The 107,643-nt window shown below is 37.5% G+C and overlaps 3 protein-coding genes across 9 annotated transcripts; 2 read left to right on the top strand and 1 right to left on the bottom strand.

Annotated features, from left to right (window-relative positions):
• Window positions 1-1,682: 1,682 nt before the first annotated feature.
• Window positions 1,683-49,225, top strand: cyth1b (cytohesin 1b). Of its 5 annotated transcripts, none has more exons than XM_056771038.1 (13): window positions 1,683-1,814; window positions 32,285-32,367; window positions 38,165-38,229; window positions 40,115-40,181; window positions 40,604-40,722; window positions 43,001-43,081; window positions 43,178-43,290; window positions 43,466-43,614; window positions 43,725-43,837; window positions 46,260-46,338; window positions 47,217-47,288; window positions 47,611-47,765; window positions 48,082-49,225. In XM_056771038.1, exons 1-13 carry the CDS (start codon window positions 1,796-1,798, stop codon window positions 48,158-48,160), a joined length of 1,194 nt encoding a protein of 397 aa, XP_056627016.1. In that variant the 5' UTR covers window positions 1,683-1,795; the 3' UTR covers window positions 48,161-49,225. The 5 variants fall into 5 exon arrangements, with proteins under 5 accessions (XP_056627016.1, XP_056627014.1, XP_056627018.1 ...); XM_056771036.1 differs by lacking the exon at window positions 1,683-1,814 and adding an exon at window positions 9,498-9,945 and having other exon boundaries at window positions 43,725-43,836; window positions 46,262-46,338; XM_056771040.1 differs by lacking the exon at window positions 1,683-1,814 and adding an exon at window positions 23,230-23,294.
• Window positions 49,226-51,309: 2,084 nt separating this feature from the next.
• LOC130439378 (CDP-diacylglycerol--glycerol-3-phosphate 3-phosphatidyltransferase, mitochondrial) lies at window positions 51,310-72,261 on the bottom strand. 3 transcript variants are annotated; one of them, XM_056771986.1, is made up of 11 exons: window positions 71,893-72,261; window positions 69,789-69,990; window positions 69,279-69,356; window positions 68,256-68,352; window positions 66,646-66,835; window positions 66,213-66,391; window positions 58,787-59,202; window positions 57,923-57,998; window positions 54,553-54,701; window positions 53,572-53,736; window positions 51,310-51,835 (listed from the first exon to the last, which is right to left on the bottom strand). In XM_056771986.1, the coding sequence occupies exons 2-10, from the start codon at window positions 69,873-69,875 to the stop codon at window positions 53,617-53,619; spliced, it is 1,392 nt and encodes a 463-aa protein (XP_056627964.1). In that variant the 5' UTR covers window positions 69,876-69,990; window positions 71,893-72,261; the 3' UTR covers window positions 51,310-51,835; window positions 53,572-53,616. The 3 variants fall into 3 exon arrangements, with proteins under 3 accessions (XP_056627964.1, XP_056627962.1, XP_056627963.1); XM_056771984.1 differs by lacking the exon at window positions 71,893-72,261 and adding an exon at window positions 71,330-71,479; XM_056771985.1 differs by lacking the exons at window positions 51,310-51,835; window positions 71,893-72,261 and adding an exon at window positions 71,330-71,479 and having other exon boundaries at window positions 53,598-53,736; window positions 57,923-58,012.
• A 209-nt stretch (window positions 72,262-72,470) lies between these two features.
• On the top strand, window positions 72,471-75,758 carry socs3b (suppressor of cytokine signaling 3b). The gene is made up of 2 exons (XM_056772063.1): window positions 72,471-72,699; window positions 73,538-75,758. The coding sequence occupies exon 2, from the start codon at window positions 73,712-73,714 to the stop codon at window positions 74,384-74,386; it is 675 nt and encodes a 224-aa protein (XP_056628041.1). The 5' UTR covers window positions 72,471-72,699; window positions 73,538-73,711; the 3' UTR covers window positions 74,387-75,758.
• The last annotated feature ends 31,885 nt before the right edge of the window (window positions 75,759-107,643 follow it).

Here is a 107,643-nt window from a genome sequence, read left to right as displayed (position 1 = left end):
CTACCGAAGTCTCTTTATTGTTTCTCTTCCCACTCAGAAGAGCAGTAAATGTCTCTCGCCACTGCTGTGCCTGCCATGAGGCTGTGTCTGCATCTGGCACACGCTCACTGTTTCCACTCTGACATGAGGGAAAAGCAAAAATCCACAATGTGCTGCTATGCGAGAATGAAGTTAAATAAATATATTAATGCAAGGGTTGGAAAATCTCATGCAAGTTGGTTGGCAACGATTCCGTCATTGTGATGACATCACCTCTCTGTGGCTGCGCAGACCCTGCAGACTCATAGATTAAAATTTTACAGTAGCTTGTTCTTATTTCTTTTACTTACAATCCATATTTTCATATGAGGTAGACAGTGAGCAGTGTAAGTTTCAGAGATGAACAGTCTATTCAGGGGAACAGAACAGCTTACAACCAACGCCACATAAATGATAGTTTCTTTATGTGACAGAGAACATGTAAATAAATTCACGTAAAGAATAAAATAATTTTGTCCCTATATCTGATTGAAAAATGGTTTCATTAGCAAGAAATTAAATGCATCCTTGAATTTAGGTGGACAACAAGACAAGAAAAACAATCCTTCATTCCAAAGACATGACACTTTTCAGTGGTCTGAAAGCATTTAGATAGAAGCTTGCTACTGGTGGTGCGACTTTCTAAAGGAGGAAAAACTTTGTGACTTGGTCTGCTTTTGTGTGCATGATGGTGTGCGGCACAGACAAAAGCAATTTAGTGTCTGGTAATACTCAACAGGGAAACTATGTCAAAAATGTGTATGTGGTGCTCAGGAGGAGTGTTTTTGCCATTTCTGCATCCTTTGAAATTCTCTGAATGACCGAAACAGAACAATACCATGCACCGAACTTCCTACATGTCACCAGTTTGTGGCCACAGTGATATCTTTAAATCATGTGCAGAATAGTTACTGTTAGAGTTTGGAGTCTTTCCAACAGAGGACTGGATTTTTCCAACAGAGATTTTCCTGTAGGAACACAAAAAATAAATATTTTTCAATGTGTGTTTGCAGGGATTGAAATAACCATTAGATGAACCATCACAAACATACGATTGACATTGTTTAAATGAGTGGATGTAAGGGTGCAGGCCGTCGAGAGAAAATATTATATTTAAAGTCACTGACAAACCTTATTTTTATAAATCCTAAATTTAAAATTAGCACCACTTCTGTAACTAAGAACAGTGTTACAGTAAGAAAAGGCAATTTAGGTTTTAAGAAATGAATGTGAAACAACCCCAACAAACAGCAATTTTACATTTACTGTCATGACTAACAATAAAACAAAATATGTAGGAGGTGAACAGCTAACGTGCATTTCTGGCTTCTGGTGGGAGAGTACAGCACAAATATAGCATCGAGTCCAAATGCATGCGTGGGTATTTTTTTTGCACGAATAAGTGGCCAAAGATGATACATTGAATCATTTGATTCGTTTGAACTCCTCATTTGTTGCGAATATCTTTTAGAAGCGGTTTGGGGGACTCCTGCTGGACAGAATGAATAATTGTAGATTTATTTAAAGGTAAGAACATTTTAAAGATTCAACCACCGAGCATTTTAATGTTTGTTTACACCAAACAAATATAGTTAGTTCCTTTGTATTTTCCGATTATAAAGATGAGCCCGGTCGGAGAGATCAACAGATTTTCATTCCCACAGCCAATGTGCGCGTGCAGAGTTCAACGCCGGAAAGTAACCCGGAGATTAAAAAAAGCGCAGCGGGGCAAGTGATGTTGAGCGGTGGAGTAACGCTAGAGTGAATCAACTGCAGGATGGAGGCGGACGATTATGGTAAGTTATTGTATCTTTCGGGACATATTTAGATTTTTAGAAAATTATACGACTGAGGAAAGTGTTACCTTTTGTGAAGGCTGTCACAGAATTGTGAACGCGTGCACGTGTACATAACGGTGAAAAAGAGGCACAGTGCGTCTTGTGGTTGAGTTCTAAATGCAACAATTGAACGGTTGCAGTTGAATGGTGAAGCAAAACGTGATTTCATAAAAACAGTGACGCACATGATGTATTTTGAGCAGAAGTTTGTGACAAATATACACTTGGTTACAAGTTGTTAGTCAAGGTTGGTCATGTGTAGTTTGCTGTAGTTGCATGCGTGTTGCATTGCATGAGACGTTGTTTTAGATTTCTTTCCAAATAAGATTTCAATGAAAGTCTTTGTTTACATTACAGATCTCACCCACTTTTCAAGAAGACTGTCATAGTCTTGAGGTGTTTCATATATTTAGCATATTTTTAACCGGTAGTGTAAAGTATTGGAGTAAATATAATTAGATACTGTATCTTTTTGGCTACTTTGTAGTTGAAATGAGAATTAAAGATATTAGCAACTTGTACTATTTACTCCACTACATTTGTAATGACTAATGCTATTACACATTACATTTTGCATGGCGCCTATCTTTTTTTGCAGCAGTTTATTTTTGCCACAGAAGAATTAATATTGCCATTTACGAGGCAATGAAGGTAATATAATCTTGTGGATTTTGCCCTAATTTACTAAAACTGGTCAACATGGCTACTTTTTGTGAATAGGAGGTCGTTGTCAGTCGCTGGCGGTTTATATGTGAGATGAGGACGTGACTGCATCTCGTGATGAGGCTAAAATCAGCATGTCCAGTTCAAAAAGGATTTGACTTTTTAATTTTACTTAACATTGTTTTGTTTATCCAGAATTTTGAAGAGAACTTTTTGAAGGAGTTTGGTTTACTTATGAGCACTTGAGCTTAAATGAGACTTGGGTGTTTGTAATGGATGTAGGTTATGGTGTCGACCATGATTTGTTGCAATTTTGAGGTGTTCAGTCATATCAGGATTTAAGAAAGTAAATGCGATTGCTCTCCTCACGAATCAACTGTTTTTTTTTTCACTGACATGATGTCTCTTAAGTGTTAAGGGCCAGTGCTTCTTTGAGCCTACATTCAGTATGAGGAAAATACTCAAGTACTGTAAAATCAGATACTTTTACTGAAGTCGGTTAGGAATTTGTGACTTGTAACTTGTAATGGAGTCTTTTTCACTGCAAGGTATGTGAACGTTTACTTAAGTATGGTTTTCAGGTTATCTTTACACCTCTGTTTAAAAGTGCATTAAAGGCTATATGATTTATAGCAGTTTTTGCATCTAAATGGTCTGTAAGTTGACATATTTTAGCTTTTTTTTTTTGTAGAAAGTCAGTGTAGCAGAAATGATGTTACAGGATATCCTGTGAAAAAAACAACAGACACACCACAAATAGAGCATGCGGGCGTCTGTTTCTGTACATAGTTGAACATTTAGCGTCAACTACTGTATAAAAAGTGCCATCTGCTGAAAAGCAGTGAAAAAAGACTTATTCCAAATGTTGTTGTGAATAATGTGATGTTCCAAAACTTTATTTCCAACGGTTGAACATAGGTTGTGAACGGATAGCTGACCGGAAGATGAATGGAATTCATGTGCAGCAGGAACTTAAAGGCACCCCACCCATTTTAAAGGGGTCATAGGGCGCAAATACGTGTGTTTCTGTGTCTTTGGTGTGTTGTCCGTGCGTGTATTAGAAACGTAAAATTGCAAAAATTAAAGTGTAGGATTAAAAGATGCATTCTATCTAAAAGCGAATGCTAACTTAGAACTGCCTGAAACGCGTTGTGTTACCACACTCGCACAAATCGCGTCAGTTCGTAGGATGATTTGACTCTGACCGCCCAAATTTATACGCAGGTAAGGTGGGCGTACCTGTCAGTACAATTGCGTTGGAACCTGATGTTCCAAATATGGTAAGAGGCGTTACATTTCCGTCACACGCTTACAGTATTTGACCAATCACTTTGAACTGATTAACTGGCCAATCATAGCACAAAGCGATGAGCTTTGTAAAAATCTGTGCTTTTCAGAAAGTGGAGATACAAACATGCACGGTATGTGGAAAATAAAGCGTTTTTGAAGCTTAAATCCTGTATAAACATTGCAATACATCTAAAACAAACGATAGTATTCCTATTAAACATTAAACATAAACATAGTATTAAACATTTTGAAAGTGACCTGTGTCACATGACTACAAATGACCAATGATTAGTGTGATCAGTAATTTACTTCTTATTATACAGTATTTACATTATGCACTTGGACGACACTTTTATCTAATACAACTTGTAGCACATTTTGGGGTTTACTTTTTATCAATATGCGTTCTTCAAAGCCAAGGGACTACTCCACTTAAAAATGTCATGAAGTAGAACTACTCCAACCCCACCCAAGTTGTTCAAAACTGTATACATTTCTGTGTTCTGTTGCACAACTTATATTTTTGGGGCACCATTGACTGCCATATTAGAAAAAATATAAATTTTAGTTAAAGGTGCCGCGGAACTTGCTGTCCTACAATCTTCAAAATATTTTACTTTGTATTCAAAAGAACAAAGAGCAGAAAATATTTTTTTTTTGTAAATGATCTCCCAGAAATGTCAGTTGCTAACATTCTTCCAAATATCTTTCTTTGTGTTCAACAGAACAAATAAATGTATACAGGTTTGGAACAACTTGCGAGTGAGTAAATGATGACAGAATATTCCTTTTTTGGGTGGAGTATCCCTTTTAATGGACAGGTACAGTATGTGGGACTGGGATATGTCTCTCAATACCACAGTTACAGCTGCAGACGTGGCATAGTGTCACATCCAGGAAGGAGCAAAGCTGCACAGGAAACCTTTGAGTCTGTCCTCACTTTACCTCTTTCAGCTGTCACTCAATGTAGTTAACTCCTCCCACTCAATCTGTACTTCCAGTAAGAGATAGTGAGTGGCTAAAGGGAGGGTTTGTTTTGGATGCACTTCTCACCATCAAAACTTGCTGTCTGTGCATTTTTGGGTTTGTATGTGTGCTTCTGAAGAAAAGGCTGTTTAGACTGACAACAAGACAAATTAACTATACTCGTCCATACTACGTCCAGTCCGTCATACAGTATTAGTGATGAATGCTTCTTTTATTTACTTTATAGCTTTCCTGTAGTTCTGTGGTTAGAGCAAGGTAATATGCCATGGTCATGGGTCAGAAACAAATGTATAATACAATGCTTTGTAAATCCTTCTGGATAAAAGCGTCTGCCAAATGCATAAATGTAAATGTAAATTAAAAAAAATCCATCACTATAGCAAGCTAACATTAACAATGTCAATAAATTTGTTCTTCACTAAGACAGCTAAGGCCAGAATAATGTTATGTTGTATCGTTTGTAAAACAAGATGGAAAGAATATCTGCAGTAAAAATGTACCTAGATTTACTAATATAGATTTAGTACAAAAGTATGTCCAGTTAGGAATTTTTGTAGTCATCAAAACATTTTGTGCAGTAACGCAAAATGTCTACTAGATGGCATCTGCTTCCACGAAAATAGGGCTTGTAGAAATAATCACAAATCTTGTCCTGAGGTTAGTATATAACAGTGTAAAATCAATTGAAAACTCAACATCCTGTAAATTATAAAAGTATAAGTCAGTCACGATGACAGAAACAACATAGTTTCCTAAGAAAAGCCCTGAACGCTTTACTTGTTGAATACGGTACATGACTGGGTGAACTAATGGATAGACTGAGGAAAATTGGTAAGACAGAAAGGTATTGTTATGCCTCTGTCAGTTGTATTTGTTCCTGGTTGGCATAGTGACCACTCTCATGTCATGACGTTCTGGGTTCGGTATGGGTTTGTAGGTCACAGTGTGCTTTTAAGTCCTAAGGACCTCTCACGTTCAAGAGGAGATCGTCACAACACCGTGAGCGCACAGCACTCAAACCGAGAGCCAGTGTAAGAGAGAGAGAGGCTTGCTTGGGCTTATGGTTCGTAGGCTGTGCATCTGGGATTCAAGCCATTGAACCAAAGGCCCTGCTGGTTTTTGCCTGCCCACCTTATAGTTTGTGGGTTTGAGATTGAGTCTCACGAGGCATTACAAAAAAAAGATCCTTTGTACACAAAAGATGTTTATGGATCCAGACAGTTTGACAGTTTGGATTTGAGAATGTCATTGCACTCTGGTTGAATCATTTATGTGTCTATTATCATCTGCTGAGAGAAAAGATGATGCTGTTTTTTTTACAAAGAAAATAAAACGTACCCAAACTCAAGTTTTTCATTAACATTGACAATTTCAGAATTATTTACACTAAACATCATTGCAAATGTACTGTAGCATTCGTCATATTATGCCATTTTGGGAAATAAAACAATGGAAAATGGACCACCCTTTTCACTTTGGCATGCCATAGGGGTATGTTGTCACAAAAGGTTAATGTGCGTGTGATGTACTGCTTTCCCCTGAACAAGGATGGAAATGTTTCAGAGATATTTGTAGCCAACACTTCACGCTATGCGCCTGTACAGGTATGTGATTTAAAATGAATAAGGGATGTGCAGTGGAATACAAAGAATGACCAATAGCCCCGGTATTCCCTTTCATAAACCTTTCTGCATTTTATTTTATTTTATTTTATTTTGTTACAATTACTTTTTTTTGTGTAAGCTTATATTTTTGTCCTTGTCATTCAACACCCCCTTCCTCATGCACCCCTTGATTTTCCTAAGGGACAAACCCAGCAGCTGTGTTAGATTAAATGGTTTATATTTGACCCAACAGTTAAAATAACCTAACATAAGATTTTGTTTCTACAAATCCTAGGTTGGGTTCGCCCCTTTTTGACAAAACACAATAGCTTATTTCTATTATTGTATTCATAGTTTATAAATGTGTTTGACATTGTAAAATATAGCCTATAGGAACAGATAAATGATCTAATGCAAAGTGTCTAAATATTGTTTTGTGTAAAAGTGTCAATTGTCTTCAAACAACTCTAAATTTACTTTTTGGTTAGCACTGTGCTGTATTTGTACATCTCATGTTTTTATCCTTTAAGTGAATTCTGTATTTATTATCGAAAACAACATCTATAGTCTCTTGAAAAAAGTACGCTCATCTTGGGAATGTTTCATGGCACCATGTGGTCAGAAACTAGGTGTTTGCTGCAGAATTATAAAGAAGTGTTATTGGAATCGAGGGGAAACCCAAACACCTGACATTATAGTTTTCAACAGAATTCAGCGTTTCAGTTTAACAGTTTCATCTGTCTTTAAAAACAAAACGGCCAAATGAGGTCTGCTGACTCTTGAGTTGCGCAGACAGATAGCTTCTGTACAGAGTCCTGACTCTGCTTGACCTCCTACTGTTCCTCTGCCGTCCATGAAACTTTCAGAACTGCACAAGAGACTCATAGACTCACAATTCATAGTTGACAGCTAGCTGACATTGGGTAGGTCTGAATTTTCTCCTGTTGAAATGTGAATTGTGACTGTATCCTTTTAATAGCGTTTAATATTAATGCTGGTATGGCCTATAACTGAATTTGGTTTTCTCTAGGTCAGTTTTGATGGTGTGAATGTGAAAAATCAAATAGGACTGTTGTTTCTTGTTAGAAAAGCTTAGCAAGGAAATGTAGTCATACATCACTAGGTCTTGTTTTTGTAGGCTCACCAAGAAAGGTTTTTCAGTGTGTCATTTAAATGGGTTCACAATGCACCATATTTAAATAGATGAATATTTGAATTTGAGCGTTTGCATAATATTCATAATTGCATAATGAGTCCTTGTCCCTGCAATACGGGTACTGTAAATTGCTGTGAATAACAGCTGCTGCAAAATGTCAATTGAAACATGTACATTTCATTGTTACATTTATTCTGACCATGAAATAAAATGTTGTTTATTGTTACTCAAAAAGACAGTACACCCAAAAATATTTTTCTTCTGGAGAACAAAAAAGAAGATATTTTGAAGAATGTTGGTACCCAAACACAGACATTCCTTCACATATTTAGGGTTCGAGCCCGAAGGGCTAGAAACCTATTGTATTTTCTTTTGTGTTTCACAAAAAAAAGCTGCATGGGATAAAAGTGTGTGCCACATACTGTACTCTTTGTAAATGTAGAACTCTGATACTTTCTTGTTAAATACTGAACAGGGTAAAAAACAGTTGAAGAGCAAAAGTGATAAATGCATGTGCGTAATGGAAGAAGAGAAGGGTGTGCTCCAGCTCAGAAGATAAAAATGAGGAACCTTTGAAAATGATATGGAAAGTACTGGGTGGACTTTCCAACAGGATCTCCCCTCTGAGACCTGGATGGTTTGGGTCACGTCATCACTTTTGATTAACAGGAAGCCGAAGAAGTGATTTCTTTTAAAACCCGAGATTAAACACGAGTCTTTGAAAGCAGTAATTGACATCCATCACAGGATCATGCAGTCTAATAAAACCTGTGTTTATGACGGCCTGAGACTGTTATTTTAGGGTAATGTTCTCTTCCTGTTTCATGACACAAACAAAACAGCAAAATCAGCAGTCCTGAATAAGCAGTATTGCGCAAAAAAAATGTCTTTGAGGAGCAAGACATGCATAACTTCTACAAAAGTTAAATTCACATTCTTATAGACAGTAGGCATGTTTTGTATGTAAAATGCGGTCTTTTATTGCAACCCGCGGTGTTCTTCCCTCAGTAAATACTGTAGAGAAGGCCACGTGTGTAGTGATGGTTATATAAAATGGATATGCAATTATTTCACTATGTACTCAAACCTGTATGACTTCAATCTTCTGCAGAACACAAAAGAAGATATTTTATATTGACTTCCATTGCACTTACTTTCATCAAAATATCTTCTTTGTGTTCAACAGATGAAAGAATCATACAAAGGTTGAATAAACGATGACATTCTGTTTATTTTTGTGGTTAGCTTTCCTTCAAAGGCAAAGTGTGCAAAATCATGCACATGGATTTCAAAGGGTTTTTAAGGTCCAGTGTATGAAATTTAGCGGCATCTAGCGGTGAGGTTGCCAATTGCAACCAATGGCTCACTCCTCCCTTTCGAAGCATTATGGAAGATGACACAGAGCTAAGATGTGGCTATGTTTTCACTTCTTTGCCTAAGGAGATAAAATGTTTATTAAAGTTAAGCAGTTTGTCCGTTTAGGGCTATTGTAGAGACAACATGGTGAATTCCATGCAAAGGGAAGGGCGGTGTATGTAGATAGAAATAGCTCATTCTAAGGCAATAAAAACATTACACTTCATTCTGTAAGGCCTTGATACAACTCTCAAGAGATGGTATGCATTATATAGATCCTTCAAAAATGACACACAGCACCTTTAAAGCAACACTATCTAAAGTGGTACATTTATAGTTTCGGGTGTGTGATCTTGTGATTGTTTGTAAGGAAACATATGCACGTCCTTTAAAGCCACATATGGCATTGATGCCTAGGATTGCTGAGCTCTGACTAAACTGCCCTTCGTTCTGTTTGTAGGAGTGAGTAGGGAGGTGTTCTGGGAGGTGTTAATGAGACTGTACTTATATCTTTGTATAACATGCTCCACCAAAGCTATTTCAGATCCACGGCAATGACTTAGAATAGAAGTGTGTCAGAGAGACGTGAGTGAAGGAGAAACACTGTATACAGTAAAATGACAGGTTGAGAGAGAGGGAGAGAGAGAGAGGGAGAAAATAGTGGAAGTCAGTCGAGAGCGTGAGTGAGCTTGCGAGTCCAGTGCACATCGGAGTGGATCTGCTCGGTCTGAGATCTTTGAAATCTGTTTAATCTCGGACAGGAAGATAAAGAAAAAGCGAATTAATGATCAAAACAAGTATTACATAGATATCCTAACAAGCTTTTCAACAAGTTCTCCTTTCGGACAAAAGGGGAAGCAGCTTTTAGTGTTTTCTCTGTGCTCGCTTAGTGACTTCTCATACACTCAAAGTGAAACAGGGACAGATTTTTTCTCGTTGATCTATCGGTAAGCGATGGGGACTGTGAGCGAACTGTGTGCTTCCAGCTTCCAGGCGTTCCTGTGTCCCACGGTCTTGCTGGCTGAACCAGCAGGTGAGTCTGTCAAAGTGTGCTGACGTCTGTGTTTGTGAAACACGTCGATGTCAAGTGTCAATTCTTCTGTTTGATGTTTTGTTTGCGGACATATTTCAGAGATGTGCCTTGGTTATCTGGTTATCTGGATTTATAACCAATTTTACTGAGATTGATTCTTACTGACTTGTTTGTTAGTCCTCGGCGCTCACTCTGTGTAATTGAATGTTTTATCTGTCAAGGTTTGTTGCCGTGGTGATAAACAGTGTCCTCGAATCATGGAAGTGTTTGAGTGAGAGAAGCTGTTGATTGTGGACATGCTATGTTGCGTTTGAGAGAAATCAATTGTTGTGGTGATGCAAAGTTATTGGTATATTGGCATAACTGTCAGAAATGTTGTGGGTACTAAAATCAGCATATTGTGGTTGTGATACCTCAGAATTCTGGTGATTTTTTTTTTTTAATCTCTAGCCTTGAAACATCCACCTGTTGCCTGTTGAATCTTTTTTGTTGCGTATCCTGCATAACTATTAGCCAGGGGATTGCTAAACAGAAGTGACATACTGTATGAGGCTTTGCATATTTGTGGCACATGACACGTGTGACTTAAGCTTACTAGAGTTAATTTTTTCTATTTTAGTTTGGTTATAAATGCTTAGAGTAAGGTTAGGTTGAAAGTAATAATAAATTAATATAAATTAATAAAATTTATTAATTAAAATTAAGCCTTGATGCCCGATGACTCCTGAGATAGGCACAGGCTCCCCGTGACCCGAGGTAGTTCGGATAAGCGGTAGAAAATGGAATGGAATGGAATTAAAATTAAGAATAAAAAAACTTAAAGCTGCAGATAAATTCAGAATCTAAAATATATAAAATTTGAATCAAAGATTTCAAAAGGCTACAGGTAAATTTAATCATAATTATTAATATATATGTAATCATTTATAAATCATAATATATTCATAAATTGAACACAACTTTACTTTGCAACTCATTGGTAAGGTTGATAAAATGATACTGTTAAAGCAAAATATATTTTTGTCGGCTGCACGTCTTTTGTAGTATTTATTCTTTTTTTAATTTGGTTAAAGGAACAGTTCATCCAAAAATGAAATTTTGTTGTCCCAACCCCTCCCTTGAGTTGTTCCAAATCTGTATAATTTCTTTGTTCTGATGAATACAGAGATAGATATTTGGAAGAATACTTGTAACCAAACTGTAAATCCTGTACAAAAGTATCTGTTCTGTTATTTTGAAGATATTTTGTAGAATTTAGGAAAGCAAACAGTTCTGGGGCACTTTCGACTGCCATTGCCATTTTTCCTATTATGGTAGTTAATGGTGGCCAAGAACTGTTTGGTTATAAGCATTCTTCCAAATATTATTCTCTGTGTTCATCAGAACAAAGAAGTTTATACAGATTTGGAAAAACTCAAGGGTGAGCAAATGATGACAGAATTTTTATTTTATTTTACCTTGTCCTATTCTGTATGATGCCTAACATGACCTCTGTCGCCATTTTAGGCTTGTAGCAGGTGACACTTTTTCATAGTCAGATATACAGACGGCAACAGGGGGTGAAATACTGTAGAGCAGGCCAGGGAAGCATTGCCCATTAGGCCACTGTTAATTTTCAGTGAGAGAAGCGGGAGGGTTGAACACAGAGTGGGCACAATCCCCAGAGATCGTAGCGGATGAGTGATAGAACAGTGAACTGCGGGCGGCGTGTGGGGGGGACGCTGCCGTCATTGTTTATATTTCATATGCCACGATCTGCCAGTGAGTCATTTGTGATGATTTTGCGATAAATGGTATGGCTGTTATGCATTATATACAGTATGTCTTTAATCAAACCATAAATGTATAATTAAAGTCAAATTAATTTCATGTCTCAGTTTTACGCAGAAACAGTTTGGGCTGTTTTAGAAATATTTCACAGCCTTGTCAGCCCTAGCGATGCTCTTGCCTGGTGTTTTGTGATGCAGCTGTTTCATCCAACTGCGCTAGATTTATCTAATATATTTAGTCTATAATTTCTAATGAGGGCGTTTATGTGTTTAATGTAGCACATCCCTCTGTGTGTTTATGCATGTTTGTTGCAAAATGCTTTTTAGTGTGAAATAAGTGTTAGTTGCAATCAATTGGTGAGAATGAGGGAGACACATTTTGAGACACGGGAAAATGTTAATTAGGTAGACAAAATGGAGGAGTGAGACTCCTTTAAGTAACTGAAACTTTCTTCAGAACATTCACACTGAAAAATGCCAACAGCTTGTTATTACCCAAATGAGACAGTTATATATTGCTTAGAGGCCAATCATTAAGAGCTTTAAAGACGTACCGCTTAGTTTTGTTATACTTTCTCTTTAAAGGTGCGGTGTGTAGTGTTTTGGAGGATTTATATTTAATTGACAGAAATGCATTAATAAACATAACTAAGACTTCATAGATGTATAAAGACCTTAAATAATGAAGCGTTATGTTTATATTATCTAGGAATGTTCCATTTCTATCCACATACACCGCAGGTCCCCTTTCATGAAATTCGGCATGTTGTTTCTACAGTAGCCCTAAATGGACAAACTTTACAGAGCGTGTTTCATATATACACTATCTCCTTGGGAAAGAAACGAAAACATGATGACATTTTAGTCCTGTGTCAGCAATCGTAGGGAAGGGGTAGGGGTGCAGTGAGCCGTTGGTTGCAATTTGCAACCTCACCACTGGACGCCGCTAAATTTCATATAATTCTCGAATAAGGCCAGTTGTTTAGTAAGGAGTAATGTTGTAAAACAAGTTTTAGAGGTCCAATCATATGATTATGTTGTTGCAGCTGGATATTTATTTATGTGTCATCTCCATTAAGTAAAACGCTTGCCATCATAAGTGATTTGTAATTTGCTTTGGAAGGACCTATTTCATGCGAAATACCAATTTGGAAAGTTGTTTAAACTGTGACTTTTTTTCTTATTGTAAGCACAATGTGACTCTATTTTAGGAAGTAATTTGTCCAATATCATACTAGGTCACATTTTGTTAAACAGTCTCAGCCCTGTGAAATATGACATTTACTCAAGTGTCTTCGTTATAGAGCCGAAAATGCAGGCAAAGATGTCTCTGTCAGGCATCTTAAAAGTGCATGTCGTGGTAAAACTGTGTTATCTCTGTCTTTTTCTATTGGGATACAAATGTGATCACAAAGTCCTCAGAACCACCATTTATTACATTATACCGTATTTTAATAAATTCAAGCCTTTTCTTTGTCATATAGAGGTCTTACCTGTTAGATTGACTTGATTATTGATGTAAACAAAACATGCTGTTGTGTGGCCTGTAGGGGTCAATGTGTTTTATTGCCATTCTATTGTTTATTTATGTATTTAATTTGTTTGTTTAATTTGTTAAAGAGCTATTTCAAATGGTCCCTTTAACTAAAAACAACCCCTCTGGAAGATTCTGAGCTGATGGTATTTGGCTTGATTTTGTGGGGATCAAACCAGCAACCTTCTGAATACCGGGTTACGAAAGCTCAATTTGCAGTATATACTGTAAGAGCTGTTGGATTTAAGGATTTATTTGTGTGTATAAGAGAGATCACACTGCAAAATAAGCCAAACTTCTTTTAAAGGTCACTAAGTGTGAGAGAATACTGGGGAGAGAGAATAATGAAACGAAATGAAAGGTCGAGAGGTGTGAATATGCGAATGATAGGGTGGAAAGGGAATTTGTGAATGGATTGAGAGCGATGCACTATCACAGACCTTCATGTGCACACATACATATAACCTACTGTATATACATACAGTGTGATTCAGACGCTATAGACGGGCCTCACTCAACAAAAAAATGGGGCTGTGTAGCACTAAAAGTTGTTATTTTCTCGTAATCATAGGGAACCACTTTTAGTGCTATATAGAACCATATCTCTGAGCTTCAGTGGTTCTTCAGCGGGTCTTTGCGGTGACCAGCACTGTATGGTTCCTCAAAGTTCTATATAGCACCTCAGTCATCCCAAAGCACCAAAATATGGTTCTATATAGCACTAAAAGTGGTTCCCCTATGGTTACGATAAAATAACAACTTTTAGTGCTACACAGACCCATTTTTTTTGTTGAGTGAGGCCCGTCTTTAGCGTCTGAATCACACTATAAAGCACAATTTTTTTGTGTCAGTGATTGGAAATTCAAATCACTCTGAGTCAGTAAGCAATTCAACCTTTCTCTAGAGGAACGCTGGAGTTTTTCATAACATCACCTCCACATTCCTAAGACTGTGTGTGGCTAATGAAAAAAAGGAATTTTCTGATATGCAAGCACACAAATTGAATTCTTGGTCAATGCAATGAATTGAACGTACATACAGTACTGACTCATGTCTGTTCAGTGACTGTCTTACGAAAACAGAAACACTTTCTTAATCCAGTGACACATTTGGTAACGCTTCGAAGACATGTCACATCTGTGTGAAATCTAGTTTACACACCTCGAAGCGTTTGAATTCCCATACTTGTGTAACGTATGTTATGTGTCTACTGTAACAAGGCAATGTGACTCATGCTCTTATGAAAATTCTAGCCATTTTCATATAAGGTGCGGGAGCATTTCACACTAAATAAACAGAAAAACTGTGTTAACTACAAAATATGCAAACGCGACATGGCGGGAGCAACGCGGCAATGATCTAGCATCTGAAACTCAAACATGTTTGAGTCTGTGATGAGGAGGAAGGGAGTTCAACAGCAGGTTAAGTCACTACAGAATCCTACTTTTGTTCCGTTTCGAAGTGAAGAACGTAATGTCCCTGGTGCGGATGTTTACTCGTTATCCAGATTGACAAGCATCACAAGTTAGCATTAGCTGGTTAATAACAGTATAATCAGGGGTGGTGTAGTTACTTTGCGCTTTGCATTGTAAGACTAAAGACACGTTTTTATTCACTCGCCTTTTTTGGACCATTCATTTATCAATCTGTTGTCATGTATAGCTACACTGCAAAACTTCCTTAGTAATTTTGTCTAATTTCCAGTCCAAATATCTAAAAAATCTTAAATCAAGATTACTAGACAAGAAAATTAATTGATGCTTAAAACTTCTGTTTGAAATGATATCTCATTAAGATTATTTTTGTACCCCATTGGCAGATAATTTTACTTGCTTTAAGCAAACAATCACTTAATTTGACGTGTTTTTTCAGAAAACAAGACATAATTTCTTATGCTTTTTCATGTGTCTAGTACATGTTTCTTGAAATAAGATTTTTTTTTAAATTTGGACTGACAACGGGACAAAACTACTAAGTTAGAAAAGCAATTTTTGCAGTGTATAGGCTATTCTGTGCTTTCTCCCATATAGGTTATTATTGACAAATATATTTGTGTGTGTTGTACTTTTTAATTTAATTTTAAAGTTCTTTTATAGCTCTTGGTCATCTTAAGCTTTGTTAAAATGTGGTGTATAAATGAAGCTTGCACTTACTACAATGATGGTAGTAATTGAATGAATAAGCTTCAAGTGAATTTGAGAGAGAGTGTGTGTGTGTGTCAGTGTTTGTCAGTGTGTGCGTCTGCAAAAGTGTGTGCGTTTGCGAGTGTGTGCATCTGCGAGTGTCTGTCTGCAGTGTAGTGTAGAGAACAAGTTCTTACATTCAAACAAATCCTGTTAAGTTTTCTGATTTGTATTGTTCTTTAGTTTTTATAAATTATTTATTGTTCTGGCAGCTCAGGTGGCACTTTTATTTTAAAAAAGTCTATATATTTGGCAGATGTAAAGCATACATGTGTATGTTTTTTGTGTTAGTCCATTTTTGTTTGATTTTATTATTTTTATAACAGCTCAGGGATGTTCAAGGAGCAACATGCTTGTGCACTTTCTAAAGATTTTAGTTCTGTTTTTGAATAAAGGGTTAGAAATTATTGCTTTTCTTGTGGTTTTTTTTTAATCCGATTCATCGATTAATCGAAAAAATTATTTACAGATTAATCGATTATTAAAATAATCGTTAGTTGCAGCCCTATAATCTACTATCTTTTAGCTCTCTGAATAAACCATAAGCTGCTGCATTTGAACTAAATTCGACCTGTCTGTTTTGCCTAATGTATCCTGAACAGACTCTTTTATAAGCGCACACATAGCACACACAAAGTTGCCATGAGTTATTATTCAGGTATCAAGACACCAGATGTGTGGGCTGTTGTTTGAGGTGTCCTTACATCATTTCATTATCATTTCAAGTCTCTAAGCTCTCCTTTCTATATTTCGTTTTGCTCCAAGGTTTGTAAAGCAGGTCTTCTTTTTTCGTCTGTCTGGAGGATTTATCGCAAAACTTCCTGCTAAACTCTAATACGTTGCATTTGGGTTTAAATTTTGTCTCTTTTAGGAGAAACGAAACAAACAGTCAAATGAGACAATTGATGAGATAAAACAAGAATTATTACATTATTGACAGTGCTTTCTTTATTTTTAATCCATTTACTGAGACGGCAAAAAAATGAAGCTGATTCTGTAAAATAATCGTTGGATTACAGTTTGTTCGAATGCATTGTGCGTGTCCACATATTTTCCGTTCTTAAAGTCTTAGTTTTTCCACAATAAGAGCGCTGCAGGTGCACAATGTGAATCAAACACACAATACCTGGTTGTATTAGAAAACATTGAAGTTTAATAAAACACCTTGATGGTGCTATTAAATATTCGTGCCACAAACAAGTAAATCAAGAGAAAATACCAGAAAAATCTAAATAACACTTGAAGATTACAATCTAACAGGCTTAAGAAACGATATAAAGAATAGTGATGGTAAACAGTGGACAGAAATGTGAACTGAACAGTATGTGTAAAGTGACTCATTTCGTGAGTCCATATCATGTTGGCGGCAATTGAACCATACTGCCCACTCCTGGATCTCCAATGATGCCACGGCGGTGGCCCACCAGTTTTTCTGAGGGAGTCACCTTCTGTGATGAGAAGCAAAACAAAACTTTTTTGCATTTCTTCTTTTTGTTTTTTTATTCTGATATTCTTACCAGTTCTCCAGAGATTCTTATTGAGCTATGCCTTTCCAAAGGAAGCAAAGAGCCCTTAAATCTTTTGTTCCAGCTTTATCTTCTGTTGTTTACTGTTCTCAAAATCTGTCCTTCATTCTGTCATAATATCATTCTTGATCTCCATAAGGGAGTTTTGGAAGAAAACATCAAGACAGCCATTTCATCTCATATATCAAACTCTGGCTCCTCTTTGGGTCTTAAAGGAACAGGTTATAAAAACATTCAAATGTTGTCGTCATTTAATCATTAACATTACTGCATTAAAAATATATTTGTTTCTCACATACAGTCATATAGAATATGAGTCGTATCATAAGTTAATAGCACATTTGAATTTCAGTTTTGGGTGACTGTACCTTTAAGTCTGGTTTCTTATGGACCAGTACATGTTCTCTAAAATGCAGAAGAGTTGACTAAGGGACCCGCTGGGGTTCTTGCGTCTGTCTGGCACTTTTCTCCACTGTGCTTCAGATATGGCCTTTACTGGAACAAGCTCTCAACATCTCAACCTCAGTGTGACTCATATTAGGTCTTAAAAAAGCAAGTGATTCGGCTCTCTCTCTACGCATGTATGGAGCAAGTTCAACTTTGACATTACGTATGCAGAATTACTTCTGTATTACATGTGGAAGCTGTTCTCAGCTATATTGCACCTAACGGCACTTCTGTCACATCAGATTCCCAAGTGGAGTGAAGGATTTGTTGCCATGGTATCACCAGTGCTGATTCCTTTATAATTCAAAATCTCAGTACTTCTTTACCGATGGTTATTGCAGGTTAGTGTTCATTTAACCTTTCCGCATAGGTCGGTCTATATACTGTATGAATGGATCCGTTAAGTTGCTGTCATAACAGAATGTGAAATGCCTCTGGATGTTTTTACATAGCCCAGGGGTCATCAGACTCTTTGAGAGAAACAGAGCAGTGACCCATTCCAACAAATGTATTTGTTTTTCTCGCCCTTGGCATCATCCTAACACATTTTTTTTCAGCACCATTTGCTCAGTCATATTGTTATTCTCTTTCGTAAACTCTATCCATGGAAATTGTTTTTGCGTTTAATGTTTCTCCACTACACGGAACATTAGGGTATTCAGCTGTTCACTTTGCAGAGGGCTATTTCAACAGGTTCCTTATTTAATCGTGCAGCTGTTCGGTCTGTCTTTTAATTCTGTGCTTAAAACAGAACAGCCCTTGTGATGAAGTGGATCGTTCAGACGACAATTCTCAGAGATGATGTCATACACAGATATCTTAGTTGAAAAAAAGCTATTTTGAAGTTTATTTATCATTATATTTACTGTCTTTTATGCCTTTATTATGACAGGATAGAAAGAGAGCTGACAGGAACGTGTTGGGTGGAGATCGGACCCTCAGAGATGGGAATCGATCTGCTATTTTTTTAAGTTTTTGGACCAAATATGAATAAAAGTGCAAAAAAGATGATACTTTCAACTAAAACTCCAGGAGCAATGTGGAGATTTTAGCGGCATCTAGTGGTGAGGTTGCCAATTGCAACCAACGGCTCACCCCCCTTTCGAAACACTACGGCAGCTTTTACAGGGCTAAGATGTCGTCACGTTTTGTTTCTTTGCATAAGGAGATAACTGCTCTGTAGAGCAGTTTGTCAGTGTAGGGCTACTGTAGAAATAACTTGGAGAATTCCATGTAAGTGGACCCGTATTGAATGTAGATAGAAATAGCTCATTCTAAGGTAATAAAAACATAATGCTTCATTATGTGAGGTCTTAATGCACCTCTTAAGACAAGGTTATGAAATGTATAGTATATAACATTTTCTATCAATAGAGCTTCCAAAATTTTTGAATCTTGACCTTTAAAACTTTTTTTTAAAACAAGACTGAATTTTTTATACTGTATATATCTTTGTAAATGTATGTAGCTTTAAGCTGCCTAAATGTTATTATTTTTATTGGAAAAAGCTGACCATACAACTTAGATAACATGAAATAGACAAAAAAAAAATCACACTAGAGTCAAAATGTTTTTTAAATGTGTTTTTTCTAGCTACTGTTTCTATGCAGCCACATAATTATTATTTTTGTTATCTTTTCCTTGACTTCTAAACCAGCTCATCTGTTCTTTCATCTTTGTTTCTCTTAGCTTTGGAACAGGTGTGGTGTGGTAATGAGTATCTTTTTTCATAGCAACTAGCATTTTTAGTGTGTGTTCTTAAAAAGAGGCGACCAAAAGATTGAGGGAAAAGCGAGTGATAGAGAAAGAGAGACAGAGTGATGATTGTTTATTTTGGTCCGTCTCCACCTGGTCTTAAAATGAACTACAGTTCAATCCAACAAAAACGCAACTATAATAAATTCATTGTTGAAAAACATAGTTGCTCTGTTTACATGTAAGGTTACACTTGAGCTATCTTTAGAAATGTTGACTAACTCATGGTATGTTCACTTTTGTAGACAAACTATTTCGACAAGGCAATATTTCAGGAGAGTTCTGTGTATGGTTTTTGTATTTAGTAGGCTACAGAAAACACACAATTTACTTAAAACTGAGTTCAATTTGGATCGTATCGTCTTGGTGTTTAGTTTTGGATGTATTCTTGAAAATCCACTGAAATGTCTTTGGTAGTATCTTAGGCACTCAGAGGTTTTGCAAACAGGATTTTACCTCTATGCTGAAAATGGAGCGACCTTTGTTTCTGCAGCAGTTTTTTTAATGGTTGATTTGTAGTAGCACCTGTGTTACAGGGCCAGATCTTGAGTTGAATAAATATCTGCCATCCTAATGCTTTCGGCAACAGCAACGTGAACTCAAATGTCTTGTATCGTGTACCGTTTTATTGAGATACTCTAATGGCTGTCTCCGTTGGCATTCAAATACGGCCTTTTAAAGATAACTGCTTAAGTTGTTTGATCGACCCCGGTGCTTTGTAATACAAAGGCAACCAGTTGAGAAAGTACACAGCTTAATGGATTCAGATGCTGTGTCTTTACTCACAAAATGTTAAAAGGAAATGGCTGTAATTATTACACGACTCTGATAGGTCAGCATTCAGGCAGGCAGACATTTATTATTAGTGACCGTGGTCCATTCAGTCTTCATGTTTGCTTTGTTGTGTTTTTTTTTTCGCGTGCACTCATTTCAACATCATTTATTATATTATTTGGTCATTTGCATCAGCTCTGATAATCATGTATGAGGCAATTGTGCGATTATGACCGGCTGACTGTGTTGTCCCATATACTGTATATTTTATTTTGAGGTCACATGGCCATTTTTTGCTTCTAGTCCGTCTGTTAGCTTTGGATGGAAGCCATTAAAATTCCCATAATCATTCTCTCACATTGTGTGTTGTATAAAAAAATCTGTTCACAATATTGGTATCGGTGCAATTTAGTGAAGGTCACATAACTAGAGTCATCCTGAGAGGGCAGAAGGTGGAAATGGTATTTAAATGAATTCAGGCTCTCACATCTGCTTATCCTTAAACAGAAGACACTGTGTGCTAGGACTGGCTCGCTCTGGTATGCACATTTACAATCAGAATACAAAATCAGCATACTAAACCCAAAGAGTTGCTGCTGAAGCGCAGCATCCCACTTAGTCTGGTGTCTTTTAATTTCTCGGTTTTGCAAGTTTCAGAGCATGTGGATTCTACATATAAGTTCAGATAGCACACACTTTCATGTCAAACACAACATTGCCCATTTATATTGCTGGTGTACAGAGATTAAACAGCAATTAATGCACAGTATCTGTGCTGTGGTGGTATTAAAACATTTCTCTGTTTATTTGATGTCTTGACCAGCTTTATGTGATGACCAGCTCCAAATATGATGGAATCTGTTTGTTTGGCCAGTAAAAGACTGGGGAAATATTGCTTCATTGGCTGAATTGGTGCAAATGCATTGCCTTATTTTCAAAGCATATATAGCAATTAAAAGAATTTTTTGTATATTGATTTTGGATTAATTGTGACTTTTTTTACATGACGTGAGAGAGAGATTATGAATCGATGAGGTTTTATAAAACTGTAATATGGTCATTATTTTATAATACAATTACAGTTTCCATGTTTCCCATAATCTAATGCACAAAATGTACACATAGAATACTTTTAGTCCAGCTCTGTATTAATTTACATTTAAATAATGCACTAAAAATTTCTAGTGGAGATAGCTTGCATTAAAAATGTGCTCTTTCAATATGCATAATTATATAGCGCCACCTAGTGGATTGAATACGCCATTACTGACATCATGTGCTGTACTGTACATCAAGATCTGTTTTTCATTCTCTACAGTATTGACTAAACCTTAGGAATCAAGATTTTGGAGCAACTTGTATTTAGAAAACAAATATCTCATTCTTTATTTTAAAGGAAATCCCTTTTTAATTCAACATGAACCCGTGTGTTTAATGTAACATTCTTTAATGAGCTACATGACCATGCATACAGTATGCCGTGTCAAAGTCAAGTCTTTTGCATATCAGTGTACAGCCCAAAGTACATATGTTTGTTGAATAAACTTAGAAGAACTTAAGAAGTAGAAGTTATTTGTCTTTGAGTAAGTTTCTCAAGGTGACAGTCTAGAAGCTGCTGCAGGGAAACATTAACATTTCCAACACACTGCAATGGCAGTGTGAGTAATAATTTAAAATTTAAACACTAAAACATTGACAAACATGAGTTTGTTATGCTATAATTCATTCTTAGGAATTAGTTAACAAATTAAATGTATGTTTAAAATACATTATTACAGTATGTATTAAAATACAAAAATATATGTAAAACACACTATTATGTATTACATAAATAATACATTATAGTGTCGTCAAAACAGTAAAATCTTTTTGAGATACTGTAGTATGACATAGAAAAATCAAGTTTGTTAGTTAGAGAAAGAGTGTAAAAACACATAATTATGAACACAAAAACGGAAGTTTAGAAAGATCAAATTTTTTTTAAATAAAATTTGGTTGGTGCCATGGAAACAAAGAGTTATATTCAGTTTAGACCTTTTTTACTTCTACTCAATACGCCTGTGGATATTTTGTTTCTGTTATAATATTGTTTTATTTCAAAGGATTTTATGACCTCTGTGAATGTTTTTGAGCAAGATCATGGTATAGTGTTGTTATCGAATCTACCCACACAGCCAAATTAGTTTCGTATTAAATTATATATTTATGAAGCACTCGTTGCCATGACAACCGCAGAAACTTTACAAGACGTCGCCAGGCATCTCAAAATGTCAAATGGTTCAGTCTAGCAAATCAAACATTTTTCAAAGTTGAGTTTTGTAGGGGGAAAGCAAACACAAGAGAGTGTAATTGGCAATGGTTGGCAAGAATTACCTCAAGTGCTCGCTTGTGAATATATCTTGATTAGGAAGAAATGTAAAGAAAATCTCAGGTGGATGTTTTTAAATCTCATAAATCATTCAAGGACATTTCACCTTTAAAGGGTCTACAATATTATTAGACATGTATAGTCCATAGCCAGCCTGTGTAGGGGAGATATGAGGAAAAGCACACAGCATTTTCTGGAGCACCAAAAAACATTTTAGAGATTTAAACTATCTTGTTTTTTTAGGACAAGTCGATCTATCATCAGATATCACTACAGGAAACATGGAACAATGATGATGGCTGTCTGTTTTCTCATGTTGACAAAAAAAGAGTATAAAGCAAAGCAGCATTGCTCATAAAACACAATAACATGTTTAATAGCCAGAGGTTTATTGAAAGATTCTTTGGCAAAGATTACTTTACTTTAAGTGCAGTTTTCAGTCTATCATAAGACATTTCTCAGGCTTCACACAGGGTTTATTTTACTGGTAAATACCAGGCTGTGCATTCATCTGGGAACATCTGGTGTTTTTGTGTCCACACTCTTTTTACTGAGGTAACGCGCACACAAACATACGCATGATGTTTTGTTTTCTCATCTAAGGCTGTTGTTGCATCAGGTTTCTTTATAGATACCTAAATAGATGTTTGCGCTGTTTCCCATGGCATGGTAAAAATACTAAAAGTTTCACAACCCCGCGGGGGCTGCCAGCATGTCTGATACGCAAGTTAAATCCACACAGCTTGGATAGATTTGCGCTGGCACTTTCTGACTGGTTCGAGTCATTTTCACCTTTGTTCCTTACCAATCTTAATGGGTCAGTAAACAGGCGAACAAAGAACTTGTTCACGTAGTGCACTGTTAACCCGTCCTGAGGATAATCATCCATTGGTCATGGTTAAGATCTAAGCACTATCCTACTGAGGACAACATCAGAAAACAAGAGTCTTCTTGTAAGAATAGCTGGAAGGCTTAATTGAACACCCTCGGGCTGTAAGAGTCACTCTTCATCTTAAATCATAAAAAGTAATTTATTTGGAATGCTGTTGGCTTAGAAACACATTGAGTACCAATATGAATGTTGTATCGAAACAGGGATGCGTTTTAATGATCATTATGGGCTTTTGCAGTTCTTTATTCCAATGTTTTATCCCACATGTCTTTCAATCTGAACTACTACCAGAAGGATCAAACAAGCCACATAAGTGGGTTTTAATGCGCATACTCCACCATGACGTCAGTTCCTTGATATGCACCCAATTTATGTTGATGATGAATTGCATGATATGTGAGACATTACCTAGCCAGCCCCCACAGTACACTAAGTTGATCTGGAAAAATTGGTATAATATAGTTTAACCTTCCACACTTGTGAGGACATACAAGTTAAAATGATACGTTTACAAAAATACAATTATTACACCGTGTGTGTGTGTCATGGCACGCACGCTCTAAACATCACAGCGTAACACGCTGACTGGCTGCTCGTCATCATCAGGCCACGCCCCGTCTGCTGAGCATGAGGTTTTCGCGCTGACGTCCGGTCTCTGTTGCTACAGCAAATACACTTACTGTTAAAGTTTTGAGTTTCGATACAACTCGTAACAGAGAGATTTAAGAGACCAAAGGTTACAAATAGAGCTTTCTTAATCCACCAGTCCAGAATATTTAATTGTGCCGACTCGAAGGATCAGCGTTGTGATCATGGTGCTGAAATCAGAAGATGGAATCGGTGAGTGAATCTTAAAAGTTTTTTTTTTATCGAAAACGTCACATCTCTAGAGTTCGAGCTGTGGCAGGTGTTTATATAACTGTGATTCACTTAACGATACCATCGATGGGTTTGTTGAACGTGAACGGAAGCGCGCAGGATCGTATTCGACGCAACAGGTCCGTCCATGCTTTCATGATAAAGCGCTCGACGCGAACGAACCAAAAAAAGGTGCTAAAATTAAGCGTCATTAATGAGTCAGTTGCGTCAAACCCATTAAACACGAAGTACAACAACTGCGGTGTGAATTAAGCTGAGCTCTCACGTGAGGGTATGAACTGAAACCCCCCTTTGGGTGGTGATCTGAATAGCATGCAACTTTTTCCCAATTTTGTTGCCGTGAAGAACGTTAGAGAGGTAAAGCTACTGTAGATTGGGTTTGTGTGAAGTGTTTTTCATGCTTATTTCATCTTTAATTCATTTCAATTTAATTTAAAACACAAATGCAGGGATGCTACTTAAATCTAGAAAATTTGTCAAGTCCAGATTGCAGGGTTTAGATAATGCAAGTAAACTTTTGTGCACGCTGATTTGTGTGTGAATTAATTTTTTCCTTTGGAATGTGTTAATATCTTCCCTTTCCTTAGAGTATAAGATCTGTAAATGAAAGTTGATCTCTTCAGGCACTTAAAGTGGTCTTTAACATGTGACCATTGTTCCGATTGTTTGTTTTAAGGAAAAAAGTAGAGCAGTAGTTCAGGAGAGATTTTTGGGTGAATGGGGATTTAGAAAATACTAACGTCATGCCATATTTTGTAATGTTTTATTAACACCCAAGTTCCATTCTTCATGTGACTAATGACATCTGGAAATGGGTGGTTGAGACCCATCCTCTTCCCTGAGCATGGATATCCAGGTCAGCGGCGGCTTTTCCCAAATCAGGTTCTTTGGTTCACATTTGGACCCTTTATTTGATTTCTGACCATAAGACAAGTTTCTGCTGTGATTGACTGACGTGGAATTCAGGTCATGGCTAGATTAGCTGTATTTTCTGTTCAATGCCCACATTTGAGTCACGAAAACAGGTTGGCAGATGAAAGATGAATACAATAGAAAACAGGCCAAGACTATAGGTCTGTTTGCGTCTGAATTTGTGCCACTTTTGACCTCATGTCTGGAAAGACAACCGGACTGGATAGAACTACAACAAAAACCCACCAGACTGTAAACAGACCTATTTGTGAGAGGTATGTTTGTTCTCTAGCTCTTTGAGGATTGAATCGGAATGATACAAAAGCACAACAGAGAGGGAAACAATTGCTTCTCTGTGTTCTCTTTTGCTGTTCTTCTGGTTTTTAATCCGATTGTTCGGTTTCTTCATGCGCAAATCTTGCCTGTGTTTAAGCACGATTTCATATTTATTTTATTTCCGTATTATATCTGCCACCCTGTAGTCCACATTTCTCCATTGGTGTTGGATATTAAAATACCTGATGTGCAGGCACTTAAATACAACAAGGGCAAAATTCTGTACAGCCACAAGGTGGAGCTCTCATGCGAGCTGAAATCAATACATGTGGCCTGGGAGGAGACAAGACGAGGGAGAGATAAAGAGAGAGAGAGCATGAGGAATAGAGGAGGGGGTTGTTTCAACTCACAGCGGAGTTTGTGATGAGAACAGAATAGTCGAGATACCGTAGCTATTTGTAGGTTGGACTCCTGTCCTGACCTGTACTCAAACTGACAAACATTGCCATCATCCTAATGGCGTGCGCCTGGAAAACTGGTTGTATCATCTTTCAGTAGCATCATTACCATTCTACAGATGGAGTGTAGGAGATAACCAAAATGTCTTAAGATTTATGTTGGTAGTTATGTGGTACAGTTGGGCATTAACGTTTCTTTATCCGGATAAATGGATCAAAAGCACTTGAAAATTGTGGAGGCGTAGAACGTGCTGTCCTGCCATTTCGCCGGTTGCGGATTATATACACAGGTAATGTAGATGCATTAATATAACATTTTAAATTTGGTATACAAATTCAGCCTTTTGTTTTAAATATGCAAGTGTTTAGTTGAATGTACATTGTACAGTGACAGTTGCTATAACAGGCCTGTGGGAGACCCCCACCCGAACAGTTTGTTTAGTCATTCTAAAGAGTTAGTATGACATCAGAAAACTTGTCCCAGTTGAAGCATATTTTGTCTATTTAGTTGAAGGCTTTGTGCGTGTTTCTCGATTGCACTGTTATTCTGATCCGTAGCTACTGTTCTGCCGCTGTTTTCTTATCAGTCTGTTGCAGAGACAATGTTGCGAAAGAAGCCAGTGGGGAGTGTTTGTGCATCGACTGATAATTTGGTGAAACTAAGATCTATGTTTTTGTTTGTTTGTTTGTTTATTTGTTTGTATACACATCATATGGTGTTATGGCTACATTTTCATAAATACTAGCTGTCTTGCTCCTCATCCTAACTTGACTGGAAAGAGTAACAACTTTGCCAAAGATTGCTTTTTGTGACTTAACTCCATATTGATTTTTGAGCGTTGCTAATCTGAAAATGTGATTTTCACAAATGCACAGCATTCAAAAAATGTCTTAATTTTGTTATTCTTTTATAATTATAAATCCTAAATAAAGTATTCAGATTAAAGTATAATTTGCAGCTATGCATTCTGGGATTGGTCTCTCTACTAAAAATGCACCTGATTAGCGCAGATGATTATGAAATGTGTTTATTTGTAACGTCAGCATTCTAAATGAATGCTTTCTTCGGCCCATATGGAAGATCAAATGCTCATGTCGTACAGACAGCGCACGGCGGTGTCGTGATTAATGACAGCAAATTCCTCTGCCCCCGCCGTGTGTCTTTGCAGGAGTGACATGTCTGGTATTTAGTGAGTGTACTGAATTGACCTGGTCAGATGGGAGAGTATACTAGGCATGGAATCGTGTCTTTTAAGTGTGTCAATGTCGTGGAGTTAATGGTGTATCAAAAAGTTTGCGCGTATCAAAAACCTGCAACAGTTTTTTTTTATTGATATCAAAGTCAACTTGATGTCATTCAAGTTGGGATAAAGAGTTTCTGCCATTAAACTACTGTATTGACCTCCATCTCAGCAAAGATTGTAAAGTTGTGTAGTGTTTGATAACTGAAGCCAGACATGTAAGCTGCTGTGTTTAATGTTAAGATGTTTAATTAAGTTTCAGATAGTCAGTTGTGAAACTCAAATATGGTGTGAATTTGTATCCCCTGGGTTCCGACCTTCTACTAGCGTTGATCTCTTTGTCCACCATTATTTCCTCTTTAGACATGAAAATGATGTGAAGATTTTGTCCTCTTAATTCATTAGGAATGTGTTAATGAGATGTTAATGTAGTTTCAGCAAAAGCTGTATGTGGAAAGGGAAACGCATGAAGGGGCATTTGGCTAATGACTGTTTGAACATGCAGATGCAACCGACCTCACGGTTGTACGGTTTAAATCGTCGTGTATGCATGAATGAGCATTTAGATGTATTCAAAGTCAGGCCTTCTACGAGGTCAGTGCTGGCCTGCAGACCACAATCTCAACTATTTCTGTTAAAGTGGTGGATGCTGTTACAAATTAGAGTTAGCATTGGTCAAGTGGCAACAGAAAACAATACGCATTGTTTAATATACAAACAATAACATAGGGCTTGTGACGATACATTCATATATCGCCATTCACACTAAAAATACCGATCTATTCGATCCGAAATCGATTCTGTGTTTTATGCAAAGCTCTCCTTTGAACTATGGGTCTTTGATCAAACTGCTTTTAGGAAAAAAACTGCTGGTTCTTAAATCACTACTATGAATCATTTATAAAATGCATTCGAAAAAGCAACACTCGTCAAATATCATCATTATAAATATGCTTTATTATCATGAAAATGCCTGAACATTCTATAAACACTATACATACTATGCACTCAACTTTCTACTGTATGAATTTCAGAAGAGTAGTATCATCCCAAATGGAATACTAAACCGTTTCAAGCTAACTGGAAGTATATCTGTTTCACAGACGAATGCAAATTTGTACATTTTAATGTAGTTTTCATCAGTTTTTCACTGCATTACATAAGTCATCAACAGATTGAAGCGTTGTCACTCTGCAAAGGAAACTTTTGCTTGAGTGTTGTCCGATAGCCACGCCTCCCTTCCGTGCTATGTATGCAAAACTGCGACCTTTTATTGCTTGAGGTGTCCATAGTTTCACACTTCATATTTTCGGTTGAAAAACTGCATCACTTTGGTGCACTTCTTTTTCAATGAATTTTCAATGTGAACCTACTTACACAATTTATGCTACAAAATGGCGTAGACTAGTGCATAAGTGCGCGGTTTCTGACGCACCTTACATGTGTAAATCGTTCTTCTTCTGTGTCCCATATTCTGAGTTTCGGCGCGAGATCGCCCTCTGGCTTTCGGATTTGATGGCATTTAAGAGTAATTCCTTCAGACACTGAGCACAAACATTACACGATATATCGCCCCTTCCCTATATTTACACAAATACGTAAAACATATTATTTTATATTCATTTATGATTTACCGTTAACAAACCAAAGAACTTGCAAAATTATTAATGACCGACTTGTCAATTTTCATTTCTAAACAATGGTTTCTATCTTTTGGCATCCTATAATTTTTCACATGTAACACATTTGGGTCATTTTTGTCTGAATGGTTACCATGTTAATCAAAGCAAGAAAGTTTTAACACAGCCTGAATTTTTTAGTTTTGTTAACATGTTTCTGGAGGTACATTTGTCCAATTTGTTATCTATTATTTTGTTGTCTCATTTTATTCAGTGTCCCCCAAACTTTGAGTCTCTTTGGTTCACATTGTCAATAAACATTCTTTCGTCCCTGCTTCATGGATGGCACTTTAATCTCCGGAACAGCCAAACAGGACAGTTATTGAGACCCTCATGACTGTTTAACCTTTAATTTGCTTCAGGGTTAGTCCCTGCTGCTAAAACGCTGGCTGTGACTTCTGACTTTAACTAGATAACAAAGCATCTTAAGACTATATCAAGACGGTCTGTGATGCTGTCGCTTTAAGAAGCATTGCTGCTGGTTGGTCCTAAGTTTCAGTGTTTACTGTTGTCGGCTCAAGTGATGTGTGTTCGGTTTGTCAGCTGAAATACCAGAAGTCATTCAAGAAATAGTCTTGTTCATTCATAATATTTAGCATGTGAAATTCTCGCTAGAGAGACACACAATTCCCGAGTTAACAGTGGACCTTCTGTTTGACCGACCAAAATACTTGGAGTAGTCAAATAACACACTAGTTAAACTTGAATATTTGTCTGGTGCCCCTTTGAATGATATACTTTAGAATAAACTAGTGGTGAAAGGGATCGCTGTTGATATGTAATCCGTAGAATCTTGCTCTACGGTTTGGAACACACGTGACCAGCGGATTAACTCAATTTATTCACCATGGTCAAATAAAGTTTTAGCATGCACTTTCTCTCTATCTGGACGAGTACAAGCGCATTGGCGTGTATATCTTAACTTAAACTGCTGCGTAAATCATGTGACCCGCTGATGAACTAAGTTTATTCATCATAGAATAAAAGATGCGCTCCAGTTTTAGCGCTCTAGTTCTCTCCAGCAACTGGACGAGTACAATATTAAAGCGCATTCTCGCGTACATCTTAATTTGATATCTTCAGGGCAGGTCTACTTTCAAACCTTTATTTTATTTTTTATTCTTAAATAAAATTCTTTAACCCCTCTTTGAAACCTTATATAAGGTTATATATTTTTTGCATTTTATTGATTGCAAAAACAAGTTATTATATTTATAATAATATATAATAATAAAACTATGATGAGCATTTTCATTAGCTGATCCCAAAGATGATCCGATCCGTGACCCAAATTCCGTAAAGTGATCCGAACCGTGAGTTGCATCACTAGAGAAAACATTAACATAGATGTATATTTGTATTATTTTTAAGGATGACCAAATACACTATGGATTAAATTGCTTCTTAAATGTAAATGTAACTATTTTGCCGTTATATGCTGCATGTTACTTTTGACGTCTACGTGATAGACTTTTGATAGTTTGTGATTGTAACATCGCTCTCTTTAATATTACACTGCGTATTAAAGATCCTTATATCCCAAGGTCACGCCTCCCCACCTGATCAACCTTTTGCTCTCGTTTGACATGTTCTCTCTGAACATATGTACTGCGTGTAGATTCCTGCGTTGCATGAGGTGAGACTAATAGATTTCTTCTGGAGAATACTGTACCAGTTTCTGTAAAATGGGGGAAGGGTTGTTTTTTGGATGGGATTTTTGCTCGCAGCCTGTCTGTCAAACGTCCCAGCTGGAGAATTTCTCCTAAAGTATATTCAGTGCGTTTCCATGGTGATGAGTGCTTGATTCGAAACATGGTTATGCTTTTGATGTGATGATGAATTTAGTTGGACAGCACAAAACCTACTGTATATTACAGTAGGCCCAGATATACAAGATTGTGAAAAATTCAGCTAACCCATGAGCTTGCAGATGGTGACTAAATAAAAATGTTAGTAAATGCAAATGAACATGCAAGTGGATTAGAGGGAGGATGTGTTTTATCAAAGTGGTGATGTTTTCATCAGCTAATGGTGCCTTGATGTCCGGAGCTTTGATGGTTTGTGATCTGTTGCTATGGTTACAGCAGGAGATGCCCGTGGCAACCTCACCTTTCTCTGTGTATGGACCAGGATTCAATTAGTTTTTTCAGATCATCACAGGTCACTAGTTGGGGGGTCTGTGGGGTGTGTGCAAGGTCAGGCTGTAACGCCGGCCACCGGGAAAGAATTTGAGGTCACATGAGAGGTGAGGGTCATCATATCATATGGCTTAGTGTCTCTTTGTTAGTCATATGATCAGTTCTCAGCTCAGAATTAAACAAAGACAGCAGGAAGGAATTTAAGTGCCTTATTTATTAGTGAAGATTTATACATTTAAATATACTTAAAGCAATTAATTTATTACTTTACTCATAACCTGTGACTTTTCTGTGTAACGCACAAAATGAATGTCTTCTAAAACACATAATAGGGTGATATATGCTTTCTTTATATCTTATTTATAATAATACTATACCCATATTTATTATCCAGTGCACAAAAATTGAAAAGCAAACTCTTTTACTGCCAACTGAGCAAGAACTATTCTGGGGTTATTGGAACTCAGCCCGGTATTGAACAGACCTCAACGTTCTTGAACAAATACTTAAGCTGAATTGGAGTCTTTGGGTTTATGGATGCAAGGTCCTTATAAATTATTTGTGATCAGCAAACTCCTGCGTCAGATTTTTATAGAGCACTTCAGAAGTGTACGGGGGCTTCTGTGAAACTTGTTTTGCTGATGGTCGGGAGTTTTTTAATTCATGTCATGAAAATAACATGTTGTAAGGTAAAATGATTTTCTAATTGAGAGTGGAACCTTCCTAAAATAAAAAAAAGAGTAATTTGCTTATTAAATGGAGACATTTGTTGCATATGTACATTTAGTTGACACCACAACTAGACACCACCATGCGATAGTTTTGGTGACGTCATCATGTCGCCTGGCACTTTAAATTCTTGGAAATGGCTCTGAGAGAGACAAACTGTGATGAAGCATATGATGAAATAAACGGCTTTACTCTTGTAACTTAAAGGGGTCATAAGACACGGCTAAAACGAATCGCATCGCCTGTTTTAGATGTTATACAATGTGTTTACATGATTTAAGGTTCAAAACGCTGTGACTGTTTGTATCTCCTCTTTGCCCCGCCTCTCTGAAACGCGCAGATTTTTACAAAGCTCATCGCTCTGAAAAGCGAGGTGTGCTATGATTGGCCAGTTAACCAGTGCGTTGTTATTGGTTGAATATAGCAAGCGTGTGACGGAAATGTAACGCCTGACTAAGACGGGCGGTCTTAGACAAATCATACCATCATATCGCACCTTTAAACACCTTCCGAATCTTTCGATCATAGGGCCGCATAAACAACTGATGGGTTTTTCTGACTATTGATTTCCTAGTCAGTTTGGCTCTCAAAGGGAGTTCATTGCCTTGGACAATTTACTTACGGTCTTACCGTCTCCTCTACCTTGTGATAGCTTAGAAATGTTTTTGCTAAACAAAAGTGTTTGGTCAAGACACTACAACTTGACTGTTTGCATATTTTGTATTTCTTTACATTCACGTTTATACTCATTGTTTGCTTTTGTTTGTTTCCAAACAAAGTCCCGGACGACCTGACGCCAGAGGAGAAGCAAGAGCTGGAGAACATCAGGAGACGCAAACAGGAGCTTCTGGAAGACATACAGGTAACACTTCAGATGACCTTCCATGTGTACAATAATTTAACACAAATCCACAATCAATATAGCGACTACTCTGTATCATTTTTTTTTTGTGTATTTTGAGGGTTTATATAAAACTATATATAACCCAGTCTGTGAAAGCTCTGCTGTTTGTGTTGCGTTGTCATTTTTTTTAACCCAATGCTTAGGGCTTTGCTCATGTCTCTTTCTTGTCTTCCTGACATCTTATTAAACTTATTAATTTCACCTAATCAATATGATGCTTTTCTATGCACGGCAGCTGTGATGAACAGAATCTGTTGGGAGCGGGACAGGAGAGGGTTTGGTGGTTTCTTTGCGACTGGTTGTGTGACCCTGGCTTTATAGTTTTGCGTAAAGGATTGATTGTGTACAGGATTGATGGGCTGTTCCAACCCAGGACGGACACCGTAACAGCTGGTTCATGAAGGATGTGCGATCTTTTGAAACAAGTCCAGCAAATTCATTTATGCTAATTATATAACGCAATTGGAATGTCAACCATTAAAGCCCCTGTTTGCCAAACGCTGTGCCCTCCCTTGCTAAAATGACTTAAATTAATCTAGTTAAACTTCAAATGAAGTTTAGTGGCATTACTTTGACACTAACTGCCAGTCCTGTCTCAATCTATTGCCATTTTCAGATTGTCCTTGAACAGCATGTGAAATTTTGACATTTATTTGTGTTTTAAAAATGTGTTATTTGTGATGCCTTCATTAATTTATTTATACCCCGTAACAGTTTTAAATTGAGAACATAATGTTTAAATGTGCACAATGTGGTTTGGTTGTTTGAAAATAGTTGCAGTCTGAATCTGAATTTTTTGCTATACCATTGTCGAAATACCATGCAGGTGTATTTGTCACCCATTATTCATTTATTCTGCAACTGACAGCACTAATAGGATGCATACCAACGCTTATTGAGTATTATTTAGCTGGCCATGTGATCATGGCAGCCTTCCTAAAGTAGAACAGCCTTTCTAGGCCAAATATACCCCAGGAGTATACATCTTATTTCCCTGTAGTCTGCACATAATTTTAAACTGGGATTAATCTCAAAATGATTTTAATGCATTCAGTTTCTTTACAGGAGGTTTTATTCATTTTGAATTGATGCAGATTTAAATCTTTATTTTTCTGTTCTCGGCATCCGCGCTTTAAGAAAATAATGGTTTATTTTAAACCCCCAAAAGGATAGAAACGCAACCGTTGGGTTAAAATTAACTAAAGAATTAATTATATTTGACCCAACCATGGGTTAAAAATAACACTGAAGCATCAAGATCTCTGCCCCTCCTACACATGGATGAAGGTTTTGATGGGTGATGGGGTCATGATCAGACAGATCAGATAAGCTTCTTTAAGGAGACCACCATGTCTCCTGAAAGACCCTCTCACACTCTTAATGTGATGCTGCCATTTAAGGGCAGGAAGGTCCCGCCCACAGCCCTACTTCTGACCCAGACAGGCTGCCTTTGGGCACTGGGGCAGTTTACAGCATTCTTGATGGGTCTTCTGGTCTTATGATCTGGGTGAGGTATGTGTGCATGTGTGTCTGCGTTTGAAAACGAAACTTTTATTAAATGACCTACACACAAAGCAGTCAGAACATTTTTCCACTTATTTTGTAACAAGTTTGTATTTGTTAAAGGTCCAGTGTATGAAATTTAGCGACATCTAGGGTTGAGGTTACGATTGGTTACGACCTGGGCCTAAAGATGTCGTCAGGGTTCGCTTTTTTGCTGAAAGACATAGTTACGAAACAAGCACTGTAGAGCAGTTTGTCTGTTTAGGGCTACTGTTCGAAAACAACATGGCGAATTCCGTGCAAGGGGACCCACGATTGAAATAGCTCATTCTAAGTTAAGAAAAAGTTAACGCTTCATTATGTAAGGTCTTTATACACCTCTGAAGACATAGTTATGTATATTTTATTGCATTTCTGTCAGTAGATCCCTTAAAAAATGTCATTTAAACATTGGTAATGCATTAAATAACATTAACTACTAATGCATAATACTTCCACAGCTTTTGTTAACGTTGGTTCATGTTAATTTGGTTATTTGACCAAGATGATTTCCAGAAATATATATATATTTAATTAGACATAGCGTATGTAATCAATAAGTGTAATAAAATATAAAAATATTAGTTAAGTTAAAAATAAACCAGGCAGATAAAGAGCCATCATCAGCCTTAGGAATTTCCTCCCACTCGATCACGACCCCTGGGGTGATTACATCACATTAACAACACTAGCAACCGCATTATGTTAGACGCTGCAAGTCCATTTACAGCACCACGTAAAACAGTCCCATGTGCACGCAGATTATTTTTCAGGCTGCAAATTTAGGATATTCTTATTTGTCGAAATGAAACGTTGATTAATATCGACCAAAGACAACGTGGGGAGGCCAGCGGAGGAGAGCAGAGAAGCACTGCTGTAAGAGGGGCTATCGTCCACAGGTACACATCCATCAGCACTCGAATCAGTTTGAGGAAATTCAACCATCTGTAGTAATAGTTCATAGTTTATGTATAACAACACGTAAAGTAATGAGTGAATAACTATAAAATAATATTATTTTAGACTGTGCTCTTTTGTGTTGTCATTATGCACGCTTGGGTTGAATAGGTGCATGTGCGTATTTGCGGGCAACGTTTGTATACTTTATCCACCTCCAAGGGTTGTTGAAGTACAAATACAACCTTATTGTGACGTTTTAGCCACATTCTTGTATTTGACATGAAACATTTTAATTCATGTTTAGTTCAGGTTTCCGAAAACGTTAAACTTGACTAGGACAAAAACCTTTAAAAGTCACATAGCTCGCCCCACTTTTCCTCACACCCCCACATGCGAATCGCAGTCTTAGCCGAACCAGGTCAGCTATGCACTAATGTTATTCCTTTCAAGTGATAGTGACTAGACAGAACTTTAGTCTTCATGTATAAGTAAACATCTGCCACTTCCCAACGTGCTTCAAATTCTGCTGCAAAACTGGTCAGTTTGAAAATCGATGATTGGCTGTCTGAACTAAATGGCTTTTGTTCGCGCTCACTGAACCAGCAGCGTCCGGGTGTTTGGATCTGTTTTCTCTGTCTGTTGTGTTCACCCCTACGTGCAGCGGGCCCTGAAGGCCTCTCTAGTTATCAAAGTCGCCATCTCCGCTGCCATTCCAATTAGGATTCGGTGTAGTTGATCGATGCTGAGTGTGTGATGGTACGTCTGTGCATCATTAGACGCTCTTTAGCTTGTTATTTCCCGAGTTATGAGGACTGATAACATGAAAAGATCTGGACAAATGTTCACTATTTTCAGCCACGGAGTTCTGGGAAATACAAGATTATTTCATAAAACCTACAGTTGATATTAGATTTATTTATTAACCACATGGATGGATGTCCTTTTCTTAATACTGATGGCGCGATTGGGCAGTTGGACATGTTTGTCTAATGGAAACAAAGTGCTATTTATAGTAGTTATAGTTATTAGAGTGATTGACATCGTCCGTGGAGTCCTTTTGGACGCTCCTGATTCCTTTTCTTTCCAGGTTGGAAATTCCATCTGTTGCCAGGAGACAGACGTTATAATGCGTTGCATAAGGCCAGAACAAATGGAAAGGTGTGGGCTGACAACTTGTGTCTGTTTACATGTTACCTTTATATGGCGGGCATCACCTAGCAACGCTCAATTTGAACGTCATTATCATGACCGCTTTGTTCCATCATTGTTGTAGCAGATGTTTGTCTCTCGCAGCCGTCTTTCTTCTCTCAGAGTGGAGTTCGGATGAAGTTTCTATTCAATTTTTTTGCTCCGAGGTTGCTCTTGCCTAGCCCAGGAGATTTAATGGAGTGATGGACTTCTCATCTCGTTTCATTGACGTATCAACTTAATGGGCAAAGTTCACCCAGAAGTACAAATCCTGTCATAATTTATTCGCCCCGTGTCATTTCAAACCTGCATGATTTACACAAAGAAAATATTTTTCAGGAGAATATCGGAGACACGGAAGACATTTCTATTTGCTCTCCATTTAATCTTAATGATGTATAGGAGAAATGATTGAAAAATCGAAGAGATTTACAGTAGTCTGTCTCTATTTACAGTGCGCTTGTTTCTTTACGCTTCAATTTGCATCCACTGGTTTTCAGAAAGATAGACCTTTGACCATCACCTAGGAGTCTGGGAAGCATTGTACCTTGTTTATGACAAGACCTGCCCACTTTGTGGTTTGTTTTTACATGCGAGTCAAAAAGGCAGTTTAATGTCAACACGATGGGCCAAAATGGTTATGAAAAGCTTTCAAGAACTGTCCTGCTTTTATAAGATTGACAGTATAAAGCACTTTGTTGTGGCGTACTTGTTAAAATATCATGGGTTTCTCCATATCCAGATTCTCTGACCTCTGGGATTAGCCTCACTATAGGTCATTGATCTTTTTAACACACTGCTTTATGGAGCTCCGAGAGCACTTGTCCGGGTCAAGCCGATATGACTATTCTACTACGATCCTCGTGTGAATATGTGTGGTCATTGACACACAGGGAAAATGTATAGCGGAGGAAGGTCAGGTGTTAAAAGGGAACTTGTTTGACCTTTTCAGGTGACGTAATAAGAGGGACGTATTGATAATGCAGCACGCATTGTGTTCGTACGTGTGCCTTGGTGGATTGGTAATACGAGTCGTATTGATCTTCGCCCGAGCTGCTTCAGAAAGATGGATTGCAGGCAGTGTTGTTATGACACACAATGACTATACATGCTTACAGTATGGCTGTATAGCCTCACTTAGAGGGCATAGTGTAAGATTTACCTAAATAGAACAAACTATCTTATTATATATACACAAACTCATTATAGTTTTGATAATTTTTTTATAGTTAAGATTTTAAATAAGATTTAACTTGTGTGGTTTTTTTCATGTTAATTTTGGCCTCACTTTCTTATAGCAATACAAAAAATTAAATTAGAAAGGCAATAAGTAACATTACTTTTTTTGTTTAGTTTTTTAGTTTTAACTTATTTTTGGTTATTAATTTTACTGCCTCATACTTATGTAAGCAATTTTTCATATATTCGCACTTGTTTTATTCTTAGGCTGGGAATTAATTTAAATTAACGTTTTAATATTTTTGTAAATTATAGTAAACTTGTTCATGCATTGTGCAAATCCATTATGCATAATAAACTACACACAAAAACGCACACACTGCTACAGTATAACGATAACTTTATAAGACCTATTGTGCAACATCTTAACATCCTGAAAAGTTTACTATAATGAATTTTCTGTTGTGCTGATTTACAATTCAGTTTCTTTTCCAGATAATTTTTTTCTTGTTGCAGTTCATTTGTATTTAATGCCACCCAGCTTTACTGAGTTTTCTCGACAAGTGCCTTTAAAATCACACTGAATTTTAATTTTGTCACAACATAATGCCCATCTCTTCCTCTCTTTCACTCTCTCACCGTCTCTCTTCTTTTTTTCTTCCTCATCTTTCATATCTGCTTCTCTTCCCTCCCCCTCGCCCCCCCTGCTCTCCCATTCCCAAATGCCACTTCATCTTGATATTTGATGCAGGTGCAATGCTGGGCCGTGATTGAATGTTTCATATTCTTGATAATCATATTAGATATTTATGATGCTCTTGTGTGTTAATTGTATTAGATTCAGGGCTTTCCATCACCGACTTCAAGGTCCTCTTCAGGGGGCAGCTCCACCTTCAGCTCTCCTTGTGATGAACTCATTTGTTTTTGTCCTTTTTATGTTTTTCAGCGGCTCAAGGATGAGATAGCGAAGGTCACAAATGAGATCGATAGTCTTGGCTCGACTCAAGAAAGGTATGATTATTACTAGAATCACATTGCTATGGTTGTACTGTGAAGGACTTATCACTGTATATTATTCCAAATGTATAAAGCATGTCTTCAAAATTCTTGAAACAAAATATATTTCAATATGATGTTACCTAGACCTCAAAAACTACTGGATATGGAGGCCTATCACCAAAAAGCTATGTAGGGATGTAACGATTCACTCACGATGGGACGCACAATACTGATCTCAGGATTCGATTCATTCACGGTTTAATTTACAAAATGAGCTGAGACAGATTAGGAATTAACAACTGCCCTTTAATGATTTCTTAAATACTGCACGTTTCTAAGACTAAGACTTTGTTTAACATTTAAGAATCAAGCAAGAGCTGTTACCAAAAGCTCTTGTCTGACATTAGGATAATTTTCCAAGGTAAATAATTATATAAATATATTTAATGTTTTTAATATTTTTTATATTTTATTATTAAATTAAATTTGTGCTTTTTAAATTAAATATTTTTTTTTATTTAATTTTATTTAATAAAAAAATGTAAAACGTTAAAAATGTAGAAAATGTAAAAACGTAAAAAACATTTAAAAATATAAAAACGTCAAAAATGTAAAAAAAACGTCCTAAATCCCCTGCTGTTCAAAACATGTATTGCGATTCAAATAACATCTCAACCGGCTTGAATCGTCACATAATATAATTGATATTCAGCCGGCTCACAGTGAATCGTTACATCCCTACTATTCAGACAAACTCGCATCCCAGTCTGCCTCCCTTGTACTATCATGCCCGTCTTTCACATTGCACTCAATTCCAGTGTATAAAATCTACTTTTGTACCGAATATTTTTTAAATGCACTCACCAAAGTTAGACAAGTAAATACAATTTCATTTTAAAAGTATACGTCGAACTTCATCTGTTGTATTGTTTTGCTGCTGTGGTCACACACGCACACGATACACAAAAGCATATTCTCCATTACTTCTAAGCACACACAGAGGAATAACAAACACACACACACACATACACACACACACACAGTACTCAATCTTTCCCATCCCGTTAAAATATTAATGACTGTGCCCCTGCGGGAGGGGAGACTGGTGAATTATGTACAGCTGTTTTGGTAAAAGGAGGTGTAATTTGGGTAAATTGACTGAGATGTGAAGAATTTTTGGGAATGTCTTAACCGTCCACATGGGGCAGGTCTCGTCTTGACCTGTGACTTGCATAAAATGATTCAAAACAAAAAAATGAATAAATTAAACTGGCTTTTAATTCAGTCTGGTACTGACTTCAGTGACCCATATTCTCACACCAAACAGAGTTACTTTCAGCATATACATCAAACTGAATCAACATATGAGGTTCATCCATTTTACATGAGTCCACTGAGCCCGCAGAACACTTCACAGGATGTCCACTCTGAGGGCCATTTGAATCTAAAACAGCCATTTTCCTTCTATGTCGTTACTTCCCTTTTATGAAATTCTTTTGTCATCACTGTTCCTCCCCCATCTATTCCTCCACATTGGGTGATGTCATTCAGCTTCTATGGAAAGCACACCAGTGGGTGACTCTTTACTGGGTGGGGCCTTTAACATCATGTCACATCAACGTCCTCGAGCACATTTAGCTGATGACACAAATAGTGATGTCATCACAGAAGCTCTGACAGGAATTGAAGTTGCGCAAACCGCTTGTGAGGTTGATGATGATTTCAGCTTCAGTTTTATTCTCAGATTGCAGAAATGCTTGTCATCTTCTGCGTGTGATGCTTGCAACACTGATGGGTTCAACACCGTCCCCACAAGTGTGAAATGTGCGATTTATCGAAGTGCCTATCAAATGATTAAGTGAAAGAAAGTGAAATGAATCCCTCATCTTGTTCACAGAGTAAATATGCAGCGGAGTAAGCAGATGGCCATGGGCCGCAAGAAATTTAATATGGATCCCAAAAAGGTAAGCGAGCCTTTATTTTGTAGGGGTTTAGTACATTAAAACATTTCTGACATTTTTTCTCTTTGAGCTATTTTGCGTTTTATCGAACTGACTCCTATTACAGAAAATGGATTCTCAGTAAGCATTTTTAGACCTTTTGATCTTGCGTAGGTGCACACATTCTTCTTCTTCTTCTTCTTATTATTATTATTATAAGCATTCAAGTATTGTTAAGTATCACGCAACCACGACAAATTTAAATCACAGATCCAGACACATGGGTTAAAGTTCAGATAGCTGGAAAAGAGTAGAGCAGAGAATCCAGCCTTTAAGTACTCTACTTGAGCTATATGCATATGAAAATATAGTCAGAAATATGGTGAAAGCAGGATCTGGTTTTTCTGTTCATAAAGTTTTTTCTTTTTCTTTTTTTCCACTCGCAGGGGATTCAGTTCCTCATAGAAAACGAATTGCTGAAGAACACTTGTGAAGATATTGCCCAATTTCTATACAAGGGTGAGGGCCTCAACAAGACAGCCATCGGAGATTATCTGGGTGAAAGGTAAATGACAGGAATAGGGATTCTTTGATTTTATGTGTACAAAAAGCAGCGCCTATGAATCTGTTCTTAACCGTTAACCAGTAAGATTAGATGGTAGTTGAAGTGGAAGTTAAACAGATTTGGGATTTTGCTATATCTAGAATCCGAACTCAAGGGAGGATGACATCATCGATGATAAGCTTGTGTTCACCGAAAGCCATTACTGTATGAGGATGACTTGTGTCCGAATGAAAGCGCTGGGTTTAGCATTAAGGGTCGGCTTACACATTTATTGATGGACTGAAATTCAATGTCAGTGCCTGGCCATCAGGGACCTATCGAGGCAGGAACGGAAGGAATATGTATACAGTACGGTGGATATATTTTCCTCCCTTCACCATTGCAGTGATATTAAAGGAATAGTCCACACAAAAGTAAAAGTTTGTTTTTCTAAACTGTATCCTTTTTTCCTGTACAAAATGAATAGTGATTTTTTTCTTCATACACTTCTTTTCCATATAGCAGTTTTCATAGTGACTGCATCTGTTAAGCTCCAGAAAGGACAAAACAACATAAAAGAAGTCAGTAATACTTGTGGGTTATATTTTCTGAAGTCTTGAAGTCCTGCATACATTTTAATGCAATGTTGTGGATGGAAACATGCATGACAGTTCTGTAAAAAGTCTCATTTTGAGTTTCAAAGATACAAATATTTTGGCTAAATTGAATTTTGGGCACGCTGTGTTTTGTTGAATTTCGATCAGACATTTGCATTTCATATCAGTTCTTCTTAAAATAACCCAATTTAAAGACTTTAAGACTATCTTGTATGTTTTCATGTGTAATTCCTTACACCAGTCAATACATCTACACTCCAAATGCACACCCACATAGACGCATGCACATTATCCTCTGTGTCACCTGAGGAAAATCAATAGGGAATCCTGAGCTCATCTGCGCACACGCACACACACACTGAAGTGTTGTTACGGCAAAGCCAGACTGGATGAAAGAGCGTAGGAGTCCAGAGCTTAATGGACGGACCCCCAAAGTGGGTTAATGCATTAACAGATCATTGATGATATTGACATGCCCCATTTCCTCACTGAAGAAAAGGCCAGTTACACACGATCCGTAAACCCAGTGCTAATCCCCCCACGAGTTTAATGCCCATCTGAGACGTCTGGGATGAGGATCACTGCCGTAATTCCCAGTTCACACTGTGAACTGTACAAGTTTTCGCATCGGTAGACGTGTTATTCAGTGACGCGTACAGCACTGTTGGTGTTATTGCTTGCTATGGTGTATTTGCAGTACCGTATCGATTTCACTCGATATTTTTTTTCTGTTTTTGCACTATTGACTGCAGCCAAATCTGCACAAATTTTATTTCAATCTTTTGTACATGTTATTCTTATAGAGCGTTCCCACCAAACACGACTTGCTCGAATAAACCGCGCTATTTGCGCTCAATTGGACGCTTGAACATTTTGAGTTTTCTCGCTTCATTCACGCATGAAATTCACTTCACAACAGACGCAAACTCGCATCATGGGAGGGGCTCCAGTCTCGTGTGTATATATATATATATATATGTAGCTCAAATTGAGGAAAGAGCATTTTTTTTTACAACCTTCCAGATTGTCCAACCTCACTTTCTTCGAACAAAGATCCTTTTTATTCCCGTTTCGATCAAATCATGATGTATCGTACAGCTCCAGCTACCACATACAGCAACGATGTTTTTGTACTCCATTGTTGTTTCGGATTTCTGCCTCCGTTCGCTACGTCAAAGTCACTACTAGAGCAAGCTCCTGATTGGTTAACGCGGTGCGAAGTTTCACCAAAGTTTAGATTTTTCAGCTCGAACGCTCAATTCGTGCCACCTCATTCGCCCAAATCGTGCCGCAGGATGTCCTATCATGTCTTTGCATTGACTTAACATGTAAATCACACGCGCTTAACGTTTCATTCGCGTTTGGTGGGAACACAACATTAGGCCACAGAACAAGAGTAGCAGTATTATCTTGCAGTGGTTAAATTTACATTATAAAACGGTCAGTTCTGGACTGTTCCTTGATTCTGATTGGTTGAGTCCAGTTCTAAGCTGTAACAAGTGCATTTTATAACAGCTAAGCGGGTTTTAGGCACTCCACTTCACGTCGTGCCACAACACCCGTAGTTGTTATAAAATTCACTGTAACCCACTGCTTGTTGGGGCTTATTGCTTAATTTCAATGCAAATTATACCACATTTTTCCAGCTGGCACAAATGAATTCAATGTTCTCTTTATTCCAGGGACGATTTCAACATTCAGGTTCTTCATGCCTTTGTGGAGCTTCATGAATTTACAGACCTCAACCTGGTGCAGGCCCTCAGGTGAATAGATATAGTTTCATAGATTTCATCAGTATTTAATGCGATGCAACACCAGACTGATCTAATACTGTTTAATTGTCTTTATGCACCATCCAGACAGTTTCTTTGGAGTTTCCGGTTACCGGGCGAAGCTCAGAAGATCGATCGTATGATGGAAGCCTTTGCCCAACGTTACTGTCAATGCAACCCTGGCGTCTTTCAGTCCACAGGTATGTATGTGTGGGAGAGCTGAATAACTTGTATAGCGGTGAACTTTTATGATTCGTGGGACAGTCTGAAATATAAATGTGAGGGTTGGTTAAAGTGGTATTTATGCACTTTTCTGGACACAAGCACTCTTTGAACATTTGTTGCTGTTGATTCATCTCTCTCATTTCTGGACAGATACGTGTTACGTACTTTCCTTCGCAATCATCATGTTGAACACAAGCCTGCACAACCCAAACGTGAAGGACAAGCCATCAGCGGAGAGATTCATATGCATGAACAGGGGCATCAATGATGGGGGAGATCTGCCAGAAGACCTGCTCAGGGTCGGTATCGAATACAGATAAAAACAGATGTTACAAAATACACTGGGACACTTGAGTGTATCCAAATACATTATGTTGCATTAGATGATGAAATATCAATTACCCCGCAGAACCTGTATGAAAGCATTAAAAATGAGCCCTTCAAGATACCTGAAGATGACGGAAATGACCTCACGCACACGTTCTTTAATCCGGACCGCGAGGGTTGGCTGCTTAAACTGGGTGAGTGAATGTTTTCTCATTGGTGGATATGGAACAGGGACTGGTTCATTGAGTCCTAAATGTGGCTCTGATATTATTATTATAAGTGTTGAATTTAAAGGTTTTATTGCGCTGGGATAGTTATGCGTCATCTGTTTTCTTCTATTAGGGAAAACATGCTATTACCATTTTTTGCTGACATAACTTTAGCTTATTTTTTGGCATGCCCTATAAATATTTATTGTAATTATAAATATTTATTGCGATTAATCACATCCAGAATAAAAGTTTGTGTTTACATAATATACTGTATTTCTATATATAGGCTATGTTATATTAATTTGTTTTTTTATAAACACATACACATATACATATTTAGGAATATTTACATGTACTTATTTAAATTGACCGATATTTTAAAATGTATCTAAATATTTATTCATTTTTTAATTTTCTATCTATCTATCTATCTATCTATCTATCTATCTATCTATCTATCTATCTATCTATCTATCTATCTATCTATCTATCTATCTATCTATCTATCTATGTATGTATCTATGTATCTATGTGTATGTTTTGTAAATGCTAATTAATATGCACAGTACACAGACATATATTACGTCAACACAAACTTTAATTTTGAATGTGATTAATAATATGACAGCCCTAAAATATTGTAAGTGCATTACAGTACAGACACAGTACAGTACAGTACTAAGTCATTATTTTGTAGTAATCGCAAGCACTTCATATATGTTGTCAATAGAGCCAAACTGTACATGGGTAGTTGACAGACTAATATGCAAATGTGTTCTATGGTGTGTCAGCAAAATAAAATCTCTCTTATGCCGTTTATATGATACATATAAATATAAATTCTATAAAAGAATGTAATATTAACAGTTTTTTTTTTATTAATTTTGCTGTCACACCACACATGTACGATTTATCTGGAAACTACACATTTATCGCTGCAGTCATGCAGTGTGAAACCCAATATGCCAAAGCTACTGTAAAATGGCTGACACAAACCTTCTTATGTATCCACATCCTGCTCACATCACAGATCTTTAAAGCTGAAGACCAGCCTCACACTCTCACAGAGACACAAGTATTTTACCACAGCCTTTGTTTTGATATTTAATTTCCTTTTGTTTTCTTTCTTCCACATTTGTTTGTTTGGTTTGACGTTTGTCATTCTTCAGGAGGTATGTACACTGGTTTTTTTTTAGCTAGTCCATTAAGCTGCTGTATGCTTCCAGGTGCTTTGTGCTTTCTTCATTTGCACCTTTCCTTTGTTTCATTTAACCGATATTTCATTTCATAAAAATGAAAATGGTTTTACATCCGATTCATGGTTGGTTTCATTTTAACTGGTTTGACATTTGCTGCCATGTTTTGCTGCGTTGTTGTGCTGCGCTCACAATGGGCTTGGGATGTTTGCGAGACACTTATGGTCCACTGTCTTCGTTGCCATGGAGTCAACCCTGTTAGTCAAACTTGGGACGTTTCATTGGTCTCTGCTGCACCCGTGTGATCAGTTGAAGTAATGCAGCTCTCCAGTCTTTACATGCTATTGACCCAAATGTGCTTGCTTATTGATTTGTACATTTTGATAGCACTTTATAAAACAAATAAGCATGAAAACTGGAAGATTGGAGACCTTAATGTAAGCAAAATTGTTTGTCAGATGACTCTTTTTTTTTTTTTTTTTTTAAGCTATTTGATAACTTCAACGTTTTCTAGGCAATAAAACATTGACATAGATATTTATGAAAATTTTACAAAATGTTTTTGTTACTCTTATTTCTTTTGATCTTACCATGGAGACGACAAAAATGAAAAAAAATATTATTTGGAAACTTACAAAATGACGGGATAGTTCACCCTAAAATGAAATTCTGTCATAATTTACTCACCCTCTTGCCATTTCAAACCTTCTGCAGAACACAAAAGAAGATATTTTGAAGATAGTTTGTAACTCTCCTCTTTTGTATGAACACAAAACCTATTGAAGTCAATGGGTGTCGGTTAACAACATATCACCTTTTGTGTTCACACAAATCTGACATTTTAATTTCTGGGTGAACTATCACTTTAAAGCACATCAAAGCTATACAGTTTATCATCATGTGCCTTCATTATGACATTGCTAGTGCCATTCTCTACCAGCTGAGCTACAGAAACGCTTTTTTCTCTTACTAATGTACTCCCTAACATCTGATTCAGTGGGTTTCTTAACATGTATGCTAATGGCGATGTGTTTTGGTGAGACGAATTTTGTGCCATCCATCTGCTAATGTGAGCGTACATGTGTCTGTCTGCTGCTCTGCATCAGTCTTCATCTTGCAAACGTGTCTGCGCTCCAAACTCATAACAGTTACCAATACCTGTACGCTTTCTGAACAATGACATCATCAGTATGCCTGTATCTGATCTGCAGGTGGACGCGTGAAAACGTGGAAGAGGAGATGGTTCATTTTGACGGACAACTGTCTCTATTACTTTGAGTACACCACGGTACATTAATCTGTTATGATATTAAATGGATGAATGGATTTCAGGCTGTCACTATAGCAAAATCATCATATTTATTTATTTCGAACAAAATATATATATTACAAAGTAACACACACGGAGTCTATGTTGCCGTTTTACAAAAACAAAAAACAAAATACACAAAACCCAGCACAGGAATCTGCAACAGAAACTGAGCAGGATGAAGCTTATCAATTTCCTGCAAAATTTTACACATCCACATAGTTCCAATACCTAGAGTCTATACAAAACAACAACAAATATATCGCAATGCAACATCGCCTACATTCTTACATTCTAATCAGACAAAATAACATCAACATTTCACATTCACCTCCATATTTTTATTTGTCTTTCAGATAAATACTTTTTAAACATTTCATTGTATGAGCATTGTTTAACTCCTGCTCCAAACCATTCCACAACCTTACTCCACAAATGGAAATATACATACCTTTTAATGTTTATCTTTTTTATTTTTTATTTAATCCTCTCAATTTATTCACAACCTGCATTACATTAAAAAAAATCATAATTTTCCGGAAGCAGTTTGTCTTGCTTTAAACACTACTCGTGCCGTCTTAAATTTCACCAAATCCATGAACTTCAATATATTCAATTAATTTGTATGATCCAAATATCCTGCCTTATTAACAATTCTAATTGGTTTCTTTGCAATATCCATATTGCTTGCGTAAGTATTTCCCCAAATGTCTACACAGTAACTGAGATACGGTAACATGAGTGTATTATACAAGACATACATTGACTTATTATTCAATAAATGTCTTGACCTATTCCAAATATAAGCCATCTTTTGTGTTTACCACCGTAACGTGTGTGATATGCTCTGTTAAAAGGATAAAGAGCCAAGAGGGATCATTCCTCTGGAAAATCTCAGTATAAGGGAAGTGGAGGACTCTAAGAAGCCAGTAAGATCTCTTTTCTCTCATCTTCATGTTATGGTCTCATACATTTCTTACAAGGCCATTGATCCAGTGATGAATTAGTGAGATTGATATGAATGCTTTTTATTTAGTTTTATGATCTGAAGTGGTGGTGCTTTTCTGATAGTTTCCATGAAAGAATCCTTTTTGGGAGTTAACAGCACTCTCGTGTTCAGATCAATGTTGACTGTTGCAATGCCATTCCTGCTGTTTTCAAAAAAAGTCTTTAACCATGAAAGCTTGAAGTTAAACGTTGTTTTTTGTCATCACAGTACAGTATAAGCCTCTTTGTTTTCTCTTTGCCCAGAATTGCTTTGAACTCTTCATCCCGGACAACAAGGATCAGGTCATAAAAGCGTGCAAGACTGAAGCAGACGGACGTGTTGTGGAGGGAAATCACACGTTCTACCGCATCTCGGCCCCGACCACAGAGGAGAAGGAGGAGTGGATGAATAGCATCAAGTAAGTTCTTACACAGCCAGACATTTCTAAAGATTCCAAAAATCTGAGGATTTGTTTAGACCAAACTGAAACTTTTATCGTTATTTTGTGAACTCAACATTTTATGACCTAATACTCTTTGCAAGGATATTTATAGAACATATTTAAGCATTGTTGTATATGAGTAATTGTTTTATCATCAGACACACGATAATTACATTCAGTAATTAACAGATATATTGATTATCATAATAATTGGAACCCTTGATTCGGTGAAATGTTTTGGTAATGAAGTATTTTTTGAGCTATAAAACGTGTAATTTTTCGTGTTTTTCAGGGCTGCCATAAGCAGAGATCCTTTCTATGAAATGCTTGCTGCCCGGAAAAAGAAAGCCTCATCTTTGAAGAGACAGTAGGATCTCTTATACTGTATTTGAACATGGATATTCATGGCCATGAACAGGATCTTTGTACATGGACCTGAAGAAGGAATAGTGGCAAATAAAACACGAAAGCCATAACGTTGGATTGGATCGTTTTTCTCAGGAATGATCTTGAGTTTTGAAGTTTATCAGAGCGAGTGTTCTGCGAAGTTGTGTTACAGTTGTACGTTTAATATGATCAAGAACTGCTCATGGAAAGAATACTCGCGCACGTCATCACAAATCAGCAGGTCTGACTCAATGTGGCATCTCATTAACCTTTTATAAGCTTGCTGCGGACACGACTGTTCCTCTTTGTGCTTTGATACGTATACAAATGCTACATGTGCACCTATTTTTCCACTGCTATGTAAATATCTGGGAAGGTTTGGTCCCTGGTTTGTTAGAGACTGTCTGACAGGATCATTTTTGAGTGATCTTTGTTTTTTAATCTGCTGTCATGTTTGTACATTAATTTTTTTTGTTTTTAAATTTGCCAAAGTTTGTCCTACTCCCATGTGATTATTAACACAGCTATAATGAGTGTTTTCTAATCCATGAATTGAAAATTATAGTTTATTTTAGGTACTGTTTATTTGGCTTAAACAGTTAAGACATGTGCTTTACCGCTCTTCACACTGATCTCATAGGTGGCCTTGAAAGACTGTGAAAATTGAAAAAATATCTAATTTAGTATGCTTCATATTTATGAAACCATGTAAATGCTGTTACAGAATCGAACTACTGATTTAAACGTTTATTTTTCTTAGGTTTTGTATTTTGCCACCTTTAAATGTATTTCTTAAATTAATGTATATGTAAGCCCCCCCCAAAAACAAACAAACACACTTTTTTCTTATATGCACTGGTAATTGAATTATCTCATTTAGTAATTTATCAATGCTGGACATATTTAAACATTAGTTTTCTTTTATTTTTTAATGTCAAAATATACTTTGTGCAAAAGTATGAAGGAAAGAAAAGATTTGGGCCTGTTGAGTTTATTTCTTCATTGCTGTATAATCTTGTGCTTGAAATAAAGTTGATATCTTAAGCTTATAGAGCTGCTAAATATTTAATGCTGTGATATTTCCCACTCCATAAGAGGCAAACGAAGTTCAGTTTTTCAATGAATCCCTCGGTGTTTTAATTTGTGGTTTCTTCTGTAATATTTCCTGGGGTGTTGAATCTGGGTGCGGTTCCCAGAATATTTCTTGCGAGTTTGCTGCAGAAACTCATCTGTACAGTTTTAAAGGCCATGTGACATATGAGTCACTAATTAAGTTTTATGTTAGTTTTCTAGTCTATGTCATGCATTTTAAAAGTCCTCCCAAAACTTTTGAGTCACTGCTTGAACGTATATTTATGCATTTAAAAGACTTTAAACACAGCAATTTACACTGCATACCATTACTATAGCTCTTCACGCCCTGGATATCAAATGGATGGCTTTGTTGTTTTGCTACCAATGTTCTGTGTTCTGAAAAAAAAGGTCATATAGGTTTGGAATGACATGACAATTTCACACATTTTGTGTTGATTCTGATAAACACATTTTGTGCAGATTTTATTTAACACATTTTGTCTCGATTATATTTTAACACATTTTGTGTTGATTTTAAACACATTTTGTGTTGACTTTATTTAATAGATTATGTTGATTAGAATTTTACACATTTTGTGTTGATTATACTTAATAGATTATGTGTTGATTATAATGTAACACATTGTGTTGATTTTAATTTAACACATTATGTGTTGTTCATAATATTACACATTTTGTGTTGATTTAAATTTAACACATTTTGTGTTGATTATATTTGAAAACATTTTATGTTGATTTTTTTCAACACATGATGTGTTGATTATAATTTTACACATTTTGTGTTGATTATATTTAATAGATTATGTTGATTATATTGTAACACATTTTGTGTTGATTTTATTTAATAGATTATGTTGATTATATTTTAACACATTATGTGTTGATTATATTTTACCACATTTTGTGTTGATTTAAATTTAACACATTTTGTGTTGATTATAATTTTACACATATTGTGTTGATTATATTCAATACATTATTTGTTGATTATATTGTAACACATTTTGTGTTGATTTTATTTTAACACATTTTGTGTTGGTTATATTTAATAGATTAAGTTGATTATATTTTAACACATTATGTGTTGATTTTATTTAACACATTATGTGTTGATTTTATTTAACACATTATGTGTTGATTTTATTTAACACATTATGTGTTGATTTTATTTAACACATTATGTGTTGATTTTATTTAACACATTATGTGTTGATTTTATTTAACACATTATGTGTTGATTATAATGTAACACATTTTGTGTTGATTTTAATTTAACACACACAAGTGCAACTTTGTCATGTCACACATGGTTTGTTCTAAAGTCTTGACCAAAAACAATTGAATTTATTTAAACAACATATATCCAAACGTTCCCATTTGACATTTTTACACAGCCAGGTTAGACCTTTTTATTCTTAAAAACATTTGTACAGTACATTGGAAAAGTACACCTTAAAGTATGGAGTATATTTTCAGTTTTACACTTGTGCGTAATAACAAACACTCTTAAAATAGATGTGTTCATTTTAACACATTAAGTGTTGTCATTATCTGATCACAAAATGTGTTGTTTTTAACACAACTGTTTTATACTTTTAAGGCTTTCTTTCTTCTCATTTGTCGTTCTTATTAAAACCAACACAGCACCTCACCGTTTTCAAACAAGCTCTGGAAGTGATGTTGAAATAAGACATGTTACAGCTAAGAGCAATGCAACACTGTCGTGAAAATGCTACAACTGAATTCAGAGGTTCTCTAGTTCATTGCAGGCATTTTGTTTTAAAGGAAAAGTCTGGTCAGGATCTGAATCTTTTCAAAGTCTTTTCAAATCCAAGTTCCAGTAATAATTCATGAAATCTGATTGCTCATTTTAATATAAAACAAAATCCTCCAGGGGAGAGAATGTGCTATTATAAAGACAAGCCTTACAAGGAATGGAAAGTTAAGGCAGATGGTCTGTCCATAACCAGGGAAAAAGCTAAATCTCAGAAAATATTAATATTTAAAATAAGAATGAGGTAACAAAAGGTGAACATACTGAAATCTGTGGGCATGAGCCCCCCCGAGATGAACTTTATTCTCACTTAATGTTTCTTTCATATGAAGTAACGTCTGATATTCCAAACAAAAGATACGATATAAAAACAATGACGGGTTGGGGTTTTGTAGAACGGATAAAAGATTAGTCCAGTAACGACACCAAACAAAATGTTATTTAGTAAAAGAAGTACAATAAATGTTATGATCACTTACGCACTGCACATCAAACCAAGGGTTCATATCTGCCATAATGTTTGTAAATACATGTCAGTCACATGACCCGGCAGTAAATATTCTAGTGAGCCGCTCATGTATGTTGCTTGACATGCATTTTTTTCAGAGCGAAGAAGTTGAAAAGTCAAATGGTCGCTAATTATCAGAGACTCAATGAGCTGATAGCAGCAAGGCCAGTCAGGCTTTTCAATCCATCCTCGTAGACTGCCAGTGAACTGTGAATATTTCCAAACGGCCGTGTATACTGTGAAATACACATGCTTGGGCCCACCTTCATCTGGACCATTAATCTGCAAACACAAAAAGAAGATGAAAGGATGCCTTTCAGCATACAGATAATAGGCGGTAAATCCTACTTTGTATTTAATGTATATTTAGTCAGATTTTAAACACATCATCAACATCAAACATTTCTACAATAAACTATTAATAAAAATACTTTTTTCCTCATTGTCTGTCGAGAAAATAAGTGGTGCTTGCTAATATGGTACAGTCATTTTTTCTCTGCCAACTATTGAGGCAAAATATAATAAGGATTCAATGGTTTCCGTTGTACTGTACTTGAATAATCACAAGGGGGCAGACCGAGCACTTAGAGAAGAAAGTTAAATTATCTTTAATTGAAAGATCTCTTCTTGGAAACACTTGAACTGTTTGTTTACAATGTTGCATTGCCATAATTTGCTGCTGTGGTAGAAAGCATTTCTTTTAGTTAGCCACACATGTTTCATAGGTTTCTATTTACATTGATTATTTTCCCAGTACCTCGATTGAAACGATTGATGTTAATTAAATTATATGAGTAGGAAAAAAGTCTGAAATTGGGATTTCTCCGATTCCAAAAGATAATAGAGGAAAAAACTAAATCACATGACGAGTGATGCAAACACAACAAAAACGTTTCTTTTTTTCTTGCCAGGTGACATTTATGGCAAATGCCTTTTATAAAAGTTGAACTAATTTGTTTGTTTTGCATATGTACGAATTTTCCCAGTTTGATCAAAGCGTTAACGGAAAAATAAAAAATATGCATTTATTTGCAAAAACAATTTTTTTTTTTCTTTAAATCATGATTTTATTAAGGTATGTTTTTGTTGTGTTTTATTGTGTCAGTTAGCTTTAGTTTTTTAGTTATTATTAACTGTTGAATTGATATTCATTGGAATGCACAAATAAAAACGATGTTTTTCCAAATAAATTCTTCAAATAATACTGTATAAATAAATAAGAAATGTATAAATCCAGACATTTAGCACGAGAGATACAGAGCATGTCAGCAATGAAGTAAAGTGGGCGAATCATAGAAGCAAAGAGAAAAACAGGCATTACAGACTCCAGATGTTAGTTCTGAAGGGTTTGTGGAGGTCACGGGCAGTGCGGCTGTAATCTGTTGAGCAGTCTGTGCCGAACATCTCAGTGGTTAGGATTATGCTGTGGTCTGGCCATGCTAACTCCACATTGGGTTGTGTGATGATGAGGATTTGGGATGCAGGAACCACTGGAGTGACAATGTGAATTCTTAAGAACCCGCTGTCTGATGGACTGAGGTTTGCATATCCATCTTCGGGGAAAGTCTGACTATACTGAGCACAAGAGCGCCAAGTCATCCGTTCAGAATTATTATAAAATGCTGATATTTTTGTTTTAGGCTTCGACCCTGAAAGCGCTTCATGTAAAAAGCTAATTTATGCTTCACAGAACTAAAACGTAACATTACCCAATAACCAAATAAATAACCCCGATATAAAAAGTCTAATCATTTTCTCACCCACATTTCATTCAATTTCGTTTATTAGGAAGTTCAAAGAAATATTACAGTTGATTTTGAGGATCATTTTTTTTTAAGATGCTCTGTTGACTCTGGTCACCATCCACTTTCAACAAAATAAGAAATGGCATGTTTGGAAAAACATGAGGGCTAGAAAAATGTCATCCGTGTCAGCTTTCACTTAACCTTAACTGTAGCATGTCTGGTTTCCTACAGCAATGGATTACAATTAGTTTTAGAGGTATTGCAGCAACCAACCTTCCTCAGATAGTGAGAGATGTGTCAACCCCGTCCTCCAGTCTCTCAGAAGAAGTTTTTGATAAATGGAGTAACCAGTTTAACCCATAACTTAACATATCGGTCAGGCTGATTGAACGTTGACCTTGAAACTTCTGTTGATCTTTGATACAACATCTCCTGTTCCTAAAGAACAGAAAACAAGATTTGAAAACATGTTAAAATAGATATACATCTACATTACGACACCTCACATTCTGTTCGTTCTGTAAATGTCCTGTAGTTCTAATAATGACTGATCTTTCACAATCTGATAAGGGTGGATTATCGGAATCTCGCAGTATAAAACTATAAAAATGAATCACGCCCCCAGTTATTCAGACTTTATTGTGACCTATATATAAGTTCCCAGAACAAGCGGTAAAGATAAATGGCTTCAATTTAATCTTAACATGTAATTCAATTGAAGGTATGAAATATGATCTGATTCCATCACTGTCTTCAAAGAGGAAAGGTGCGTTTTGAATATCACATATTATTACACGCCAATTAGTGAAATTCTTGATTTCATGCAGGAAAATATTTTCGTACTGTATCATGAATGCTAAATAGTCTAATTAACTAGTTTTCTAGACGCCCAATTTTCGACACCGTTTCACATGTCCCAAATAATGTCATTGTCTTCTCACCCGATTAAATAAATCAATATTTTATATGAATTTATTAAACCGTTAAGTATTCATGTACAGTAATAATGTACAGTTTGCGTTCATTATTTAAAGATGAACCCAGACATGTGATCAGGAACCCAATATAGAGGAGATGGGGGTTTTATTATCCAATGAAATATTTTATTTTAACCACTGAATTCTCCAACTGACCAGGAATCAAGAGATTCAGAGAATATGACAACTGCTAAATAATAGAAATAGTAATGTGCAAAAAACGAATTATTTCAAAATCATTATTTCTTACTAACTGGAATCACGGATGATATCAAACCTGTTGCAGCTGGACCTGAAGATCCTCATTCTCCGTTACTATGGCAATCTGAGCCTCCAGATCTCTGTGCACAGAGCGATATCCGAAATTTGGGGAGCCAATAAGAGTGAGACACGGGCGGTCTCTTTTTCCGACATAGTACCACAACCCTTGGAAATAAAAAATTTGAAATTTTTAATATTTGATCAGGAAGATTAAAATGAGAAAAGGTGTTCACAGAAACACTACATTTACTGGAAACTGGCTTCAAATGACTTCGGTAACACTTTCTTTGAAGCATGTATGTATAATGCATTCTAAAGAGTTAAGGGTAAAATGCAATATATATAGAGTTTTAACGAATTATAACCAATTTAAAATGTGTAGTGTATCAATGAATTGTGAAGTGTTATAATGTATTAACTGGAATAACAATTATTTATGAAACATTACAATGCATCAAAAGGTGCATTAAAATGCTTTCAAACTACTTTGCATTATACACACATGCTTCAATGAATGTGTTACCATGACTTCTATTATTCATACACTACAAAAATAATACTATACGCAAGCGAAGCGAGGACATCATTTCAGGGAAAACCTTTATTCTCTTATCACTCATTTTTTAATCCTGTGATGTCATGATGCAACCAAAGGCGTCAGCAAACTGCTGCGTTCCAGTTCAGCCGTTTCAGCGCAGGTGACATACGAGCTAAAAAAGGTGTAGCGTCTGGTAAAAGCGTCACTTACAATGAACACCTTAAATAGCTTCAAAGCAGTTCCGCATCACAGGTTCACCATACTCAAAAAAAACAACAGCAAACAATGCAACTTATTTTGTACAGTAACCGAACTCATACACTATTAATAAACATGCAACCGCTTTTAATAACTGACAAGAGAAGCCACCCAGGCCTGAGGTAGTGTTCTTGTTGACTGAAGTTGTAAATCAGGTAACACAACTGCCAGGAATACTCCAAAAAAGAATTCCTAAGGACTTCCTCGTGCACGCAAAACTATCATTAACTTATAGGTGTTTAATGGACTAAATACGAACAATGCTAAATTAAAAGGTAAATCGATACTAGCAAGTGCACAACCTCAACAGGTCATGGGTTTGATCCTCACACATGGACAATTCCAGCATTATGGATGTGATATTTTCAGGCAAAACTTGAAATATAAATTCTCAGAGAATGTATTTATTACCAATATATTAAATCATCGGTTTATATTTTATACGCTCCCGCTCACTTTCGTAGCACCGTCCGAACGAACTTTGCATGCTCAAAGTCGGCAGACGGCCCGATTCACATTTCGCGTCTAAAACCGTACGGAAAACGCGAGCTGCACTTCGTCCTCCTTTTTTTCCAAAGTGCTGGCACTTTGCGCTCTCCTGGCGTCTGTCGTTGCTAAGCAACCATAGGTCACGATAGCTGTTGAGACGAGGAGGTATAAACAAAGGATGTATGGATTAGATGCACTGAAAATACCTTGCAGTAACTCTACTTCTAGATTTAGTTATGCTGTGATCATCTGTGTCTCCATTTTCATTGGGTTTGTCTATATTGGCTTGTTGATTCTTGTCACATGACCTGCGGTGCGTTACCCCTTTCTGAAAAGCCTGAAAAAAAAAAAGCGTTGTTACTGTGTCGCCCCCTATTTCTGCACGGCTGCTGCGCGTCTACATTTAAAATAATGAATATGCGTGCGGAAAAGACACGAAATGAGAATCGGGCCTAAGAGTGCAAATATTAGTTCCTCAATACATTTGGGTACCGAACACATCTGTACCTAAATAGCACATCTTTGGACCCTTTAGAAGGGTATGATCCCATTGACAGCTTTTTCGACCATTTTCTTAAAGTATAAAAATGTGGACATCAAATCAGTCTTCAGAATCAGCACCTTGTCAGTGTAAAAGAGGTTTAACTGAGTGCACTGTTGCTCGCTCTCTCTCGCCAGAGGTCCGTAGGCCTCCTGTAGGCTGAAGGCCAGCGTCAGAACTCCAGCTAATGGTCATTGATTCTTCTCGTAGCTTGGCTTCGGGGGACCTCTGCACCTTGTCTGCTCCCACTTCTGCTCAGCTGTTACAAGAAATGACGGCATGACAAGCCCTTATCTAATAAACTCAACTTCTCAACACGAGCGTCAAATTTAATTCCACTGACGCAGGTGCGTCAAGCTTCCTGAGGTTCTTTCGCTGCATTGCCGCTATTTCATTCTGTCCTTCCAGGTTTCATAACAGAAAGCGATACGAGGGCACGATGTCAATGCTGTATGAACAATCAAATCTAATTTACAGTCAATGAATGCATTTTTAATAAGACCGTCATTCGATGAATCAGAATCTATCTCCTGGTTTGTGCAGTTAACCCTTTCAGTATGGGTAAGGTATGACGATATGTAGTATCATTTATGCAATGGTGCAGTTTAAAACACACAGCTGCGGAAAAAAATAAGAGACCATCCCAAATGTTCATTTAATCAGCACTACTAGATGTATTGTGCCCATTCAACAGAATCAAACCTCGGGAGTGACAAAGTCACCCAACAGCAATGTGAAAGACTGACAGAATGACAAGACGCATGAAAACTGTGATAAAATTGAGGTTATCACATAAAATAATATTTTTTAAACTTTTCCTAAATACACAAACTGTATTACCGTTGTATTGCTTAAAATTGAATATGAACTTGTTTTCTCTGCAGTATTTGAGCTCTTAAATAACAGAAAAAATGCTCTGTATTATTGTTTCTCCAGTTTTCATTTTCTGCAAATAAATGCAAATAGAAACAATAAATTTACTTGAAATTTGGTAAAAATATTGTAAGTAGTTGGTAGTTAGTAGAAATGGTCTCAGTTCATGCATTTCCTGGAATCCGGACCCATGAGGTTGCCATATACAGAATATATCAAATATGTAAAGTTGACACACAAAAAAGTATGAAAAATTCAATAGAGCCTTATTTCTCTACCAACTTCGAAACGGCAGGCCAATGCAAACTCTCGTCTAAGATTGATTTAAATGATCTGTAAAAAATTCCCTATTACATTTACTGATAAATGCAAGCTCTGCCAGGAATATCTCTCAACTTGAATATTTATGTTAATGGTTTCAATGAGTACAGCTGAAATAGCCTGACGTTCAACAACAGCCAAAAACTGTTGCCAAAGCCCACCTCTGGTTTGCAGAGAAAACACCAGCATGTCTGGCAGTCTCTGTGTCCTGATGCTGTCCAGGAAGAACTCAGAAGCTATTCAATCAGAGGTGCTGGGAAACCTGCGTCGTGCATTAAATTATGAGCTTTCCTGTTACACCCAAGTTTTGGGAATGGATTGGGAACCTGCCACTTTACGAAAAAATAAGAGAATGTAAACAACTACCTTTAGCGTGAAAGGTCCAGTCGGCGCGGTGGTATTCGTGCAAGTGGACGCGGCTCTGCTGACCGAGCTGACACACCTGAAATGGAGAGACTGCTGAGTGTTAAACCATTAAACCAACAAGACCGCGGGCAAAGGTGGTAGACTGAATACTTACAAACCTCAATAAGTTAATATGGAAAAGGCCAATAATATTTTGAACAAAAAAATCTTTATTGTACTATGTGGTATATATCCTATATTGTGATTTTAATCATTTATCTTGTAATCATTTAATATTTTACGCATTTATAACCTTGCACTGTAATAAGGCTTACTATACGATACTGTGGAAAACATAAAGATTCAATTGAAATCTGATTTTATTATTCAATGTTTATTAATAACAAAGAATGAATAATGAATTTGGCATCAGAGCCAAAGCAGTTGCTTGAAATTATATGACACCAGATAAGACTTGGAACAGTGACTCATTCTAAACATACCATAAAGACCCATTGTAAAACAGCCAATAATACACACGCGTGATCATTTGGACAAACCCGTGACAAAGTTCCCATCAAGCAGATTTTTGAGATGTGTCACACTTCTGAACAGATGTACCACTCAATATAAATTCGTAAGCTAAAATAGGCCGAGGCTAGTTGTTACGCTTGTTACTTCACTGGATATTTAGTAGGGTCATTTTTGTCATTATCAACAAAGCCACGGATCGCTGTAGTTTGGTCTGCTGTTACCCAAAACCTTACAGTTTCAAGTTTTATAGTTAAACAGTATATAACGTTTGTGACAACTTGCCCCGCCTCCACTCTACAGTCATATGGCCCAGCCCTCTAAAGAAACGGCAAATTGTAAAGTAATGCACACCTTATTGTAGAACTGTCTAGCAATGTGAACGTAGGCCTCGGGAATTGCACCTGCCACTCCTCTGGCCCCAAAGAACCCATTAACTTCTGGCGAGGCCATAAGGATCCTGTAGTCCGTCGGAGCACCCAGCACTAGACGCATGTAGGTCTTTGTAAGGTTGAAGTAACCAGACGTCAGGTAGACTGCAGAGTCTCCGTCTGCCTCGGTAAGCAGTCGTTTTGTTACCTGCTCATCCAGGTAAATGCCCAGAGGTTTCATTTGCAAGAGAGGAAAGATCCAGGTGTCATTTTGCACAGTCTCATCGCAGTCCGCATTTTCCGAGCATTCTGACTCTAGCATGTTCTGCCGGACACGGGCAGCGTTGACCACCTCCATGATCCGTCTCTGTGCTGATGCTGAGAAATCTGCTCGATTACCTGTTGGACCAAAAGACCATTTGAGTCATCAAGTATTGGATATATTTGGGCTCCATTCCAAAATATAGCGAGATGCTTACATAGGCAGCATTTTATGGCATTGCACGTGAACTCCTGAAACTAATTACGTTCCTGATGGGATTACGCAGCCAACTCAAATATCTCCCTTCACCCAAATTTTTGATGAAAAGATAATCCCATAATGCACTACGACAAGCTCAGCGATTTTAGCACTGGTTTTCACCATTTCAACGATATTTTTTAAATTAGATTATTTGAAATAATTTATTGAAATGACAATTTCTTCTAATTTAACAATTCAAAGTATACAATTTATTTAGTAATAAGGTTGTATTTGATACCTTTAGCACATGCATTAGTTGACATACACTAACACCGATTTATATTAACAAAGATTAATAAATGCTGAAAAACGATATGTAAGTTCATGGTGCATCAACTAATGTTTAACAGTTTCAACGTTTCATTTTATAATATACTTGTAAATGCTGGTCTGAACATGAACTAAGATTGAAGGAACAGTTCACCCAAAAATTAAAAATAAATCTCTTCTCAAAATATATTGACTCTATATTGACAAATATGAATCCATTTCTTTGATCTGAAGAGAAAGATCAGAAAAAGATATTTGGAGGAATGCTTGTAACCAAACAGTTCTTGGCCACCATTGACTACCATAGTAGTAAAGATTTTTTTACGAGCATTCTTTCAAATATCTTTTTCCGATCTTTTTTATCAGATCAAAGAAATGTATACAGATTTGGAACAACTTGAGGGTGAGTAAATGATGACGGACGTATTGCTCATTGTTAGCTCATGCAACACAATGCATTAACTAATGTTAACAAATACAACCTTATTGTAAAGTGTGATCATTTATTTGGTCATTTATTACTGAATGCATAAACATATTGAACTTGTAAAAAAATATGTGAATTATAAGAGTGAATTGGTTCATAAAAATAGTTTGAACTGATTCACAATGAATCAATAAATCATCGTTACCAACTCCAGTGCACTTTATAAGTATTGTAAGTGCACATACAGTCAATTAAAGTGCAACTGAAAAGTTCATAGCACACATTTTTAAAATGTCGTTCAATTTTATATTGCCAGTAAAATCACTGCGAACATATCCTGGATATTCATTACAATGCCCTTCCCTTCTTCAAATGCCATCTATTCAGACAGCAGACAGTAAGGCAGCTCACTAGATCTGGAACAGAGCCGTACAAACATCTGCATCAATCAGAAGCCTAAATATCTGACAGCAGAGCGATTCTGAGAAACCGTCAGGATCTTAACAGGCCGTGCACATTCACACTTATGCCAACGATTATACTCCTTGCAGGCGCAAAATGACACGTCAACCGTTCCTCTCCAATCCGATCCATTCTATCAAGCGTTTGCTCGTGCGAAATCCTGCAAATGCATGATCAAAACCTCAGAGACACGGGTCAATAACTGCTGACCGTCTGGAATGGCGCTCTGTCAAACCCTGGCGCCTCTGCTAGACATAATGTGCCACGGTGAGTCATAGCAAGAGAGATAATCTGTAAATAATGAATTAGCTTCAGGGGAAAAAGCTGCATGTTGGTAATATATGGCAGAAACCTGCTGTTCTATGATCTCGCTGCTTATTTGGTTAACAGCGAGATTGTCGGGATGGATGAGGCCGCTCTGAACATTGTTTATGAAATGCAAAATATAGGAAGAGCATGTCTCCACAAATATGTGTGGTCAGCAATGAACAAACTGCTCTTTGAAGCGGGATGCAGGGGCTTTCCCCACGGACCCGGAGCCAGCCACCCTGAGCCTCTGGGCCTCAGAGGTCCAAACGCATCCAGTTAACAGGGCCATGAAGTTCAGCGGCTCTTACCGACAGACCGTGGGATCCAATTACTGGAGATATGGAGGCAGGACATTACTGCAGACTCAGCAGATGAACTTCTCAATGGTGATTCTTACTGGAAGATGGAGCTTTTCTTAAAGTATCTTTAGCATTTCACACAAGAGAGACAGTCAAATAGATTTGAAATGACGTACTGTATGGTGTACAAGTAAATGTTGTAAGAATATGCATTTTGGGGTGCGAGTTCACAAACATTTCATAAGAGCAATTTACGTAAACAAGACTCTTGGCAGGACACTACTGCCAGCCGTAATGCTCAATTACGATTTTTTTTGCTCAGATATAAAAAAGTAAAGGTGAATTGCCGGTCTGCACATTGCAGAATGGAGTAGAACACACCTACAGTGCATCCGGAAAGTATTCACTGCGCTTCACTTTTTCCATATCTTGTTATGTTACAGCCTTATTCCAAAATAGCTAAATTCATTATTTTCCTCAAAATTCTACAAACAATACCCTATAATGACAACGTGAAAGACGTTTGTTTGAAATCTCTGCAAATTAATAAAAAATAAAACAAGCATATGTACATAAGTATCCACAGCGTTTGCTCAATACTTTGTTGAAGCACCTTTGGCACCAATTATAGCCTCAATTCTTTTTGAGTATGATGCTCCAAGCTGGTCACACATATATTTTTTTTCACACCATTCTTCTTTGCAGGACTTCTTTTTATGGGGAGCATCGGTGCACAGCCATTTGCAGATCTCTCCAGAGATATTCAATCGGGTTCAAGTCTGGGCTCTGGCTGGGCCACTCAAGGACATTCACAGAGTTGTCCCGTAGCCAGTCCTTAGTTATCTTGGCTGTGTGCTTAGGGTCATTGTCCTGCTGGAAGATGAACCTTCGCCCCAGTCTGAGGTCCAGAGCGTTCTGGAGCAGGTTTTCATCGAGGATGTCTCTGTACATTGCAGCATTCATCTTTCCCTCGATCCGGACTAGTCTCCCAGTTCCTGCCACTGAAAAATATCCCCACAGCATGATGCTGCCACCACCATGGTTCACTGTAGGGATGGTGTGGGCCAGGCGAGGAGCGGTGCCTGGTTTCCTCCAGACATTACGTTCAATCTTTGTCTCATTGGACCAAAGAATTTTGTTTCTCATGGTCTGAGAGTCCTTCAGGTGCCTTTTGACAAACTCCACTGTAATGTGCCTTTTACTGAGGAGTGGCTTCCGTCTGGCCACTCTTCCATGAAGGCCTGATTGGTGGAGTGCTGCAGAGATGGTTGTTCTTCTGGAAGGTTCTCCTCTCTTTACAGAGACATGTTCCCCAGATCGCTCAATTTGGTCGGGTAGCCAGCTCTAGGAAGAGTCCTGGTGGTTCCCAACGGAGGCCACTGTGCTCATTGGGACCCTTAATGCTGCAGACATTTTTCTGTACATTTCCCCAGATCTGTGCCTCGATACAATCCTGTCTCGGAGGTCTACAGAAAATTTCTTTGACTTCATGGCTTGGTTTGTGCTCTGACCTCCACTGTTAACCGTGGGACCTTGTATAGACCATACATTTTTATACATTTTTTATACATTTTTTTTTTACATTATGGGGTATTGTTTGTAGAATTTTGAGGAAAATAATGAATTTAATCCATTTTGGAATAAGGCTGTAACAAAACAAAATGTGGAAAAAGTGTAGCGCTGTGAATACTTTCCGGATGCACTGTAAAGCTGATGCTTTAACATCATGTCAACACACACGCTAGGGGTGGATGCAAAGTGATAAAAGACAATAGAAACTATAAGAGGTTTGTCATCCAGTGATACTCTTTTGTTGCATGGTGCGGCGTAGACAGTGCAAGGGCTTATGTTTATAATCTGATAGTTATTATTTGGCAACCGAGCTGATGGTGCACTTCTGTCGATAGAATGGAGCGTGCCGCTTTAAATCATTGCAGAATTGTGACATGTCGATCTACAATGACGCAAACGTCGCACGAATTCCGATAAAACCGCTCAGACTGAGGTCGCATTGCAAAACATTAGACCTGTATCCGCTTTAGGACTACATATGCAAGTGGCTCAGATCAGATTTAAAAAGATGTTTACTGTTATGCAGTAAACACATCTGGGTCACATATGAGCATTATCACATATGTGGGATTATCTTAAATCTGGACTAGGTTTTACCAAACATGCCTCACTAAAAACATTACTTGTTTGCATTTAGAGACATCACAAGATATGGCAGTGCAAGTTGTTTTCGGTTTGGACAGCTCTAGCATTTACTTTAGTCTAGGACTAGTCTCATCCCTGTCCGGGAAACCGCCCTTTAATTGTCTAGTTGACTAGTCAACCATCATGACCTCTTCTCTCCCAACATATCTAACCACTTATTCATAGACTGCGTAAAGAAATGTCACCTTGACTCGAGTACCCTTGCTTTCCGCCTTGATATTTTCCTCCGTTTACCGTCATAGTTAACGATTCTTGTTTATGGCTATCATTCCATCATTTCCCGTTGACCTCATTGTCTTGACAAACTGTAGCAAGGTCCAAATAGCTCCTTCCCGAACTTATCATCCTCCTGCATCTCTGCTTTCCTCCCTCCCTGCGCAGATCACTTACCACCAGCAAGGTGACATCATTGCATTATTTCTGGGATCTGTGACAAACTGTGGCTTCACTCCACCACGATTATGTCATCGGACAGCGCTCGCTTCACAACCGTGGCGCTTGGGTTACGGATACGGCCTGAATGAGCATAATAACTCATTCACTCGCTCCGAGGTCTCCGCTGAGCCTGGGGACCAACTAGTCTGTAAGTTACACCGGTCGCAGCCGCAGTTCGGCATCAAAATAACATGGAGACCTACAGCTCGATGTGAAAAACTACGTACGTGCAAAACATCTAGCTAATGTAATCTAGTTCCTGCAAATTCAGATTTAATAAAGCGTGCAGCGTATTTGAACTACTACTTTAATAAATTACAGTTTTTCTCGATTGCTAACACACAATTCATGAAATAATACAACTATAAACACTTCCACAGAACAATACACCAACTTGTACAAATTCCACACAAGAACGTCCTCATTTTGCACAGGTTAAACCATGTTTTCATTCAGAAAAACACAAACACACAATATAATTAACTGAAGTGTCAAGATATTAACTCAAATAGCTCACATTTGTCTACCAGTAAACATTTGGTGGCAAAACTGATGACACACCAATCACAAGCACATTTACACCCTTTTTACCTGTTCTGTATTTTTGCATATTTTTTACATTGCCTCCTTTTGGAAAATCGCTTCGCCGTATTGTTTCCTTTATCTTCTCTGTAAGTCGCCTGAATGCCAATAGGATTTGTGCAGTTGTATACTGTGGTGTTGCATGACCAGTTTATATTTATATTTTAACTTTTCTTGTCTTGTAAGATCATCTTCATCTACTTAACAGTAGTTTAATGTTTTATAAAAAAATCCTAAACTTATTCTTGCACTTTGCCCTATCTGCATTCTTTTTTGTTGTATATTCTTATACACATTAAGCTGTCAAATTATTCTTGAATCCCAATAAGAGGTTTAAGTAACAGTGTTGCATGTTGCAGTGTGGGTGCAGGTCATGTCTGCAGGAAAAGCTTGTTTTTCAGCAAGTTTGAAGGGTTTTGAGAAGAGCGTTTCATTTTGACCTGAAAATAGGGGGGAATTGGGTGAGAAGCTATGGAGGCATAATTTTAAGAAATGTGTTAAAGCAATCGAGAAAAACTGTGACAGTTCACCCAAAACTATCTTCATTTACAGGTCCAGTTGAGGATAATAAACGGGTCAGTGGTGTGGAAAGAAGAAGCCAATGGCTGTGGTTGAGATGGATGGACACAGCATGGGCTGCCAGATGACCTTGTAACAATGTGACACACACCCAGGTCTGATCAACCTGCGGTGGGCCTCCCTTGGCTGAGGGTGTCTTGCGATAAAGGACCTAAACACCCAATGAGGCTGAGGTGCCTAACTGACAATGTGTTACATTGATTGAAACCATACAAAGGGCACTATCAGCAGCACCTCAGCAAAAGGCATCTTTCAGCCAGGATAATGGATGTGATGAAACTGGGATCGGACACACAACTCATGAGATGTCTCCCTGACCATAGCAGGAAAGGCAAGTATGCTATTTATTTCTATAATCATTTATCCCTCAAACACAGAGGATGAGTACCCGACGAACCAGTAAAACCTCACACCTTCTTTCCTCCATTCAGATTCTTGACTGCTTTCCATGGCCATGCATAAGGCGTGGGAAATGTCCTGTTGGGCAATTCAACTGTGCTGAAATAGTGAGATTAGAACACCTAGTCCTATTGAGCGAATCTTAAAAAAATAGGCGCCTTTCATAACAGTCAAGGTCACCTCACAAATCTTCCTGAAACATCTTTAAACCGTCTTGTTGGTTTGACCAACGCACCAATGCGTGACTTCAGCTTATTTTCACTTTGTACCACCCAGCGCACCTTATAATTGTATTTATTTCTTTGCCACCATTAAGTATAATAATAGTATTGCTTTCTTCCCATTCGACATAAAACACAATTAAGTCAACAAGGAGAGTCTATTTCATTTCTAGAAACACCTCAGTACGGGCATTGCAGTAGCAGCCTTAAGACTGATCCTCACCCAAATTTATTACAGCCTTCAGTTAAACACATACTATTATAATAAAATTACATCTTTTTTTATGAGTTTCACTATTCATCCAGACCTTCATTCAAACAACAGACCCGCCCTTGTAAATACAAAACAACATTGATCGAAACCCTAATGAACACCATCCAAATGGTGCTTAAATGTATTGTATAAGGGGTTAAAGGGATAGTTCACCCAAAAATGAAATTTACATCATTTACTCACCCTTTTTTATTTCAAATCTGTATGAATTTCTATCTCCTGCAAACCCCAAAAGAAGATATTTTGAAGAATATTGGTCACTGAACAACAGCGGTAACCAATTCACTTTATTGTATGGACAAATCAAACATGTTTAAAATGACAAGAGGGTTAGTAAACGATAGCAGAATTTTCATTTTTGGTGCGAACTATCCCTTTAAGAACGTGGCTTTCATTCAACCTGATAACTCGCCTTTATAGGGATGCACCATCCCCTCCATCGTATCCACGCTGTTGTCAGGTCGAAGCTGCAGAGAAACGTCACCCACAGCTCCCACAAGCTCAGCAAAGAAATCGGCCACCTCTTCACAGTCCTCCAGAAGAACATAACGGTCTTGACGGTTGGTAAAGTACGAATCGCTCAAATTGGCCCTGTATGAGATGACATCACACTCAGTGTGGGCCAACACATATATTTCCATGTTTGTGTGAGACAGTAAAACATGGAAAAGCTTTGGAAATTTTGCCACGAAACATGCTGATCGTTGGAAATGTTTGCATTTAGATTGCAAGCATATTATTGTTAGCTGGTCACAATGCATCATGTTTGTGTACGTGTGCTTTATCTGCACCATCATTTTCCACATGAAAGAGCATGAAAGTGAAAGTGCCTTCTGCCTACACACCCGCTGATGATGAGACTGTTGTCGAAAAGATAAGCCTTGATGTGCTGCACCCCGATGGTCTCGTTGAAGCGTTCAGGCACCAAAAGGCGCAGAAGACCCCTCAGGTCAGGTGTGTGATAAAGGGACACTCTCATCTGCTCCGGGAACCGCTGGAGTAGCGGCAACAACACTGTGCGAGAATTGTGTTTACCTGCATGTGCAATAAAACAATACGTAAATGACTGAACTGTCTGTGTTTTGCTATTTAACTGGGCGGTTCTTTGCCAGATTAAGAAGCTTAATGATTGTCATCAAACATTAGACATCAAAGGTCTATAGTACAGCTAATAAAAGATCTACTGTAATAATTTGTTTCACTATTAAAGTTCAGAGTCTCGTTCATAAGAACAAGCAGGAACTGAATTGATCAAATAAAGCATGTCTATACTGGAATATGATGCCTGTGTTACCATAAGTTATTAGATTATGAACTCTTACGACATTGGGTGAGTCGTAACACATGGTTGAGTCAGTCAATGGAATAACTAATAATTCCTGTTATGAAGTGATAAAGGAAAAATAAAGAAACAGGGAAGTCTGCATGCTATTCCGCAATAACCAAAACTGGTAATTTTACACAATAACACTTGTGTTGACACATTAAATATTAAAGGGACAGTTCACCAAATAATAAAAATTCTGTCATCTTTTATTCATCCTCCAGTTGTTCCAAATCTGTATTAATGCCTTTGTGCTAATGAATAATAAGAAAGATATTTGGAAGAAAGCTTGTGACCAAACAGTTCTTGGCCACCATTGACTACAATACTAAGACAAATTGCAATGGTGGTCAAAAGTGTCTTCAAAATATCTTCTTTTATGTTCAACAGAAAATATAAATGTACAAAGACATTATTCCTACTGTGGTATTCAATGATGGCCAAGAAGTGTTTGGTTACAAGCATTCTTCCAAATATCTACCTCTGTGTTCATCAGAAGAAGGACATTTATACAGATTGGGAACAAGGGTGAGTAAATGAAGAACAGAATTTTTATTTTTGGGTGAATTGTTTATTTAAAGGATTAAGCATGTCAGTCACGGTTCAAATAGGGAAACAGAACTAGCTGGGATTTTCCCAGAGGCATTTCCTCCTGATAGTGACACTAAAATGTCCTCAAAATGGTGACGTTTTCTAAGCTTTATTAAATTCAGAATAATCAATGTTGCAAACGATCTTAACCTCAGATGAAGTTCAGTATCGGTTACGGTATTTTTTTTTAAAACAACCCTTTAAAGGGATACTCCATCCAAAAATGAAAATTCTGTATAAATGTATTTGTGCTGTATTTGAAAATGTAAGCAACTGACATTGCTGGGACATCATTGACTTCTATAGCAGGTATATATATATATATATATATATATATATATATATATATTCAACAGAACAAATAAAATTATACAGGTTTGTAAAAACTGGTGGGGGGTAATTCATGACCGAATTTGCATTTTTGGGACGATTATCTCTTTAGGGGGGTGGTGGCCATCTAGGTATCGTAGGCTGACTGAGAGAGGGAGAGAGGGAGAGAGAGAGAGAGAGAGAGAGAGAGAGGGAGAGAGAGAGACAGACCTCTTGAGCCTCTGGTATAATCCAACAGAAAATCCACTTTGAGTTCTGGTGCATCTTTTCCTTGCGAGCGCTCTAATGCCTCTTCCATGCAGTCAACCTACACAGGAAATTAGACGGTCATTGGAAACGCACTAATGTTACAACAACAGCTTATCATCTTTATATGATGTATGTCAAGTGTTATTTGTAGAAATACAGTACGCTTAAGTCCTGACATAAGGTCAAATACCATTATAAGCAGATGCGCAGATAAGACAGACTGACAGGTTTAAATGACGTGTGGGAAAGTGTAAACACATTCTTTTAAATCAGTGTTTCTTCCTGTTTCCGTTTACTTCTCTTTCCTTTTTATTTTTAGACAGCTTGGAAAGCTCTTGTCTAGTCCGGCTGGTTTAGCATGTTGACTAGAACAAGGAAATGTCAACTATCTGTAGACTTGCCTACTGAGCTTTTGATACTGCACACAACACAATTAACAAATGTTTTTTTTACACTTTCAGCAGAAATTGCTTAGAATCATGCTCATCCATGCCAAAACTAATGAAATGGTCTTGTGGGTGATTGCCCAGTGGTTTCTATGAAATACTGGGTCCCTTGATATGACTCGGGTCTTTCTTTCAATACAAGTCAATGGAATGTTTTGCCGCTTTATCTTTAAAATTAAAAAAATCTCTAGCAACGAATGGTACTAGACTTACGCAGTATACAGGTTTTTAAACAGTTTTTTTAAACCATCTTCAGCAAGCATTACTAATAAATCTGATGTATTAATTCTTCTAGAAACAGGACTTTCTGGAAGATATGACTTATGACATAAACAGTTCTAAAAAACCTTTGAAAAAAGATGACCTTTTTGTTCATCTAATGTGTGAAGTTCTCCTTTACATCGAAACAGTTGACACATGCTTAACATCCAGTCATCGTCCCCGTGTAAGAATCTCACTAAGACCACAGTCAGTATTTCTTCATAGGTTGTGTTTTGTGTTCTCAGTTACAGTAAAAATGAACAAATAGGCAACATACGAGATCTTGTTCTAGAGGCCCTGTGCCAAGGTAGAGTGAAGCCATGACCACACGACTCTTGGCTGTTCTGATCCGTGCCTGGGCAAACAAAGAGAACGACAAACTAAATGAGAGATATTAAGTTACAGCTTATTATAAGTGGCATTAAAACAATAAAATCACAAGGCAAACAAATAACAATCAATTATATAGTATTAACATCATGACGACTTAAGATTGGAAGCTTCACACTCCTTTAGACTCAAAGGAGGCAATGAGTAATTATGCATTATAGCAAAGGTATATGATTTATGGTATTATAATGTACTTGTAGTTGGCACTCTATCTCATTACATTGGAACTTTATGGACGTAAATCAAGATAAATCTGATATCACAGCAATAACATCTGCATATTATGTAAAACAAAATAATCAACACTGTAATACATTATATAACATCTGAAATTGGATTAGGCTTTTGCAATGTGATACCTGCTATGTCAATAACACATGAATACATGCATGTGTACCTTCATAGTCTGATAAAACTCATCAGGTGAGTGGAGGATGCGGATGTGGCCTCCAGGGACCCTAAAAGCGGGTACGTAATTAGTCATCCAGTGGAACCGTGAGTAAAGGCCCTCGACCCCAGTGAAGCCTGGCGGTCTGGAGGAGGCCAGGGGGGCCGTGTCAGCCTCTGCCAGCAGAGGGGCCAAGAGTAGCACAGCTGACCTACAGGATGACAGGAAGAGAGAAAACCCTTTAATATTCATCCGAAACGGAAACTGGCTTTTTGTGCTATTTTGTTTCCATGTTTGTGAATTAACTTTTGGTGGTTGAACTGTGATAACGATTATTTCTTTTTCCTTTCCGCTTGGCTCAAAAAAGCCAATGCATTCTTTGAGATCTCCTGTTATTCTCATCTTTCTCTATATTAGTTTGTCACCTCATGCAAACAGTAAGTAAAATAACAAGGAATACTAAGAGCTAACAAAGCAGATCTCATCAGTCCCTACATGGCCACCAAGTAACTGCTTTGGGTTTTACACTAACCGGTGTAATGTCCAGCTCCAAAGGCAACAGTACAAGACACAAAGGCAGTAATACAGTCTGTATGACACAGCATGAAGTCTGAAACCCTGCAACCCTTTACTCAGATCTACTGCCAAACCCCAAGGTCACCCCGAGTTCTCTACAACCCAGACAGTGTTATTCTTCATCCAAGCCAGTCTCACCACACACTACAGTAGATCTTGCATAAATCCAGATAAAACAGAATAAATAAGGCGCCTCTATGACCAAGTGTAAAACAATGTTAAGGCCAATCGCTATAAAAGTAAGTTACTGCCATGTCTCAAACAGATCAACGGATGTCGAAACTACACTAACATGTGGGCTTTGTACGAAAAGAATGAAAAAAGGGGAAACCACAATTGCACAAACTGTACAGATGGAAATGCTCAAAGTCATGGGCGCGTTGCAGAGTAGTTCTTAAATGTTGTTTAATTCCAATGTCTTAAAATTTCTATTTGACATTATTTATATTTTTGACAATATATGAGACTTTCTGCATCATTCTGTCACTTGTTGTTTCTCTCCTGACCTGTGTGCATGTACTCTTTATATCTATAGAACAAAACATTTAAAAGTCATTTGGTGATTGACATTTCCATCAACACTGACTAAAGGGAGAATACAATGGAGTTAAGTTGACACACCTCAGATGTATAACTCACGTTCTATTAAGAAAGCATGTCCTGACATGGCCTGTATGATCGTCCTGTTTGTCTCGGTTTATTTGATAGATGTCACTCATAAATCATGATGGTGTCTCTCGAAAACAAGCCTTTGAACATCTAGAGTAAGCGAAATGACGATCGTTTACCTAACATTTACATTACGTAAGTATTTGTTAACGGTTCCATTACTGCAATTACACAAATTAACGCAATGTTTCTCCTTTACATAACCACGAGCTAATGCTAGTGAAAGTCTCCTGACTTAAGCATTACTGAATTTCTATCGGTTGTATTTACGGGACGAAACTGTGCGGAACATCGCCATTACTAACCCTCTCCTCCGATCATGAGTCCTGAAGAAACGGTCTGAAATCCTCGTAAAAACCCAGGAGAATGCAGGAGTGTACACGGAGAACACAATCCTTTTCCATGTCATGGGCGCCGCCATGTTTTCACGGGAATTTTGAATATAGAAACTTTATCTAAACACTCCCGCTCCTCACCCTTAACACTACTGTAGGCGTTTCGTGTCGCTCGCTCGCTTGCAACTTTAAAGAGAGATTGCAATACAGCATTTTTCACGCTTCAATACTTTTGTGTTAAAACTACATTTTAAATAGTGAATTTGTATACAATTTTAATGAATTCCTCTCTTGTTATTTTATTTGTATAATAACTTCATCAATACCGCCCTTTTTGTTCATTTTGCCATTTTGAACTCACTGAACTTACCCTCTTTATTTATGCAACAAATCATTTGTACAGTAATAGTTAATTAGTATCTTAAGTACTTTTACTGTATTTAAACATTGCCATTACACTTATTTATTTCTACAATACATTCTCTAACTTTAAAACTATCCAAAGGTGACAGATGATAAATGAAAAAATTTACCCAGCGATGTCCACAAGAGTTAACGTTGTTTACTGCCCTTTTCCTATAGATGGCGTATGGAACAAATCCCGTAAATAGAGTACCAACATGAGTCTATATATTAATTTTTTATACAGTTTATAATACTATATTATAGTTATATCTACTATATTTTGCTGTACTAGACTGTGTGTTTTACTTGAATGTGTATACCTAACGTTTGTCTTTAGTTAAATGAGTGCAAAATGTTCTGCAAAACCCCTTTTCCTGAAAACCGAATGTTCCGTCATGCACCCGTGAGGATGACCGTAAATTACATTATACCCCGGCTCTGCAAAACCAATCAATCAAATGAATAAATCAAATTGAGTGTGAATAAAACAGCATAATATGCAACATGTGTGGTCAGTCATAACACACCGACCGCATTTCTATCCGCAAGGGCAATGCATTTTTTTCACCTTGTGTGAACAGGGAAGGGAGGGGGGAGAATCCCGTAAAAAAGGGTCACACTGATTATTTATTGGCAATCCGCCACTTGCGTGTCTGTGTGTGTGTGTGCGGTTGCTTTACTGGAACACCGATGGGAGGAGCCTTTTAGAAATATCAGTCGGTACTTCAACTCCATGCAACAAGGAGTAGGATACCTTCACTACCTCTGATAGACTTTAATACAGCTGATCACCGATCAACTGTTAAACAACTGACATGAAACTGATCTTTATCCCTTTTAAAGAAGACACGTTTTGTATAAACATTTGGATGGGACTCACAAAGGGAGCTATGTTTTAGAAAAACTCCAAGATTGAGTCGGATAACCCTGTGAAGGTAAATACAAAGGTTTTGCTTGTTTATTCCCTCAGCTAAATTTGAAAAACCTCATTCGTTTGTCTGTGGACCGTTTCACTTGTATATCGACTTTAACACTATAGTCGCGTTAAATGCGGCGCTACATTGTATCCTCTTCAAACTAAACTAACTAAACTGTGTTATTTCGCTTTGAAAACAACCGCTAACGTCACTTTATTGTTTAAAGTCTTAAACGTCGGTTTTGCATTTGTGTTCCAGTCGAACTAAAACGACCTCGATGTAATCTGAATAAGTTGGTCTATTCCAGTAAGAAAGAGTGAAGGGGTATTTACAGTGTAACTGGAGCCAGAGCCCGTGTGTCATGAATGAGGAATTGGGTTATTCACAACGAACTGGAGGACCTCATTCATAACCCGCTTTCTAATAGACCGAGTGAATATCGGGTTTACTTGAACTAAAAATACGGCTTCGATTGCCATCTAGTTAATTCATCTCTAGACAGGACAATTGCATCATTGTAACATGTTCCATTTAAGCATTTGGCTTTTATCCAAGGCAATTTATTCTGTATTCAATGTCTTTATCACTATATGTATTCCCTGTCATTCAAACCCTTGACATATCAAAATGCTTCACCGATAGGGCTTTAAGAATATACTCAGGCTTTATTTATGTGAAAAGGTGTATGTGATGCTTGGAAGGGGTTGGGCTGATATTCAACACATGTGACCGGTTGTTAAGACTGTGAAAGAGGCCTTTGAAACTAAACCTGATGTCATAGCAGATGTCAGTAGTCTGCTGGCACCCGGATCTGTTGTTCGATACATGCTGACGTTTTCGTTTCTCCTTCTTTTAGCTACCTTCCATACCCACCGAGACATCACTTGTTCTGAATGTGGAAGAGGCGTCAGAACTCTGGGCGTTGTGTTGGTGCTCTCCGGTGTATGAGCACCCCGGCTGGGACGGCCCTTCGGCCCTGGACCCCAAGCACCAGTGGTTGCCGGGCGGTACAGGGGGTGGGCAGAGCGCCATGGTAACGCACAGCAGGTTTGACAGCGTCATGAGCAGCAGCCCCTTTGAAGGCGGCGTGCGCCTGCCCCCCCACCGGTACAAGACCTTCAGTTCAGAGGCGCAGTATCAGATGGTGCTCGCGGCCGTACGCAAACTTCAAGAGAGTGGCTTCTACTGGAGCACGGTGAGCGGGAAGGAGGCCAGCTCGCTTCTGAGCGGAGAGCCCCCGGGTACCTTCCTGGTGCGCGATAGCTCAGACAACCACCACTTTTTCACACTCAGCGTCAAAACGACCACCGGCACCAAAAACCTGCGCATCCAGTGCGATTCCCTCTCTTTCTTCCTGCAGACCGACCCGCGGAGCGAGCAGGCGGTGCCGCGCTTCGATTGCGTCCTGAAACTCATCCATCATTACATGCCATCTTCGAAAGGGACGGGGACCTCATCCGTGGTCCATGCTGCGGGGAGCAGCGATGGAGTCTGTGGCAGGTCAGCGGATGGGAGTGCGTACTTCATTTACTCTGGTGGAGAGAAGATCCCTCTGGAACTATTGCGTCCACTGGCCTCCAGCATGTCCAGTTTGCAGCACCTGTGTCGCAAGACTTTAAACGGCCATATAGACGTGTCCACCAAACGGGACCAGCTGCCTCAGACACTCCAAGAGTTCCTTCAGGAGTACGATGCACCTATCTAGCTAGAGCTCCAAACGTGTTTTAGATTATAAGAGCCACACGGCAGAAGATGTGTGTGCCAATAAATGCTCACAGTTCAGCGGAATTGCGTGAGTGGAGATTTTTCGCTCCAGACCTCTGTGTCTGTCAGTATTGCAGGCCAGCTGTGCCTTCGACATATGGATTGTGAACTTTGGCAGGTGGCTGCCATTTGAAGGACAGTGTGAGATACGTACTCCTGGTCATTTGGGCTGCTGCCAGGATCTGACATCTCAGCTGCTATTGACAGGATGAGCCTCAATTTTCTAGTGGCCAGTCTCAAAGACAAACTGCTGAAGATAAACACAAGTGATAGTTGATCAGTACAGGAGTTAAGTGTGCCGCTGTGGCTACGATCCAGCTCCTCACCCATCGATCGGGAGATGCTCTCGCCATCCGTTTTATCCAGCTCGACGTTTTTGACTTTCTCCTGGAAGGAAAGCTCCAGCCCTCAGTGTTTGAGCGAGAGCCGGTTGTTTGCGATGACGCACACATTTCCACTGTTTCTTGCCAAGTGTAATTGCCTCATAAGTGGGCGTGGGGGCGCAAACGGGGTGGCTACTTACCGCTCACAGCTGACACTGCTGCGTCTGCTCTGTGGACTGTGCAGCGTCAAGATGAGGACTAGAGAACAGTAAACCAGACGAGGGGCTTGTTTCTTGGACGCTTTTGGCCTCTGACCTCTATCAGCCCTCCCTGGAGAAGACGGCCCCTGAGGACGACTCAGTGGACTGTTGTTACTTTGTTTTTGACGGGAGCCAAAGCAAACAGTAGTTTCATTTTGTGCCAGGGAAAGCGAACATGGCTTAATTACGATGAAATGTAAACATATACATGAATTGACTTTCACATACTGTGAAACAAATACAAGCACAGTATGACAAACGTTCAGCTGATTTACTGTAGCGTCTGGCATGAAGAAATATGCTTCTCCGATCACACGGAGAGGCATTCATGCTTTGTGCGTGTAAAAAAATCAGTCAGGCTTCAACATTCTCGTTCAATAACAATGACACAGTGTTTGTTTGGCTAGCAGGACTAAAATCTGCTATTCACTGAATGTATTATGAGTCCATGGAAGGGCTTATGGTTCAACTTGTAGATTGTCCTTTTTTCATATTTTGTCAAATCAAGATGTTTACATGTGTGGCCACCAATGGGACAGCATGTGTTTTACTCTGTCTTTTATAAAGATGTCTGGTCTTAAGATCTGGTCTGATGACCGCCAGTGCAAGCTTGAAGATCAGAAAAACAAAGGCATTAAAATAGAACATGCAGCAAGAAACTTTGCACATATTTATATTTATAAACTATTTCCATAATTTATATTAAAGAGCACTATTTTTACAAAATGCATTCCACCGAGTGCCTCGCGTTCTTGAGAAAATGTGATGTCAGAAGGCAAAGGTTGTTCTCTCAGGCTTGAAATAAGCAAGATTTTGATGTGGCATTTGCTGTAGAAAGCATTTCTGCCTACACACGCGCATATACGCCGATGCAAATACCACAACTGCTCTTGTTTTCATAAAAACAGGCCTGAGGCTTACCTTGAGGTGTGTTTGTGTGTGTGTGTACAGGATGTGTCTGAGTGCATTCTCTGTTGATCAACATTAAACCGTCTGCCTCGCTCTATACATCTCTTTTCACAGTGTATTCTGTATCTATTACTCGTGGTTATCCCTCATTCCTTACAGGTAAATCATTTCAGTTTATGAGGGGGAAGTAAACATAACGCAACCAATTCTGATCACTTATATGTATTTCACATAGTCAGTTTTAAGATAAAGGGAAAATCCTATCTCTTCACTCACCCTAGGGCAGTTTCAAATGCCTGTAATTTTTTCAGTAAACCGTACAACACAAAAGACATTTTATTTTATATGTTAGAAGGAGGAAGAGATGCAATGAAAGCACCCATCTAAAAATCTACCACAAAATATGTTTTTTTGTTGATTCAAAAGAGTTATAGACGTTCTATGTTAACAAAAGAACTCTACACAAGTTTGGAACATGGCCGTGTGTGAAGCAGATACTCCAAAAGTTTTCCTTAGGGCCCACAAAATACAACCAGCCTTTCATTTGTTTTGATTTATGCTTTTAAGTTGACGTAATCTTATTTTGCAAAAACGATATATGTAGTAAAAACACACAGTTTTAACACTATAGCACACACATCCCAGGTAAAAAATGCACTTAAGTTCAGTTTATTTAAGTACACTTCCATAAAGTGCTCTCTGCTGTCACACATTAATTTTGTACGTTATACACTAAAACTTACTTCTAGTCGTGGTCTCACAATACCATGATTGAGAACACTTAGATATTAATTTGAGTATAAGAAGTACTAAACAAAATTATATTAAGTACAATATTAGTATGTAAAAATAAGTACATGTAGTGCATTTTTGTTCTTGGATTGCAGACACTGAAAATCTGCCCAACAATATTTCTGATAGCCCGATCCGATGAGGCTACTGGGATACTTCTGGGATTGAAAAAGAGTCAGTTTGAGTAAACGTTGACAGGATTTTTATTTAAGTGAACTAGCCGTTCAAGACATCATCTTCACGTTTTAATTTCTCGCAGCAGTTCAAGTGAGAATAAAGTGAGATTTTTGCGGTTTATGCATTTCAGGCGACCTGCGCTATTCCACTTATTTAATGAATTAACCCCTCTAATTAATTTTCTCTCCTCTCCATTTAAGTAAAGGCTTTTATCAGTTCACTGTTCTCATATTAGATGGTAATTAACACATTGTAAAAGTAGTAACTCACAAACCATTAAATGCCTAAGTGAAAAACAAATCAATAAGCCTTGATAAACTTCCTGAGCAAACCCAATAAGGACTGGCCATGCGATTTCTGACAGTGCAGACTTTTTAATTTTAGTTCAAGACAAAAGCTCAAACACCACTTAAAAATGCCCAGCTGCTTTCTTCATGATACAGTTCAGCCCTATAATTGAATAATTATTACGCTTGTCATTATATACACTCTTAAAAATAAAGGTGCGTCATGATGCCAGAGAGCCTCTCTGTAGCACAAAATGTTCTTTGTGGTGAAAAAGGTTCTCCATATTATAAAAAGGAAAGAAAGAGATGGTTCTTTTAAGAACATTTGATGGAATGGTTCTTTATGGAACCAAAAAGAGTTTGGTCAAAATATTTGTTGGTCTGCAGTGGTTTGATCATTTCAGCAGATTTTTAAATAACATTTTGACACTGTAAAAATAACAGCTACACTGTAAACCCCAATGTTGTCATTAATAAAGAAATCAAGTTATCATAATTTAAGATTATTTAAAATACCAAGTTTTGGCATCAAAACTTTAACAAATGTGTTTAATCAAATTATTTGGCAGCAAAAACCATTCAAATTAGGACTAGAGGTGTTTTGAACTCAAAATTTTTAATTATTTAAATTATTTTCAATGTCTTGATTGGTCGTTTTGAAATTATGCCTTGAAATACGTACTGATTAGTCGGCATTACACAAGGCGGTAAATAAACTATGAAAATACATGCATCTAATAAATAAAAGCAAATAGATATACAACATTAAAATGGCCTTTACTAGTCCTTATTCACTAATCAAAAATTTTATCTACAGTGTTCAATTCACATACATTTTTTGCATGAAAACCTTATCCGTACTGAGTTCAAGATAATTGCAAAAGGACTCCGAGATTATTTATCAAGTGTAACGTCTGTTATCAGCATTTCATGTTGACAAACGTGTCCATTTCCTGAAGATAAGCTTATCAAATTCTCTTTTACTCTAGTCGTGCTTGAGAACTATGGGTGAATTCCATTCACATTCAAAAGGGAGAGCCAGCATATGTGTTTGTGCAGAAGGGCCAGTGTAAGGTACAAGAAAGAAAGAGATTTACTCCGTGGATTGCTTAGTTTACGAGAAAGTTTTATTAAACGGTTAACATGCCCACTGGCTTCGTTGAACAATCACTTCTCATAACTCCACTCCAAGTGGTATCTCCCGCTACGTTCTTTTTACGGTATTTGGGAAGTCTCCGCCTTTTCTTCACACTGGTTCGGTGCTTCCTCCCTCCCTCGTGTTTTCAAAACAAAGCTCCAGTCAGTGAGTCCATGCCCCATTTGGTCAGGGCAACGCCCGTCAAACACAAAGCCCCTGGGCTCAGAAAGTTCCTGACAACCCTCCACCCAAAACAACAGTGTTTATTTAGTTTTTTTCCAAAGAAAAAGTCACACGGCAAAACATTATATTCAGCTATCCTGAACCTATGAGAAAGCATGCATGCAGAAAAACAGCCGCTGCATTTCATCACAGGATGTTTATGTTTAACTGCTATCAATACCCACTTCAATTGGGGCTTTACAGTAAATCACCTCTGTGAGCGCTCCATATCTTTTCTTCAGTTGCTTACAGTAATGCTGGGGAAGGAATACACAAGATGCCCCCTGAGTTTGCTCTCCACGTGTCTAAATATGCTTATTTTTCGACTTCCCTGAATTCAGTAAATTTACCGTAAGCCAGGCTATCTTGATACCCCGATAAGTAAGCAGAATCTTACGATCAACAGATAAGTTATTCGTAATTCTCATGGACATGATAAGTGAATGCATGTGCATTCGTGCATGTGTATGTCTGACTAAATGCCTGAAAGTAACGGGACTCCGGAGGGGTTGTGTGTGCTGGGAAGTCGTCCAGTTCTCTCGTGTGTCAGTCCCATATTGTGGTTGACTTAACAGGAAAAGAATGCGAGGCCATTTTTTATACATCCTGGCCGCTGCAGGGGCCTTTGGAAGATTCTGCAAATGTGCGTCTGCGTATATGCGCACACAGACATAGCTGCATGTGTCGAAGATAGAGGATGATAAATATCATCCTTTACACAAAACACGCTTTTGTCCACATCATTGTAAAATCTGTAATCATGTCTGTCTATAGCAGAAAAAAACATCATGTTCATAGAAAAGAGATGCAAACAAACATGTTCGGCTGTCATTAAAAGACAAAGTGTGCTTCTGGTAAAAGTTAAGTAGTTGTTTCTATTTCTCCATCTTTGTCCTGTTATTTTGGCTTGAACAAATGATGTAAAAACTGTGTGTGTTTCTGAAGTACTTTTGTTGCCCTATGGTTTGCACTTCAATGACATCATCAGCATGGAAAACTGCAGGTCCCGGTCTACTGGCAAGAGGCGATCTTGGCATGTGCACTAGACAGCATGCGCTCACACACCCTTGCACTATTAAAATTCGTTGTGCGAGTTTTCCAAATGTCAAGTTTTGCTATTTGCATATTTTACTGAAAGTGTAGGCTATAAAAGTACCACAGGAACCAAATAGCTGATTCTGCTCTGTTATTCTATAAATCAATTCCTTGTCTTGTAATACGTTCAAGTAAAAATATTTAACATCCTTAAAACAACTATTTTTTATTCGTTTTATATTTTATTATATGGAACTGCTGTGGAATGCCTGAAGCTTACACCAAGCATGTTAATGTGCAAATAGAAATGTACACACTTGACAAATAAAACTTGAAACTTAAAACAAGATACATTTACTAAATGACATACAGTATGGTATAACAACGTTCTGTGTACTGTGTATTTAGAAAATATCTTTAATATGAGTGTATTTGCACTTATTCACCTCACTAAAAAGGCAGAAATGGCATGCATTGCATATTTGATGAAACCTTTAAAACATGTCTAAATATCATATGTGATTTACACTAGTTTGTCAGGTCAATTGATCTTATGTCATTTCCGTACCATTAGAACGCAGTTGCAATTTACGCAACTTGACTGGGCCAGACACAACAGCATTGGTTCAGCTAATAGACAGGGTTAAGGGCGTGACTTCCTTTTTGGCAACACAGAGGAATATTTTTTGTAGACATTTTTGTCTAATTTGGCTTAAAGTGCAATTTAAGGCATACATTTCATCTGTACATGTTCTTCGTGGGAATCAAACCCATAACACTGTTTTTCTAATGCACCAAAAACTTGATCATTCTTAAAGTGCAGAAAGTCTACTATAAAATATTTATTTTTAATACAGTATATATAGTCATACTCCTAAATACATTTTAGTATGACCGAGAAAATATTTCGTAAAATAACTGTAAAAATATCTAATTTCAGTATTAAATAAAGACCTACATTGAAGTTATTTTCTCTTCTGCTTTTAGTGCACTGCATTCTCAGAAAGATGGCTTGAGGTTTTGATTAGGTAACCGTCCATTTTGTACAAAGGTTGTTGGTTGGACCCGTAAACTTGGTTGGGTGGCTTGCTTGACTGAGTGCGCTTTTGATTGGACCTATTTTTCCCTGTTGGAGAAGGGTCCTGTGGGAGGTCATAGAATGAAGGCAGGGATGAAAAAGGCCTCGCGGGAAAGATTTACAACAGAGACTTTCTGGTCAAACAGCTAATGGCTTGAGGAATTACTTGAGTATGCCTGAGAGAAAGACAGAGAGAGAGAGAGAGAGAGAGAGGAGGGGTCACTGTGCAGCGATCGAAAGAAAGAGTGAGTTTCCCTCTACCCTGATTTCAAGCTAGTCATGAATGTCACTGGGCCAAGAGCTCGTGTTTTTGTAACCACAAAGACTGCACTCTTCTTCCTGCCTGCCGCGTCCCTCTCCTCATTTCCATCTGCTTTCGTCTCCTTCCCTCACAGAAGCGCATGCACACAGAGTTGCAAAGAAACAAAATCCAACTATCCCCCTCCCCATCTAACACACATGGTTCCCATTCCCTTCATACCTTCAGTGCCATCAGAGCACAGTTTCCAGGAAGGAGGCTCTTTAATTGAGTTGACTCTTTACTGCTCTTGCAATGCGAGCGAGAGAGAGAGAGGACACATTTAGACAGGAAGGGGAGGTGCAGAGCGGGAGCTCATGCACAAACTCACACGTTCTTTTACTGTAAGAACTCATTTCCCCCTCCTGACTGCTCTCTTTCTCCCTGCACCCTTTCCTACTTCGTCCCTTCAGATTTGGCTTTGTTTGGGTCAGGGTCCATTTTAATCTTGCGTGTGAACCGTCCACATACAAATTGCACCAATACTGCATTATGGTGCATTGAGTGCATGTTTGATTGAACATAAATTTACTTTGTAGTTGCAAAGTTCGTAAAAATAGAACATCAAAAGTTAATTTCAAACAAACATTCATTTATGGTAGATGGCAGGCCTTTTTAAGCTTCAGGTATGCGTGTAGGGATGCTTACTGCATAACAATAGGGCTTCAGTATCCCATTTATTTTTTCAATAGAGGAATTGATTTTTAGTGATAATGTTAAAACGTTTCAAGACCTTCCATGAGCTCTGAGGTTGTTGAAAATGATGAAGTGTGCTTTTGTAAAAGCCACAAGTGAGAGTGATTTGATTTGTGAAAATCCTGATTAATTGCCAAAATCCTACACTATACCCGTAAAAAAGAGAGATCCTCCAATCAGAGAACTCAACGTTACCATGGAAACTGGAATTGTGGAAAAGACCTTAGCAGTTGAAGTCTACACCATAAAGCATTGCAATACAGATTTAAACAGCTTATTTGCATAAATTAGAATACTGTGCAATAAACCTTGGAATTTTAACTTATTGATATTGTTGCTTTGGTTCATTGAATGTTCATAAGAATACTAATCTAAATACTCTTTTTTTTTGGAACATGCAATGTTGCATCCTGTAGTTTTTATCATAGTCGGTTGGTTTTGAATTTTTGCTGAAGAGTTTTTGTTAAAATGCCTGTGGAGAAGATTTCGTAAAACAAAACCTCCTACCAGGCCGCTGAAAAGCATACAGGAGCCAGCTGTGATCTGAGTATTAAACATGTTCTATTGTTTTGGGCAATGTAGGCTTCCCGATTTGAGATCAAACTGACCAAAAGTAATAGTATCTTTCATGAACATACAAACAGGCACAAACACCCCACTTCACGCATGAATGATTCCTAAATAGCAACCGCAACATTTGTAGATTTGAACCTTATCGACTTTGTGCATGTGATGACTGCCATTTTTGTCACTCAAACCTCAAACATTTGAAATCCAAAATAGTTCATTGTTCCATGTCTCACTAGTACTGGTTTCAGGTGACACTGAAACCAGTGCATCTGGAACTCGCCGGCTAACACTTTTTTTAAAGTGACAGCACATGTATAACTTTAGTGGAGTCTAATACATCTCAAAGGATGTAAAGATCATTGAAATTCAGAGCACTGTTATGATGATACGCTGTAGCTTTTTAGTTTTGAATTGTAAACATGAGCAGTAAAAGATCAAGGATTAAAGTTCAAACAAAGCCAAGCAACCAAAATGACATAGATAGCAAAAAAAACAAAGAAAAGGAGAGACTGCAGAGCGCTCGAAAGATCTGAGGACAGGAAACCAAAGAAATGAAAGAGGTTTCCTGTCTGCTCTTTTGGACAAAGCGAAGGTAACACCTGTAGGTTTGGTATATGTTCCTCAAATGTAAATAAACCTCTCCTCGTGCACACGAGCACACACGCAATCGCCTGAATCTTTATGTTTTCGTGCAGAGAGCAGGTTACGTGTAGGCGTATTTTGACTGGAAGTAATTGCACGAATGCAATGAGAATCGCTCAACAGACCGGTGCATTACTTTAGCTTGTGCGAGAGTTGAAAAGGGAGGGGAAATAGATAGAGAACGGTTTAAGAGAGCGATTTACAAGAAATAAAGTTTCATTGGGGTCAGTCCGATAGCTTGGCTTTTTGCCATCCTGTGTTTTCTCTACCATTTCACCTTGTGACCTGCAGCGATGGTTTGACAGTTTACTGGAACACACACAGTGGCTTTCCAAGGGCGGCGTAGTTCTTTTCGATTCCAACTGATATCCGATACGGTGTTTCTCTTCTCTTTTACCAAAGACATTCCTATAACAGTGACCACAGCCCACATTTACCGTTTTCAAGAGAAAACTTGGTTTCAGCCCTGCTTCGAATTCTCATATTTCCTGAAAATATGAAACCACATTACAGTTTGCTTGAGCTGATAATGTTATTTCAGTTAGTCTGCTAAAATTCGTATTTCTAAATCACTTCTTTCCAAGATAATGACAAATGTAGGTTATACATAAAGTAATAAATTGTATGATTTGTCAGAAGCACTTCATTAGAAATGTGCACATTGTCATACTTGCCTAATAAACATAATCCTGCTTTAAAGGGACAGTGCACAAAAAATGAAAATGTTGTCTTCATTTACTCACCCACGAGTTGTTCCAAATCTGTATAAATGTATTTGTTTTGTTAAATAGAGAGACAGATATTTGGAAGAATGGTTTTACTACCAAATTACGTTAAACATTTCGCTATTTTGATAACAAAAGAAGATCTTTTGAAGAATGTGGGAAGGCAAACATTTATGGTGCACTTTTGACTACCATTTTATTTATTCCTACTATAGTAGTCAATGGTAGCAGAGAACTGTATGGTTACAAGCATTCTTCCAAATATCTTTCTCTGTGTTCATCAGAGCAAAGTGATTTCCACAGATTTGGAACAACTTGAGGTTGAGTAAATTATGACAGAATTTGTATTTTTGGGTGAACTGTCCCTTTAAGGGATAAACAAACCTGGAATTTTTGCAGAAAGGACGTTACCTAACTAACATCATATTATACAGAGCTTAGCAAAAAAATCAAAGTAAACCCACACTCCTGTGGCTTTCATTCAACATCGTATCTTATGATGTTCAGGTGGGTTTCAACAGATTTGACTCATCATTCGTGCAAATATGAGTAAAGCGCTTGCTAGCGTGCAGATGGCCAGTGTTCACCTCACAATGAAGTTCATGCACCATCTGTCTGTAATGAAAGTTATAACTCACATATGGCATGCATAGCATATACATTTTTTTCCTCATCCTAAATGTGAAGAAATGCGTGACATTTGACAGACTCCATTAGTAACATGTTTTTCCGTCACATATTTTCACATCAGTGTCAGAAATTCAATTCTGTTACAAAATGACTTGAACTAATGCATGCTTCAACATGCTTCTAATGTTGAATAAAGGAATTGACTAAACTTTACTGGAGTCATCTGACTACCTAAGAGCTCATGTGTGACTCATGTCACCTTTAGCATACTTTCATCATTCTTTATAAAAAATCATTACTATTTTATATTTGTATATAAAAGTATATATTAAAATGTCTATTTCATATTCAACAATATTTAATCTTAGACCGCTAAAACTAATGTACAGAAATACAGGGGTCGATAAAGTCACAACCATAAGACATCTGCATTCTGGCATAATGTTTACCCCCTAACTATCTGGGACCTTTTGTCACTTTCTGAATGTGAAATTTTTCACAATGACCCTATTTGTACAAAATTATATTTATAATTGAATGAAAATGTCATTGTTAACCACTGGTGATATCAAATGTACCCACATAAAGTCAAAACACACAGCAATTTTAAGGATGTTTTTTCTTCTGTTTTGTTTTTACATGCATAAACAACAAGGGGTTGAGGATGTCGGGTTAAGATCCCCTAAACCATTAATGGTCGGATGTACTTACTGTAGGCAGATCCGAGTCGTTGTGTAGATGGTCCTTCGCTCGATCGAGTCAAATCAATACGTTCCATTGGTAGATTGCTACTGTAACAGTAAAAATATAAAGCTCTCGTATGACAAACATGCATGTGCAAGCAATAGTACGTTAACACATACACAAATAAAATAGGATTAAACCAAAAAGATTTTTATGGTAACCATTGTCATTTAGAATTGGGTAAAAGCATGAGGTTTGTTTTTATGGTGTATAAAGGTTTATCCCACATGAGCTCAACATAAATGTGTACATTCTGCATTATTGGTTTCACACATAGACACACACACTTTTCATTCTGAATGCTGAAAGAGCAGATTGCCTATTTAAATATTTCCACTATTCCACAGAAAAGCACATTTTATTATTTATGAGTTACTTCTGTTCGCAGTCCGATTGATTTCTCTGGAAAAATACTAGGGTTTAATGGAAACGTCACTTTTTGTTAGTTCTGAAGTTCATACTGCACTATACTCCTCCTCAGAGTTTTAAAGAGCTACAAGACGTGACTTTAACTTTTCAAAAATATGTGAAAGGCAAAACAGAGCAACTTCCAAGTTGTTTTAACTTATTCACGTCACGTTTATGACGCATCTTTATAATTATAGGGCATGCCCAACATGTTATTGCACACAAAGATGAATAACTTATTTTACCAGAAATGAATGTGAGCATGACAGTGTATGTTTGAATACCACTGAATCATGAATGTATTTGTGAAGACATGTCACAAAGAAATCTATTCTTCGGTGGAACCTTTCATGTTATTGAAATCACTAGTTCTTGCTGTTTGCTAATACTTGTTCCTCTTCTCTTTGTACTCTTTGAACTGCCGCTGGAAAAGCGATTGCAAGTGTCTACAGCTCTGACGCAAACGGAACAGACGTTATACAATGTATCTTCCTTCCTGAATTTATTCCCGAATACCGTAGCCACAAAAATAGAAAGTAGCCAGGACCTTATTCTCCATGTAGAAGTAAACATGCTCATACAAACAAAGCCTAGCAGTTTGGGGGGGATATGACAGGAAATTAAGAGGGGAAGCAAGAAATGCCTCGTTGGGAAGTCATAGTTCACCCACGAATAAAAATTCTGTCATTATTTTTCTACCTAATTGTTGTTCAAAACCTTTTTACGACTCTCTCTGCTGTACAACACAAAACATATATATATTTTGAGGCATGTGACATTTGTTTGTATGCATACAATGAAAGTCATAGTGGCCAATGTTGTTTGGTTAACAATGTTCTTTTCATGATCTTCTTTTGTGTTCTGGAAAAGAAAGAAAGTCATACAGGTTTGTAATGACATGAGAGGTGTATATGACGAAAGGATTTTCATTTTTAGGAAATCTCTGGCATAGAAAATTTTTCATTACTGCCTAAAATTCTGAATGTTTATTTGTTTATTATTTATTAATACAGATCTTAGATCTAAAATACTAATTCACACTGGTCTGACATTTGTCGGATCAGTGTGAATTAGCTTTAACATGTCAAACTGATGGGTTACCATACATTAATTTTACAGCAGTTTTGGAGCCGTTGGATGCACTTCACAACCTCACCACTAGGTGATGGTAAATTTCATTCACTGGACCTTTATCTTTTGAGAATAAATTGTAATTTTTTCTAATATTGAAGGGGTCAAATGACATGGCTTAAACGTATATTATTGTTTGTTTAAGATGTAATGTAATGTGTATACTCGTTTTAAAGTAAAAAAAACGCTATGTTGACCATATACCGTGCATGTTTGTATCTCCTCTTTGCCCCGCCTCTCTGAAATGCGCTGATTTTTTACAAAGCTCATCGCTCTGAAAAGCGGGGTGTGCTATGATTGGCCAGTTGGTTAGTGCGTAATGATTGGCCGAATACCAAAGCGTTTCACGGGAATGTAACGCCACTTACCATATTCGGTACATCAGGTTCCAAAAGCAATTGTACTGACAGGTGATAAAATGTCATCGGTATGTCCTTGTATCATTTCGAGTCCGAATCGATACGGAAAATAAGATGATCAAGCCGATACATCAACTTTGCCAGCCCAACTTGAGCAGGATGTAAAGGATTGGTAAGGTTTAAATAAAAAAATTATGTTAAATAATTAAAACTATAGCTTACTGTTTTAGCTTTTATATACGACGTTATAAAGATTCTAATCAAACAGCCATATACATCATACAGAGTTTGTGTGAGATAGGGTTCCTAATCAAGCTCGCATTACAGCAGGGAATGGTAACATAATAAATAACATTTGTTGCCTGAACATTATTACTTATTATTAGGACTTATGTTGTCTTTTTCACGTTGTGCGTGTCTGCATTTGCAGATCACAAACACACGACAAGCTCAACTCGCGTTAGTCCAAAGCAAAGTATTTTACAATGACAATATACTTATTGAATGCGAATCTGAAGCGCCTGTCATGCGAAGTTGTAATGGTTGGAATAGCCCCACTTTTTAACCAAAGCTTTCATGCATTGCCGGTCTTGATATCTTCCTGGTTCGTGAAGCAATCTTCGGTGAAATGCGATGCACAAACTTGAATATTTGGATTGTACTTTTCTGGGACAGTGTTGTTAATAAAATGTAACCATTCATTTTTAGTTGTCTCATATTTTGGAATGGCAAACAAAGAGGCATCTTTTCGAAAACGAAACACAGCGCCTGCACGACATGACTGCGGCAGCGACGATACAATGAGATTTACAAGTACGCCCACATAACTTGCGTTTACATTTGGGCGGTCTTAGTCAAGTCATACCACGAAATGACGTACATTCGTGGGGATGTGGTTACCCGAGGCGTTTCATGAAGGTCTGGTTGAGCAATAGCAATTCTGTTTTTGTTTCATCACTTCAATTTTTGCAACTTATATGCATGGGCAACTTGTAAGACACCAGAAAATGACATGGCACGTATTCGCGCCATGTGACCGCTTTAAAATGCCTTTACTTTACTATATGCAGAAACAACATTAGACAAGTTGGTTGTCCAACAATTTTTAAACACTAGCTCTATCTCAGTTTGTTTAACCAGTATTTACTCAACTAATAAAGTGAGTTTGGGTGATGACTGTTACCGTAACACTTTACAATAAGATCTCATACATTAACATTGGATAATACATTATGAATACCATGAACTAACATAAAGCAACACGTTTACAGCATTTATAAATCTTTGTTATTGTTAACTAATACAAATTCAGCTGTTCAATTCTTTTACATGTTAGTTCAATGTGCTTTCATTAATACTGATAAAATAGTTTATTTTAAACATGATGAGTAAGTAAATTCATGTTGTGCCGGCATTTTTATTGTTAGTTTTTGTTGACTTATGCTAACAAATCGAACCTTGTTGTAAAACCTCCTGAGTTTGTTTTTCTCAATTGGAGTTTTGGGTTCCTCACCATCGTTTGCATACTGTTTTGCACCATTTGCCTGGCCCGGGAATTAATATTGCATGTAGATATTTATAGTCCGTTTAATATTTGACCTGTAGTTCTTTCTGCTTTATCTCAAATGTGTGCTTTCACTGTGCATGTGTGCGAGTGTGTTTGTGTGTGTGCGTCTATACCGATGTGTGTAAGTATGGAGCATTTGTATGTTTGACTTTTGTGTTTTCACCTTTTTCTTGTTTTTACAGGTGTATGACTTTAGTTGTTTTACTTGTAATCAATGTGTCTCATGTACAGCTGCTTTGTAACAATGAAATTTGTAAAAAGCGCTATATAAATAAAGTTGAGTTGAGTAAAGTGCTACCCCAGGAAAGTTAAGGGAATCTTACAAAACACAAATCCATTTCGTGATTAAAAAAGTTTTGCTTTAATTCTCTGGCTCACTATTTTGCTTCCTAACTCCTTCACCCTAACTCCCAGAATCCACAATACACAAGATCAAAATACAACTCGTGCCATGTGTTCCTGGAAACACTGATCTCTAACTTTACCTGGTATTCCTCATCTGCTCATTTCCCCACATGTTGCAGGGCTGGTATGACCACAACTGTTTTGATTTTTCCCTGCGGGATAGGAGGTCAGAATGAGATCAGCTGGAATTTGATTCATTGTGTTCTCTAGGGCTGGTAAATTGCGGCCGTTTTCCAAAGGATTGTGTTTGTCTTCATGGTTGTGTGTCATGTCACACAGAATCCCACAATCCTGAATTTCTCTGTGTGTGCTTTTGTCTGTGTGTTTGTTGGCATGACACGCATCTGACTGGTCTGAATTACCAGAAATATGGTGAAATTCTGCCCTCAGGGACAGCCATGGTATACTTACTAGAATACTCTTTTGTCATTTTAGTGACAATAGAATTTGACAAAGATTTTTTTGAGAATTTATTGGAAGTTAGGCTTGCATCATTCACATCCACAACACCACAATTCTTTTAAGAGTCTTTATAGGTCAACTTCCATTACACTGTTTAAGAACCAATGTGGGAGAAGCTTTAAAACTATAACATCAAAATGAATCAGGACTCAAAGTTTAAAACTAAGGTTAGCTACTAACATTATGTGGAACACATTAAAAACTTTTTTTTGAGAAAAGTGGGGCAAATGTTGTTTGTTCACCAACTTTTTTCAAATATCTCCATTTGCGATCTGGAGAAAAAAAGAAAGTCATGCAGGTCTGGAACGACAAGAGAGTGAATTAAAGTGATATTTCACCCAAAAATTTAATTCTGTCATCATTTACTCACAATATTGTCATATCAAACCTGTATGACTTTCTTCCGCAGAACACAAAAGAAGATATTTTGAAGAATGTTGTTAACTGGCCCTCATTCTCTTGCGTTGGTTTTGTGTTCATAAAATAGACGTGAATGGGGGTCATGCTATTACCAACTTTCTTCACAATATCTTCTTTTGTGTTCTGCGGAGGTTAACTCATTAAGGTTAAAAATTACAAAAGGGTGGGTAAATGATGGAATAATTTTAATAATTTTTAGGTGAACTATCCCTTTAAAATAATAAATATTTTAATATGAATAAATATTAGTTTTATTTTGCAAAATGATTGCGATAAATATGATTCAACAGACTTCTCAAAGCTTCATAAGAAAGTCAAAGTGTACCTTTTAGAGATATTATGATACATAGCTTGTAACTGGATAATTTTTTAAACAGCTATTACCGCAAAATGTAGAAAGAAGTAAAAGTTCACCCAAAGTAATATTTCTGTCATATTCATTTCCTCCTACATTGTTCCAAACCTGTGTGACCTGTATGTAATACAATAGGAGAAACTTTTATAGAATAGTGTAAGAGGCGCTGCTCCTTCCAATACAATGAACGTGAAGATAAATAAGGCTTTTGGTCACAAACATTCTTCGTTGGATTTCACAAAAGAAGGAAACCACATGAGTTTGGAACCATATGAAGGAAAATAATCTGGCATGCCAAAAGCTCTCATTTTTAAGAAACGTAACTACGTTTTAGTTAGTTAGTCTCCAACAGTATGGCACCATCGTAGAATGCTAGTAATTGCTTTCCTCAAACTTAGTTGGAGAGATTAAACCTGTGTGTTCAATAAAGTGCTCTCAGCATAAACATAACACGGTGCCAAATTCCACAACGAGCGATAGTGCAGACCAGACGCTTCGAAAATCTCCAACGGTGAGGAAAGAAACTGGCATGTGTTTGGCAAGGGCAGCCAATATCAGCTGCGCAATTCTATAAAAAAGAACAATAAAACATTGATCTTACAGCAGTGAGTCCGTTTATCCAGGAAAGGATGCAAACGCTCCAAAACAACATGGATGTTGCCATGGCAACTGCAGGGCTGGGGCAACAGGGAAGAATGAGTTATATTTCACTTAGGCTGAGATGTCTTAACGCGCGGTAAAATATGAGCAACCTAATGACTTTGTTTACTTAACAGTTTCTTTCAAAATCACGAATGGCACAACTTTCCCTGAAAGAGAGCTGCTGGAAAATTACCGCATTGCAGCATGTTGTGATGTACAGTATGTTGCGACACTTCTACATTTGTGAGCGCTAAGCAACGTATCAGCTGTAGAGAGCAAAACTCGAAATTCCTCATTAAGTTGTAAGTTAATAGAGATGTCAAAAAACTGTAAACACATGACTTTATTGATGTCTTCAGATGTGTCTGATAAGACCATGTTTCATTTAGGAAAATGCAATAATAATGCCTTTGAACACTCCACCCCGTCCGTCTGCCATTTATCAGAATGACAGATATTCCTGCTTCATACCATTGGTTGAGCCAATATTATTACAAAGGGGGTTAGTCGGGATGCTTAAACAAACAGAGCAATGTTTTCATATCTCCACAGAGCCATGATGTTTACACTTACACTTACATTTACGAATGGATTACTTATAGTGTGCACAGGCATTTTATATATTTCATTTGCATTCTCCCATGGCACTAAAGTGTACACTGCAATACAAAATCTAAATGTCAAAGTATGGAAAAAAGACTGTTTAAAAACAGATTAAGTCAAATTGAAAACACCAGCAGGATGTTCAATCTTACTGATCAAGAACCTGGATCTTTTTACATTCAGCAGCAATACGTCAAGATAGGTGCGTCATTTCAATGGTCGGCCTCTTTATACAGAGGTGAGCTGGGAACTCAATGAGAGCAGGAAAGGAGGGATTAAATGATTAACTGAAACAGAATGAGGTAAAGAGCGCTAAAGAGAATGAAAGAGGAGAAGAGGAATGGGAGGGACTTCATAGTGTTGATGTTAACAATGACATACGTAAAGGTTTACTCTGACTTATTCTCACGCATGTGGTGCAGAGGCCTGAGTTTTGAACTGTACTGATGTTTCATTAAAATACATTGGTTTGTGAAGATCTTATTAAAATCCACCAGAAAGAAAGAAACCTCAGACACTTTACAGCAAATGTGTGAGGTTTTACCAGACCACCCATGAAGACGAAGTAATGATAAAACTTTAAAAGCTGATGTGTTAAGATAAGACACACACATAGAAAACACATCTAAACACAAAATCTGCTGTGAACTTATTGTCTTCTGTTTTGCTCTAAAGTGTTTTGGAACATTTGAATGCCAGGGTAGAAACAGCTCATACAGTCCACTTTAAAAGGCTTCGACGCTGCATGCAGCGAGCGTTGAAGATGTGACTCACTCTCAGGAACAGATGTGTCCTCTCACGACTCTCATTTCCATCATCAGCATGTTTCCTGACTTACTCTTTAACCCATCGAACATCTACTACTAAGGAATTTCTAAGGAAGTTAATGATTTGTGAAACATGTGTATTGAGTCTTTGACGGTGTGTGTGCATGTGTAAACTGGTTGTAGAAGGTGTGGTTTAAAGATGTGTGTATAATCTGGACATTTTTTCACAGACTTATCAAACAAAAATAAAAAAAGATGTTCCTGAAAAAAGATTTTCTGGGGGATTTTTGAAATATAAAAAATACAGCAAATATTTAAGATTTTGCACTTTTTACAATATTTGTAAAAAATGTATGACTTCGACATTATGGGACTGGAACACTGCTACAGTATATTTCAAGAGTTTATTTCCAAAAAGAGATAACTGTAAATAAAATACAATTTTCAAATATAATTTTTTTATTGTGCATTTCAATTAATCAAACTGCAGTTGGTTTGTTTTAGCCATAATAACTAAAGAAATACTAACTAACTAAGAAAAACTAACTAACACAAGAAAACACAATAAAAACATGATAACATAATAAACAATTTTTTTTGGAAATAAACTCTTTATTTGGTCCCAAAAAACATAACATTGTCTACATCAAGCAAAGACGTATAAAACGTTGTGATGTGAGGTAATATGATTTTTTTACTATTTATATTAAAGATGGCATTTTCCTTCTGATCGAGCATCTTTCAAATTATATTTCCATAGCTCACTGTATTAACTTCAATACAAAATACTGAACTGTTAATGACAAAGATTTTTTTTTGCTACATCACAACTGATCCATTGAACAAAATGCCAACTTTCTTTGCATTTATTTCCTTTCTAGATTATTTATTCTCACAATCTCCTGTCATTTCTATTACTGACCAACAGTCATGTGTAATCGTTACTTCATCAGCAATCTGTTGAAATGGGGTCTGGGGTCATGGCTGTCCATGAAATCACCTCGCTGTTGTCCGGAATAAGACTGCATGTTTACTCGGGGGGGTAAAGGGTTGGTTCAGCTGGTAAAATATGCTTTGTATAATATCGCACGCAGTGCAATATCCAGGAAACCATTTGGGACAAAAAACAGGCACTTATCATTTTCAGTCTCAGCAGGAGATAAAAGAAACTGAATCTGACGCGGACCGATGCTCAGTAATAAAGAACAGATGCTTTGATGATAGAATAATCAGCTACTGTTATTTGTCTAACTGAGGCAACCATCAGTGACTAACCAATACATACTTCTTTTGCGCTGTCGACATTTTGGAAATAAATCGCTAACGTAGTTGAAAGTAATAATGAAGCACATTGAATATTACATTATGTCATATTTTACTGTATATACAGGTAACCTTCCCTGTTCTTATTGTTTTGCGTCAATCCTTTTAAAAACAGAAATGACTGTTCATACTCTCTTAAAAATAAAAGTTTTTCAGTGGTTTAGAGTCACGTTTTAACATACAGTGTATTTTCTAAACATATAGATATTTTAAGGTTCTTCTACACAGCATAACATCAAAAAACCATTTACATTTACAGTTCACCCAAAGAATGAAAAAAAACTGTCTTCATTTACTCACGCTCAAGTTGTTCCAAATCGGTATACATTTCTTTGTTCTGTTAAACACAAAATATAATTTGAAGAATGTAAGGAATTTTGTTCCTATCTGACAGTCAATGGTAGCCAAGAACTGTTTGGTTACAAGCATTCTTCCAAATATCTTTCTCTGTGTCCATCAGAAAAAATATGTTTTGACAGATTTGGAACATCTCAAGGGTGAGTTAATGAAGACAGATAGACTTCACGTTTCGACTGTCCCTCTAAGGGTTCCTTTTTGTTCCTCTCAAGGAATACAAAACAAAAATGTTGTACCTTTATACCCTTAGGACCCATTGAGTACATCTAAAGGTACAGTTAACGGTAGAAACATTTTTACACAAACACTAAATTTTTCCATTTAAAGGCCCAACTTAAACTACTAAACTATAGAAAAATAGAAACTGTTTTTTAATAGGTGGCGATAGGTTGCTGTGATTTTACCAACGTCTATTTATTGGTGCTATTTTTAAGATAGGAACCACATTTCTGTCATAAAAAGTAAAACCCTAAACCCGACCCAATCCATTACTAACCTCTAAAAGCCAAATAATAGGTTAAGTCCCTAATTCAGTTTTAAAGTTCATTCAAAAAAGAAAATTCTATCATCATTTTCTCATTCTCCAATTGTTCAAATCCTGTAAAATGTCTTTGTTCTGCTAAACACAAAGGAAGATTTGTCAGTAAACAAACAGATCTCATCCCTCATTGACTCCCATAGTATTCATGTTCCCTACTATGGCAGTAAATGGGGGATGAGATCTGTTTGATCTGACATTCTTCTAAATAGCTTACGTTGTGTTCAACAGAACAAATACATTTATACAGGTTTGGAACAATCGGAGGGTGAGTAAATGATGACAGAATTTTCTTTTTTGGATGAACTATCCCTTTAAATATAACATTATCCCTAAACTACAATCTGAGTTGTTTAATAATGTTGCTCCTGGACTAATAATGATGTTGATCCAGGAACTTGTCCTACTTCATGAAATCATATCGAAGATCTGCATGTGTGGACGCCAATACACTGGCTGATTTTGTGAGATGTTCAAAAGATTTTAACTCATTGAGGAATGTTCCAATGATGACAGAAGTGACGCATACATCCCATTAGTAAGAGCTCCTTCCTCTGACCACAAACAAGACATGTTCTGGTAAGTCTGATACCCATCATTGATTCATCATCGCAAAGAGGAACTTACTAAAGAGACCTCTCTTAGCCATTTTCACTTCTAAACTGTACCTCTTATAATTCATGAGAATGGAAGTATGACTAAGAAAGCATTTACTTATATGTCCCAATTTTGGTTTCAGATGAACTAAGCAGTTATAACCTATAATTTGATTAACAAAGGCACAAGATGGAACAAGGAAAACCTGTTGTGTGGGAGAATTATGTCTTCTTTTATTAAGTCTTTATGTCTTTCTATTAAACGGACGCACTGCATGCTGGACCACGAGCAGGACCGCTTTAACGGGTACACGCCACTTTTTTCTCATCCCATTGCTAAGACTGGAATCTAGGCTCAAGCTCATCTGTGAGTAATGTCAAGATTTCCCACATCCCTCTGGGTCGACGATGACGCATCTTTGATAGTCAGTGTTTATTCTGCTAGTCCTTGGACTTAAGTGATGCTCACAGTTTGAATTAGCGGCAATCAATACAAATAAAATCGCCACAGCAACATAACTGCTCTCACATTGACCGAGGTGCGTGGAGATCTCGGATGTTTGGGGAAAGCCTTCACTTCGGCTCACGCCAAACAGCTCGACTAGAATCATGACTCATGACTTCCCTGCACTGCACAGTTTTGGCAAACCGTTCCATCATTTGTAACATCTTTGCGGACGGCTGTGGCAGGGTACATTTCTCTGTAGATTTTCCAACAGCCAGAATTTCACTCTCTCTGACAGCATCGGCCATAAAAGTCAAAAACATTTGTGAATTACAGCGATGAATTACTCAACAACTATGTGTTCTCTCTTCTGCTATTTATGAGGACTTATACGAAAGAACTGGCAAACGTATAGTACGGGTCATTTACTGGGCCTGTGTGACATTTCTAGGAAATGAGTTTGAGCATATTAACAACAGTTCCATCTCAAAGCTCTTTATATATCTTTCTGTAAATTGCTGTTTCCTTTCTTAAATGGATAGTTCACCCCAAAAATATTTCTTCTTTCATTATTTATTCACTCTCATGACATTTCGAACCTGTAAGGTATTTTGAGGGACGTTGGTAACCAAACAACATTGGACAATGTGTCATTGACATCCACTGTATATTCACCACTACGACATTTCTCATCTCTTGTGTGTTTCACCTCAGAAAGTCACATCTAGGTTTTAAACGACATTCAGACAGAATGTTTATTTTTGGGTGAACTAAACAATAAAAAAGTAACTCATCAGGGATGGCGGGAGTTGCACTAACTTAGATGAGAGAATTGTTTTGTTGTTTCTTTAAGGAACACTCTTTTTGTGCAGATGTTTTTGTAAAATGAAACGCTTATGATGAAAACAATTAAGCATTTACCGTTGAGGAGAAAATACTTCAAATATAAATTTGTGTTAATATATGTAGCTGGCACGTCCCAGCTTACCACATTCACGACAAATGCCAAGGAATACTTGTCATATTGATGTGTAGAACACACGAAAACAACATCATGCACCACACGCACACGTGTCCATCCACCGCAAGCATGAATATCATATCCGTGCTGTCAAAACAAAAGGGCCCTCAGCAGTTCCAGTAACCCCTCTTTGTGGGCCCGATCTGAGGTAATTCCATTATAGACTGATAAAGCCAGGGGCATTCCAGGAACTAGAGGCTTTTCAGCCACATTCCTCCTCTGAGCGCCTGCGTCTGCCTGACTGGCTCTGCAACTTCAAATCGCACTCGTCTACAACAAGACATCCTTTCAAATGTCTTTCAATTCTTGTAAAAGAGCATCTGATGTTGTTTGCCAGTTTGAATGTTGCTCTTGTCACAACGTGAATGATGTGCTATCCCACTGGATTTTGAAACTGTGAGCTATTGATGGCGTGTTCTATGGAATCTTCTGGACAGGAATGGTCTGAATGCTGCATAATGCAACTTACATGTCAGCAGATGTGTTTTCCGTAGAATTCAATTACCTCAGATTATTGAAGATTCTAAAGAATGTGTGGTTATCTTTAAACTTTAGGGTTAAAGCAAAGATGCCATCATAGCAGGTCTGACCTAAAAACATCATGATGACATGCATATGAGGACAAATATTTGTTACTAAACCAAAAGACAGCAGCATTTATATTTTACTAAGCACTGTTGGAGCGGCATTAGCAAAACTTTATATCCCTGAACTGTGAAACAATCACAATGGGCTCTATACATGAGTGACTTCCGGGCATTTCCATGAAAATGTCAACCTTACCACGAAAAGTAGGTTTTTCCAAGCGCTTTTTACTATGGTAACAGCACAGATTTAACATTTGGTGGTTCAAATACCCATGTGACATCTCTCTTCAAATTTAAAACATTTGTTTTATTTTTAGTGCATGGTTTTTCATAGGCAGGTAAGTGACATTTTCAGGATTGCCACATCCATAACGCTACATATTCCTCATAAATGGACACAAGGAAATAATATAAAGTAACTATTTTATGTTATATAAAGAGGCAGCCCTTCCCCATTCATTGGGTATTGTTGCTTCGGGATTGTGCGTTTTATCTTACAGAATCTCCAAAAAAACGCGTCCCTTTTTTGTCACGACATACCTCATGTTTATTTCCCTTTTTTTAAATAGATTTTTTTTCATAGACCGACATTTTTTTATCTTTAGACTCTATCAACAAGGGTTCAGTCAAATATAAACAGATGGTGCAATATAATTGTAACAATTTCATTCTCTGAGCATTTTTATGTCATGTTCATAACGCTGGAATTGCCCTTCCGTGTTTCACAGGAAATTTCCTTGGCAGTTTCCGGTTGTGGAGACATAAAGCAGATAGAAATGGAAAAAATGAGAAAATAGTTAAATTTAGCAGATGCTGTACAGTACATTGCGGCACACAGCAATGCATAGAAGGTGCGTTACCGTATATGGTTATGAAATATGGACTAAAGAATCCTAAATTAGTTCTAAACTACCGTACATTTACTTATAATACTCTATATACTCTATTATAACGTTTTTCTGATTTTAAAATTAACTAGCCCATTTATAGGTGTGTTTATGTAGAATTGTAATTTTCGCTTTATTCTGTGAACTACTAACATCATTTTTTACCAAATGTCAAATAAAAATATTGTTTCTATTTGCATTTATTTGCAGAAAAGAAAACTGGAGATACAGGTCAAAATAACAGAAAAGATGCCCTGTATTTTCAGACCTCAAATGCTGCAAAGAAAACAAGTTCATCATTTTTATGTGATAACTTCCGTTTTTCTACATAGACACAACAAAATTACCAAAAACACTTTTCATGGCCACAACACTTCTAGAAATGCTTATTTAAAATGAAAATTTGGAATGGTCTACATTTGAGCATGTTGTGACAAGAGGTCAAAGGTTATTGTGTGCTTACCTTAAAATAAATCGTTTGTCTTAGGTTTCTAATGGGCATACAGTTGACTTTTGCAACCATTTGTAAGGTTTTCACGTGAGCTTTTAACAGATTTTTGTAATAATCACATTAGTGATTTACGGTGCATTTAAGCTATACGATTTTAAATCAGTAAATGCATTCTCCATTGTGTAGCGCTAGATGTGCTACAAACACTATTTGCAATTAGAAACTTAAAATGTAATTTAACAAAGTAAATAAAAAATGCTTTTGTCCAAATAATTTAGTAAATTAGATTTTACTCAACTTTATATTTTTTATTATCTGTCATAAGGTGTTCCTTCCAGTAAAGGAACTCCCATTCCTATAGTATGCAACGTCCCTAAAGATCTTTAGAAACAAGTGATTCAACTTTGTTATGCAACTTGCTAATGGTATGGTGTGAGTAAATAGGTAACCAGTAAAGCATTTAAAGTGTGGCCCGCAGCCATCAAGTTCCCAGCCAGAGTTGTTGTTAGTAATTCTGAAAGTTGTCTGACATGTTTTAACATTCTTTTCTTATCATAGATACCACAGATCACACCTAATGCATCATCTGTCAGACACAGATACAATATCCAGAACAGCATTAGGACACATTCACCTGTCTTATGATTCTTTAAGAGCTCACGTGAACAAAACAAAGCAAAAACAGGCTATAGAGGAATTTGAGAGCAGAGTATCCATACTATCATCTGTGACTTATAACAACTTTCCAAACAACTCAAGAATGTCTATAATATATAATGCTGGATAGCTGGCCTTTTGCAAATGATGTGATGAACTCCGTAATGGATCATTTAACAATGCAATGCAGAAAACAAGGAATAACATCATTACCCAACACGGAATATTTTAGAATTCCTGGAATAAAAGTGGAATACCGCTCTGAGAATCCAAACCGAGGCAGAGGGAGAAAGAAGAGGGAGGGAAATAAAATATGAGTGTGTGATGGAAAAAAGCCAGTTAAGCACATTGGTTTGCTGGACACAATTTAGTTCCATCTGAGGAGCGACTGGCCAGAAGATTTGTAAACAGGGAATCAAGGATAAGCCAAAACCAAGACTTCCATGTTTGTGAAATGAGATCCCATCAAAAAACCACAGCCTATGGCCTGTCAATACTTATCAACAAATATACTGAAGGCAACACAAGCCTGCTAGTGTGTTTACATGCTTTATATTATCATGCTTTATTTTTCCAGTTTATTTCAATTCACATTTACTTATATAACTTGGGTTTTCAAGGTTGACAGAAATGACAATAATTATACGGCAGATTTTTTTATTGTAACCGCATGGGAAGCTAATAGTCCTACTATATTTCTGAGAACCGATTAGCAGGAGTGATTCACGCTACATTCAATGGCTTTGTTAACATAATGACGGCCATTACATTCTTAACAATAGAAAAAACGGGTCTGTGAAATTCTGGGGCCAAATTACTCCCTTTTGGAAAGACAGAATTCTTGAAAAATATCTATATTTTTATTTATTTGCCTTTGTATGGGTATCTTTTGATGGTTCGCTGTAGCTGCCATTACTGTAATTTATAGTGCATACTTGGGGTTATTTCATGGATAAAAGATGGAAAGACTTTACACTTTTAGGTGGAACTCAGTCCCCCCTTGAAATTCACTCCTAGGACTACCCCTTATTTTCAATTTGTAAAATATCTAAAGTGGACTAATAAAATTACATTAAAATGTATTACTGTGTAGTTGTTAACCAGGAATTCCACAACTTTTCTGTACTTCTCTTTCTACAGTTAACATGTATTTAAAGCTGCTTTGCAACAATGCAAACATTTTCCTAAACATTTGTGAGAAAACGGAAAGAAGTAACAATTGTTGATAAATTGTAAAATCAGGCTATAAAAGACGTTCATAGAAGCTCATATTAAACTTTTAGACTTTTGCATGTAAATATAAAAAAAAGCTGCAAATCTGCAGACATGAATTTTCATCCTCTTGTTAAGTTGCCTGCAATATACTTAAGAAACAGCTGTAAAGGGCAGACATTGCAAAACATTGCTCCGAGATGTAGAATTCATTGACATTCATGCAAAGGCTTAGTGCTACAAAAACGCACCTGACAAATTTACCTCAAGCAGAAACGAAAAGTCACATGATACCGTCTCGGCCAATGAACAGACTCCTCAAGCAGAGCATGAAAATAAATGAGGGCAGTAAGCCCCCTGCGCTCCACGCTTTATGGTGCTCCACTTCAGGGAAACCATGTGACTTTCCAGACAGGGGAGAGCGAGAAACGGGGGGAGGGAGAAAGAAATAGGGGAGGTCAATAGGAATAAGGTCAAAGAGGGACATTTGAAGATGGATTTCTTGGCAAAGAACAGATGAGGAGAGAAAGGTGAGAATGCCGGTATAAAGGAGAGTACAGTACAAAAATGGGAGTCACAGCGGGGTAACTCTAGGTCTGCATGATGAGATTTCACATTGTATAGAGTTGAAAGCTTTGACACGTTTCAGGTGTGCAACAATAACCAAGAGACAGTGTGCTTTTGCGAGGAGGTTGATGATAAAGATGGTATAGTTGAAACTATGGTACAATTTTCACGTAACTACTAACTACAACACACAAGCACACACGTGATATTAATATTTGCTGAAACTATTACTATCACTTTAACGAAGACAAAGACTGGCTGTCAACTTGAATATTCAGAAAGCCTGCAATGTGCGCTGAAAATGATTTCTGAAAAATCACACACTTTTGTGGTACCTCTTAAACCAGATCAGCTAACTCACCTATGTTTTGCTCACCTGCTTTTCATTTAACTTGTTTGGATTATGCAAGTCTGAGGTTTTGTGGAATGAAAGGCATTGTGAAAATAATTATTTGCACAGGCGGATACAAGGGCTCGTGCAAAGAAGTGCGCTTTATTCACTTCCCAATTCCGAAGAAGCAGTCTGACGATTTTGAAATGTATAGAAAAACAGAATACTGCTGAAATCCTGATAAAGAGGAAGTGGATGTTTATTCACTTATTATGGTAGATGAACTGTATTAAGTTCGGCTAAATAAACCTCTGAGCTGGTACAAAACATTTGAACTCTGTTTTAAAGAACCAAAAACAAACATGCATTAAGATAACGTATGTGGCTTACTTAGCACATTGTATTTTATTAGCGTTAAAGGCAATCACTAATATGCCAAGTTTGATTATTGACTATTAACACAATCGCGTAAAAATTGACAATACAGTAATCCATAAAGCCCATTTTAGCAGTGCCAGACTCCGGGGAGTTTCAAAGACGCCAAGCATTGTATTGGCAAACATGAATTTCCGAGAATTTCTGGGAGAGTAAAATTAACTGCAGCACAACCTTGAGAAAATATGAATGTAAAGAAAACACAGAAATAGCATAAATAATATTGCAAGCTCAGGTTAATAGTAGCAAAAAAATACAACAATGCTTACTCTACTAACAATATTTTTAAGGTTGGTGTTTGTTGTATCATTTAAAAATAACAATGTCTTAACAAACTTCAAAATCATTGTCAGTTTTCATACCTTTTTGACACCAATTACACCCACAGTTATGAATTATGTTTCTCATGCTGATTTGTCTATTTCTACTGGAAAACAAGCCATGAATATGGCTTAATATCAATATAAAACTTAAAGTAATGTTTTTTTGTAGTGTAGATTACGTACTTTATTTACATTTTTATAAAAACATTTTTTCCACACAAATGAAAACTGTAAGCGTCTTACTCTGAAACCCAAAATAGACAATCACTTATGGTTATTTAGAGAAGCTATATGCCAAATTCTCCAGTCTGATGCATCAAATTGTGCTTGTGTGCAACAAACATTCATTAACCAAGAAGTCACATGACTGTAGGCGGGCCACAGTCCCAGTTTCTCGACAGAATGTCTTAACCGTAAAAGCCTGAGAATAACAAAGGCTGGCACTGCCACAATCCTTGAGATTTGACTTCCTCTTCAGGAACTAATAAAAAATGTTTCTAAAAGCATCAGGATGCCTCTGTTGGATGTTCTGTCTCTTTGGAAAGTTGACCCTGGGTGGCTACCAGGAGTGAAAACACACATATGCAGAATAAATACATGCTGCAAGACTTATTCTGGTGTTCTAGTTTCATATGTGAAAACATTTAAGAATGCACGAATCTAACCTTAACAAACACTTGATTAGAATTTGAATTAAATTCAAAATAAGAACACCAAATCTTTAATGGTCCAGTGCATGAAATTTAGCTGCATCTAGTGGTGAGATTGCAAATTGCAACCAACGGCTCACTCCACCGCTCACCCCTCCCTTTCAAAGCACTTTGGTGGTTGACACGGAACTAAGATGTCATGACGTTTTCGCTTCTTTACTGAAGAAGATAACATATTTACGAAATGGCTCTGTAGAGCAGTTTGTTCATTTAGGGCTACTGTAGAAACAACATGGCAAATTCCATGTAAGAGGACCCATGGTGTATGTAGATAGAAATTGCTCCATCTAAGGTTATAAAAACATAACGTTTCATAATGTAATGTCTTTATACACCTATGAAGACATATTTATGTGTATTATATTGCATTTCTGTCAATAGGTCCTCATAAAATGACACGAGCACCTTTAACATATCAAATACAGCCGAGCTGGAAGATCTTAAAGCTGAAGTGTGCCATTTTGTTATAAAAAAACTGTCCTTCCTTAATAACTATGAGAAAACAAATCAAAAGTTTATTTCCTTAAAAACTGTCAACACTGTGGCACAAAACATTGCCCTGTTTCTCCGGACATGTTTATTCGACCAGCATTGCAATATTGACTCAACCGATGGTTTTTCCATCCGCTTCGAAGGACTGAATGTTAGGTCAAGCTGTGAAAACTAGCATTTTTATGCTTAACTTTGGTGACGCTAGCATTACGAAACTGACACACTTCAGTTGTTTCATTACAAAGTACAGAACACCTACAGTGTTCATTTAACACATCGATTGACATGTTAAAGCTTTAACCGGAAGACCTGACCTCTGAAGCAACGCCTTCCTGCTAATTAGGAAACGCGCTTATGACTTTCTTCAAAATTTCTCAAAGACTTCCCAACACAGACCTCAGGCCACACTTAACACACAGCGATTCGAAGAGGGGACTGCATTTTATTAGATGTGCATTCTGCAAACTGCGCTCTGGTGGCAAACCGTCAGAGTAACACCTCATTTACCGCATTTGCTTTTGATTGAGCTCATTACCAGGAGTGTGTTGACTTAAGAGAGATGGATTGCACCCTTGAAAGAGCGCGTGGAAGAACACCCCCCCCCCCCGCCACAAACAACGGCAGCTCATTTGCGATATACACATTTGTATGGTCTATTTTCAGCCCCAGGGTTTATGGTTATTGGAAAGGCGTTGCCCTCTCTCTCTCCTTTCCGAGAAGGAGTCAATATTTCTCTGTCTCTGCCTCCATTCACAGCTAATCCAATTTAATGTCAGAAAAACGGCCCAGCTGAGAGCCGAACGGCATATTTCTAAGACATATGGGCCAGCGTGTGCATACATACACACACACATACGAGCGGCTGCGTCTTCTCAGCTGAGCACAAATGCGGGTTGACAGGCGATTTGTCTCAAATGTTGGTTCTATTGTGTTTCGCTGCAGGTTTGCCATCCTTCCTGCACGCATCCTTCTCTCACATACAGGATGCATTTGGGACCACGTCAAGACAAACACCATCCCTGCATCGCTGGAATATGCAGATGAGACAAGGATTTAGGATGAAATAGAGATCTGATGTCCATCTGCAACGCCAGACTTTCTTATCGTGGATGGAGTAACACCGGATCATATGACAGACTCACTTTCACTATCTCGCTCTCTCTCCTTCTGCCGGTGCACACAAACAAACATATCACACACACGCTGCCATTCCAGTAAAATTAAAAATGCAAAGCATTTCCCTTTTGATGGTAATAAAAGGCAGATTAGCAATGATTGATGAAACCATGATTCTGAATTACAGTCACCTGTACACATGAGACACTCAATGCAAACTCACAAAGCAGCTTTGTGACATGTGATCCTTTCAGCTTTTACTGGAATACCTGTTGTAGGTTTCCACACCTACCAGGAAGGAAATATATAAAAAATATAAATGTTTATAAGAACTGAGTGTGTTAGTTGGTTTTAATGGCAGTCATCTGTACTGTCTGTAAAGGTGTGAATAATGAAAAATATGTCAATATGATAATTTGAAGAAAGTTGTTAACTGGCACTCATTCACTTGCATTGGTTTTGTGTCTATACAATATAAGTGAATGGGTGCCGGCAGTGTTCAGTTTCTTCAACATCTCTTTATTGGTGTTCTGTGAAAGAAAGACACACAGGTTTGAAATGACAAGAGGGTGAGTAAATAATGGCAGAATATTCCTTTTTGGGTGAACTATCCCTTTAGTAATGCCAACATGCTCTATATACCTGTGTGCTCACTTTTATAGACATACAGGGATTATCTGGATATTAATTTTGCAAATGAAACAATAAAAATAAAGACATGTGTCTATCATTCTACATTTCTATTCACACATAGGCAGGCATTGCAATAAATTCAACTTAGACTCTCCAAATGGAGCGGCTCAGAGATGTCGTATTTTTCTAGGCTAACGCAGAAGTAACAGCGGTGGTTCCCTCGACCCAAAGCATATGCATTTTTCCCATAGACTTTTGGAAGATCGCAAAAAATAAGCTCCGTGATTAACAAATTCGTATGATGTTTATACGTTTTGTCAATCAAGATTTGTTACCTTCGAAGCCAAAATGCAATCGGCAGAAATAAAAAGCTAACACGATGCTATTAACCGACACTCATGCTCGCTCTATATCTTTCAACTCTTTCAAACATTATTAAAAATGAGTTTCCTGGTAGCCTATTACTTTGTGAATGAATCCGCATCTACGCTTTAAAAAATTTGTGCCCATGTTGCATTATTTGTGAGCTTTATATGCCCAATGATGTCTAACGTCCGAGACAAAGGAAATAGTCAAGTTTAACTTTATAGCAAACGCCTTATTTAAAACACAATAAGGCTTAAAAAATCACATGCGGCTTATAATTGCTGTGTTTTATCTCATAGAATAAACTGTGAAAATAGGTTGTGTTTAGCACAGACCTTATTTCAAGCGATTTACCAAAATCCCATTCAAAGAACCCATAGACTTTGCAGCGATGGAACCAGAAATCATAAATAATAATAATGATTCATTACATACTTTGCTGAGTACTCAAAGCGCTTTACATCAAAAAGCTGAATCTCCTCAACCTCCACCAATGTGCCGTATCCACCTGGATGATACGACGGCAGCCATATTGCGCCACAATGTCCCCACACACCAGCTTATTGGTTGTGATGAGACAGAGCTACTTACCCAATGAGGTGCCATTTGATGTATAGAGGCGAATGGGAAAATTTGGCAAGGATGCCAGGGTTACACCCATACTCCTATTCATAGGACATCCTGGGATTTTCAGGACCACTTCCAGCAGCAACCTAGTTTTTCACAGGAGGTCTCCCATACAGGTACTAACCAGGCTAAACCCTGCTTAGCTCTAATGGGTAACCAGTCTTGGCCTACAGGGTGATAGGGCTGCCAGATAAAAAAACTCACATCATATTTTAGCATACAAATATATCTCATCTCTACAGCTCCCTATGAACATAGGTAAGGACACAAAACCTTAAAATTGCCAGAAAATTTGACCCAGAACTTTAACACACGGTAAGCACATTATGAACATACTGTTGCTGTAAACATGACAAGAATAGGGCGTCCGGATTCCAGGCTGCGTCATCAGAGTTCACTGTGATGATTGCGCTAAATCCTGCAAGCTATGTTTAGCTAGTGCATTCATTTAAGACTCTAACCGGGAAACGATGAGCCTTAGGCTGTATCTGTCTTTATCCATTTTTGGTTAAGCACATGCTGAAAGCTTGCTGTCATCACTTAGACTGGATGCTTCAAATTATATTAAAACTAAAAGAATCTGCATTTCATAAATAAACAGCATATTAGTCTGATGGTTTCCTGACATTGACATTAAGGACCTAGAAAAGCTAAGCGGCCAGAGAGAAACCTCTGCTCCAAAAAAAAAACCATTCAGATATCTGCATAAAAGCTAACATGTGAGAGTCTTATCAGGAATAACTGCAAATAAAATAATTGTGATCCAGAACTTGTATGTAAAGAGTATGAGATACACAAACGTCTGCTCTAAACACTTGCTGAGTTTCCAGAGAAACACTTTTTCCCCTCTGCACTCCACTTGAGTAAATATGAAGCATTTACAATAACATACAGTCTGTTCATGCATAGTTTTGGTCAGAGAAATAAGCAATGTAATCGGCAGGAGAATCTTAGCGAGGCAAAAAAAAACAGAAGAACTTATTCAAACTGACTTCCAGTAAACCCTCCTCTTATTGCATCGAGTCTCACACAACAGGGAGCTGTTTCTTCAGTCGAGAAAAAAAGTCATTTTTATGCAGGGGTGAAAAAATCATGTGAAGCACATTATTCAGGCACAGAGCCAGCGGCTGCGGTAAAAAACCTAATATACACAGACTCATACTGATACATTAAGGAAGACTGCATCGTGACTAAAATCAATCTAGGACTCCGGGTTTTATATCGTATTCTTGACTGGACACTGTGATGTATGACGGCCTCTTTTTAAACACCATAAAACAACAATAGCTCAGCTGATGGAGCGTTTGTTTACTTTTGTTTGAACTCTCTAACCATCTCATATCAATCTGCTTAAAACCTCAAAAGTGACGCTAGCTCAAATTGATATCAAACATAGTCAAGAATAAAGAGTGATATGTTGGGAGCTCTCTCCCCACACGCATTCTCAAAACTGTCATGCCCTACAGCCAGAGCTGCAAGAGTCAGACATGGCAATGACATCAATGACAAATGCTCTCATTTGAATATAATGTAAGAATCAGGTGCCAACTGGCACACCCTAGTCCCCGTCTACCCCCACTCTCATGCCTCTTACTGGAAACCCAGACAGCTGCTCGACTCGCTTTCACAACCTCTCCTGACACCTCCCGCAGGATTTTATTAGAGTCAGCTTGGCAAGATTAGCCTCTGGAAACACAGCCGGTAAAGGCCAGGAACCTCCGCTCCTGACCATATGACATCACTGCAGAGTGGACGGGCCTCACAGATAAATGCAGTGAGTAAATTCTCACTGCACGTACTGAGCAAGTGAGCGTGACACTCGAGTAACCCTTACATACCTGTTGTTATTTTTGCAATTTGAAGGTCATGGGGCATGATG

Source organism: Triplophysa dalaica, chromosome 17, assembly GCF_015846415.1.
Source record: "Triplophysa dalaica isolate WHDGS20190420 chromosome 17, ASM1584641v1, whole genome shotgun sequence".
NCBI lineage: Eukaryota > Metazoa > Chordata > Actinopteri > Cypriniformes > Nemacheilidae > Triplophysa > Triplophysa dalaica.
The sequence above is the reverse complement of the archived record's forward strand: the minus strand, read 5'-3'. Positions and strand labels throughout refer to the sequence as shown.

Coding starts and splice junctions, on each gene's coding strand:
- cyth1b (XM_056771036.1), top strand. CDS start 9,867: ATGGGGACTGTGAGCGAACTGTGTGCTTCCAGCTTCCAGGCGTTCCTG. Junction 9,946..32,284: donor CTTGCTGGCTGAACCAGCAG/GTGAGTCTGTCA, acceptor TTCCAAACAAAG/TCCCGGACGACCTGACGCCA. Junction 43,082..43,177: donor AACCTGGTGCAGGCCCTCAG/GTGAATAGATAT, acceptor TGCACCATCCAG/ACAGTTTCTTTGGAGTTTCC.
- LOC130439378 (XM_056771984.1), bottom strand. CDS start 71,445: ATGGCGGCGCCCATGACATGGAAAAGGATTGTGTTCTCCGTGTACACT. Junction 69,991..71,329: donor ACTCATGATCGGAGGAGAGG/GTTAGTAATGGC, acceptor GTCATCCTGTAG/GTCAGCTGTGCTACTCTTGG. Junction 66,392..66,645: donor AACAGTCTCATCATCAGCGG/GTGTGTAGGCAG, acceptor CATCTCATACAG/GGCCAATTTGAGCGATTCGT.
- socs3b (XM_056772063.1), top strand. CDS start 73,712: ATGGTAACGCACAGCAGGTTTGACAGCGTCATGAGCAGCAGCCCCTTT.